This window comes from Bubalus bubalis, chromosome 2 (genome assembly GCF_019923935.1).
Source record: "Bubalus bubalis isolate 160015118507 breed Murrah chromosome 2, NDDB_SH_1, whole genome shotgun sequence".
NCBI lineage: Eukaryota > Metazoa > Chordata > Mammalia > Artiodactyla > Bovidae > Bubalus > Bubalus bubalis.
In genome coordinates this window covers 180,153,932-180,298,110 of record NC_059158.1, presented here as the reverse complement: position 1 = coordinate 180,298,110, position 144,179 = coordinate 180,153,932, and the positions used below count along the sequence as shown (strand labels likewise).

Sequence of the window (144,179 nt, the reverse complement as noted above, 5' to 3'; positions counted from 1 at the left end):
ATGAGAAGAGTTGACTCATTGGAAAAGAGTCTGATGCTGGGAGGGATTGGGGGCAGGAGGAGAAGGGGACGACAGAGGATGAGATGGTTGGATGGCATCACCGACTCAATGGACATGGGTTTGGGTGAACTCCATGAGTTGGTGATGGACAGGGAGGCCTGGCGTGCTGTGGTTCATTGGGTTGCAAAGAGTCGGACACGACTGAGTGACTGAACTGAACTGAACTGAACTAGTGTTCCAGGATCCTACCACACACAAAGATTAAGGGAAGGGCTTAGAGAAGGCCCAGGTGGGTGAATCAGAGGACACATGGGGCAGCCCCCAGGCCAAATAGAGATGGCTGAGCAGTGACAGGTAAGGGTCAGCTGCTTGGGAAGTCCAGTAGCCAGGAATAGGTCTGGGGCCAGGCTGGCCGGCAAGCCCAGCCCACCCTGTAACACAAGCCCAGGAGGTGACCCCAGCCACCCACTTTGCCTGCTTCTCAAGTTCCAAGTCTCTTGCCTGAGGGCCCTGATCCGCGTTCCAGATGGAAAAACTGAGGCTGACCTTGCATAAAAGTCTGGTTTATCTGTTTCATTCACTGTCTCATCCTTTTGCCTAGAACAGTGCCTAGCCCGTTGTAGGCATTCAATAAACATTTTCAGAATGACTGACTTGTTGAATGAAGGTAGTTTTCTGGAGGCACTTAGAATTGCAACAGAAAGCTATCAGAACCAAGTCTCGGGACTTCTCTCTGGTGGTTCAGTGGCTAGGACTCTGCTCCCAATGCGGGGGCCAGGGTTCAATCCCTGGTCCTGCAACTAGATCCCTCATGCCACCATTAAAAAATCCTGAAGGCCACAACTAAGATCTGGTGCAACCAAATAAATAAATTTTTTTTTTTTTAAAAGAACAGCCTCTTCTTCAGCCCCTGACGTCGCACATGGGAAGACTGCTGGGGGTATCCCTCACAAGGCACATAGGCTCTCACAGACACAGCATTTAATACATTTCCCCCAGTGCGCGCGCACACACACACACACACCTTACTTTAGTTCCAAGGACAGACTCCCCTCAGCCTACTTATGCACAAACAGGGTGGCGGGAGGTAGAGAGGGTCATTGGCAGGACCCTTGTGTAAGGGCAAGGTCAGGAAAAGCAGCCTGAAAATGACGTCACCCACCACCAACCCCGCCCATCTGGGCTGAACGCCTCCTCTTTTCTCCCCTTCTCTGAACACTCGCTTTCTCAGGACTCCTGGCTACCTAAGCCCCAGGGGTGCAGGTCCTCTCAGTTCCAACACCCAACTAAGAGTGGTGTCTAGGTTTCAATTTCAAATTCTTTGAGAGTGAATCTGACTCACTAGATGGGGTTGGAAGCCACTTCCAGCTCAGGGTCCACCGCCCAGGACCCATGATGGTGGGAGCAGACCCTGAAAATGCCAGTGCGCATGCCTTCTCTAACAGGAATGTGGAGGGTAGAGGAAGTGATGCCTTCACAGCCCCCATCCTTCAAGATATTCAAGAAGTCAAGTATCTCCTGTGATGGCGCTCTTATTACCCATACAGCACAGTGCCATCCATCATCCCTTGTTATTCAGTGCCTCGGTCACGTCTGACTCTGTGACCCATGGACTGCAGCACGCCAGGCTTCCTGTTTGTCACTGTCTCACGGAGCTTACTCAGACTCATGCCCATTGAGTTGGTGATGCCATCCAAACATCTCATCCACTGTCGTCCCTTTTTCCTCCAGCCTTCAATCTTTCCAAGCATCGGGTCTTTTCCAATAAGTCGGCTCTTCCCATCCATCAGGTGGCCAATGTATTGGAGCTTTAGCTTCAGCATCAGTCCTTCCAATGAATATTCAGGGTTGATTTCCTTTAGGATTGACTCGTTGGATCTCCTTGCTGTCCAAAGGACTCACAAGAGTCTTCTTCAGCACCACATTTTGAAAGCATCAATTCTTCTGCAATCAGCCTTCTTTGTGGTCCAACTCTCACATCCATAACATGACTACTGGAAAAACCATAGCTTTGATTATACTGACCTTTGTCAGTAAAGTGATGTCTCTGTTTTTTAATATGCTGTCTAGGTTTGTCATGGTTTTTCTTCCAAGGAAAATTATCTCTTAATTTCATGGCTACAATCACCATCCACAGTGATTTTGGAGCCCAAGAAAATAAAATCTATCACTGTTTCTACCTCTTCCCATCTACTTGCCATGAAGGGATGGGACCGGATGCCATGATCTTAGTTTTTCAATGTTGAGTTTTAAGCCAGCTTTTGCACTCTTCTCTTTCACCCTCATCAAGAGGCTCTTTAGTTCCTCTTCACTTTTTGCCATTGGAGTGGTGTCATCTGCATATCTGAGGTAGTTGATACTGCTCCTAGCAATCTTGATTCCAGCTTGTGATTCAACTAGCCCAGCATTTCACATGATGTACTCTGCATGTAAGTTAAATAAACAGGGTAACAATATACAGCCTTGTTGTGCTCCTTTCCCAATTTTGAATCAATCTGTTGTTTCATGTCTGGTTCGAACTGTTGCTTCTTGACCTGCATAAAGTTTCTCAGGAGGCAGATAAGGTGGTCTGGTATTCTCATCTCTTCAAAAATTTCCCACAGTTTGTTGTGATCCACACAGTCAAATGCTTAGCATAATCAAGGAAGCAGAAGTTAGATGTTTCCCCGGAATTCCTTTGCTTTTTCTATGATCCAATGGATGTTGGCAATTTGGTCTCTGTTTCCTCTGCCTTTCCTAAATCCAGCTTGCACATCCTGAAGTTCTCAGTTCATATGCTGTTGAAGCGTAATTGAAGGATTTTGAGCATTACTTTGGTAGCATGTGAAATGAGCACAGTTGTACAGTAGTTTGAGCATTCTTTGGCATTGCCTTTCTTTGGGACTGGAATGAAAACTGACCTTTTCCAGTCCCGTGGCCACTGCTGAGTTTTCCAAATTTGCTGGCATATTGACTGTGTAGCATTTTCACAGCATCATCTTCTAGGATTTGGAATAGCTCAGCTGCAATTCCATCACCTCCACTAGCTTTGTTCATAGTGATGTTTCTTAAGGCCCACTTGACTTTACATTCCAGGGTCTCTGGCTATTGGTGAGTGACCACACCATCGTGGTTATCTGGGTCATTAAGACCTTTTTTGTATAGTTCTTCTGGGCATTCTTGCCACCTCTTCGTAATCCCTTCTGCTTCTATTAGGTCCTTGTTGTTTCTGTCCTTTATCGAGCCCATCTCTGCATGAAATGTTCCCTTGGTATCTCCAATTTTCTTGAAGATCTCTAGTCTTTCCCACTCTATTGCTTTCCTCTATTTCTTTGCATTGTTCACTTAAGAAGGCTTTCTTATCTCTCCTTGCTATTCTCTGGAACTCTGCATTCAGTTGGGTATATCTTTCCCTTTCTCCTTTGCCTTTTGCTTCTCTTCTTTTCTCAGCTATTTGTAAGGCCTCTTCAGACAACCACTTTGCTTCCTGGTATTTCTTTTTCTTTGAGATGGTTTTGGTCACTACCTCCTGTACAATGTTATGAACTTCTATCCATAGTTCTTCAAGCACTCTGTCTACTAGATCTAATCCTTTAAATGTATTTGAGAGATGTATACCACATCCACTGTATGATCATAAGGGATTTGATTTAGGTCATACCTGAATGGTCTAGTGGTTTTCCCTAGCTTCTTCAATTTAAGCCTGAATTTTTTGATAAGGAATTCATGATCTGAGCCCTAGTCGGCTCCCAGTTTAATTTTTGCTGACTGTGTAGAGCTTCTCCATCTTCGGCTGCAAAGAATATAATCCGTCTTATTTCAGTATTGAAAATACTGATGTATTGAAAACAATCTGGTGATGTCCATATGTAGTTATCTCCTGTGTTGTTGGAAGAGAATATTTGATGTGACCAGTGTGCTCTCTTGGCAAAATTCTCTTAGCTTTTTCCCTGCTTCATTTTGTACTCCAAGGCCAAACTCGCCTGTTATTCCAGTTTATCTCTTGACTTTCAGCTTTTGCATTCCTATCCCCTATGATGAAAAGGACATCTTTTTTTTGGCATTAATTCTGGAAGGTCTTATAGGTCTTCACAGAGCCTTCAACTTCAGCTTCTTTGGCTTTAGTGTTTGGGGCATAGATTCAGATTACTGTGATGTTAAATGGTTTGCCTTGGAAACAAACCAAGATCATTCTGTCTTGAGATTACACCCAAGTACTGCATTTTGGACTCTTTTGTTGATTGTGGGGGAGTACTCCATTTCTTCTAAGCGATTCTTCCCCACAGTAGTAGATATAATGGCTGACCCAGGGATAAAACCCAGGTCTCCTGCATTGAGGCAGATTCTTTACCAACTAAGTCACTAGGGAAGCCCTAGATATAATGGCCATCTGAATTAAATTCACCCATTCCTGTCCATTTTAGTTCACTAATTCCTAAAATGTCGATATTCACTCTTACCATCTCTTGCTTGATCGTGTCCAATTTACCTTGATTCATGGACCTAACATTCCAGGTTCCTATGCAATTGTTCTTTAGGGCATTGGACCACTGTCCCTTATTACTCATTATTGGTTGAGAGCTCTTAAGTAATCCCTTCTTCTGAACTCACCATTGCTCATATGCTCACATCTGTGGCTGCAGCACTTACGTAGTTTTAAGTTAAGGCAACAACCTGTTTCCTCGTTCTGCTTCTTTCTAAATAATTTTTACACCTTGTAGAGCCAAATCTCATGTAAGAGAGGACGTGATTGGTTCTCTCATTCAGTAGCTTGCCAGTATTTCCCTTGCTGGCCAGAGCATTCATGCCAGCTTGCCCGTTGGTTGCTAGCCAACCTATTGATGGCTGTCCAAAGACCAGAGCCCCGCCCATTTCTAGACAGAGATGTTTGGGGTCATTTTTTAGCTTTGGCTTTTGCAAGTGTTTTCTCCTCTTATCCTGATTTTCCTGTGGGTCTGGGCCAGTTCCCCCACCAGAATTCTTTGCTTATTGTTTGCAGAGGCTTATTCTTCTCCTTCCTAGTGTTTCTCCACCTTTTCCCTGCCGATTGTGTGTTTTGGACACAGCTCTGATCATTTCAACCAACAGTCACATGTATTGCTGTGAGCAAGTCTCTCACCCGCTTTGAACCTCAATTTTTCTGCGTGTATGTTGGGGCTGTGTGTGTGTGTGCTCAGCTGCTCAGTCACGTCCTACCCCATGGGTGGTAGTCCACCAGGCTCCTCTGTCCGTGGAATTCTCCAAGCAAGAATATGGAGTGGGTTGCCATTTCCTCCTCCAGTGGATCTTCCTGACACAGGGATAGAACCCGCATCTCTTGCATCTCCTGCACTGGCAGGCCGATTCTTTATCACTGAGCCAACTGGGAAGTCGATGCTGGGGCTACTAAATCTCATCTCACAGGGTTACTGAGAAGATGAGAGGAGTCCATGTATGGGCAAGCTCCACAGAACTGAATCCTAAACAAACTCAGTGTTGGTCTTTCCTTTTGGCATCAGCCCTTAGTTAAATTGATCAAAAGCTGGACCAGGAGAGAGAAGAGGCTTGAGTTCAAGCCTCAGCTGGGCATCTAATTTTCTGTGTTTGGGAAATTCCCTTCCCCTCTCTGGGATCAGTTTTCCTATTTGTATACAGCGTCATTGAAAGGCAACTCCCCTTACCCATCACCCATGGATCAGTGAAAGTCTACCACATCCTCACACATGACCTTGGAGAAAGTTTTTACAAAGTGGGTGGGCTATGTTCAACCTTTGGGTTGCCAATGGAGTGGAAAGGGCCTTTACGGGAGTGGAGAACTGAAGGCGATCAAGAATTCAGCAGGAGTAGGTTTTATGAAAGGAGGAAGTGAAGAGGCTGACTAGGAGAAATGGACCCCCTTCCTAAGAACCCCCATAGAGATTAGGAGGCGTGGTGGTCCTAAAACATTGTGCCCAAATGCTTTCTGCCCCTCCCATAAAAACGAGGGTTTCTGTACGCCTTCCCCTTGAACATGGATTTTGTGACTGACCAATAGAATATAGGAAATGACCCAAATCTTGAGACTGGAAGGTCACTTCCTATTTCCAGGAATACTTATTCTTGGAATCCAGCTGCCATACTGTGCACAGGGAACCTTAAGAGGCCACGTGTAAATGTTCTGCCAGACAGCCCCAGCTGACATACCAGCCAACAACCAGTATCAACTGCCAGACATGTGAGTGGAGGAAGCCTCTCAGTTCAGTTCAGTTCAATCGCTCAGTCGTGTCCGACTCTTTGCGACCCCATGAATCGCAGCACGCCAGGCCTCCCTGTCCATCACCAACTCCCGGAGTTCACTCAGACTCACGTCCATCGAGTCAGTGATGCTATCCAGCCATCTCATCCTCTGTCGTCCCCTTCTCCTCCTGCCCCCAAAGTACTGGAGTTAGCCTCTAGAACACTCCAACTCCACTATCTACACGTGATCTCAGCCAAAGGCCGAGAAGCATTCCATCCACCCTCTGATCGCAACCACATGAAGAACCCTGAGACAGAACCCAGCCTAGCTAAGCACAGTTGACCCAGAGATCTGTGAGAAATAATAACAAATGATATTGTTTTAAGCAACGAAGTTTTTTGGTTGATTCATTTTATAGCAACAGTTTAACTGGAATAGGAGACTAGTTATGAATCCTTTCACAGTGGGATAGGATAGGAAAGCCCATTTCTCATGAGATCTTAAAGCATGGGGGTGGGGGATGCCCAGCAAGCTGTTAAACTTGAAGGTCGAAAGCAGTGACATCTGGAGGAACTTGGCGTGAGATAAAAAGTTTCTGCTGTGACCTTTAGGAGTTGGCCAGAGACTCACCAGGTGAGAAAAAGTGTCAAATATGACTTGGAAGTTTCTATCTTGAGCAACTGCCCTCCATGATGGCAGGAGATGAGCAGGTTTGGGTGAGATGATGAGATCAGTTCTGGACACAATGTTGCATTTGCCAAGTGTTTTCTATAAATACAAGAGCCTGCCTATAGACTGACAAAAAAAGAGGAAATCTTTCTGGAAGCTTCAGCTTAGACCCCCAGTCCTCATTCATCAATGCCCATGCCAATTCACTCATTCATTCATTTATTCATCCACTCATTCACTCATTTAGTAACCCATTCAGACAGAAAGGTATATTTAAGAACCCAGACTCTAGAGACTGCCTGGGTTCAAAGCCCAATTCTACCTCTTCCTTCCCACATCCCCCATGGCCTTGGGCAAGTAACATAATCTCTTGGTACCTCAGCTTCCTTATCTCTAAACAGGAATGATAATAACAGTATTTATATTATTATAAAGATTAAAAGAGCACATACTTGGAAACCTTTAGAATAGTACTTGGAACATAAATACATATTACATGTTAGCTATTAATAGTTCAACAGAATCTTTATGCTGGACCCCTTACTGCACTGAGGATGCAGCTGAGAACTGGGCAGACACAAGCCCTGCCACAAGAGGTTTACATTTTTGTCTTTATCCAGCACTTGGGCCCTAGGCTTCCTCAAGTTTTCTTTCATGTGTATTGTCCCATTTGATCCTCAGGAAGAGACTATTAAAAAAAAAAACAAACAGAAAGAGCCCATGAGGCTGGCATGATACTGACCTTCTCCCCATTTGACAGAGGTGGAAACTGAGGCCCAGAGAGGAGCATGGATGTCCTCTTTGCACAGTGCCTCCGTCTAGGCACAAATCGATGTGTCCCTTTAACAAAGGCACACTGGGGACTTGCCTGGCAGTCCAGTGGTTAAGACTCTGCCTTCCAATGTAGAGGGTGTGGGTTTGATCCCTGGTCAGGGAACTAGGATCCCACACGCAGTGGGGTGCAGCCAAAAAGTTAAAAAAAAACAAACAAGCAAACATAAAAACAAAGACACTCCAACATGAGTGGGCCTTTCTCCTGTCAGGTAACCATGCTTCCTCTGTCCATAAATCCTTCAGCAAACGAAATCTCAACCATGATTAACTTGTGACCTCTGAGCAGGGATCTCCACAACACTTTGAAGGCAGAGTTTCTGGAGGGACAAGGTCAGGACCCTGTGCTCACACTGCCCCTCTTCTTACTTGGTCTTCTAAGTGAACTGGGTGTTTTTCCTCTTGGGACCACACCAAACCCCACCCAATCCATATTATCTTCATGGATGCCTGAAATTCTAGCGATCATGATTCATTCTTTCAAGTTGAGCAATGGCTCCTAGAAACATCCTGTAATATCCCCAAATCCCTCTGAAGTGGGTCACCAACACCTTATTGAGCTAAAAGCGGGCCTTGAAGACGATCACCTTCCTCCTACAAATGAAGAAACCCTGGTCCAGAAGGAACTTGCCTGTGGGCGCAGAAGCGGTCAGTGGCAGAGCTGGAGTGGAAGACGGCCCTGTTTCCTCTAGGTCCATGGCTCTCCTGCTCATTTCAGTTCAGTTCAGTTCAGTCGCTCAGTCGTGTCCGACTCTTTGTGACACCATGGACTGCAGCACACCAGGCCTCCCTGTCCATCACCAACTCCCAGAGTCTACCCAAAATCATGTCCATTGAGTCGGTGATGCCATCCAACCATCTCATCTCCCTGTTCATCTCATCTCCCTGCTCGTTTACAGCCTGCAAAGAGCTTCCCCATCGGAGCTAACCTGATGTAGGCCATGCCTACGAGCAGACCATCTTCCTCCGAGGTGCACACGGGCTGCCTGAGGCTACACAACAATCATGCCCTCTGTTGATAACAGGGCCTGGTCAATCCTTTAGGGAATCAGCTTAAAGGTACTGTTCATTGGTCCTAGCCCAGGTCCCCCGAGTGGCCCTGGTTGCTGGCCTTTCCAAGGCCTTGTTCAGCTCCTCCTCCCATTCTTTCTGGGCAGACCCAGACCCTTCCAAGGCATTCCATTTGCTGTCGTTTAGGGAAAGCCAAGTTGCTTTCTGTCGTGGTTTCTTAAAGAACTCTAATTGACATACCCACTTTACAGGTAAGAGGGATGAGGTGTGGAGAGGAAATGTGAATGATAAGAGATAGGGCCAGGGGACTTCCCTGATGATCCAGTGGTAAAGAACCTGCCTGCTACTGCAGGAGACGTGGGTTCGATCCCTGGTTTGGGAAGATCCCCTGGGGAAGGAAATGGCATCCCACGCCTGTATTCTCGCCTGGGAAACCCCATGGACAGAGGAGCCTCGCAGGTTATGGTTCATAGGGTCACAAAAGTGTCAGACACAACTGAGCGACTAAAACAACAGAAGCACCTCCCCTGTGCAGTGAATAACTACATACGACAGCCCTAGAAACAGATTGTTGTTGTTTCGTTGCTAAGTTGTGTCTGAGTCTTTTCTGCAACCCCATGGACTGTAGCCCTCCAGGCTCCTCTGTCCATGGAATTTTCCAGGCAAGAATACTGGAGTGGCTTGCCATTTCCTTCTCCAGGGGATTCTCCCCACCCAGGGATCAAAACCAAGTCTCCTACATTGGCAGGTGGATTCTTTATCACTGAGCCATTTGCCTTATATGGTATAAGGACTAAATGACATAAAATCTTTGGCACTGTGCCCAACACTTAGTAAGTGCTCAATAAATAGTAGCTAAATATGACACCCTCATCACGGGCTCTGTCTGGAAGGTGTCTGGCAGTCTGTGGTGAAACTGCAAGTCTTAGGTGCCTCCCTTTCTCACCGCCCACTCCCAAACCTCCCAACCTTTCCTGGATGGCCTCCATGCCTGGTTTCTTCCTCCAGGGCCCTGCAGGCTTGGCTGGGCTGTTGAGGAACAGGGTTCTGGCCTTGTCAAGCACACCGTGGCTTTCAGTTTGGCGAAGGCCCCAGATACACCAGGGCTCAGCTGTCACGTCATTCCTGCTCCAAGGTTCAGAAGGTTCCAGCAGGGTGTTCTACCCTCCAGCCTCCTTCAGCCCCCAGGCAGATAGAAATCAGAACGCAGCATTTCTTCAGGGCCTACCTACAGCAGGCCCAGTAGCCTCCGTAGCTGCCCAAGCCTCCTCACATCTCCTCCGCCCTCCCACGCAGCCAGAGACAGGCATGGCTGGACCCAGGGCCTTTGGGAGAGCCACGTGTGCCAGCCCAGTGCCTGCCAGCTCTTAGGCTGATCTCACAATGGCCCCTTTCACCAGGGAGAGGAGCTGGCTACCCTGGAGCCCCAGGGGTGACGTCCCAGCCCCAGGGGCAGGGAGGAGGAGGTCAGAAACTCAGGAAGGGGAGGCCGAGGCTGGGAGAGGGCAAGGTGCTCAGTCCCTGCCGTCGCCACCAGCGCGTGACAGCGAGGTGACCGCCACACAGCCAACACCACAGAGATCAGACTCCCTGGGGCCCGGGTGTGGGGGGACAAATAAGTGTGGGAGCAGATGAGGGAAGGAGTTAGTCATGGGGTTCTGGGGGAAGGGAGGCTGGGCCCTCAGCCCACACTCTGGCTGGCATCTCCAGGCCCATAGCAAAAGGGTGACGTGGTCTTGGTCCTTGAAACAGCCCTTCCTGTAACAATCCGGGCATCCCAGCCAGGCACCTTTTGCCCCTCCCCTTTGTCCCCATGCCTTCTGCCCCAGGACTCCAGGAGCTCTTAAAGGAACTTGCATCTTTCTACAAGTTTCTCTGTCCCTGTTCAGTTCAGTTCAGTCGCCTCTGACTCTTTGTGGCCCCATGGACTACAGCACACCAGGCCTCCCTGTCCATCACCAACTCCCGGAGTTTACTCAAACTCATGTCCATTGAGTCGGTGATGCCATCCATCCTCTGTCGACCCCTTCTCCTCCTACCTTCAGTCTTTCCCAGCATCAGAGTCTTTTCAAATGAGTCAGCTCTTCGCATCAGGTGGCCAAAGTATTGGCATCTCAGCTTCAACATCAGTCCTTCCAGTGAATATTCAGGACTGATTTCCTTTAGGATGGACTGGTTGAATCTCCTTGCAGTCCAAGGGACTCTCAAGGGTCTTCTCCAACACCACAGTTCAAAAGCATCAGTTCTTCAGCACTCTGTCCCTGTTACCTGCCCCCTTCTCTATCCTAGTGCCTAAATTTAATCTAAGGCACTCAATCCCCAAATTAAAGCCTTCACTGGCTCCCCACTGCCCAAAGGACCATGACCTCAAAGTCTGGACTGTCAACTTCGCCACCCAGTACCCATTCCTTTTCCTTAATATCTCTAAATTCCTTTTTTCCAGGGAAGCCATCCCTCCCTCACTCTGTCCATGCAATTTGGATGAGGCTCAGGGCTAGGGAAAGGCTGCTGTTGCTGCTGCTAAGTTGCTTCAGTCGTGTCCAACTCTATGTGACCCCATAGACGGAAGCCCACCAGGCTCCCCAGTCCCTGGGATTCTCCAGGCAAGAACACTGGAGTGGGTTGCCACAGGTGACCCCAACTTGGCCAATCAGAGTAGTTCAGCCCCGCCCCCAAACAGGGATTGGTTCAGGCGTAGTCAGGCGTAGACCCAAACCAGTCCAGGGAGAGTCAACTGCAGAACCTGTGTTTAACCACTGGGAGAAATTGATTTTTTCCTTCCACTGGGCTGGAAATTGGGATGGGTTCAGTCTGGAGCTGCCTTCATTTGGAGAGGAACTGCTCCAGAAGGAAGGCAACACAGGGAGAAGCAGAAAGATGGAGACTAAGTCCTCGTGGCAGCATTTCAATCCCTAGATACAGCTCTTTCCTGAAGCAGGGAAAATGAAATTTTTATTTTTGGTGGGGGCAAATTTCCGTCTCATTTAAGCCTCTTGGGATTGTGTTTTCTGTGTCTTGCAACCCAGGAGTTCTGACCGATTCAGAGACCCTCCCTAGTCCAGGGGAGCCCCGCAGCTGCCGTTTAGTCTGCCTTCCTCTGGGTATACCAAACCCGCTGCTCTCCCAAACACCCCATGTACCCTATGACTCTACTGGGCTCTCTGCCTGCGATGAACTCACTTTTCCCTTTTGCTTTTGCTCAGCTCTTAAAAGGTCCAGTTCAAATGCCCAGTTGCTCCATAGAGCCTCTGTCAGCTCCTCCCGGGGGAGAATTTGCTCTTTGCCCCTGGTCACTATAGAACCATTATTTGGCTGGATCACAGTGGTTTGTGTGTGAATCCATCTCCTCCACTAGATTATTGAGCTTCTTGAGGGCGACTGTGATTTTCTTTTCTCAGTGTACAGTACCTGGTCTGGCATATCGTAGGGGCTCAGAAATGCTTGTGAAATGATCTGAATTGCCATCAGACTGGGTGGCTCCCAGCTCGGGGTTGGCATCATGGGGCTGAGCCCTGACTCTGGCACCACTACTAGGCAACTCGGCGGCCCGTTCCCACCTCTGTGTGGATGAGCTTTCCTCAGCTTAAAATGTCAGTCTCAGCCTGTCCTGGTCGTTCAGTGGTTAAGAGGCTATGCTTCCAATGCAGAGGACGTGGGTTTGATCCCTGGTCAGGGAACTAGATTCCACATGCCATCAGCAAGAGCTCATCTGCTGAGACTAAGATCTGGCACAGTCAAATTAATAATAATAAAAAAATCTGTCTCCCCTCAATCTATAAATCCTGCTCATCCATCAAGGAGCTCACATCTCTTAATATGTGAGATGAGGGCTGCTTTGAAATTGAACAGACTTGAGTCCAAGTCCTGGCTCTTCCACACGGCACATGAGTTTATGGGGCGAGTCATAGAACTTCCCTGAGCCTCAGTTTCCTTAAAGTGGCAAGCGCATACGGGTTATTACATGCTGGGCATTGTTCTAAGTGCTTTACTGGTGCCAGCGTGCCTCATTCTTCTGTCCACCCTCTGGGGTGGACATACTCATATTATCCTTATAATAGATGAAGCAACAGAGGCCCAGAGAGGTTAGGTGCTGCCTGAAGCCATGACTCGGAGGTGGTAGAACTGGGATTGGAACTCACACAGTCAGTCACCAGAGCAGTCCTGCCCCTCGCAAAGTGAGGACAAGACTAGCACTTTCTTTTCTAGGTTGTTGTGAAAGTTAACCTCCACATAATGTGTGCAGAGGACTAGCAGAGCTGAGCACTGCCGGTAAAGTCCAGTCTTCCCAGAGAATCCTGGACCAGGCTGGAGGGAGTGGGGCTGTGGCTGGACCGGGACAGTGTCCACATGGCTTTGGCTGCATTTTAGGGCTCTCTCTGCTTGGCAGAAGGTTTCTGCTCATAAAGCTCATTTGTCCAGACCGTGGGTCAATGGCTTCTGCATTCTCTGCATGCACTTCCCTGGGCACAGAAGGGGTGGAAGAGGACAGCATGGGCTCCAGCCAGGCTAGGGAAAGCTTCTGGGAATTGGGAGGTCTGGGGTGGTCAGAGGGCCTCGTTTCTAGATACCCCAGCTCTGCCACTGCCTGGATATGAGAACTTGATCACTTAATCCCCTGGGGCCTCAGTTTCTTCATCTGTAAAGTGGGGACAGTCATGATACCTACTTGATCTGGTGGTATGAAGATGAAAGATGGTGTGTTTTGCAGGATGTGTTGTGGGCACTCAGTGAAAGACAGTTGATTATCAGTGCCATTTTGCTTTTTGCTCAACCAGACTGTCTGGGTCTCTGTCCTGGCTCTACTGTTTCCCAGCAGTGGGACCTTGAGCAAATTACTCAACTTCTCTGTGCTCAGCTCCTCACTTATGAATCGGGGACAGTGACAAGACACAATGAAACAACTCTGTGTCTGGCACATTAAGGATGCTCCATACCTTTCAGTGCTTGTTGTTATTATTCTCCAGCTGTAAGACCTTGGGCAACAACCAGCCCCTCCCCAAGCCTTGGCTTTCCCATCTATTCAATGAAGTTTAGACTTGGCTCTTGGGGCCATTTCCTAAGAGATTCCCGATTCCAGCCCCCACCACTGAAATCACTCCCTCTGGGAGAGAGGCCAGATGTCCTTTCTCTGGGAGCCGCTGTGTCCTCCTTCTTCTTGCTTCATTCCCTGCTGGGTCACCAAAGCCTGACCTGGACCTGGCACATAATGGACCCTCAGTAAATGTTTACTGAATTTATGTGTGTGTGTGTGTGTGTGTGTGTTTTAATGAAACAAACACTGATTTAGAGATTTTTATGTTCCAGGCACGCCTCTGAAGTCTTTACAGACAGATATAAATGCATTCACTCTTTGGATCTTGGAGGGAGGGACTCTTTTTTTTAAATTAATTTATGTATTTGGCTGCACCAGGTCTTAGCTGCAGCACAATGGATCTTCAATCTTCGTTGTGGCATGCGGAATCTAGTTCCTTGACCAGGGAGTGAACCAGGGCCCCTTTCAGTGGGAGCCCAGGGTCTTAGCCACTGGACCACCAGAGAAGTCTCAGGAGGGACTCTTATTATCTCCATTTTTTTCACAAATGAAGCAACTGAGGCAGGGAGTCAGGATAGTGTACCCAAGATTTACACCCAGGCCCTCTGGCTCCAGGTTCATCTTCAGACCTTCTCTGACCCTGCCCTGTCTGTTCAAGAACTGACATACACAGTGTACACACCCATCCACAGGCATCCGTTACACATCTCCTGGGGTGGGATTCTCCCATCCTCAGGGTGAGAGGCGGGGACTGGCCACGAGATGCGCAGAACTGAGCAATGGGTCCAGCCTCTTGGGGACAGTCTGCCAACACCTGCCGCTCTGCCAAGTCCAAAAACGGCCTGGGAACAGTTCACATCCTGCTGTTCTTCCGGAGCCCGAGGAGCTAACAGGAAAGGCTGAGAGGCCTGGCTGCAGAGCTGACTCGCCGGGAGGTGGGGCGAGCAGCCTGTAGGGAAGGGCGAGCAGCACATTAAATTCATCCTTCCTTTCTTGGGCACTCACTGGAATAAGGCTGGGCCAGGGAGCCAGAGGCCTGAATCCTCCAATCCAGAACCACAAGATGCTGGATTAAAACCTGGCCATGACACCCCTCCAGAAAGATGAGGGTCTCTGCATGGCCAAACCCAGTATTGGCCGCCTTGGGCACTGCCCACTTGCTGACCACAGCCTGGAGGCCTAGAAAGGCCCCAGGAAGGAAATAAGGAGAAACTTGAGGCCTGAAAGTGGGAGGAGGGGACGAGAGCAGAGAAATGCAATCGGAAGAAAGAAGCAAACTGTCTAGACTCTGACAGCCCCTAGGATGGAAACGGTTGCTGGACTTTTAAGAAGAAGGCTATTTAATACTCAAATTTTATCTTTTAGTGGTGCCTCCACCCACCATCACCACCAACCTTCCAGATGGTTGTGGAATAAATTGTGAGGGTGTGAAGGGTAGGGCCTTGTTTCTGGAATGGGACTCGGGGGTAAGCACAGCACGCATGGGACACAAGAGATGTCTGGGGACTGAGAACTCAGTAAATGCAGCCCTGGGAGGCTGGGGAGTCAGGCTGTCTGTAACCTGCGCATCTCCTGGGCTTCTTACAGGCAGGCGCTGGAGGCTTGAGCCATGTGGTAGAGTGCAAACTTTAGAGCTAGATTATGTGAGTCAAACACTCACTACATCTGTCATAGACTCCTTGAGCCTTGATTTCATCTATAAAATGGGAATAATACAGACTAATTTTTTTAGTACCTAGTATGTGCTCGACACTGATATCAGTATACCTTATACGGATTACCCCTTTTAAAATTCTTACTGCAACCCTATGAAGTACCTTCTATTTTCAGATGAGGAAACTGAGGCATAGGACATTTAAGTTCATACAATAAGTAGCAGAGTTGCAAAAACCCAGGAGGTCTCAAAGGACACGGGTCACATCTACCTACTAAGGGAGTTGTGAGTGTTTAATGAATTTACACATATAAATCTCACAGACCAGTGCCTGGCACACAGTTGCTGCTGCTCAGTCTCTCAGTCGTGTCCAACACTTGCAACCTCATGGACTGCAGCACGTTAGGCTTCACTGGCCTTCACTATCTCCTAGACTTTGCTCAAACTCATGTCCATAGAGTTGGTGATACCATCCAGCCATCTCATCCTCTGTCATCCCCTTCTAATGCCTTCTATCTTTCCCAACTTCAGGGTCTTTTCCAATGAGTCAGCTGTTCACAACAGGTGGCCAAAGTATTGGAGTTTCAGCTTCAGCATCAGTCCTTCCAGTGAATATTCAGGGTGATTTCCTTTAGGATTGACTGGTTGGATCTCCTTGCAGTCTAAGGGACTCTCAGTCTTCTCCAACACCACAGTTCGAAGGTATCAGTTCTTTGGTGCTCAGCCTTTCTTATTGCCCAACTCTCACATCCACACATGACTACTTGAAAAACCATAGCTTTGACTATACAGACCTTTGTAGGTAAAGTAATGTCTCTGCTTTTTAATATGCTGTCTGGATTTGTCATTGCGTTTCTTCCAAGGAGCAAGCATCTTTTAATTTCATGGCTGCAGTCACTGTCCACAGTGATTTTGGAGCCCAAGAAAATTAAGTCTGCCACTGTTTCCATTGTTTCCCCATCTATTAGCCATGAAGTGTTGAAACCACATGCTATGATCTTTCTTCTTTGAATGTTGAGTTTCAAACAAGTTTTTTCACTCTCCTCTTTTACCTTCCTCAAGAGGCTCTTTAATTCCTCTTTGCTTTCTGTCATTAAAGTGGTATCATCTGTATATCTGAGGTTATTGATATTTCTCTCTGCAGTCTTGATTCCAGCTTGTGATTCAACCAGCCTGGCATTTCCCATGATGTAGTCTGCATCGAAATTAAATAAGCAGGGTGACAATATGCAGCCTTGATGTACTTCTTTCCCAATTTGGAACCAGTCTGTTGTTCCATGTTTGGTTCTAACTGTTGCTTCTTCACCTGCATACAGACTTCTCAGGAGGCAGGTATGGTGGCCTGGCATTCCCAGCTCTTTAAGAATTTTGCAGTTTGTTGGGATCCAAATAGCCAAAAGCTTTTGAATAGTCAATGAAGCAGAAGTAGATGTTTTTCTGGAATTCTCTAGCTTTTTCTATGATCTAACAGATATTGGCAATTTGATCTCTCATTGCTCTGCCTTTTCTAAATCCAGCTTGTACATCTGGAAGTTCTCTGTTCAGATACTATTGAAGCCTAGCTTGAAGGATTTTGAGCATTACTTTCCTAGCGTGTGAAATGCGTGCAATTGTGTGGTAGTTTGAACATTCCTTGGCATTGCCTTTCTCCCTCTTCCAACAACCTAAGAGATGACTCTACACATGGACATCACCAGATGGTCAATACTGAAATCAGATGGATTATGTCCTTTGAGCCAAAGATGGAGAAGCTCTATACAGTCAGCAAAGACAAGACGGGGAGTGGACTGGCACATAGTAAGTGCTATGCACCATAAGTACTGGTACATAATAAATTAAATATGAGCTTTTAAATATGCTGGCAACCCATTTGTTGGATCTGCACAAAATGGATCACAAATGACTGGCTTTGGCAAAGTCAATAAAGCAGAAGTAGATGTTTTTCTGGAACTCTGGCTTTTTCGATGATCCAATGGATGTTGGCAATCTCTGGTTCCTCTGCCTTTTATAAATCCAGCTTGAACATCTGGAAGTTCACGGCTCACACACTGTTGAAGCCTGGCTTGGAGAATTTTGAGCATTACTTTGCTAGTGTGTGAGATGAGTACAATTGAGCGGTAGTTTGAACATTCTTTGGCATTGCCTTTCTTTGGGATTGGAATGAAAACTGACCTTTTCTAGTCCTGTGGCCACTGCTGAGTTTTCCAAATTGCTGGCATATTTTCCAAATATGCTGGCATATTGAGTGCAACACTTTCACAGCATCATCTTTTAGGATTTTAAATAGGTCAACTGGAATTCCATCACCTCCACTAGCTTTGTTTATAGTGATGCTTCTTAAGGCCCACTTAACTTCTCATTCCAGGATGTCTGGCTCTAGGTGAGTGATCACACCATCGTGATTGTGTCATGAAGATCTTTTTTGTGTATTCTTCTATGTATTCTTGCCACCTCTTCTTGATATCTTCTGCTTCTGTTAGGTCCATACCATTTCTGATCCTTTATTGTGCTCATCTTTGCATGAAATGTTACATTGGTATCTTTGATTTTCTTGAAGAGATCTCTAGTCTTTCCCATTCTATTGTTTTCCTCTATTTCTTTGCATTTGTTACTTATTACTGAGGAAGGCTTTGTTATCTCTCTGTGCTAATCTTTGTGTTTTTTTTTTAATTTTATTTTTAAACTTTACAATATTGTATTGGTTCTGCCATATATTGAAATGAATCCGCCACAGGCATACATGTGTTTCCCATCCAGAACCCTCCTCCATCCCCATACCATCTCTCCGGGTCGTCCCAGTGCACCAGCCCCAAGCATCCAGTATCGTGCATCGAATCTGGACTGGTGACTCGTTTCATATATAATATTATACATATTTCAATGCCATTCTCCCAAATCATCCCACCCTCTCCTTCTCCCACAGAGTCCAAAAGACTGTTCTATACATCAGTGTCTCTTTTGCTGTCTTGTATACAGGGTTATCATTACCATCTTTCTAAATTCCATATATATATATATATATATATGTATGTATTGGTGTTTTTCTTTCTGGCTTACTTCACTCTGTATAATAGGCTCCAGTTTCATCCACCTCATTAGAACTGATTCATATGTATTTTTAATGGCTGAGTAATACTCCATTGTGTATATGTACCACTGCTTTCTTATCCATTCATCTGCTGATGGACATCTAGGTTGCTTCCATGTCCTGGCTATTATAAACAGTGCTGCGATGAACATTGGGGTACACGTGTCTTTTTCAATTCTGGTTTCCTCAGTGTGTATGCCCAGCAGTGGGATTGCTGGATCATAAGGCAGTTCTATTTCCAGTTTTTTAAGGAATCTCCACACTGTTCTCCATAGTGGCTGTACTAGTTTGCATTCCCACCAACAGTGTAAGAGGGTTCACTTTTCTCCACATCTTCTCCAGCATTTATTACTTGTAGACTTTTGGATCGCAGCCATTCTGACTGGCGTGAAAGGGTACCTCATAGTGGTTTTGATTTGCATTTCTCTGATAATGAGTGATGTTGAGCATCTTTTCATGTGTTTGTTAGCCATCTGTATGTCTTTGGAGAAATGTCTGTTTAGTTCTTTGGCCCGTTTTTTGATTGGGTCATTTATTTTTCTGGAGTTGAGCTGTAGGAGTTGCTTGTATATTTTTGAGATTAGTTGTTTGTCAATTGCTTCATTTGCTATTATTTTCTCCCATTCTGAAAGCTGTCTTTTCACCTTGCTTATAGTTTCCTTTGTTGTGCAGAAGCTTTTAAGTTTAACTAGGTCCCATTTATTTATTTTTGCTTTTATTTCCAATATTCTGGGAGGTGGGTCATAGAGGATCCTGCTGTGATATATGTCGGAGAGTGTTTTGCCTATGTTCTCCTCTAGGAGTTTTATAGTTTCTGGTCTTACATTTAGATCTTTAATCCATTTTGAGTTTATTTTTGTGTATGGTGTTAGAAAGTGGTCTAGTTTCATTCTTTTACAAGTGGTTGACCAGTTTTCCCAGCACCACTTGTTAAAGAGATTGTCTTTAATCCATTGTATATTCTTGCCTCCTTTGTCAAAGATAAGGTGTCCATAGGTGCGTGGATTAATCTCCCGGCTTTCTATTTTGTTCCATTGATCTATATTTCTGTCTTTGTGCCAGTACCATACTGTCTTGATGACTGTGGCTTTGTAGTAGAGCCTGAAGTCAGGCAGGTTGATTCCTCCAGTTCCATTCTGCTTTCTCAAGATAGCTTTGGCTATTTGAGTTTTTTTGTATTTCCATACAAATTGTGAAATTATTTGTTCTAGCTCTGTGAAGAATACCGTTGGTAGCTTGATAGGGATTGCATTGAATCTATAAATTGCTTTGGGTAGTATACTCATTTTCACTATATTGATTCTTCCAATCCATGAACATGTTATATTTCTCCATCTATTAGTGTCCTCTTTGATTTCTTTCACCAGTGTTTTATAGTTTTCTATATATAGGTTTTTAGTTGTGCTAATCTTTGGAACTCTGCATTCAGTTGAGTATATCTTTCCTTTTCTTTGCCTTTAGCTTCTCTTCTTTTCTCAGCTATTTGTAAGGCCTCCTCAGACAAGTATCTTGCCTCTTTGCATTTCTTTTTCCTGGGGATGGTCTTGATCACTGCCTCCTGTATAATGTCACGAACCATTTAGGTATGACCTAAATCAAATACCTTATGATTATACAGTGGAGGTGACAAATAGATTCAAGGGATTAGATCTGGTAGAAAGTGCCTGAAGAACTATGGATGGAGGTGCATAACAATGTACAGCAGGCAGTGACCAAAACCATCCCCAAGAAAAAGAAACACAAGAAGGCAAAGTGATTGTCTGAACAGGCCTTACAAATAGCTGAGAAACGAAGAGAAGTGAATGGCAAAGGAGAAAGGGAAAGATATACCCAACTGAATGCAGAGTTCTGGAGAACAGCAAGGAGAGATAAGAAAGCCTTCTTAAGTGAACATTGCAAAGAAATAGAGGAAAGCAATAGAGTGGGAAAGACTAGAGATCTTCAAGAAAATTGGAGATACCAAGGGAACGTTTCATGCAAAAATGGGCTCGATAAAGGACAGAAACAACAAGGACCTAACAGAAGCAGAAGAGATTATGAAGAGGTGGCAAGAATGCCCAGAAGAACTATACAAAAAAGGTCTTAATGACCCAGATAACCACAATGGTGTGGTCATTAACCTAGAACCAGATACCCTGGAGTGTAAAGTCAAGTGGACCTTAGGAAGCATTATTTAGAACAAAGTTAGTGGAGCTATTTAAAATCCTAAAAGATGATGCTGTGAAAGTGCTGCACTCAACTTGCCAGCAAATTTGGAAAACAGCAGTGGCCACAGGACTGGAAAAGGTCAGTTTTCATTCCAACCCCAAAGAAAAGCAATGCTAAAGAAAGTTGCTAAGACACTACCGTACAGTTGCTCCCGTCTCCTATACTAGCAAGGTGATGCTCCAAATCCTTCAAGTTAAGCTTCAATAGCATGTGATCTGAGAACTTCCAGATGTGCAAGCTGGATTTAGAAAAGGCAGAGGAACCAGAGATCAAATTACCAGCATCTGTTGGATCATAGAAAAAGCAAGGGAATTCCAGAGAAACATCTACTTTTGCTTTGTTGACTACTCAAATGCCTTTGATTGTTGGATCACAACAAACTGTGGAAAATTCTTAGAGAAATGGGAATACCAGACCACCCTGCCTGCCTCCTGAGAAACCTGTATGCAGGTCAAGAAGCAACAGTTCAAACCAGACATGGAACAACAGACTGGTTCAAAACTGGGAAAGGAGTACGTCAAGGCTGCATATTGTCACCCTGCTTATTTAACTTCTCTGCAGAGTATATCATGTGAAATCCTGAGCTGGATGAATTGCAAGCTGGAATCAAGACTGCAGAGAGAAATATCAATAACTTCAGATATGCAGATGGTACCACTCTAATGGCAGAAAGTGAAGAAGAATTAAAGAGCCTCTTGATGAGGGTGAAAGAGGAGAGTGAAAAAGCTGGCTCAAAACTCAACATTTAAAAAACGAACATCATGGCATATGGTCCAATCACTTTATGGCTAATAGACGGGAAAAAATGGAAACTGACAGATTTTATTTTCTTTGGCTCCCAAATCACTGTGGACGGTGACTGTCACCATGAAATTAAAGGGCGCTTGCTCCTTGGAAGGAGAGCTGTGAGCAACCTAGGCAGTGTATTAAAAAGCAGAGACGTCACTTTGCTGACAAAGGTCCATCTAGCCAAAGCTATGGTTTTTCCAATAGTCATGTACGCATGTGAGAGTTGAACTGTAAAGAAGGCTGAGTGCTTAAGAATTGATACTTTCAAATTGTGGTCTGGAGAAGACTCTTGAGAATCCCATGAACAGCAAGGAGATCCAACAAGTCAATCCTAAAGGAAATCAACCCTGAATATTCATTGGAAGGACTGATGCTGAAGCTGAAGCTTCAATACTTTGGCCACCTGATGTGAAAAGCCAACTCACTGGAAAAGACCCTGATACCAGCAGGTATTGAGGGCAAGAGGATAGGGGGTGACAGAGGATGAGGTGGTTGAATGGCATCGCTGACTTAATGGACATGAGTTTGGGCAAACTCTGGGAGATAGTGAAGGACAGGGAAGCCTGGCACGCTGCAGTCCATGGTGTCACAAAGACTTGGCCATGACTTAGCGACGGAACAGCAAGTCTGATTGGTCAAGCTGTCTTGTGCTCATTCGTGGGCCAATAACAGCACCAAAACAGTGCCAAGGGCTGCTAGTGTTAGCCTTCACTGGCTCCACCCCCAGAGCTGAAACTGGAGCAAACATTCCCACAATAGTGGGGGCTGGCCAGAGGACGACTCTGTTGGGAAGGTATAAGGAGGGGTATGGAAGCAACTTTAAAGAACTGGTGACCCTTGTTAGCTGGAGGAGCGGGGGAACCCTGGGTTACACAATACTGTGTGCTCATCCAGTGTCCAGTGGTGCTGGATCCAGAGGAAGAAGAGGTTTATTTGGATTGAGGGTGGAGGTATGTTTTTGGAGGATCCCTGGAGGCTTTGCCTCTGAATCCTGAAATATGAGAAAGATTTCCTCAGCCGGGAATGCCTGGAAAGAGAGTCGGAGGGTATAGCATGAGCAAAGATCTGTCGATTTCAGGGAAGTTGGGACCCTGGGCAGAGTAGCCTGAGGGGAGGGAGGTGGAATGTGAGATGGGGCCTTCAGGGCACAGGGCTCCTCTCCCCCCCCATCTCACCTCTGGGCTGAGAGGACCAGAATAACAGATAACATTACCAAGTGCTTGCTGTGCGTGTGTACTTTCTGGGCAATTAATCCTCACGACAGCTCTATGGAGAAGTACTGCTGCTGTCCCATTTTACAGCTGGGGAAAGTGAGACACAGATTAAGTAATTTGCCTAAGATCACACAACTGGCCAGGGCAGACCTGAGCTACAAATCCAAGCAGTCTGACCTCAAAGCCTGTGCTTTCATCATGCCCTTTACCTTCCTTGCTGGTCCCTATCCCAGTAGGGGGTGAGCAGCACCGGGCAGGGAGAGAGAAGTTCCACCAGGCCTGGGCGTCATTTTGTGAGTCACTGCAGCTGGTGGTTGCCGCAGCAGGGGCACCTGCATCTGGCAGACAAAGGCTCAGGAAGGTTTTGTCTCCAGTGGGCAGGGACCTGGCCCCCCTCCTGCGGCATGGGAGACAGGGAGAAGGTGGGAGAGCCGACGTGGAAGGAGCTCCAGGGCCAGGAGATCTTCCTTCCTAGTACTTGAGTTCTTTGAGTCTCCGTTCTCTCCTTTGAAATAATAATAATTCTCATTATTCCAAATATCATGCTATTAGGAGGAGGCAAATGGAACTCAGTAAAGAATACAAAGCTGCTTTTTACCATGTCATTCAAAGGTTATTTGTTTTTCTTGCTAAAGCAGAAATCCTGGGTTGGAAATGTTAGCAGAGATTGCCTTTGCAGCTTCATTCTTTGTTCTGCTTTTCTTTTTTTTAAAATCTTCTGTACAATGAACATATTTTACTTTTTAATGGACTCTCCCCCACAAAGAAGAACACTAAAATTCATTATTAACGTTCTTCCACAGGATATATCTACATAAACCTGTGCGGATGTGTGTAGAATGGCTTTGGAAGGCAACCCAGGAAAATGACTGTGTGCAGCCTGGGGGAGGGGAAATGACAGCCTGGGGTGGGGGTGGGGGACTGCCCTTGAACTATAGGCTCTCTGGGACTGCTTGAATTATTATTTATTTATTTTAGCATTTGCTTGCATCACCTCTCAAAAACTTTTCTTTTTTTTTTTTTCCGGTCAAGAGGAAGAATCAGACCCAAGTCCCAAATCCTCACTGGGTCCCCTGGTGCCCATACTTAGGATCCATCTCTGAGCTCCCCCTCCCCTTCTCTGTTCTGGCTTTTTAAGAGATGCCTTCGGGAGGGACGCTGGTGGGACTGGAAGACTGACTTGCCTTGTCTCCCAGTCAAGCGGCTGATTGCAATGAAGTGGATGCCAGACATCTTGGAGGGGTGGCGGGGGGCAGGGAGTTCTTCCCCCACTCAGCGTGGACCTACTCACTGCATCCTCCACACCAAGGCCACATTTCTTTTCTTTTTAATTAATAAAATTAATTAATCTTTAACTGCGACGAGTCTTTGTTGCTGTGCATGCTCAGGCTTTCTCCAGCTGCAGAGAGTGCGGGCTACTACTCACGGTGGTACGAGGGCTTCTTATTGTGGAGGCTTCTCGTTGTGGAGCACGGCTCTAGACCCTCGGGTTTCAGTAGTTGCAGCCCAATGGGCTTAGTTGCCCCGCTGCATATGGGATCTTCCCAGATCAGGAGTTGAACCCGTGTGCCCTTCATTAGCAGGCAGATTCTTAACCACTGGACCACCAGGGGAATCCTGGCCACATTTCTTAGGGCAGTATAAGGCCCTCCCTGCCTGGACTTTCCTCTGTCCAGTTTCACCCTCTCCACCCTCTCATCTCAGACTGATGGCCAGGCACCAGAAGAGCCTATCTTCTCTCACCCCAGGTCCACGCTCAAGCTGTTCCCTCCACCTGAACAGTCCTTCTGCCCTGCTGCACAGCTAATACCAACTGATTATACAAACCTCATTTTACGTGGAACCTCCTCCAGGAAGCTCTCCTTGATCCATCCTGTTAAGGGCCCTCCTCTGGACCACCCTGGGATCCCCTAGTGCAGAATTCTAGCTGTACCACTTTTGGCCTGGCTGTGTAACTCTGGGCTAATGACCTAACCTCTCTGTGCCTCAGTTTCCTCATGTGTAAAAGAGCACTTAGCTCAGACTTGTTGTAAAGATGATATGACTCAATGCAGATAAAATGTTCAAAATTGTGCCTGGTACATAGTAAACTCTGGATGACTCTCATTCTTATCACATGATATTTGGAATGGCCTGTTTATCTGTCTCTCCCGCCAGACTGTTAAGAGCTTCCTGAACCCTGTGGTTGGGTCATGTCCTGATGTTCACTCAGGGTCTGATACATATGAAGACAATCTTGAAAAATTCCTGTTAAATAAGTGAAATAATCTGTTCAGATTAATAAACATTTCTTGGGCACTTGCAAAGCATGTACAATATGTAACACTCCTTATTAGACACTGGACTACTAGGTATCTTCTAAGCAAGATTTCATTGAATCCTTATTACAAGGGTTTGAGTTAGGTACTTGCAGCATTCCCATTTCACAGATGGATAAACTTTCATTTTTTCATCATAGCGTATTACCTCCTGACATATTATACATTTATTTGTCTGTGAGAGAGCCTGCCTCCCCTGGCAGTTCTGTAAGCGTAGGGACTATTTTGTGCTACACTTTGCAGTGTTCACAGGGCTTAGGACAATGTCCTGCACAGAGCAAGTGCTCCTTTTTTATCTGTGTTAAACACCATTGCCTCTTGAGAAAACTCTGATGACGGTCTTCCACCCCAGACTAAGTTAGATGCCCTCATCCTGTGCTTTCATAGCACCTGGAAATTATGTGCACTTCCCCTAATCCAGCAGTTATCAGGCTTTGCTGATAGTTCTTCTTAAATCTGTGGTTTTCTTGGCCAATTGGCAGACTCTGGGAGGGCAGGACCTGTGGTTAATAATAATAATAAACAATGAACATTTGTTGAGTATTTAGCGTGGGACAGCTCTTTCCATGAGGTATCTATCCCTCTCAGTAGTATCTGTCCTCCTCAGTAGGAGCCTATGAGGTAGCATGTTGTCTCCATTTTACAGAGGAGGAAAACTGAGGCTCCTGGAGGTCAAGAGACTTGCTGCAGGAAAGTGAGTAGCAAGTCATGTGCTAGCAGGGCCTGGCCCAGGCAACTGAAGTTAGCATTGGGATCCTTAACCACTACACCTATTGCCTCTTTAGAAAAGACAACAGCTATTTATGCCACGAACTGAGTGAGGAGCACTTGAGAAATGTCTTCTGAATGCCTCTGACAAGCAGGAAACGAAAAGGTGTTCCCAGTTCCGGTTCTGCTGATTTCTGGTCCACTGGAGACAATAGGGGGCGGGGTGCCGAACCAGTCTGCGCAAAGGGAGGGATCACGTGGGGCTTTTTGGAAAGGGTGAAAGAGTGCCTCTTCCTTCTCACTCCCCAGCTCAGGTCCCAGAGGCTCAGAATCCCTGGAAAGACCAGTGGTTAAGCTGGTACTGCTGTTGTTTCCTGGCTGGCCCAGCCCCTATGGCCAGACTTGGGGGTGGCCCCAGAGATGATGATCTGGGAGGCTGGAATGTCTTCCTGGCTATCAGCAAAAGGGAAACCAACCAACACATAAAAAAGTCCTTCAAAAGAGAAATATCATAGAAAGAGTTCCATTGGTTCAGCCACTCCAAGAGAGAGGAAAAAAACCCCTGGATTGCAGTTAGGGATCTAGCGTTTCCTGCCTCCGGGCCCCTATGATGTTTATTTTAATTTAAAGTAATTTCAAACCAACAGAAAAGTTGCAAGAATAATATAAAAGCTCATATTATTGATAAGCTTATTTATATGAGATATACAAATATATGTTATTTATATATGAGAAATATGTAAATCTTTGTCACCTAGATTCCACAAACTTTTTACATTATGCCACTTTTATTTTCTCTCTTCATAGATAGATGATAGATATTAGATATAGGTCAATAAATAGATGGATATTAGATATAGATAGATGATAGAAGTTAGATAGAGATATGGATATACATCTAATTCTAGGGTATATACTATGGTTTCTGAACCATTTGAGAGTAGACTGCAGACATCACACTCCGTATCCCTTAATACTTTAGTACATATTTCCAAAAAATAAGGATATTCTCTTCCATAACCACAGTACGACCATGAAATTCAGGAAACTTGGCATTGACATGATTCTGTAATTACTATGCATACTACCATCCTGTCAGATGACGCAGTGACTCTCTTTATGGTATTCCTTTCTCTAGTACAAGCTCTGGGGCGAGGTTATGTGCTGTGTTTGGCTAATGCATCTTTTTACTCCCCTCTAACCTGGAAAAGCCCCCTGCCTTTCTTTGCATTTGTGACATTGAAATCTTAAAGAAGACAGAGCGTTTTACAGAATGTTGCTCGTTTGGGGTGTGTCTGATGTCTCCTCATGATCAGATTTGGGTTACACACTCTCAGTTGGAATCTTACAAAAGTGATGCTCTGTGCTTCTCCAGACATCACTTCAAGAACCCCCCCAATGTCTGTCTGCTTGGAGAGGGTGCTCTTTTTATTTTTCCTAACTTGTTATTTTATATTGGAGTATAGCTGATTAACCGGAGAAGGCAATGGCACCCCACTCCAGTACTCTTGCCTGGAAAATCCCATGGACGGAGGAGCCTGGTGGGCTGCCGTCTATGGGGTTGCACAGTCAGACACGACTGAAGCGACTTAGTAGTAGTAGTATAGCTGATTAACAATGTTGTGGTAGTTTTGGGTGGAGGGAAGAGATTCAGCCATATATATACATGTATCCATTCTCCCCCAAACTCCCCTCCCACCCAGTCTGCCCCATAATATGGAGCAGAGTTCCCTGTGCTATGCAATAGGTCCTCATTGGTTATCCATTTTAAATAAAACAGTGTGTACGTGTCAATGGAGAGTGTGCTCATTTTGATCACAGGGTTAAGAGGTGGTCTGGTTTCTCCACTGTATAAGTTGCAATCTCCCCTCCCTTTCTGGCGGGGTGGGGGAAAGCAATCTGTTAGGGGGCACTTGAAGGTCAAGTAAATATCCTGTTCCTGCTGATTCTTGCAGTGTTTATTTCTGATCAGCAGGAAGAGGTGCCCAGTCCCCTTTTACCTTCTTTGTCCCAGTCAGCCCCCACACCGTGCAACTGGGATGAGGCCTCTCCTAGCATACTTCATCAGCGTTCTGTGGGGCTTGGACATGTTTACCCCACCTGACCCTGTTATTTGAATCCAGGGACTCTGGTCCCTGCCTTAACAGGGTGGACTCAGCAGCTGAAGGGTATGGGCAGGTTCTGGGCAAGAAAGGACTCCTTTTAGAGTTTCACTTGAAAACAAAGAGGCAAACCAAGTTGGGGGAAAAAACAAGTGTTGGGCTCAGCCTTTAGAACCATGGCCATGTCTGAGATCAGCTCAGGAGGAATGGCTGTTGTCCCTCTGTTAGGGACTGTCCCCTCTGTGTATAAAAATACTGGCAGTTCTGGTCCAAATACAGACAGCCCAATAGGAAGCACAGTGCTATTTGAGGAGATGAGTGACTGTTTGATATGGGAAACAAACAGATCAACCAGCCAAGCCTCCAGGTATCACCAAGCCACCGACCACGGAGGGAGGAGGACTGAGCGTGTGGGATGCAGCTGGGAAAACACGGCCCCGCGGCTTGCAGGTCTCCTCTGGATGCTGAGACTTGGCACGGCTCAGAGCTGAGGGCCGTGTTTATTCTTTTGAAGCGTGAAGGGTACTTCTCAGCTTTGAAAAAATACAGTTGCCGGCTTGAGTTTCAAATAATTCAACGTCTCCTCTGCTACCCAGCTGTGATCTAAAAAACTGGGATTGTTCAGGCCTCAGAGTACCAAATAAATGAACTGTGACTGCCCAAGGATGAGAAAGAAGTGTCCTTATTCAAATCAACCTTTGTGGCTGGAAAAGATTGTCGATTTTTGGTCTGATATTGCAGGGAAGCTGCTGGGGGCTGGAGACCCACCCCTGCGTTCTTCTGTGGCAGCAGGTGGCTGTCTCTGCACCTAATTTAGACCTTAGGAAATGGACACCTCATCTGAGTCGAGGCCACCAGCTCTAGCAGTGAGGGCTACTTCTCTGTGCTGAAGGTCATAGCCATGATCTTAGGTCAAGAGGCAAAGGGCGGAACAGGCATCTGGGGGAAGACGGTTGAACGCAGGGTACTGCCCACAGGATGGCTATGGGTGATGGGAGGGGGTGGTGCAGTCTGGAGTCAGAATCGATTTGGGTTCAAATCCCACCTCTGTCTCTTACTTACCAGCTATTTGACTTGGGCAACTGACTGAAGGTCTCTAAGCCTCAATTTCTTCCTCTGCAAAATGGGGTTCAATAATAACAGTGGACTTGGGTTGTAGGTATTATATGAGGTTATGTATACAGTGTACCCAGTGAAGCACATATTAAGTGCTAAATGCACCTCTAATAACAAGAATAGTGATGATGACGGTGGTCATTATTATTATTTCTGAACCTCCGGGCTATGTTTGGCTTGGTTAGGAGGCTGGAGCGGGGGTGGAGGTAGGAGTGGGGATGTGGGCCGAGGGAGCAGTAAGTGGCCCTGAATTGAGGCCACCAGGCACAGAATGCCATCATCCTGATGGCCAACTCCACTAGCTCCTACCCTCATTCGCAGCAACCTTGAACACCATTTTAAGCGACTGTGTATTATTGCATTGTGTAGATGAACTATGGGGGTTTTTTGAACTATGTTTTATTTGAGGAATTTTTAACAGCTGTAGAATATTCCAATGATTGGTTGGATCATGTTTTGACAGGGAAACAAAACGGTGTATTAGAATACAAACCGGCTTTGGAAATACAGATCTTCAACTGTTTAGTCAACATTTTTTAAGCATCAACTTTGGGCCAGGCCCTGTGCTGTGTACTGGTCATACAAAGGTTAAGAAGACTGGCAGGGACCTGCCCTCATGATGCTTAGGGTCTAAAGGGGCTGACAAGCATACAAGCGGACCTGAGTTTAAACCCTGGCTGTGTGATCTTAGTCTCATGTCTTCCCTGAGCCACAGTTTCCTCGGATACAGAGGCTCAATGTAGAGTGTTATAGCCACAGTATTTGGCCAACAAACAGTTCTCTTTTATATATATGCATATATATATGTGTGTGTGTGGTTTTATATATGCACATATATATATGCATTAGTGGTTTTATATATATGCATATATATAAACATGTATACATATATATCTGTATTATATATACATATATAGTATAAGTGAAGTTGCTCAGTCATGTCCGACTCTTTGCGACCCCATGGACAGTAGCCAACCAGGCTCCTCTGTCCATGGGATTTTCCAGGCAAGAATACTGGAGTGGGTTGCCATTTCCTTCTCCAGGGGATCTTCCCGACCCAGGGTTCAAACCCCGGGTCTCCCACATTGTAGGCAGACGCTTTACTGTCTGAGCCACCATTAAGGTGGGTACATACATAGTATCAGATCAGATCAGATCAGTCGCTCAGTCATGTCCGACTCTTTGCAACCCCATGAATCGCAGCACGCCAGGCCTCCCTGTCCATCACCAACTCCCGGAGTTCACTCAGACTCACGTCCATCGAGTCAGTGATGACCTCCAGCCATCTCATCCTCTGTCATCCCCTTCTCCTCCTGCCCCCAATCCCTCCCAGCATCAGAGTCTTTTCTAATGAGTCAACTTTTCGCATGAGGTGGCCAAAGTACTGGAGTTTCAGCTTTAGCATCATTCCCTCCAAAGAAATCCCAGGGCTGATCTCCTTCAGAATGGACTGGTTGGATCTCCTTGCAGTCCAAGGGACTCTCAAGAGTCTTCTCCAGCACCACAGTTCAAAAGCATCAATTCTTCAGCGCTCAGCCTTTTTCACAGTCCAACTCTCACAGCCATACATGACCACAGGAAAAACCATAGCCTTGACTAGACAAACCTTTGTTGGCAAAGTAATGTCTCTGCTTTTGAATATGCTATCTAGGTTGGCCATAACGTTCCTTCCAAGGAGTAAGCGTCTTTTAATTTCATATATAGTATATACATATCTAATTATAAAATATACATAACTATTAATATATAAATTTTTTTGCCCTTATGGGTAATATGGCCATGGATAGCTTCCTAAAATAGCTTTTTCTTTTGGGGATGGACTATTTATCATAAGCTGATTTTTGCTATCTAGCTAACGAAGGTTTTTTTTTTTTTCTTTCTTTCTTTCTTTGTTTTTTTAGGCTGTGCTGGAGGCTTGTGGAATCTTACTTCCCAGACCAGGGATTGAACCAGGCCCTGGCAGTGAAATCACCAAGTCCTAACCACTGAACCACCAGGGAATCCCCTAAAGAAGTTTTTCTAAACCCTCTGCTAGTCTCCAGTGTTCACCAGGCAGGAAGTGGGCAGGAGCCACCAAATTGGCAGGAGGTCTCAGCAAGTAAGATCTCTTGTTTCTCATCTGCCTATTTTGTGTTCCTCCAACACACCAAGGAAATTCTTGCCTCAGTGCCTTTGCACTGGCTGTTCTCTCTGCCTAAAGCACTAGATACCACCTAGATATCACCTTCACTTTCTTCAGGTCTTTACTTAAATGTCATCTTCTCAGAGAGGCTGTTCTTAACCACTGCCCCTCGACTCCTCTCTTCATCTCCTTTCTCCTATTTCTTCTTCTTCATAACTCTTATTACCTCCTAGCATAGGTATATTGGCTTGGGTATTGGCTTATTATCTTTCTTCCTAAATGGAATGGAATGTTTGTGAAAACCAGGATGTTGTCTGACCTGGGCTGGAACAATGCCTGGCATATAGGAGGCCCTCAGTAAAAATTTGTGGCATAAGTAAATAAAGAGATCACATGGGACTACTCATAATACGTACAGTATATACTAGTGTCTGGAAACAGTAAAAAGCTGTTCAAATGAAAGGGAGAATGAAAATAATTGGAACCTGAATACTGTGCCTTATTTGGGTGATAGGCCATTGAAGATCTTGGCTGGGGTGTATGTGAGTGGGGTTTGGGGTCGGAGAGGCGGTATTTCTTCCCTGCCAAGCTGCAGTGAGAGACTGATGGCCTCTATGGGGATCCAATCCAATTAAGGCCCTGGCTCCAAGTCAGCTCGGGTTCCCTTGCTGGCTGCAGCAGCTTCCAAGCGACAAAATGAAACCTGTAACTTTCCCGAGATGAGACAGTCTCCAGGTGAGCAGGGCAGAGAGGGGCTGAGCGTAGGGTTTCTGCTCCCAAGGGAGCAAATCTGCATTGCATGCACAGGGTTCTAATATTCTGTGTATGTGTGTGTGTGTCTGTGTGTGTGTCTGTATGTCTGTGTCTGTGTGTGTGTCTGTCTCTGTGTGTGTGTGCGTGTCTCTGTGTCTGTGTGTGTCTATATGTCTGTGTCTGTGTGTGTCTATGTGTGTGTGTCTGTCTGTCTCTGTGTGTCTCGTGTGTGTTTGTGTGTATGTGTGTCTGTCTATGTGAGTGTGTCTGTATGTCTGTGTCTGTGTATCTGTCTATGTGTGTCTCGTGTGTGTGTGTGTCTGTTGCTGTGTGTGCGTGTCTTTGTGTGTGTGTGTGTGTCTGTGTGTGTGTGTCTCTGTGTGTGTGTGTGTGTCTGTGTGTGTGTGTGTGTGTATGTTTCTGTGTGTGTGTGCATTCCAGGCAAAGTGGCTATTTACCATCCTCCAAACCCAGTGCTCACAGAGAAGCAGCTGGACGCGGTGGAAAGGCGTCAGATGCAAAGCAAGGGGACACAGGTTCTGAGATCCGCTCCTGCACAGCTGTGTGACAGGGCAGGAAACCAAGAAGGCAGGGAGGCTGAGACCTGCCCCGACTCACATAGCTCTCTACTACAGAGCTGGAAAGGCGGCTGTCCACAGGTTTAGGCTTCATTGTGCTCAGAATGGTCTTTCAACTTTGTTTTTCTTTTTTCAAAACATTTTTTTGGAGAGGTAATACATAGCTTAAGGACAAAATTTTAAATTTATGTAAAAAGAATCCATATTGTAGTAAACAAATGTACACCTCTACCCCCAGTGACCTGGTTCTCCTTTCTGGGGGTAAACACGTGTCCAGTTTCTTGTGTATCCTTCCAGAGAGAAATGCACTTGTGACATAGAGTTATGAAAAGATTATTATGGTATGTGAATGTGATACGCAGGCTTGCAGAAATGATGCACAGGCATTACATTAAAATTTAGACTAATATAGAGAAATCTAATATCACAGGTAGAGATTATGCTTCTTCATGTATCCAAGCATTTTCAAGGTTTTTTGGTGAACATATTATATGTGTGTGTGTGCTCAATTGCTCAGTTATGTCTGACTCTTTGGACCCCCTGGATTGTAGCCCACCAGGCTCCTCTGTCCATGGGATTTTCCACTCAAGAATATTGTGGAGTGGGTTCCCATTTCCTATTCCAGACTATCTTCCTAACCCAGGGATCAAACCCACGTCTCTTGCATCTCCTGCCTTGGCAGGCAGATTCTTTATCACTTTACCACCTGGGAAACCTGGTGCATATATATGTGTATCAGTCAGTTCAGTTGCTCAGTTGTGTCCAGCTCTTTGCGACCCATGGACTGCAGCACACCAGGCCTCCCTGTCCATCACCAACTCCCAGGGCTTGCTCAAACTCATGTCCATCAAGTTGGGGATGCCAGGTGATGCCATCCAATCATCTCATCCTCTGTCATCCCCTTCTTATTCTGCCTTCAGTCTTTCCCAGCCTCATGGTCTGGGTCTTTTTCAATGAGTTAGTTCCTTGCATTGGGTGGCCAAAGTACTGGAGTTTAAGCTTCATCATCAGTCCTTCCAATGTATATATGAATATACATATTCTAAGAATATATTCTAAGCATATATATATGCTAAGTTGCTTCAGTCGTGTCTGACTCTGTGACCCTATGTACTGCAGCCCACCAGGTTCCTCAGTCCGTGGGATTCTCCAGGCAAGAATACTGGAATAGATTGCCACGCCCTCCTCCAGGGAATCTTGCTGACCCAGGGATTGAACCCAGGTTTCTTTTTCCTGCATTGCAGACAGATTCTTTACTGCTGAGCCACCAGGGAAGCCCAATTTCCCTTATAATGTGCCTTATATATAAATAACATATCTGCCATATATATGTATGTTTCTCAAAAACAATTTTGATAGAACTTCACATATTATTGAGGGACTTCCTATTCCCAGATATTTTTATGTTTTTGGTTGCAGGAATAACTGAGATGTTTACTTCTATTATAATTTCAAACTGGCAGGGTTTTGAATATAGGAAGGCACTGGTTTCTAAAAAAAATATTAACTTTATATCTTATCATTTACATGAGATTGCTCTTACTATTTTGTTGTTGTTGTTTCGGTCATACCATGTGGCATGCGGGATCTTAGTCCCCAGACCAGGAGTTGAACCCATGCCCCCTGCAATGGAAGCATGGCGTCTTAACCACTGGACTGCAAGGGAAATCCCAAGGTTGCTTGTTGTTGCTTACGGATTTCCAGTTGTTTTTCTTTGGAACTAATGTAGAAGACAATCAGCCCAGTAGATCCTGCTCCCATGGATGCTTTGTTAATAAACTCTTTTTGATGTGACTGATGACCTATCACGTCTGTGTAAACTTCCCCTTCTTTCCCTGACTTAACATAAGCCTCTGTTATAGACATTATCCCCACACTTGACAGAAGAAATTGTGGCTTGGCAAGGTGAAATGATTTGCCTTAGCTGGTGAGTGGCAGACCTGGCATTTCAACTGAGGTCTGTTATGCAAAATCTTTTGATCTTAGCATGGCAAAACGAAGTAGAGAAGAGGTTAGAGAGGGGTTTGTGCAAAAGCAGCAGAAGACGACATTTTTTGAATGCCTAAGCCATGCCAAGAACTTTATATACTATCTTTTTGAATGTTCATAAGATCTCTTGGAGGCCAGCGTTATGAGCAGATGGTTGGCCGGGGCCTGGGCTCAAGGACAAAGAGATCTGGGTTTGATTATTAGCTCGGCTGCTTTCCAGCTGTGTGACCCTAGGCACATTGCTTAGCTTTTCTGAGCCTCAGTTTCTCTGCTGTAGCCTTGTTACAAAGAGTACCTGAACGGTCCTCCTCTCAAAGGTCTGTGTCCTGGAGCTTGTGGCCAAGAATACCTCAGTCCTTGGACCCACACACTGGAACTTTGTTTCTAGAGCCTAGAAAAGCTGAATTGACATGTGTCTCCAGCTCCTATGTTTGTTGAATGACTTTGCTTCCTCCAGGGGAGCCCATATCTACAGGGAGGTGGGAAGTTGGTGCTTCTGTGGACACAGCATTCAGGTTAAACTTTAGCCAAAATTATGGCTAAGTCACAATTAGCAGGATTTTATAGGACCTAATTCATATTGTGGGGACGCATCTGAAGTTCAAAGATGCATTGGGATTTTCCATAACTGAGTTGACTGACATCACTAGAGATTAGTTTGTTGTTGTTTAATCACTCAGTTGTGTCCGACTGCTTTTGACCCCATAGACTGTAGCCCACCGGGCTCCTCTGTCCATGGGATTTCGCAGGCAAGAATACTGGAGTTGCCATTACCTACACAGGGGATCTTCCAGACTCAGGGACCAGACTCATGGCTCCTGACACGTCTCTGGCATTGCAGGTTGATTCTTTACTCCTGAGCCACTGGGGAAGCCCCCAGAGATTAATTAAGCACCTGTTACAGGTGCAATGAGAAAAACGATGTGAAACTTAGGAGATGGAGGTTAAAAGGCAATGGCTGAATTTTATTTATTCTTTCACTGAATCTCATCAAACTTGGGGCTTCTCAGGTGGTGCTAGTGGTAAAGAACCTGCCTGCCAATGCAGGAGACATAAGAGTCTCAGGTTCAATAGATCCCCTGGAGGAGGGCGTCAAGATTATTATTATTTTATTATGTCCCAAGCACTGAGCTAGGTATAAGAAAGTATAAATAAGAATTATAGGTATACATGATTTTGTTGTACATCATTGTATTGTACTTTGTAGATATTGTATTTTCTTACAAATTAGAGGCTTTTGGCAACTTGGCATTGAGCAAGTCTATTGGCACTATTTCTCCAACACTGTTAATTTATTTAATATACTTATTTTTAAAATGTATTTAAAATCTTTAATGTATCAAGTACTCTGCTAAATCATTTGCATGCATTATCTCACTTAATCCTCACAATTACCCTGTGATATTAGTATTCTTATCACCCTTATCTTATACATAAAGAAACTGAGGCTTACAGACTAATTTGCTATTTTTCCCATTGTCAATTTAGTTAGCAAAGAATAAATATTTGAAACCCAGGTCTAGTGTACCAACAGCATTATTTTTATTTATTTATTTACTTTTGCTTGTTATTTTTGGCTATGCCATGGGATCTTAGTTCCCCAACCAGGGATCAAACCTGTGCCCTCAGCAGTGAAAGTGTGGCATCTTTCTGCCAGGGAGTTTTCTAACAGCATTATTTCTTTTTTGAATTTTTAATTTTTTAAAAACCTTTAATTTTGTATTGGGTTATAGCCAATTAGCAATGCCATGATGGTTTCAGGTGAACAGCAAAGGGACTCAGCCATGCATACACTTGTGACCATTCTCCCCCAACCCAGACAGCATATTCAAAAGCAGAGACATTACTTTGTCAACAAAGGTCCATCTAGTCAAGGCTATGGTTTTTCCAGTAGTCATGTATGGATGTGAGAGTTGGACTTTAAAGAAAGCTGAGTGCTGAAGAATTGATGTTTTTGAACTGTGGTGTTGGAGAAGACCCTTGAGAGTCCCTTGGACTGCAAGGAGATCCAACCAGTCCATCCTAAAGGAGATCAGTTCTGGGTGTTCATTGGAAGGACTGATGTTGAAGCTGAAACTCCAATACTTTGGTCACCTAATGCGAAGAGCTGACTCATTTGAAAAGACCCTGATGCTGGGAAAGATTGAAGGCGGGAGGAGAAGGGGACGATAGAGGATGAGATGGTTGGATGGCATCACCGACTCAATGGACATAGGTTTGGGTGGACTCCGGGAGTTGCTGATGGACAGGGAGGTGTGGCATGCTGTGGTTCATGGGGTCGCAAAGAGTCGTACACGACTGAGCGACTGAACTGAACTGAACTGATTCTCCCCCAAATTCCCCTCCCATCCAGTCTGCCACATAATATTGAGCAGGGTTCCACGTGCTATATAGCAGAACAGCATTATTTTAAAATTAAAGTATGTATATTATTTTTTTCAGGTTAATGCTACTGCACACTTAATAGACTACGTACAGTGCAAACATAATTTTTATATGTACTGGGAAACCAAAAAGTTTGTGTGACTTGCTTTATTAAGATACTGGCTTTATGAGTTAGAGGTAGCTGCGGAGGGAATTGAAAGCTTAGGCTTTGCTGTGATTACTCCAGTATTACTACAGTGGGCAGGGAGACCAGGTCTACACCCTGAAGAAGCCTGACTCTATGGCACAACAGACCCTCTGGGCCTACCCTGCTCAATTCTCCCTGGACGACAAATACTCTCAAGATGAAATCACCATCAAGAAATGCTTCAAGGTACTCATGACCCAGCAACCTCGGCCTGTCCTCTGAGGATCTCTTAAAATCTCATATCCCTTCTGCTGCCTGCTAGCTCCAGGAGACTTTCTGAAACCATGCTCTTCAATCTGTGAGCCTTGAAGTCTTGCTACAACTCTTGCTTCTTGAATCCGGTCTCATCCTTGCCTTTGATCATGCTTGTTGTGAGGCAATTATGGTAGCATCCTCTTTAAAGGGAAGATGTTTGAATCATCTTTTCATACTTTGAATCACTGCCAGGTTATTAAAATGATTTGAAAGAGAAAAAAAAAACGATACTGGCTTTATTACTGTGGCCTGGAACTGAACTCACATCTCTAAGGCCTGCCTCTCATGTTTATTAGCGCTTAGTATATGCCAGGCCGTGTGTTAATAAGCTTTACATTTATTTACCTGTTTAATCTCCATAACAACTCTATAAGATAGGTATTGTAATTATCATCATTTTATAAGAGGAAATTGGTATAGAGGTCCTCTATACCAATCACAGAGCTAGGAAATAAGATATTTTGCTCAACTAAAGATGGATGTAAGGTTCCTTTTACTCCGAGAATCTCACAGTATACCAAGGAAGAAGACATTGATATGAATAGTAATAATAGCTAATATTTATTAAATGTTTATAATTAAATGCTTTACATGGATTATCTCATTTAATCCTCAAAGTGACTTTATTAGTTAGGTTCTATTCTGGTCTCTTGTGATGAGAAGGCTTGCTTGAGTTAAGTACCTTGTCCAGATGGAGTTCAAAATCAGGCAGTTTGCTAGAGAAGCTCACTTTAGTACATGCAATACCACCTAACCTCCTTGATGGGTGATGTAGAATCCAGACCAGCACATTGGTTCAAGGCAGCTCCTTGGAGCAGGGCAATATTTGAGCTGGGCCTTAAGGATAGGTAGGCACTTACCCATACCCACTAAGTATACAATGTGGTAAAAAGACAATTGTGGGTTGAAGTCTCAGCTCTGCCACCTTCCCAACTGAATGACTTGTGTTTCATCTCCTCCATTCCCTAGTTTCCTTAATTGTAAGTGTGGACAATGAAAATTATTCATCTGAAACACCATGAGGAATAAAGTTTTTTTATTTTTTTAAGAGTGCAGGCTCAGTAGTCGTGGCATGCACAGGCTTATTTGCCCCAGGTTATGTGGGATCTTCCAGATGTACAAGCTGGGAATAGAAAAGGAAGAGGAACCAGAGATCAAATTTCAAGACTCTTTTGGATGATAGAAAAAGCAAAGGAAGTTCCAGAAAATTATCTACTTCTGCTTCATCGACTACTCAAAAGCCTTTGACTATGTGGATTACAAAAACTGTGGAAAATTTTTAAAGAGATGGGAATACCAGGCCACCTTACCTGTCTCCTGAGAAACCTGTATGTGGGTCAAGAAGCAACAGTTAGAACCTTACATGGAACAACTGACTGGTTCCAAACTGAGAAAGGAGTACATCAAGGCTATACATTTTCACCCTCTTTATTTAACTTATATGCCGAGTACACCATGCAAAATGCTGGGCTGGATGATCACAAGCTGGAATCAAGAGACTGCTGGGAAAAATATCAACAACCTCAGATATGCAGATGATACTGCTTTAATGGTGGAAAGTGAAGAAGAACTAAAGAGTTCTCAGATATGCAGATGATACTGCTTTAATGGTGGAAAGTGAAGAAGAACTAAAGAGCCTTTTGATGAAGGTGAAAGAAGAGAGTGAAAGAGCTGGTTTAAAACTCAACATTCAAAAAACTAAGATCATGGGATCTGGGCCCATCATTTCAAGGCAAATAGAAGGGGAAAAAGTGGACGTGGTGACAGATTTTCTTTTCTTGGTCTCCAAAATCACTGCAGACAGTGACTGCAGCCATGAAATTAAAAGATGCTTAATCCTCAGAAGAAAAGCTATGACCAACCTAGACAGCATATTAGAAAGCAGAGGCATCACTTTGCCAACAAAGGTCTGTGTAGTCAAAGCTATGGTTTTTCCACTAGTCATGTATGGATGTGAGGGTTGGACCATCAAGAAGGCTGAGCACTGAAGAAATTATGCTTTCTAATTGTGGTGCTGGAGAAGACTCTGGAGAGTCCCTTGGACTGCAAGGAGATCCAATGAGTCAATTCTCAAGGAAATCAACCCTGAGTATTCATTGGCAGACTCTTGAGAGTCCCTTGGACTGCAAGGAGATCCAACCAGTCCATTCTAAAGGAGATCAGTCCTGGGTGTTCTTTGGAAGGACTGATGCTAAAGCTGAAACTCCAGTACTTTGGCCACCTCATGCGAAGAGTTGACTCATTGGAAAAGACTCTGATGCTGGGAGGGATTGTGGGCAGGAGGAGAAGGGGATGCCAGAGGATGAGATGGCTGGATGGCATCAATGACTCAATGGACATGAGTTTGGGTGAACTCCAGGAGTTGATGATGGACAGGGAGGCCTGGCATGCTGCAATTCATGGAGTCACAAAGAGTTGGACATGACTGAGCAACTGAACTGAACTGAACTGAACTGATTCATTGGTAGGAATGATGCTGAAGCTGAAGCTCCAAAACTTTGGCCACCTGATGCGAAGAGATGACTCATTGGAAGACCCTGATGCTGGAAAAGATTGAAGGCAAAAGAAGAGAACATCAGAGGATAAGATGGTTAGATAGCAACATCAACTCAGTGGATATGAATTTGAACAAACTGTGGGAGATAGTGAAACACAGGGAAACCTGTAGGCCATGGAGTCACAAAGAGTTGGACGTGACTTAGGGACTAAACAACAATGTGTTCCCCAACCAGGGATCCAACCCACATTCCCTTCATTGGAAGGCAGATTCTTAACCACTGGACTCCCAGGGAAGTCCCCATGAGGAATAAATGTGATTGGATATAAAAACACTCAGATATCTGGCATGCATCATGAGAGTTCAGTAGTTGAGATTAAGGACAGATGGGTTTAAGACCAACAGCTATTTCCTAAGCAGCACTTACCATGCACCAGGCACCACTGCGTGCATTTAACAATGATTTACTTATCCACAATCCTATTAAAAATCATAACTATTATTAGTTACTATTTTCAGACCCATTTTACAGAGGAGCAAAGTGAACACAGCCAAGTTAAATAAGGTATTCTGAGCTAGTAAACGACAGTGGCAGAACTGCAACCCGGGCAGTCTGACCCAGAGTCCACGTACTTAGTACTTCACTGCCTCAGTTGCAGACAGTGGGTTTGAGACAGTCAGCTAGAGCAGCACTACAGAATCAGGACTGGGAAGAGGCAAGTGTGTGGGGGCTTTCTGGAGGTGCCATCTTGCCCCTTGGAAAACCTGACTTCTCATTTAGCAGCAATCATAGACAAACACAAACCACCTGACCTCTCAGAAAGGCACGAACAAGACCTTCCAAAGGGTACATCAGGGGTGCAGGAAACTGTAGCTTAAACAAGGCACATACACCCATTCCATAAGTTCTTACTGTGTATTATGAATTGTTCTATGAGCTGGGAATATTAGCCATAACCAAAAATCAAACAAAGAGTTCTGCCCTCATGGAATTGATGTTTAGTGGCAGGAGAGAGACAATAAGCAAATAAACAAGTAAAATGTATTTCAGAGGGTGATAAGTGTTATGGAGAGAAATAAAGTGGAGAGTAGAATGAGGTTGGACCACTTGGAATGTTGAGTAGGATGGTATTGGGGGAGATTTCCTTGAGAAAGAGGTATGTGAGCAAAGACCTGAAGGAGGCAAGGGAATGGGAATTGCAGGAATCCTGGGGGAAGAATGTTCCTCTGGGGGAAGAATGTTCCATAGAAGGAGGAGAGCAAGTGCAAAGGCCCTGAGGCAAGAGGGCATTTGGCACATTCAAAGAATAGCAAGGAGGCAGGTGTGCCTGGGATAGAGAGCAAAGGAGAGAGGAATAAGAGATGAGGTCAGAAACGGGTTGGGGTGGAGGAGGGAGGAGAACACATCTCTACCTGTCTTCAAGATCTGTGTGCGTGTTATAAAAACAAATGAATACAGAATGCAAAACATGCATGCATTTCAATACCGGAATATGAGACTTAAATGCAATATGCTTGTGGACCCTGCCCCACATACACTTCCTGGTTCTCTCCCTTTCTACCTCTCCCTGGACTGGCTCTGCCCATCCATGCAAGCCACGTGGTGGTGGAAATTTGGGAATGTAGGTAGAAGTGACTGTGATCAGATTTCTAAGCCCAGGCTCCGGGTCTCATCACTGCCTCAAGGTTCTGTGGGGGAGAATGTCAGTGGCTTCCTGTCAGTTAGGATCTGCCTCAGTAAGGCCTAAAAACTCCTGGTCAGCTCATCCCTCCACGCCTTGGTCAGCTCCATGTCCTCGGCCGAGAGGCCAGTACGGGGCTGTTAGCAGACACTCACCACAGGTAATAGTGACTGATTCAAGCTGAATTTGATGACCATCAGGCAACCCTTTCACAAGAGGACCGCCTGGAAATATTCTTTGCCTCAGGGCCAGTCTGGGGTCATCTTGGAGGTTCCATTCGATTGTTTTGGACCTGGATCCGCTTTAAACTGGTTCACTATTTTGGTTCCTTTTCAGGCAGGTAGACACTGGAAGCAAACTTTGGTTCACTTTCCTGACTCCATGAAGAACTAACACTTAGGTTCAGTTGGCACTTCAGTTTTTGTTTTATTGTTTTTTTGGTTTGGGTTCCCATCTCGGGGACAGCCTTCTGGCATTTTACTTCTTTTCAACAAGTGGGCTGGTCTCGGGGAGTTGAGTGTGACGCCATCCTCGCCTGTAGGGGTGGACAGGGACAGGAGGCCTAGAGTGGCGATAGTTGCTATCACTGACTAAGCAGGACGGGAGGTAAGGAAGGCCCAGTAACAGCCCCGCCCCCATCTAGAGAATGAAACTGAGGCTTAGGGAGTTGGGGCTTCCCAGGTGGCTGTGGTAAAATAATCTGCCTGCCAATGCAGATTCGATCCCTGTGTCGGGAAGATTTCCCTGGAGGAGGAAATGGCAACCCACTCCAGTATTCTTGCCTGGAGAATCCCACGGACAGAGGCTCCTGGCAGGCTACAGTTCATGGGGTCGCAAACTGAGTGACTGAGCAGGCAGGGATTTCAGAATTTTGCGGTTTAAGGGCTTAGTCTGACTCTAGATCATGTGCTCCTAACCCCTGGGGTAGGATGTTTCTTTAACAGAGTTCCTGCAAGAGAATTTGAGCAACACGCTATGGACTGGGAGAGGGAGGAGCTGCCGGTTTCACTATATTTTCACACATAGGTTCACTTTGTTAAAACATTCTGACATGTGCTATGCTCTGAGGATGTGGAGAGATAAACCTCGGTCTGATCCTCTCAGGACTCAGCCTTTAACTTAAGCTAGGAGGTGGGGAGGAGTAGCTGAGTCATGTTACGGAAAGTCGGAAAGTGAGAAGAGGGGACAAGTAACTGTTTCCAGACGGGATGACACTTGCCCCAGGCATTCATCAGTCGCAAAACCAGACCGGTGCTTACCTCCTGCCTGACTCAAAGTATACAGCCACTGTCCTCAGGGGCTTCAAATCCCAGTAGAGTTTTTCCAGTTTGAAGACCACCCGCATTCAAAAGGTCCCGGTGCTTGTTAAAATGGGAATTTCTTCCTTCCCCTCGGGAGGAGAAGCAGAGAATTGGGTAAAGCAGGTCTGGGTGTAGCACCCAGGTGATTCTTATACACACTTCAGGTTTGCCAGGTGGATGGGGAAAGGAAACCACTTCGGGGAAGAGGAACCCTATGAATGAATGGCTTGAGAGTCCTTCGTAGCCTCGGGCAAAGGCGCTCAGTTCAAGCAAGACTTTAGGCTCTCGGAGGAGAGGGATCACCTTCCGTGCTGTTTATTGCGGGCGGGTGGGGGGCAGGCACACTGTAGGGTCTCATAAATATGTGTTAATACGCTGGCTCCCAAGACAGAAGTGACGGGAGAGTCAAAAGGGAAAACGGAGAAGTCAGAGAGGAAGGATAAAACGGTGCTTCTTAGGGGATGAAAACTTTCTTCGAAGAGGCAGTAGGGAGCTCTGCCTAACTGAGGGTGTTGGGGGGAGGCGACTGCTGAGGGAAAGGGCGACGAGTCCTGGGGGGCTGCAGCAGAGGGGAGAGGGCGGGAGATGCCTTCTCGCTTCTCCAGGCCGGCCGAAGGCTGAGGTCACTTGGCACAGCGCCAGTAGCAGCTGCGAGGACGCGCGCGCACTTCGGCGGGAGGCGGTGTCAGGCGCTGGCTCCCGGGGGACTTTCCCCTCCGCCCCACCTAGGGAGGCGAGGCTCAGAGTCCCGCCCTCCGCTCGCCCAAGCCCTGGCTTCTCTGGGTCCCCACCGGCGCCAAGCCCCTGAGCCGAGGTCAGGCCGCCTCAACAGCCTCCAGGGGCCGGAGCCATCCTTCTGCCCCCAACCCCCCCACCCCAACTCAACACCCACTTGGCCGAGGCCACGCCCCCGAGCTCCGGCCGCCCACTTTTCCTCTGGAGAGCCCGGAGACTCCGGCCTTTGGCCCCGCCCCCAGCCGAGACCCCGCCCCGGTGCCCCGCCCCCGCGACTTGAAGGGGCCTGGGCTGCGGCCGCCTCAGAGTCGCGAGCGCGGGGCGTGGGGAGGTGCTGAGGAGGAGAGCCTGAGGCGTGGAGGCTGAGGCGAGCTAGACGCCAGGACAGTCCAGGGAGCTGCAGCGCGGCGGGAGCCCGTAGCCAGAGCAGTCCCGGAGCAGAAACATCCGTCACCGCCGTCCGCGGAGCCCAGCCGAACCGGCCATGGCGTTGTCGATGCCGCTGAACGGGTTGAAGGAGGAGGACAAAGAGCCCCTCATCGAGCTCTTCGTCAAGGTGAGCCCTCGCCGCCGTCCCGTCCTCCCAGAGCCGCCAACTGCCCCCGCCCGGTGCCCGCCGGGCCGCGGGGGCGGCGTCCCCTGGGCGCTCCTCGGCCGCGGCGCCCCCACGCGGCGCAGGGCAAGCGGGCTGGAGCGGAGCTTTGCTCCCGCGCCCCCGGCCCATTGTCTTGGGCCCACCCGCGCCTTCCCGCCGCCGAGGCCGGTCGAGGCAGCCGGGGTGGACCGGGACCCCAGAAAGCCAGCACTGCGGGGCGGGGAGGCGGGGCGGGCACCGCATCCAGCCGCGGGGACCCCGGCGGATGCCTCACACCGTCCCGCGTCCGGGTGGGGCGAGCTTCTCCCTCCACCCCCGCCGCCACCCCGGGGCCCCGGAGGCCCCAGTTCCTGGGACCGGGGCGGGGGTGGGTCCTGTCACCCCCCTCTCCCCAAGCCGCCGCCGGGGCGCCCGACCCCACCCCACCGCAGCCCTCGGCTCTCGACCCAAGTCCACTCCCAGCCCGGGAGGCGAAGCCTCAGCCGTCGTGAGCTGATGGACTGAACTTCTGTGAACGCTTTCTGAAAGAGCGTGTCACTCCGGCTGTAGGAAACTGTAACTTTAATTTTCGATTCCGTCTGAAAAAATGTTTTAAAAAGAGTAGACATTCCTGGGCCTCCGGAAAAGATCGAGATTCCCAACTTGGGTTTTCCTGTCTGAGGTATTTTACCACCATCTGGTTTCTTGTTTCTCAAGCGCGAGTGTTTTGTATGATGCAACATTTTGGCTGCTCCCCTCGGTGTTGCTGCCTCGGGAAAGATTATGTGCCCTTTTGTTTTGAAAGAAAAACTGACGAGGAAAGAATTCGTAACTTGTTTGGGCTTTAAAGGGTTGATTTTTCCCCCCTTCTGGTCTCTTTAGTTTTTATATCCTGGAACTACCATGTTTGTTGACAAGTACTACCTCTAGCCCTTTACTTTTTTCTTCAGTGTTTTTCGTTTTCGCAAAGGAGAAAGAGAAGTTCTGAACATCTGGATCCAACTGCCTCTCTCAAAACTTCTTTAAAATCCTCGAGATTTTCTTTCTTAGTCACTTACTTAAGCCAGCTCTCAGATTTAAGCTCTTAGTTGGAGAATTTAACAGATATCCGGAACAATTTTGTTCTTTATTTCCTGAGTTTTTATTTTAAAGTACAGAAGACATTTAGGGGTGTGTTTGAGACATGGAAGGAAGAAATGCTCTGCAAGTGATGGGCACAGTGTTTTGAGATTTTCAGTTATCAGTTTTAGAAGCAGTTGGATTCAGGGAACTGAAACAGCAGACAGGTATAGAACTCGCAGAGTATCTTCAAAGAGTCTCAGTTATTTGTAGTGGCAGATATAGAACTTTGAGATACAGAGAATGTAGGAAGAAATCTGAAATAAGAAAAAGGAAAAAAAAAGAAAAAGGAAGAGGCCTGGAAGGCAGCATGGAGAAGGGAGAGGGGTGGGTCAGAGAGAAGTATTCAAAAAATTTCACTGAGCCAGGAATAGGAAGGAATTTCCATAAATTCAAAAACAGTGTATCTACTGAAAACCTAAAAAACATGTTACTTAAGCATATTACTTCAGAAGTATCATTAAATTTACAGTCAGATAAAGGTGCTATCAGTAGTGGCCTTTCAGCATTGTACTGGAGGTCTAGCCAATACAATAAGACAAGAAAAAGAAATAAAGGATGTGAATTACAGGCAAGGAGATCAATGCTTAATGCCTTATTACTATTAATATAACTCTTCAGTTAGGAGAGAGATGTGGTGCCTTGTTTCCCAGACTTGAGTCACTTGTATACATCCCTTCTTAATTTTCTGTATATTTCTTGAATTGGTATTATTTACTAAATCCAGCTCACTTTTTAAAAAGCATAAACACATTGCCCTAAGCAATAATGCTTGTGAAACTGGATTAGGTGTGGTGGTTATATTTCTTACGTGCATAACTATCTAAATAAATGTTTGTGAGCCATTTAAAAGCATCCTGCTTATCAACAGTTGTAAGCCTCCATCACTGGGCTTGGTGGCAAAGAACCAGGTTCAAGTCATAGTTCTGTACTCACTGGCTAGTTTAACCTGGGCAGGTTATTTTCCCTCTCTGAGACTTGTTTTCCTCTATATGAAGTAAGAGGTGAAATGTTTTCTGCTGCCCCATGATTCTGCATAGGCAAAACTTTGTACTGATATAAATCAGGATAGCTGTTTCAAAGGGGGAAAAGGGGACAGGTAAGTTGTGGTAAAGAGTATTCTTGATTACCAAAATCTATGTGTGGGAAATGCCAGTGGGGAAAATACCCTTGTAAATAAAATTATTTTGAAAGGGGCAAAGGGGTGGAGACTGTGGTTGTCCAGTGTGGTGTGTTAAACACCTGAGTTTGTAGCAGGAAACTGTTACCTACACCTAAAGGAAATGAGTATAAACATGCTACCTGTTCAGGTAGCATTAAATTTTATGGAAATAGGCTAGGACCTTTGAGCTAGTGTGACTAGACTTGCTACATTTTTTCCCCCTTGTTTTTGGAGTTGTCTGTTCATGAGCCCAGTGATTTCTCATTGCCTGTATAACAGCAGTGCTCCATTTTTGTTTACCCCAGCATGTACAGGATGGGGGGTGCCCTTCCAACAGTAAAAGAGGCCTACAATGGCAGTCATCCTCAAGAGTTAGGATGCCCTCTTTTTCCTACTCTAAGGGGCTGGTATGGATTTTGATACACTAGTCCTACTTGGGGACCACTGATTAATAGGGTGAAGTTCAAGCCCTTAAGCAAGGTCATAAAGTCTCTTATCTGCTGCCAGGTTTCTAATCCAATTTGTCCACTTACTAATTGTGAGTCCCAGAGCACATTGCTTAAACCTCTCTATGGCTCATCTGCATAGGTGAGATATTAATAGAACCAACCTCACGGGATTAAATTAGTTGATAGATATGGTGATAATAAGCTTAGAACAATGCCTAGTTCTAAGATACTAGAAGTAAATAAATAAGTAAATAAATGCTAGTAGTGTGTCATTTTGTATATACTTATTTGTGTATACATCTTCCCTACTTGAAAGGCAGTAAGTTTCTTGATGGTAAGGTCTGTGTATTGTTCTGAGTGGGTACCTAAGATGGTACCAAATAGTTGGAATGAGATTGTTTCCTTCTTTCTGAGCATTTTGGTGTTGATATATGTGTCTGACATGCTTTGGAATTGATGGCTACTTACTTTTTAGATCCTGATGGTCTGTGTCTCAAACCTCAGTCCTTCATTTGTTCAACTTTGCTTACCCTCCAGCCTCCAAAACTGTGTGGTTTTATCTATTTTCCCTTCCATTTTTGGTACTTCTAGTCTTTTCATGTATCTGCCATATATTTTCCACCAGTATTTCTTCTTTGTTACATTCAGAATTTGAAAACCCAGATTTCTGTATGGGGTAAAAGTAAATACTGTGTTGAACAACAAAATGAGAGAAGTTGAGAAGAGTCTGAATCTTTGGATTTTTCCTTTGCTTCTGTATGCCTAACTCCTGTTGATTCCACTGCTGCCCTCTCACCCCTCCCCCTGCTAGAATCTTTGGTATGATGTGATGATGTTTCTGATCTTGGGGAGGAGGATTCCCTTTGCAGAGTTTACTTTTATTGGCTGGAATGTGAAGTTGTTGGTGTTGCCATTTTGAACTGGGACACTCACTATTGGCAGTCATTCCTAAATTGCTAGAATTGGAGTGGTGTAAAAAGTTAATCTGGTGCAGAGTGGCTTAACACACAAGAATAATTGTTTCTTTTGAGGTATTTGGCAGAATTTTTAATGTGCGTGAACCCTGACTGCTTGGAGCCAGACTGCATGGCTTGAATCTGGCTTCTAGAGGTGTGTCAGGGAAGTTTCTTAAGTTCTTAGTAGTACCTCAGTTTCTTGACCTCTAATATTGAGATGATGAGAAGAGCACAATTTTATGGGGTTGCTGAGGGGATTAATTGGTGATCTATGTGTATTAATTAGGGTAATCTAAGCTTCTGTAATAAGTACTATTATCTACCCCAAACAGTGGTTCAAACAAAATGGAAGTTAATTTCCTTTCTCACCTGGCAACCCAGGCAGGGTGTTCTCAATGTTGACGGCTTTCCTCCTTAGAGTCATTTAGGGACCAACGTGCTTTTCAGCTTCTTTTCCCACCAGCCCCCATGGCATTGTCCTCTTCAGTTGGCAGAGCTAGTGACTGAGAAATCTGGTTGCAGCAGTTGGTGAAGAGTATGGAGGAGGCTCATCATAAGAGCACCAGCTTAGAACTTCTACCTGTCACTTCCTTTCCTTCTCCACTGGGGAGAACTATAATCACATGATTTCATCTAACTGCAAGGAATGCTGGGAAATATGATCCAGCCATATATCATCCTATGTAAAGTATTAGGAATAGTGCTTGGCACACAGTAGAACAGTGGACACCTATTTTCGTTCTTGATAATATATTCTTCTTCTTTTTTTGGCTGTATTGTGTGGCTTCGTAGGATCTTATTTCCCACCAGGGATTAAACCCAGGCCGTCGGCAGTGAAAGTAGGGTTCCTAACCACTGGATTTCCAGGGAATTCCCAATAGAGTATTATTCATAAGTATGAGCTTTCTTAATTGGATTTGGGGATTTCGTAAATCCTTAAAATTACATCTAAAATTCTATATGAATCTCTTTTTCTGGGAATTAGGAACCATTGTTCTAAATAGTAGATGGTGGCATTCTGATTGTTGAGTATTAATTCGTATAAGAAAGATATAAAAGATAAGTTTGACCTAGATGATCCTTAAAGTCACTTACATCTGATTATCTGTGATTTAAAGCATTTATTGGAATGAAGTAAGTGCCTAAAACTGAGCTAGGTATTATGAGAAATATAAGAAATTATTAAGAATTTTCTATTTTTAGGTTTATAAATTTTATTGGAAAGAAAACAACAATACAGGGTAGTACGTGCTTAACGAGTCAACTGTGGTTCACATTAAGTTGGGCCAGGACAGATGGGTAAAGGCAGAGGAGTAAGCTTTGACTTGACTTTGAAAAAATAGCTATCATAAGGGAATTGGGAATAGCCAAGAATGGGAATGTTAGGGGTGTGTGTGTGTGTTTTATAATTTCATTTATTTATTTCGGCTGTGCTGGATCTTCGTTGCTGTGAGGGCTTTTCTCTAGTTGCTGTGTGGGAACTTATTTCGGTGAAGGCTTCTCTTGTTGCAGAGCACAGGTTCTAGGACATGCAGGCTTCAGTGGTTGCAACTCCCAGCCTCAAGAGCACAGGCTCAATACTCCTGGGATAGGGACTTAACTGCTCTGCATCATGTGGGAACGACCTTGGACCAACCCAAGTCTCCTGCATTAACAGGTGGATTCTTAACCACGGAGCCACCAGGGAAGCCCTGGGAATATTAGATTTGACATCACTTGTAAACTCATGCAGGAAACAGTAGATAGATGATACTTTCAGAAGAAGAAGGAACCAGCAGTGTTTCAAACCCATAGTGCCAGGGAGACCAGTTAGTTAAAAGTTGAGAATGAGACTTTCAAAACCTAAGTCTGAGTCTCATTGTTTTCCCAACACTTCTCTACTTTTTGGATTGTTGTCTATTCATCAGCTTCTCGGCAGCATTTGGAAAGGTGCAAATGGATTATGGGCAGGCTCGCAGGGCAGGCTTTTTTTTTAAACACAGACAAGTGAAATTAATTTTCTATAGGCAGTGATGCTGAGAACTTTGTTTTAACAATTGAACAAAAACTAACCCAACATCAAGACAGTGTTACCTTGGATGAATTGATTTGACATTTACTTGAGATTTTCAGAGGGGAAAATTCAGGAGATAGAAATGAATGTAAAAAGTTAATGGCAACACTATTTTGTTATGTTTTGTCTGAGCTGTTCCTGAAGACTTAACAGTGCTCCTCTTGGCAAATGCCAAGGTGATAACTTTAAATGTAAAATTTCTGAGAGAAAGGGGCCCCAAATGGGTAACAGATGGGAGGATTCTGAGACAAGGTGACTGAACACATAAAAAGTCTAACATGAAGGAAGGAGATTGGTGGGAAGGATAAATTATGAGGTAGAGGTTAACACAAACACACTACTATATATAAAGTAGATAACCAACAAGGATCTACTCTGTAGCACAGGGACCTATACTCAATATTTTGTAATACCATAAAGAAAAAGAATCTGAGAGACTGTGTATAACTGAAGCACTGTGCTGTACACCTGAAACACAACATTCTAAATCAACTATACGTCAATTAAAAAAAGTCTAATGGTATGAATAATAATAGGAAAGAGCAATGTGGAAGACCTGGCTGTCACTAAAAGTTAGAGATGGTTTGGAAGGGTGCTTACAGAGATGCCTCGAAGCCAGTAAAATGATGGTGAGCAAGACTTTCCCATTTCCTGTTTGATCAGCAATGTGGAACCTCAGTGTTCTTACGTCTCCTGACTAGGGAATTAGTGAGTCCATAAAAGGGAAGTTTGTTAGCCAGGGTGAAGAGTGTGATTAAGGCAGATTTCAGTCAAGTAGGGGAGTGAGTTAAGATGGGTTTGTCCATTGTATAGGTTCTTGTAGAAAATGGAAAGGGAGTTTCTGAAGCAAAGTAACATTAAGGTCATGAATGCAAATTGTCCAAGTTTGATTTAATAGAAATCTAAATTTAATTCAGAGATCAGTTTGTGAATTCTTTTGGAAGTTTTAATCCTTTTGTCTTTTTGGTAACTTGGCTTTATCCCTCAGCACTCAGTACCAAGAAGTGGTATACAGAATATCAATTAGCCTTATTTGGTTTGTTATTTTCCTTTATTTAAAACAGAAACCCAGGAAACTATATTAGTGTAAATTGATGAAAATAGCAACTTAATGTAGATAAATGAGACTGTATTTGAAAGGTGTGCCAAAGATGGTCTAGGAGTATTTTATATTTTAATATCAATGTTTTCAAGAAGTAGTAATATTAGAGTCAGAGTCAGGTATTGACCCTCAGAGCATATATTTTGTTTTATAGATTTTTTGTTGTTGCTGCTTTGCTTAGAGCTGAAATACATTATGATTCTGGGCAAGAGGTATAACAGTTTTCTTACTTTTTTTGTAATAAAATTATTACTTCCAACATTACAGGTGAGATAATTTATTTTTATGGAAAGTTTTCATTATAAGAGAATTGTAAAAATATCAATCATCTGTAATAATTTATTAAATTTTACCATCATGTAGCATAGCTGTTTATTTGTATGTGTGAGAGAAGGAAAAACAATCTGAATAAATATTAGAGACTACAAAAGCAATTAGCTGAAAGTTGAAGTAATTAAGAACTTGTAAGAATATGTGAGTTCTGTGTATGTTTTCCTTAGTTAATAACCTGTTGCTTTATTATGGAGGTAGAGACCAGGTGGTAGATTGCTAGAGTGAAAGTTCATTAAAAGCTAAAGACAACCCAATTAGTCTGTTGTGCTGTGTAGGAAAATGGAAGAGTGGTAGCTGTGAGACCAGACTACATACATAGACTGATTGAGAGAAAAGAAGAGACTTAAATGAACTTTTGGCCTTGAATATACATATGCCCAAGACTTAACTGAAAAATTTGCAGAGGTATAAACTTATGAAGAGTGTGAAGTTTTGGATTATTTGATTTTCTAGGTTACAGAATATATTAGTTAACATGTGAAATGAAAATCACACTCAGTCGTGTCTGACTCATTGTGACCCCATGGTCTATACAGTCCATGGAATTCTCCTGGCTAGAATACTGGGGTGGGTAGCCTTTCCCTTCGCCAAGGGATCTTCCCAACCCAGGGATCGAACCCAGGTCTCCCGCAGCGCAGGTGGATTCTTTACCAGCTGAGCCACAAGCGAAGCCCAAGAATACTGGAGTGGGTTGCCTATCCCGTCGCCAGTGGATCTTTCTGATCCAGGAGTTGAACTGGGATCTCATTCATTGCAGGTGGATTCTTTACCAACTGAGCTATGAGGGAAGTTGATATTAGTTAACATAGAGATCTAAAATTTTGATTTAGTGTTGAAGGCTTGTTGATCTTCATTAAATCAAGTAAAAACTAATGCTAGCCATCAATAACATAGACTTTACTGACATTTTTAATTATCATCAGGACCCTTGATTGCAAAGATATATAAAAAAAATGACTCAGCTAAGTGGTATCTGTTTTAGTTTAAATATTGGCCCTAAATTTGAAAAATAATGTCATTTTTCTTCTTCCTAGTGTATTCAACTGTATGTATTATGCTTTTAAAAAAATGTTTCTTTCTAGTTATAAAACCAACAGTTATTTACTGTAGACAATCTGGAAAACACAGAAAAGCATCATAAAATAAAATTACTTTTGTCCCCCTTTTCTTAAAATGACTCCTGTTGCAATTTTGTTATGTGTTCTAATCTTATTCATAAACTTTCATTAATTATTGTGACAGTTTATGTATAATGTTTTAATGTTCTTCATGCAGAATGCTTGGAAGAATGAAAAGTGAAACCCAATCTAAATTGAGTTGAGTTGGTTTAAAGAAAATTAACTTTATTTAAGTTTTACCAGAGAAACTCATATTGAATTTGGATTTATTTTCCTAATGGCACTAAAAGAACATTTACCCTGTTTGATCTTTGCAGGAAGAAGGGAAGCTTTTATGTTGTGAAATCTGCCAACACCTATAATTGCTCTCAGTATAGATATTGTTTAAATGGTTTGAAGGTAGGCCCTCCTCTGTGCTCTTTGGGATATCCGTTCTGAAAAGTCTTTTTTTTTTTTTTAAAGTATTTTCCTCCTCAAGTTCTATCTATCAATAGTAGGCTGAGGTTTGCCCATTTTATAGTTGGAGATATAAGATGCAGTCTTTGTCTAGGAACAGTCAAGCACAGTAAAGGGATCATAATAGAAGCAAACGTTGAATACTTTCCATGCACCAAGTGCTAGAAAGATAAAGGAATAAGAACAGTTTCCTTTGTTTTCAAGGAGCTTGCAAAACAGTTTAATGGACAGGGGGTGAGTAAATGAGCCATGTTTGATGATGACATTTTCCATATAATACAGTGACTTTTTGTCTCATGTGCTTTTTAAAATCCAGTTGAATTAAGGTCTTAAGACATGATTTATGTGGCAACCTAAATGACAAAATTAACTTAAGAAATGAGTGAAATGTTTATGTTGTATTCTAACAGATGAAGGGTAGTTGGTATTACTGAATCTACCAGGTATTATATATTGCTAGTTTGAAGAAACTTTTATCCTTTCCTTCAATAATTGTGTTATATTCTGTAATTTTGCCTGAAATAAAACTGATACTTTAGTCATAAATTTTAAATGGATCCTACTTTCTCTAGCTGTTTATTGAATTAGATACAAACTCCATGATCTAGCATTTGTAGTCTTTCAGATCATGATCCCAACATTTTTTCAGTCTTATCCCCCCACTGCAGCTGCAGATATGTTATGTTCTAGCTGGATTGGTCCTCAACATGCCCTGTACTTCTCTGCCTTCATGGAAGACTTTTGCTCTTGTTTCTTTCATCTGAAATATGCTAGCCTCTCCCCCTACCTCCAGTTTCTGCCTGCCAGAATAATATTTGTTATTTTTTCAATCAGTCATTTAACAAATACTGCAATACTGTTCTGCTGCTGCTAAGTCACTTCAGTCGTGTCCGACTCTGTGCGACCCCATAGACGGCAGCCCACCAGGCTCCCCCGTCCCTGGGATTCTCCAGGCAAGAACACTAGAGTGGGTTACCGTTTCCTTCTCCAATGCATGAAAGTGAAAAGTGAAAGTGAAGTCGCTCAGTCGTGTCCAACTCTTCACAACCCCATGGACTGCAGCCTACCAGGCTCCTCCGTCCATGGGATTCTCCAGGCAAGAGTACTGGAGTGGGGTGCCATTGCCTTGGACTTGGATACACCAAAGAACATTATGGCATTCATATTCAGTTGAGGGAGGCATGTAGTAAATGTATGTCTACTGGTGATAAGTGCTGTGAAGAAAAATGAAGTGTAGGGTAAGGAGTGTGGAGAATGATAGGGGTGCTCTTTTTGATTTAACAGGACATTCTATTAAATCTTTAGCTCTGCAGAAAATAGCAAATACGGAGGCGAGGGCAAAAGCAAAGAGACTAAGTAGTGGCTGTCTATAATTCAGGCAAGAAATGATGGTGGCTTGGGCTAAGGTGAGAAGTAGTCTAATCTGGATATATTTCTAAGATGGAGATCACAGGATTTCCTGATGGATTGGATGTGGAATTTGAGAGAAGGAGAAGATGATATCGAGATTTTTTTTCTTAACAACTAGAATGATGGAGTTGCTATTAGCCAGGATGGGAAATGCTTTGGGAAGGGCTAGTTCTGATGGAGAGATCAGGAGTTTTGTTTTTGATATGTTAAATTTGAATATTTTAAGACCTCATAGAACCTGTTGTCTAGTGAAAGAGGCTTCTGTTAAAGAAATACACAGATATGGTATATAATTACATTAAGGACAAGAACAGGTATCTTGAGAAAGAATGACAGGAAACCAATTTAGATGGAAGCTTAATGGGAGCTTCTCTGAGAAAACGACTTGTAGGGTGAATAGTAATTAGGGGAAGAATGAGAGGAAGATCATTCCAGGCTGGAGGAATTGGCATATGTAAAGGCTGGAGATACTCAGTGGAGGTATTCAACACATTGAGGCTGTGTTTGGAATAGAGAGAACAAGACTGAGGTGCAGAGTGAGAAACAGGCCACATCATGGCGGTCCTTGTGTGTCATGTGAGTGTCATCCTTAGTAAAACGGCAGTGTCATGATTTAATCTGCATTCTAGGATGAGTAGTCTAGCCATTCTGTGGCAAGAGTGGAAACAGGGACCACTACTTGTAGGCTGTTGTGATGGACAAAGATGGTGGTAGTAGTGGCTTGAATTGGCTTGAATTAGGGTGGTGATGGAGAGAAGAGAATGGATTTGAGATAAATTTTGGAAGTGGAGTACATAAGAAGATGCTGAAGAAGGAGTTCTCTGAGATGAGCGGGGCATCTTGGTAGAATCACTGGTTGATAGTGGTGCCTTTTATGAGAAGGAGAAGGAGCAGTGTTCAGGTTTTGACTTGTTAAGTTTGAGATGACCGAGATGTCAAGCGGACATTTCTAGTAGAAAGTTGGATGTACAGACCCAGTACTCTGAAAGAAGTCTCAGGAGAGTAGGGAAATTGTGTGTGTGTGTACATACTTTATGTGGTATTTAAAGTGTGTGAGATCATTCTGGAAATGAGTGAAAAATAGGAAAATGCTCAGGACCAAATTCCTGGGAGCTCACAACACTGAAGGGTTGTGTAATAAAGAATCTGGAAAAGGGGAAGTAGGAGGAGTTGCAATCAAGCAACAGTGGAAAGAGGAAAACTCTAAGAGCAAGGTACCAAGGAAACTAGAAATTTTTGAGGAGGGAGCGATTGGTTGTGTCAAGTAAAAGTTGAGTGTTCTATTTGCTTTATCAGCCTGAAAGTCATGGGTAACCATAGTAGTAACGGCTTTGGTGGAGAGGTGGTGGGGAAGCTATAACTGAGCCAGAAGAGTGAAGAGGAAGCGAGAGAGTGGGCTCAGTGAGTAAGTGAAGCCAAACTAACAAGAACCTTGGCTGTGTCAAAGAGACAAGTTGGTAGGTAGAAGGGGATACACGTCAAGGGAAGGGTTTTAAGTTCAGCTGTAAGAGCTATAATGTAGGAAGGAAAACTTACAACATCATCTTAGAGGTGAAAATAGTTCTCGTGAGAATCATGATAATTCACTGATTGGGATGCCTTTTTACTACAAGGAAGATCTGATTTGTAGATTTTAAAGAACAGGTGCTTAATCTCACTGACTTAATTTTTCTGTTACATTTTCCAAATGCATGAGATAGAAATGTAGAAGAGTATTTCATACTTAACTGAACTAATATAAATATTTATGAGGTGCTTTCTATGTGCCAGGCACCACTGTTCACTGCATTATGTATATTAACTCATTTGATTCTTCTTCAATAAAATATTTGCTGAAAGAATATACAGAAGCTTTTTTTTTTTTTTTTTCCTCTGTTCCCTTGAACAGGGTTGATTCCAGAGGAGACTGGGGGGAAAAGAAGAAATAAAAAATCACATTACTGGGGAAAAGCAGATGCCTATTAAATTCACAGAAATCTTCATATAGAGAAGCCAGAGAAATAGGCTGAGAGTATAGTGCACATCGTGGGGCTCAGTTCATATTTGCAGTTTTGATTTAGTACCTCAAAATTGTTGTTACTTTAGATTGAAACGAACAGTTACCTTTTTTTCCTGGCAAAATAAAAAATTGCAGGGAGAGGCCTTGGCTGTGTTCTGGCCCTGAGTTTGTGGTTTAACAGCCGCTGGGATGAAGAGCTGCTGTCGTTGTCCTGATGACTCAGCAGGGACCCCATGTTAGATTGTAGCGTTGCCTCTGTGTTACTTGCAAAAGTTCTTTCTATCCTGGGTAGTAGTTGAGATTCCAGACCCCAAAGTCAGAGTCAGAAAGTGATTGTTGACTTGAAGTATCATTTGTATTCCCTCTGTGGGCACTGAAGTAGTCTACTTCAGAGTTGAAGATCATTAGTGTTAATATTTCAAGTAAGGTAATTGAAGTGTCATTTGGAAGACTTTGCTGCTACAGGGTAGTGGTTAAGAGCCTAAGGCTCTGAAGCCATGTAGACTGTTTTAATCTTAATTCTGCCTTTCTTCTGCCTGAGTGTCTCCACTGTGTAACAGTGTTTACTTCTTGGGTTTTGTGAAAAGTAAAAGAGTTAATATAAGAAAAGCATTTAGTGTCTGACACAGTTATCATTGTTTGCTTATTATCCCATGGACCTTTGGGAATGCTGAGATAAGCCTGCCTGTGGTTACTTTATATGTTTAACATATCTGGTTTCAACCACCAGGATGTTACTATGAGAAGTATATGCCAAGCTGTCATAGGTGGGGAGTTTTCTATTCTCTATCAAAAGACCAGTTTTAGTACAAAAAAGGTTAGTTCTGAACTTATTCCTGAATTTAACTTCAGTGAACCATGATCCTGTTGACACTTATTAGGTAACCAAAGGACAGTCAGGTGGACTCTGCCATCTTAGAACATCTGCCTCAGCAGCTCTTTCTGGACTTGGAGCTAAAGCTGAGAGTCCATTATTATCAAGAGTGTTTTTCTTATTTTTTTATTTCTTCTTTTTCTTTCTTTTCTTTTTGTGACAGCATTAAAAAAATAGAGATAATCTAAAACATATAGGATCTAGTGGTTCTGTAGAAGTACGTTATAATTATGGCTCTTGGTGTATATGTGTGTGTATACATATATGTGTGTGTATGTGTGTGTTGCTCAGTCATGTCCAACTCTTTGCGACCCCATGGACAGTAGCCTGCCAGGCTCCTCTGTCCATGGAATTCTCCAGGAAAGAATACTGGAGTGGGTTGCCATTTTCTTCTCCAGAGGATCTTTCAAGCCGAGGGATCAAACCTCATGCATTGCAGGCAGATTCTTTACCATCTGAGCCCCTAGGGAATCCTATATATTTTATATATATATATATATTTTTTTTTTTTTTTTTTTTTTCCATTTAGCTCCCTGTGCTACTAAATTTTGGAGAAGGAAATGGCAGCCCACTCCAGTGTTCTTGCCTGGAGAATCCCAGGGACGGGGGAGCTGGTGGGCTGCCGTCTATGGGGTTGCACAGAGTCAGACACGACTGAAGCAGCTTTGCAGCAACTTAGCAGCAGCTACTAAATTTCACTGTTCCTTGATTTTTATGGTAAACTTTGGCATGAATATAATTGATACATGATGTAAGGATCATAAAGTCGACTTTGAAATACTTATTTTATAATGTTATAAGCTTCTTGAAACTACTTGATTTATTCCTATGCAAGACGGAGTACACTGGTACATGAAAATGAACAGTAGGTTTTTGTTTTCCTAACAATAGTCATAAGATGATAGATTGCTTTAAGTGCTTGCTGCGGCTCATGCACAGTGTGCCAGGCCCTGTAACTGTGTTAGGAAATTTAATCTTCATATAAACTCAGAAATAAGAACTATCAATACTGTTTAACACAATGAGGTTTAGTTCATTTCTTGTGTATGGTAAGAAATGAACCATTACAGGGCTGGTAAGTAGCAGTACTGGAATTTGTACCAGGCTCTTTGTAATTCAGAGAGGCTGCCTCTTAACCACTAAGAGCTTTTTTATTTGTTTGTATTCTTTTTCTGTATTTGAAACTTGAATTTTTAACCAAGTTTTGTTTTCACTATTCACTATTTTCAGTCACCCTGAAAAATAAAAAAGAAAGAATTCAGAGAATGTTTAAGAATATTTCTAAAACACTAACCCATGGACTTGGATGGTTTTTAAATGAGTTTGGTGCTTCCAATTCTCTTGGTTAAATTTGAAGGAAGCTGTAAATTTTCCATTACTTCATCTCTTTGCATTTTGGGGGCCTGGTTAATTAGTATTTTTAAAAGTACTTGAAGGGTTTATTGATAATCTTGTTGAGGAACTTGAACATCACATATTTGATTTAAGGATTGTTTTCCAAGTTAAAAGTTTCAGACAGTCCCAAGTTTAACAGAAATCACATACTAAATTGTTAGTTTTCCTGTTTTTTTTTTTTTTTTTTTTTTTTTTTTTGACCTCTCCCTTCAGAGGAGCCTGCACTAATCTTTTCATTGTTGATAGAAAAAAAGCAAGGAAGTTTCTTTTTGTGGAGAGAGGAAATGGCTGTTAGTTCAGGACTTTATCCATATTAGGTATAAACTAAATATAGATGTGTAATCCAGGAGTGAAGTCACATCTATAAAGTTTCTTAAGCAGAGCCAATGACATCAGTTAGTGCTTTTGGATCTGGGTGTTTTTTTCTTTAAATTTTTGTTGTTGTTGGACTTTTGGTTCACTAAAAGGTTACCAGACTTATTAGTTCTATGATCTGGCCTTCCATGTCCCTTGAATTTTTTAATAAGGAATCTTTCTTTAAGCAAACATAAATAAAAAAATTCTGCTTTGTCTGTAAGGAATAGTTGCTTATGCCTTTTTTTTTTTTTTTTTTAATGGCTGCACTGCACAGCTTGCTGGACCTCTGTTCCCTGACCAAGGATTGAACCCTGGTAGTGAAAGCCCAAAATCCTAACCACTAGGTCACCAGGAAACTCCTGCTTCTGCTTCTTTTTGAGGGGAGGTAATAAATATGTTAGTTTCTTTAGTTTCTTGACCCTATTGTTATTTTCCTATCTCTGTGTTGTTTTTTTTTAAACTTAGTTGCACCCTTAAGTCTTCTTTACACATATTTGTACTACATGGCTAGACTCGTGTCTTGTGTAAGAAATGTGTTTTACTTAGCATCTTCTTGGTTTAAGTCAGATCTCATTGTGGCCAAGTGGTAACAGGATTCTTCTGATTAGTTGGTTAGTACAAATACTGTAGCAGAACAGAATGAAGGAATAAATTTCCTGTTTCTGGCCAAAAGCACTGATGAGGATTTTTAAAAGACCCCCCAAAGAATTCTTATAAATGTAGCTTTTATGCTTCTTCTCAGAGCCCTTTGCAAGCATGCCGGCACATTCAGGCACTTAGCACTGTTCAGTGCAGCTGAAGAGAATGATCTACCTTATGGCATATCATCATTATAAATATTTTAAAATACAAACTAACTGTAAAAAATTTTATCTTAAATGTGCCTCAAGGGTTTTAGTTCATGAAACCAGTGCCCTCCAAGGTTTAAGGTGAAATATCTTGTGAATCTGTTTCAGACTTTGTTACTCCCTCGGCGAAGCTAATCCTTTCCACTATCTGTCTGGAGCACTTGGTGTATTTGCATATTCTGCCACTCATTGAGTCATTTTTCTTCATATCTTTGTTCCAGTTAGAGTGTGAATTCCATGAGATTAGCGATCAAGGATTATTTTCTTCATCTTTTGTATCTCCTAACACAAATCTTGTTACATAGGAGATAACTCATTGATTCAGTAAATATATATTAATGTTTTGGGACAAATTGGTATGTGTAGTCTGGGGATGGAAGCATATAAGAGAGTATTAAGCATATTTCTGGTATTGTATTCTATATTACCTCATAGTAAAATACCAGAAATAAAAATAGTGTTCAGTTATTGAACTTGAGACTTGTAATTTGGGTTTTATGACTAAGCTCTTCACTAGATAGATAGCTGTTATTCTAAACTTAATAATAGATTGGTTTAGAGGGTGAGAATCTTCAAATTATGTAACTGGAAGATCAGGTTTAAGTTGTTTTCATCTGTAAATCAGGTGTGGTTTCTTAGAAATGATGACCACTCTAGCTCAGATTTATGTTATGTACCCAAAGTAGACTTAGTCTTGAGTATTTGGGCCTAGACAGAAAGTTGAGACCTGAGAGTTCAAAATCAGGTCCAGATAATTAAATTTTCATAATTGGAAGCAGTTTATTAGAAAACAGATATAAATGGAGCCAATAAAATTTCTTAGTGATAATGGGGGCAGTTTGCCAGAGAAGTGAAAAATATTTCAGGAGTAACTTATTTGACCAGAAAGAATATATTGTATTTTTCAAATAAACTACCTGAAAGATAATGGGAAGGTTTTGTTGTGTTTAAAAAAAAATATATATATATATATAGAGAGAGAACTATTTTAAGTTCTATAGAACTTAGTTCTATAGTTCTTGTACTATAGTACAAGAAAGAACTATAGTACAAAAAGAACTATATTGTCTTTATAGTATTTAAGGAACCCATGCATTAAAATGGTAAGTAACTTTTCACACCTGCAATATGTTGTTGAATATATAGTTTTAAAAGAAAAACTTATTTTGTAATATATTTTAATGAAAAATTTAAACATAGATAATCCAAAATAAAATACCAGAGAAAGATTAATTCATTCATGTGTTCATTGTGTGCCAATATTGTATAGTAAAATATTCTTTAGCATTTTTATGACTGCAGTTTTGCATTGCTCATTATCACTGTTAATCCTCTGTTCCTAGTCATTTAGAGGTCCAAAATTTAGCTCTTAAACAATCCTATACTGTAGTGAGCACTTGAAAGGTGCTCAGCATCTCGAGTAATTAGAGAAATGCACATCAGAACTACAGTCAGGTATCACTTCACACTGGTCAGGATGGCTATCATCAAAAAGTCTCCAAATAATAAATGCTGGACAGGGTGTAGGGAAAAAGGAGCCCTTGTACACTATTGGTGGGACTGTAAATTGGTACAGCCACTATGGAAAGCAGTATGGAGTTTCCTTAAAAAACTAAGAATTGATCTACCATATGATCCACCAATCCTACTCCTGGGCATATATCTGAAAAAGATGAAAATTCTAATTTGAAAAGATACATGTACCCCTAATAGCACTATTTACACTAGCCAAGACATGGAGGCAACCTAAATGTCCATTGACAGATAAATGGATAAAGAAGATGTGGTACATACATACAATGGAATGTTACTCAGCCATATAAAACAATGAAATAATGCCATTTTTAGCAACATGGATGGACCTAGAGATTATCATACTAAGTAAATTAGAGAAAGATGAATATTCTATGTTATCACTTTATGTAAAATCTAAAAAAATAGAATCAATGAATCTATATATGAAGCAGAAACAGATTCATAGACATAGAAAACAAATTTATAGTTACCAAAGGGGAAAGGGAAGGGTGGAGTATGGAATAAACATATGTACACTACTGTATATAAAATAGTTAAGCAACAAGGATTTACTGTATAGCAAAGGGAACTATGGTCTTCCCCGGTGGTTCAGATCATAGAGAATCTTTCTGTAATGCAGGAGACCTGGGTTTGATCCCTGGGTCAGGAAGATCCTCTGGAGAAGGAAATGGCAACCTACTCCAGTATTCTTGCCTGGGGAATCTCATGGACAGAAGAGCCTGGCGGGCTACAGTCTATGGGGTTGTAAGAGTTGACATGACTTCGTGACTAAAACTACCACCATCACAGGGAACTGTATTCAATATCTTGTAATAACTTGTAATAGAAAATAATCTGAAATATATATACACACACACACACACACACACACACACATAACTGAATTACTTTGCTGTGTACCTTGAAAAGTGAAAGTGAAAGTCAGTTACTTAGTTGTGTCCGATTCTTTGTGACCCCATGGACTGTAGCCCACCAGGCTCCTCTGTCCATGGAATTCTCCAGGCAAGAGTACTGGAGTGGGTTGCTATTTCCTTCTCCAGGGGTGTGTATACCTTAAACTAATACAAAATTGTAAATCAACTGTATTTCAATTTTTTTTTTTTACTTTATTTATTTATTTATTTTAATTTTATTTTATTTTTAAACTTTACATAACTGTATTAGTTTTGCCAAATATCAAAATGAATCCGCCATAAATAAGTAGGTCAAGAAAAAAAATACCCCGTGCTGTAATGTGTATTTTTATAGCCAATTTTCTGTGCATAACCATATCATGTAATTGTTTTTAAAGACCCTCACCTATCTCATTTATCCTCTGAATTCTTCATTTTCCTTTATTTATGTAAAATGTAGTCTCTTAGATTCTTTGTGCTCAATTGTGTCCAACTCTTTGCAACTCCATGGACTGTAGCCCACCAGGCTCCTCTGTCCATGGAATTTTCCAGGTAAAAATACTGGAGTGGGTTGCCATTTCCTACTCTAGGGTAGGTTCTTTACAAAGGAAGAAATTTTTGACTGTACTGCTGAATGCTTGATGGAATTTCTAGTTAAAATTGCTTGGTCTTGGAACATGTTGATTAAGAGAAATAGCTCTTGCCTGCTGTAGTTAGATAGTTGCTGTAAGCACAGACTGGGGAGGGAGGAGTATTTTTTTTTTTTAACACTCAATTGTTTTCTTCCTCTCCTAGGATTCTTTCTGTATATTTTTAAACTACCTTTAGGGATTTTGACTTGCATTAGAATTTCATTCATACCTCTAACATATTTGTCTTCAGCTGATAAGCAAAGGAGCACTCTGACAGTTAGTGAATTTATCTTTGGTTAGAAGATGTTAAAAGAACAAGGCTTAGGCAGTGACAAAGTTTGAGATACATTTTTTCTATGTGGCCAGAATGAGAATATCTAACTGTAAAGGGGATGTTTCTTTTTAAAAATAATATAATCATGCCTTAATATAATAAACATTAATTAATTTAAATGAAATTAACTCATTTAAATGTCAAACATTCAAATTCTATATAGTTTTATCTGAAAATGTCTCAATTCACCTCCATTCCAAGATATTTTTCCTGGAGGTAAGGTTTGGGGTGATTTTGTTTTTGTTATTGTTTTTATTTCAGTATTTTAAAAATGTAATTCTGTGTTTTCTGGCCTCCATTATTTCTGATGAGAATTCAGATGTAATTCAAATCATTATTCCTTTGTTTGCAGTGTGTGTGTGTGTGTGTTTATTCTGGTTCCTTTTAGGATTTTCTTTTTTTTTTTTCTTCACTTTCTAGCATTTTAATTATGATCTACCTCGGTGTGGCTTTCTTTATGTTACTTCTACTTGATGTTAAACTTCTTGAATCTGTAAATTTGTCTTAATTTGGGAAAACTTTGGCTGTTATTTCTTGAAATTTTTTTGCCTCATTCTTTCCTCTACTTCTGAGATTCTAATTAAACATATAGACCTTTTGATATTTTCATGGGTCTTTGAGGTTCTCTTAGTTTTTTGTCACTTGTTTTCTTCTGTTCTTCAGATTGAGTAGTTTCTTGCATCTGTCTTCACATTCATAGATTCTTTTCTCTCTATTCTACTGTTAAACCTATCTTGTGGTTTTTAAAATTTTTCAGATACTGTATTTTTTAGTTCTAGAATTTACATTTTATTCTTTTTTTGTGGTTTCCTTTCTTTACTGAGAATTTTCTACCTTTCTTTATCATGAGCGTATTTTCCTTTGTCTTTGAACATAGTTATAATAACTACTTCAAAAATTCTTGTCTAGGGACTTTGCTGGTAGTCCAGTGTCTAAGACTTCATGCTCCCAAAGCAGAGGGCCTGGGTGCGCTCCCTGATCAGAGAACTAGATCCTGCATGCCCCAGCTAAAGATTCCACATGCTGCAATGAAGATCAAAGATACCACATGCTACACCTAAGACTCGGTGCAGCCAAATAAATAATATTAAAGAAAAAAAATCCTTGTCTGTAAAATGCAGCATCTGGGTCAGTTTACCATGTGTCTCCTTGATTATTTTTTCTCATGAGAACGGTTCATGTTTTCTCATGTTTTTATAGGGAATCATTTGGATTGTATTCTGTATATTGTGAATAATAAATTGTAGAAAATTTGGATTTTGTTATATTCTTCAGAAGAGTATTTTTTTTCTTCTTTTTTTTTTTTTTTTTTTTCCAGGCTGGTAGTTTACTCAGCTGAACTCAAATGTCGCTTGAAGTGAAGGCAGCTCATATTTCAATTCAGTTCTTTTAGCTGGCCTACTTGGAATCTGCCCTATGCATGTGTATGCCAGGGATCAGCCAGAGATCTACACAGAGTTTTGTGCAGATTTTAGGACTCCCTCCCTCTAGTTCTCTTTTTTGTGATGTTCAACGTTATTTTCCATTGGTTATGGTTTCCCTGAATCGATGAACTCTGTTCTTCAGTTCTTCAAGCCAGCAGGACTGTGAATTGTTCATTGGAATTTTAGCTGCCCTGCACAGCACAAGGTTAAAAGATAAAAATTGGAGAAACTTGTCCAGTGCATTTTCCTCCTGGGTATCAGCTCCCCTCCAGCATATGTTGCTTTTGTTCATTCTGCAGTGTAGTTCACTCCAAGTGGTCGTTTCTGTCTCGATGTTATCATTGTTATGGGTGCAGAGAGTTGATCTTAGGGGAACTACAGTTCAGTTCAGTTCAGTTGCTCAGTTGTGTCCGACTCTTTGCAACCCCATGAACTGCAGCACGCCAGGCCTCCCTTTCCATCACCAACTCACGGAGTCCACCCAAACCCATGTCCATTGAGTCGGCGATGCCATACAACCATCTCATCCTCTGTCGTCCCCTGCTCCTCCTGCCCCCAGTCCCTCCCAGCATCAGAGTCTTTTCAAATGAGTCAGCTCTTCGCATCAGGTGGCCAAAGTATTGGAGTTTCAGCTTCAGCATCAGTCCTTCCAATGAATATTATTGATCCCCTTTAGAATGGACTGGTTGGATCTCCTTGCAGTCCAAGGGACTCTCAAAAATCTTCTCCAACACCACAGTTCAAAAGCATCAATTCTTTGGCCCTCAGCCTGCTTTAAAGTCCAACTCTCACATCCATAACATGACTACTGGAAAAACCATAGCCTCGACTAGATGGACCTTTGTTGACAAAGTAATGTCTCTGCTTTTTAATATGCCGTCTAGGTTGGTCATAACTTTCCTTCCAAGGAGTAAGCATCTTTTAATTTCATGGCTGCAGTCACCATCTGCAGTGATTTTGGAGCCCAGAAAAATGAAGTTAGCCACTGTGTCCACTGTTTCCCATCTATTTGCCATGAAGTGATGGGACCAGATACCATGATCTTAGTTTTCTGAATGTTGAACTTTAAGCCAACTTTTTCACTCTCCTCTTTCACTTTCATCAAGAGGCTCTTTAGTTCCTCTTCACTTTCTGCCATAAGGGTGGTGTCATCTGCATATCTGAGGTTATTGATGTTTCTCCCAGCAATCTTGAGTCCAGCTTGTGCTTCATCCAGCCCAGCGAACTACTGGGTCATACTAAATGCCTCAAATTGTTTTTTTAAAGCTAACTTTATAATTTTGGAATAGTTTTAGATTATAGAAAATTTGCAAAAATAGTGTAGAGTTCTAATTGGTTTTATTTGTTTTTAAAACTTATTTATTTTGTCACTGTGCTGGGTCTTCCTGGCTGTGCACGGCCTTTCTGTAGTTGTGGTGGGGGCGGGGGCACTGCTCTCTCGTTGTGGAGCATGGGCTCTAGGCAGGGGGGCTTCAGTAGCTGTGGCACAGGGGCTTAGCTGCCCCAGGGTCTGTGGAATCTTCTTGGACCATGGATCAAACCCATGTCCCCTGCACTGGCCGGTGGATTCCTATCCACTGCACCACCAGGGAAGTCTAAAATTGATTTTAAATGAAAATATTTCTAAAATATGTTAATACTTCCTGGACTTCTTAAAATGCTGAATTTAACTGTCAATTAATGTCAATATTCTGAATACAAATTCAAAAATGCAATGATGGCCTCAGAAACTGTTGAGCTATGTGGACTATTTTGCCTCAGCTATCGTGCTTTTTGAATCTCCTGTGTGTGTGTGTGCATACCATGGCTGCGTGTGTGTTTGTGTGTGTGTTTTCTATTTCTTCCTTTGCTAGCTGAACTCTATTGATGCAGCCCATTTCCTTTAATTTTCTATTGTAGTCTTTTGTGGCTTGGGTAAGCCAGATAAACAAACTCATTAAAGTTTGTTTGAAATAAGAGTAAATAATCTGAGTTTCAGTGTTGAGTTGATGCATTGGGTACATGACTTGTAGTACATGGTCTCGGTGACAGACATTAGTGTTTGCTGTTCACAGACTGATGCTCTGGCCATGCGCTGTCTGGTATGATAGCCACTAGCCATATGTGGTTGTTAAGTGCTTGTTTGAATTGCGATGTACTCTAAGTATAAAATATACACCAGATTTCAAAGATTTAGTACAAAGAAAATAAGCTAACAACTCTGTTGATTACATGTTCAAATGATACTAATAATATTCTAGATATATTGGATAAAATAAAATATTATTTAAATTAACTTCACTTTTGTTTCTTTTTAAATATGGCTGCCAGAAAATTTTAAATAACGTTTCTGGATCCCATTGTCATGGTTGTGGTGCAGGTAGTTTAACTTACTTGATAGTAATGTCATGTGTAAGATGGTGGTTGTACCATACAGATCATGGGACTAAGCAGGTGCCATTTCAGGTTTTCTTTCTTATCTTGGTGTTAGAAACTGTAAAAGTGGTTAATAGCATGAACTTAAAGTTCAAACTGCAGTTCTGCCCCTCCTCAGTTGTATGACCTATGGCAAGTTACTCAGTTTCTCTAAATCTCAGTTTCCTTATTTGAAATATGAAGAAAACAATACCTAACTTCATATGGTTATTGTGAGGATTAATGTATCAATAAAAAGCACTTTCCTATAGTGCATGTTGAATGAGAAATTAACCACTAAATTAAACAGTAGCTGTTAACTTGTTTGAAGGCAGTTTTGGCAACATTTCCATTTATTATTGTTGATTCATATAAGGAATACTTTCAAGATTGATCCAGACAAGGAAAAGGGTTATACCTTTGGCTGTCTTTTTTTCCTTTCTTTCTTATCATTCAGTAGTTTTAGTTACATGAATTATAATTTGTTCTGAAGAGATAATAGACTTTGTTCCTCCTAATTTAGGCTTTGGGTGACTGACCGTGAACAGGGCTTGTTTTTTCCATTATGGTTCTGTTGTTCTTAGATGGAAAGCCTGGTCATTGTATATCTGGTACTTAGTTTTAACAAATGATTCTGGCTGAGACAGTTCAGATTTGATTTTAATCTTGATTAGAACCTTTGTTTTCATTTTCAGCATACATTTCAAATATGTAACGGAGAACAAAAGTAGTACTCAGTAGAATCTCGACTGTCATTAATTCCCTACCTTAGTTCAGGTAGGTTTTGAGTTTGCATTCAGAATTTCTTTTGAGTTCTTCATAGTGCTTGAAAAAATGCTGTTATATTTAAACAGCTTAATCTTTTGACAGTGATGAGGAGCACGAATAAAATTATCATGTATAAACATGTGAAACATTTTCTTTAAAAATTTTCTTAAATCTTAAGAAACAGTACAGAGATATATAAAGTTAATACCCCTGTTTCTACCTTTCCCCAAGTCTGTCCTGAGGTATGAACAATGTTAATTTTGGTGTGTAGTCTCCTACACCTGAGATATACCTTCAAATCAAGATTATAGCTCTTGTGGTTAAGAGCTGTTAAGTGGTTATCTCTTGAAGGGATTTCTCTTTCTGTCCTCCAGCGAAGAATAGGCAGGCACAGCCTCACCTCCATCCATCTTGAGCCTTTTCTCTACCCAGTTGCTGAAATCCAGAAATCTAGAAGACACTTGATTTCTTCATTTCCCTCACTTCCCACATCCAGACCATCCACAATTTAGGATTGTACCCCCCCAGTTAAATTTAACGCATGCATTTCTTTCCACCTTCATTGCCTCCCTGTAATCCAAGCCACATTCCGCTGGGACTATTGCAGTAGATCTCTCCGCTTCCATTATTCATCAACTTCATGCTCCCAACCTGTTTTCCACTTGATAGCAAGTGTTATTTATTGTCTTAAAATTGAAATTGGATTTTACCCTCATGTACCCCCACCTACCAAAACCCTTCAGTGGCATCTCATTACTCTTTTCCACACAGACACACACCCAACACACACAAACTCCCTTCCCAACACACACACACTCCCCTCCCAACACACACGTGCTCATTCCATACACACACACCCCCCAACACACACACACTCCCCTCCCAACACACACGTGCTCATTCCATACACACACACACACCCCTCCCAACACACACACACACTCCCCTCCCAACATACACCCGTCCCAACACATGTGTGCTCATTACATACACACACCCTCCAAACACACACCTCTCCCAACACACACATGCTCATTCCATACACACACACCCCTCCCAACACACACACACTCCCCTCCCAACACACACACACTCCCCTCCCAACACACACGTGCTCATTCCATACACACACACCACACACCCTCCCAGCACACACCCCTCCCAACACAGCGTGCTCATTCCATAAAGTTGTACCCCATTAACACACACCCCTCCCAACGCACACACACACATGCTCATTCCATAAAGTTGGAATATATTCTCTTCTTGGCACATACTTTGTTACCAAGCACCTACCACATGCTGGCAATATTTTAAGAGATTTTCATATATTAATTCATTTAATCTCATAACTATGAAATGGATATTATTCCCATTTCATGTATAAGGAAAATGAGTTCCAGAGGTTTAAGTATGTGCCCAGTATCATACAGGCATTGAGTAGGAGAATCCTTATGTCAAACCAGGTTCTCTGCTTTCAGAATCCTTGCTCTGATGTTAAATGATTTTTTTTTTTTTTTAACACAGAGGGTGCATGATAAACATTTGTTCAATGAATATAAAATTGTTCCCTCTGCGAGTGTAAGTTTAAACTCCGTAGTTTGGTCTAGAAAGTCTTTCATGATCTGGCCCCCTCCAACACCACCTTCTCGAGTATTCATAGCAATGTAGTCACACTGGCTCTTTGTGGGGCTGGTTTCTTCTCACTCTTAAGGTCTAATCTTTTATGACCATCTTATCTAAAGTAGGTGCTCCTTGTCTTTTCTCTTAGTACTTTGTTTCCCTTAGGTACTTATTGCAGTTTACAATTTTTAACTTGATGGGTTTATTCTGTTCTCTTCCACAGTCATAAAGTCAGCTGTTACCTTTCTCATTCACAGCTGTTTCTCCAGTGCCAGTCACCAGCACTTGGGAGATAGTGAGTCCTCAGTAAATATGTCGGACAAGGCAATGGCACCCCACTCCAGTACTCTTGCCTGGAAAATCCCATGGGCGGAGGAGCCTGGTACACTGCAGTCCATGGGGTCGCTAAGAGTCGGACACGACTGAGCGACTTCACTTTCACTTTTCACTTTCATGCATTGGAGAAGGAAATGGCAACCCACTCCAGTGTTCTTGCCTGGAGAATCCCAGGGACGGGGGAGCCTGGTGGGCTGCCATCTGTGGGGTCGCACAGAGTCGGACACGACTGATGTGACTTAGCAGCAGCAGCAGTAAATATGTATTGAATGTTGAATAAATAAATATATCTGGGTCCTAGGCAAGGAGGTGTATATAAGACGTTTGTGAATGAGGAGAAAGCCCATAGCTTGAACTTCAGTGGCAGGTATTACACAGACTGCTGAAATCCTAGAGCGAAGTCTAAATGGCAGCCTATGAAAATAGAATTAATTGTAAACAAACCAGAGCCCTGGTTATTATATCTCCTTTAACTTACCTTGTGAGTTTTCTTCTTTCATTCCGTACCACATTTACATGTTTTTATTTTTCCTCCTATTTTTTTTTTTTTTTTTTTTGCTGTGCTGTGAGGCTTGCAGGATCTTCCCTGACCAGAAATTGAACCCATGCCCTGGGCAGTGAGTGTGGAGTCCTAACCACTGCACCACTAGGGAATTCCCTCTTCCTTCTAGTCTTAATTGGAGATAAATGGCAATGTTAGTTTGGATACTTATAATTGTAAATAACAGAAAACTTTGCCCCAGATTGTCTTAAACCACTAAGACAACATACCTAGTGAACGAAGTCCAGCAGGGAGGCTGGCTACTGTGTGATTTTCTTGTGTTGGTTGTAGCCTCAGCTTACTGTCAAGTTGGACACATCAGCCACAGGTTTCTCACTGAAGGATTTCCTCTCCTGGTATCTTTGTCTTAAGAGTGAGAAACTCGTCTGTGGGGACTGTTGACTAGAACTGGGTCACATGACTATACTGTCAGTCACTGGCAAGAGGATTGGAACTATCATGACTGGCTTAGAATCAGCCAGGATTTACCCCTAGAATTGGAGATTGGGTTATCATCCCCTGTGTCTCTTAGGGGAGGGAGGAATGGATTGCTGATCAAAATTTCAAGGTCAGTCAGCAAAAAAAAAAAAAAAATGGGAGAATGGATCTTGGGCAAGCAACTGTCAGACTTTGCTTTTACTGGTTTCTGTGGTTTGTTAACTTTATCCCAAGGTGATTTGGAGACCTAATCAAATTTTTTGAAAAAACATTAAATCAGAAAGATTTGACTTGTTTTTCTATACTGATAATCCTTTTTTGTGACTCAAAAGCTTTCATTGTTAGCAACCAATAGAAAGCTATTAAATAGTAAGACATTTGCAGCAGATGAAGTCTGATAGATTAAAAAAAAGTATGGTGTGTCACTGAGTTTATAGTCTAGTTCAGGAGATACAGTGCAGAGATACGAATATTAAAGTAATAATACATAGTAGTGTTTTAAGAATCACAAGGCAAGTTACAATTAACTTTTAAAAAATGGTGTAGAGTTGCTAAGAGTTTGTAAGACGCAGAATCTTGGGCTTTACCCAGGATCTACTGAACAAGAATCTGCATTTTAATAAGATCTTCTTCCCACATGCCAAAACTAAAAAGATCTCCATGTCCTAACTAAAAAAAAAAAAAAAAGCTGCTGATTTGTGTTGAGATCAAGGTTTGAAAAGCTGGAATAGAAAGTTCTCTTGAGGGTGAGACTAGAGCTTGACCTGAAGGACAGATGCAGCCAGGGGCATTTCAGATGAAGGATAATGTGATTTTCGTCATGAAAGGGTCCAAATTTATATTGCCTATTGTACAGGATGAATGGAAGGGGATAATGGAATAGTAGTGTGAATCCTCATGAATATTGGTAGGGATTCACTCTAGGAAAGAAAGAAAACTTTTGCAAGACCTCATTTTTAAAAAAAATTATTTATTTATGGTTGCCCTGGGTCTTCATTGGAGAAGGAAATGGCAACCCACTCCAGTATCTTGCCTGGAGAATCCCCATGGACTGCAGCCACCAGTCCATGGAGTTGCAAAGAGCTGAACATACCGAGCACGCATACGCACACATACAGTTTTCTAGTGGAAAACCAGGTATTGGTTCTCATCCCTAAATCACAGCAGAATCTGTTTTTTTTCCTTCTCTTGACAAGTCAAATCATTTAGTAGTGTAACATACTAATTAAAATGTGTAATTGTTCTTTTAAACCAGATATAGCCATCCTGCAGCATAAAGGACTTGATCTGTAAAGGATTCTAGGTCACCATCATTGTCTTTGACATTATATTTGATCTTAAGATATAGACAATGGTGGTAGTGAGCTTCTCTGGTGGCTCAGAAGGTATAGAGAATCCGCCTGCAAAGCAGGAGACCTGGCTTCGATCCCCGGAGGAAGATCCCCTGGAGGAGGACATGGCAATCCACTCCAGTATTCTTGCCTGGAGAATCCCCATGGACAGAGAAGCCTGGTGGGCGACAGTCCATGGGGTTGCAAAGAGTCAGACATGACTGAATGACTAAGCACAGCACACTAGTGGTTTAGTTGCTCCGTCTTGTCTGACTCTTTGGTCTTAAGATAAGCTTCTAGAAGCTTTAATGTACTATTTTGCACCAAAAGATACTTGCCTCTGCTTCTTAGATTGTGTGGAATAAGAATGAGTGTTTAGGCTTTAAGAGGCTTTAGGCTACTAATTTGGTTTAAGTAACTTGGCTTTTGCCAGGTTTGAGGCAAGATAGCTTGGCATTCCTTTAAAGTATGAGAGGAGGCTGTTATTTATCAAATCCTACCCTAGCAAATCGTGACTAGATTGCTGGCTTACAAAGAGCAGAGTCCAAAAGCCGTCATGAGGAATTCAAAGTTTAACTGTGGGGTAAACTTCTTTCCTGTCTTTTATTTTTTGGCATGTTTTCCCTCTGTGTAAGTGTTTGCCAAAATATGTTCTGCCCACCAAATGCATGAGAATTAGAATTGTTTGAAGTGCTTGTTAAAAACTGCAGATTGCTGTACCCCACCACAGACATTCTGAATCAGTGTCTGGAGGTGAGACCTGGTAATCTGTTTTAAACCCACTTCCTTACAGATTTGTGTATCCTAAGGTTTTGAGAATCCAGTTTCTACGTGGATTCCTTTTATTTTCAGGTCTTTTCCACATTCATCTATAATTTATGTTTCACTTAACTTTCATATGTTGAGGGCAGGAAGTTTTTTTTCTTTCTTTCTTTCTTTTTTGGCTGAATCACACAGCATGTGGGATCTTAGTTCCCTGACCAGGTATCAAACCTGTGCCACCCACAGTCCTGCAGTGCAAGCACAGAGCCCTAAACACTGGACCACCAGGGAATTTCCTAGGGTAGGAAGGTTTTGGGGGTTTCCCAGGTGGAGCTAGTGGTAAAGAATCCCCCTGCCAATGCAGGAGATATAAGAGACTCGGATTCGATCCCTGGGTCGAGAAGATCCCCTGGAGTAGGGCAGGGCAACCCACTCCAGTATTCTTGCCTGGAGAATCCCATGGACAGAGAAGCCTGACAAGCTACAGTGCATAGGGTCGGAAAGAATCGGACATGACCAAAGCGACTTAGCATGCATGCAGGAAGGTTTTTGATTGCTTACTTTTTGTTGTTGTTGTTAACTGAAAGATTCATGTGCATGGTATGAATAACAAAAAGTATGAAAGGACATACAATGAACAGTTCACTCCTCATCTCCCTGTTTTAGTGCATTGTGCTGTTCTAAGCCCTTTAATATATTAATTCATTCAGTTCTTCCAAACAATCCAGTTAGGTAGTTCATGTTACTGTTCCCATTTTATAGAAGACAGAAACAGGTCCAGAAAGGTTAAATCACTTTTGAAAGTCACACAGCTGGGATGTGCTGGAATTGTCTAGAAGTCTGACTCTTAACTCTTAACCACCATCCTCTGCTGCGCAAGAAGGATATAAGGGTTAACTAGATTAAAACATGTGAAGAGCTGCTTTTGGGAGAGTATAGAGTTCATCTTCAACATGGTAAATGTTTCACATGAACTCTTAACAGCCTACCCTGGAGTTTCGTCTAATCCTGGTATCTATTCCTCATGTAATTTCTTTTCAAACTAATCTGTTCTTCTCTAAATTGCACTGGCTCTCATCTGGAGAGTAGACTTCATGGATTGGTAATACTCAACAAGAAAAATGGTAGCAACTGAGGTCTTTTCAATGTCCTGTCATTGACTGACTTTGTTTTATTTACATGAGCAGAGCTTGGGATGTGGTAATTCTTCCTTTACATATCCGTTGCCTTTATTTATGGAGTTATTTCTATGATGCTTCTTTCTCTTCCCCTAGTCATAGCACCCCTCACCCCCAGCCCCTTCAACTCAAAGAAATATAGAGAAACGAAGTTAAAACTTTCTTCCTAGGGTGTTTTAAAATCTGACTATTCTGAAAACTGATTAAACTGGGTTTTCTAAGTGAGCAGTTCCTTAACCTTGAATTAGTAAAACATTAAAAATATTTATGTCTCTTACCACTGACTTCTCTTTTGCAATGTAGTAGTTAATCTGGTTAGTTTCTGAATAAATACTAGTATTGGGCAATTCAAGAATTACAACAGAGGTGGGACGGGAGTGGGTGAGGAATAGAAAGTGTACAAGAAGAGCTCTCGATCGCAGATTAAACAACACTACCCTTTTTATAAGAGCAAAACCTAAATGAATGCTAAGACTCATTATTTGTCTGGAATTGGTGGTTGTTTCTGTCTGTGGTATTGTTCATGTTTTTGCTTTGATTATTTGGAATAATCTAATTTTTAAGGAAATGTTTTCTGTAATATGAAACCATAATTTAAAAACTATTTATGTATTCCAAATTAAAGTTTTGTCTAGTATGTAATCTTTGTCTACTTGTAATCTGTATATACATTTAAAACAGCTTTATCAAGATACTCAGATATTACTCAATTCACCCATTTAAAATGTACAATTCAGTGGTTTCTTGGTATACTCACAAAGTTATGCAACCATCAGCACAGTCTAATTTTAGAACATTTTTATCACTTCAAAAAGAAATGACTACCCATTAGCAGTCCTTCTCAACTCCCTTTTCTTTCCAACCCCTCTCCCCTACCCTCTGCCCTAGGCAACTGCTAATCTGTCTCTTTGGATTTGCCTATTTTGGATATTTCATATAAATGAAATAATGTGATCTTTTGTGACTAGCTGCTTTTTTTCTTAAACTTTATTGCTACTTTTTAAATATTTTTATTTATTTGGCTGCACTGAGCCTTAGTTGGAGCACGTGGGATCTGGTTCCCTGACCAGGGATCAAACCTTGGCCGCCTTCATTGGGAGTGCAGAGTCTTAGCCATTGGACCACCAAGGAAGTCCCTGGCCCCTTTTATTTAACGTAATTATTCAAAGTTCATCCAAGTTATAGAATGTATCAGCACTTCATTTTATGTAGGTATACTACCACCTTTTATCTATTTTTAATTTTTATAAGTTTTATTGACATATAGTTGCTTTGCAGTGTTGTGTTAATTTCTGAAATACAGCCAAATGATTCAGTTATATAGTTTTCATTTTCTTTTCCACTTCCAAATGTTCATTTGTGTTGTGTTTTAGATTCCACATGTAAGTGATGTCATATAATATTTGTCTTTTTGACTTAACTTTGCTTATTAAGATACTTTCTAGGTTTATCCTTGTTGCTGCAAATGGCATTATTTCTTCTTTATGGCTTAGTAATAATCCATTGTATTAGTTTTGCTTTTTAAATTTAATACATCTGAAAAACTTGCACTTCTGGGAAGATCGAGTAGTGGATGGTGGTGGTGAGTTTCCTGAGTTTTTGCTTCATATATCCCAGACTTGGCACTATAGAAACCAGCAACCTGGAAACACCAACAGCTGCAGACAAAACACCACCAACAGAAGGCTGCTGTTTCTAGCCAGAAAACCAGGAAAGGGACGGCCTAAGCAAGACAGAAAACTTTCAGACAATAGCTGCTCTACTCCAAATACCACAGGAAAAACTATATGGTCCCATCTCCCACCCGTGCCAGCAAAGGCCACATGGGTTAGCCCTGACTTCCACACTCGGGTGGGCTGATAACATTTACCAGATCCTTTACTAATGGGCATGGGGTGGGGGGAGTCTCCAGTGTTTTGTTTTCTGGTTCCTCCTTATATCTTGAATTTCTTTGCTGAGGCTATTTTTATGTTTGTTTTTATGTTTTAAGCTGTTCATACTTGCTCATTGAAGCATCTTTATCATGGCAGCTTTAAAATCTTTGTCAGATAATTCTGACATTTCTGTCATCTTGATGTTGTCATCTTTTGATTGCTTTTTTTAAAATTCAGTTTGATAAGGTTATTGGTATGACAAGTGATTTTCAGTTGAAGCCTAAACATTTTCTTATTATGTTATGAAACTCTGGATCTTATTTAAACCTTTGGTTTAAACTTCTCTGACATGCAAATAAGGCTTCTCTGACACTTGTCTGGAAGCGGGCGGCAGAGAGGAAGGGTGGTGGGCAGGAGAAGCCGGGTGGAGCTAGATGTCCAAGTAGAGACAGAAGTCCATGTGCCCCGCTTGGCTTCCTCTGATACCCAAGGTGGGAGGCTTCTCAGTATGCTGGGCCAGGATCAGAGTTCCAGCTCCCCAAGTGGTCTCTACTGACACCCTAGTTCGAAGTGGCCTCATTATAGCTGGTTGAGCTCGAAAGTCCTGGCTACTCTGTTCTAGGCCTCCTTTTCTGACACCCCTCACCCCACTTCCCTCCAACCAAGGAGAAGGGAGGGTTCTCATCACTGGCTGGCAGTGTTGAAGGCCCTGGCTCCCTCCTTGGCCTTCTCTGATGCCATCCTGGTTGGGACATTTACAGTCTCCAGAGGACTGATTATATTAGTTTGGGAATAAAATGTTATAAAAAGCTATGCAGTGTGATCACATGTTTAAAAGTAGTATGTATGTAGAAAATAAAAATCTAGAAGAATGACTAGTGAATGGTTCAAGGGTAGGGGAGCTCTGACCTTCTGTAGTGTTTCAGTTTTTGTTTTAAAAGTAGTAAAGTTAAAAGACCTGTACTCAGAAAACTATAAAACACTGATGAGAGAAATTAAAGGCAATGCAAACATAAAAATATACCATGCTCTTGCATTGAAAGAATTAATATTGTTAAATAATCAGCATTCAAAAAACTAAGATCATGGCATCCAGTTCCATCACTTCAAGACAAATAACAGGGGAAATAAATGGAAACAGTGATAGACTTTATTCTTGGACTCCAAAATCACTGCATTGACTGCAGCCATGGAATTAAAAGATGCTTGCTTCTTGGAAGACGAGCTATGACAAACCTAGACAGTGTGTTAAAAAGCAGAGACATCACTTTGCTGACAAAGGTCCATATATTCAAAGCTATGGGTTTTCCAGTAGTCATGTACAGATGTGAGAGGCGGACCATAAAGAAGGCCGAGAGACAAAGAATCGATGCTTTGGAACTGTGATGCTGGAAAAGACTTTTAAGAGTCCCTTGGACTGCAAGAAGATCAAACCAGTCAATCATAAAGGAAATCAGCCCTGAATATTCATTGGAAGAACTGATGCTGAAGCTGAAGCTCCAATACTTTGGCCGCATGATACGAAGAGCTGACTCATTGGAAAAGACCCTGAGGCTAGGAAAGATTAAAGGCAGGAGAAGGGGACGACAGCAGATGAGATGGTTGGATGGCATCACTGACTCAATGGACATGAGATTGGGCAAGCTCCAGGAGATGGTGAAGGACAGGGAAGCCTGGGGTGCTTCAGTCCATGGGTTCATAAAGAGTGGGACGTGACTAAGTGACTGAACAACAACCCAAGGCAATCTACAGATTCAGTGCAATCCCTATCAAAATACCAATGGCATTTCCCACAGAATTAGAACAAATAACTAAAAATTTTGTATGGAAATACAAAAGATCCAGAGTAGCCAAAACGATCTTGAGAAAGAACAAAGAGGGAGAAATCATGCTTCCTGACCTTAGATTGAACTACAGAAGCTACGGTGATCAAAACAGTGTGGTACTGGCACAGAGACAGATTCATAGATTTGTAATAAGCCCATTAACCCACCCACCTATGGTCAATTAATTTATGACACAGGAGGGAAGAATATACAAAGGAGCAAAGATAGTCTCTTCAATAAATGGTGTTGGGAAAACTGGAGCTACATGTAAAAGAATGAAATTAGAATATTCTCTAATACCATAGACAAACTCAAAATGGATTAAAAACCTAAATGTAAGACCAGATACTATAAAAATTTCTAGAGGAAAGCATAGATAAATGAGGTTTTAAAGTATACCTGTAGTGTGGTAGTGGTGGTTTAGTCACTAAGTCTTGTGTGACTCTTGCAAGCACATGGACTGTAGCCCTCCTGGCTCCTCTGTCCATGGGATTTTCCAGGCATGAATACTGAAGTGGGTTGCCCTTTTCTTCCCCAGGGGATCCTTCCTGACGCAGTGGTCAAACCTGTGTTTCATGCATTGCAGGCAGATTCTTTACTGCAGAGACACCAGGGAAGCCCAACTTTTAGCGTGGATTTTGTCTAAATTAGCTGCTAAATTCATGAAATGTCTTTCTTTGATTAGATTAACCTAGAAGTCATATAGAACATTCTTTGACATAAATTGCAGCAATGTTTGTTTGGATCTGCCGACTAAAGCAAAGAAACAAAAGCAAAAATAAATAAATGGGACCTAATGAAACTTAAAAGCTGTTGCACAGCAAAGGAAACCAACTACAAAATGAAAAGGCAGTCTACTGAATGAAAGAAGATATTTGCAAATGATAGACTGATAAGGGGTTAATATCCATTAATATCCAAAATATATAAACTTCTCATACAACTCAACATCAGAACAACCAGGTTAAAAAATGGCCTGAAGAACTGAATACACATTTTTCCAAAGAGGAAATGCAGATGGCCAACAGGACATAAAAAGATGCTCAACATCACTAATTATCAGGGAAATGTAAATGAAAACCACAATGAGATATCACCATATACTGGTCAGAAAAGAAATCATCAAAAAGAATGCAAATAGCAAATGTTGGCAAGAGTGTGGAGAAAAGAGAACCCTTAGACACTGTTGGTAAGAATGTAAATTGGTACAGCCACTGTGGAAAACAGTATACAGGTTTCTTCAGAAACTAAAAATAGAACTACCATGTGGCCCAGGAATTCCCCTCCTAGGAATATATCTGAAAAAAACAAAAACACTGATTCAGAAAGGTATATGCGCCCCAGTGTTCATAGCAGCATTATTTACAATTGCCAAGGTAAATAATATGGAAACAAGCTAAAAGCCCATCAACAGATGAATGGATAAAGAAGATGTGGTATGTATGTGTGTGTATATATACACACACATATATATAACATACAATGGAATACTACTTAGCCATAAAAAAGAATGTAATTTTGCCTTTTGCAGCGACATGAATGAACTTGGGGAGGGGGCATTATGCTAAGTGAAATGAGTCAAACAGAAGACAAGTACTGTATGATATCACTTACAAGTGGAATCTAAAAAATGCAGCAAACCAGTGAATAAAAAGAAGCAGATTCACAGATTTAAAGCGCAAACTAGTGCTACTAGTGAGGGGATGGAAGGAGAAAGGGGCAGTAGAGGGGTAGGAGTAAAAAAAGGTAATTTGGGGATTATATGAAATTGTGTGTGAAACTTTGAAAATTTTAAAGCACTATAGAGTTTAAAGAATCTTTCATTTAATAAAAAAATTGAAAATGTGTATGTTACTGTTAGAAGAAATAAAAAAGAAAAAGCAAAACTTTGAAAAAATGCTATATGTATGCTTTTTAAAATGCTGTATGTACATTTTTAAATGCTATATGTTCATTTTTGTCATCAATGCAAAACAGTGTAGAATAAGATACCATGATTCCCAGTTGTAGTATGCTTTTTGTTTACTACATTGTACCATAATACCCTCCTCAGTTGGTTGGACCAACTATTCATTGTAGTTGATACTCAAAAGATTGATTTAGATCCTTTAACTTTGTTGAAATGGAATTTTATTAGTACAACTTGGATTAAAAGAGAAAGTTTTGATTTATGACTACTGGAAATCTTGAGTTTTTCCACAGTTTCACTCTACTTGATGAAAATATCATCTGACTAGTAACTCCCAATTTTCTAGTGGTCTTATGACTTTGGAAAAACTTATTCATGGTACTATTTCTTATTTGAATTGTTTTGAGTTTTAGGAGAGTAGTTAATAAAAAGCCTTTTTCAGAATTTGTATTGGAGAGTGCACATACTATGTTTTTTTTAATTAATTATTTCACTGCACCGAGTCTTAGTGTGGCATATGAGATGTCCTGACCAGGGATCAAACCCAGGCCCACTGCATTGGGACACGGAGTCAGCCACTGGGCCACCAAGGAAGTCTCCTACATGCTATGTTTTTACTTGTGCATAAAGGAAAGTAGCTTGATGAGGAGTATGAGATGTGTAACAAGCTTTTGCTATACCTGAAAGAGAAGTAAATTGGTAAAACCGGTGGAAAATTATAGACAAAAGAGGTGAAGACACAGGGACATTTGTAGTCTGAGCAGGTTTTCGTGAAGCAGTTCACGTGCCAGTGTTCTCCCGTCCGTGCTCTGGGCTGCGCTGTGCAGGCCGCTGCAGGAAATTGAGGCACAGTGTCCTTGCCCTGTAGCAGTCATGGTATACCTCCAGTGTGTCTGCAGTTTAATGTGTTTCCAGGTGCTTAGATACAACATCTTTATTACATCTTCTTTACCAATTTATTTATTTTCACACTGCTGTCACAGAGACTTGGAAAATACAGTTAATTTTATAGATTAAATAAATGGAATAGGATGAAGACGATAAGCCATACTCATTCTTTGTCTATCAAACTACTGCTTTTCCAGTAAGTCTCAATTTGTTCTACTTTTTCTTATATTTATACTTCTGCTGCTAAGGATATTAAAACCGGGAGGGAAAAAAATGCAAAAAATAAAAGAAAAGTGGGGCATATGAAGCTACAGTTTTGTATGAAATATGAAAATATTAATCATTAAGCTGTGTAGAAAGGTAGTATGTTACCTTTTTATCTGTGATAAATTTAGTTGTATGTTAATCCATGTTCCATATGTTGTTTAGATGGGCAGCCTCTTCTAAAAAGCAGATTTGGGTGCCGATTTATTATACATTTAACCTAGTGGGATGACTTAGTACTGTAAACTGACTTGTGCTCTGAAGAAGAAATTACTGTCCTAACTTTTCCAAATCAGTGTTTCTTCATGTGTCCAGCAGATGCCTCACTTTTTCTCCTTGAAAATTTAGTTAGTTGCTCTGTCTTGTCTGACTCTTTGTGACCCCATGGACTGTAGCCCACCAAGCTCTTCTGTCCATGGAATTCTCCAGGCAAGAATATTGGAGTCAGTTGCCATTTCCTTCTCCAGGGGATCTTCCCGATCCAGGGATGGAACCCAGTCTCCTGCATCACAGGCAGATTACCACCCGAGCCCCGAGGGAAGCCCCTCTTCAGGTTGTCTTTAATCACACCAAAGTTTAAGAACTAGACCTTCTTTAGGAAGTAAATTTTTGTACAAGTTGTGGTATTAGAAATGAATATAATTCATGCTGGCTACAATTTGGTGTTTTGTTACTGATAAAGAATGATCAAAAATTTTTTTAATGAAATCAAGCATATCCTGTGCTATGTGATTAGGGTGGAGTTCTGAGAGCCTCCTTATATGCCCATGTATTTTGTTGGTTGTATCAATATTATCTTTAATCAGGTAACTGCTTTTGTTTTAACTCCCCTCCATTTCCCTGTTGTATAGGAATTAATGACTTTACTAATGTAGCATTTTACTGAAATGGCTTCTGAAGTTTTTGAGAATTACTTTAGGAAAATAAACAGTACTTTTACCAACATCTTCGAGTGACTTGTTGAAAGGTAACTTCTGGCTCTATTCATAGACTTCATGGTCAAGAGGGCTGTGTTGGCTGCTGGTCAGTGTCAGAGTGTTCTCTTCTACCCTGCAGGCTCTTTCTCTCATTTCCTGTTCCCTCCCTCCTTTATAAACTCAGAGACCTACATGATGGAGTTAAAGATTTGTCTCACTCTGATTTTTAGGAAAATTTTGTGTCATTGTTGAGCTCAGTGAAATCAATTGAGTAGGATTACAGATAACTTGGCTTCCCTGGTGGCTCAGACGGTTAAGCGTCTGCCTACAATGCAGGAGACCCAGGTTCAATCCCTGGGTTGGGAAGATCTCCTGGAGAAGGAAATGGCAACCCACTCCAGTACTCTTGCCTGGAAAATCCCATGGACAGAGGAGTCTGGTAGGCTGCAGTCTATGGGGTCACAGAGAGTCGGATGCAACTTTCACAGATAACTTATTCTAGAGATATCTTTTGTTATTTTCTTGTTCCCTGAAGAAATGTGTAAACAGGATATGGGATTTTTATAATGAATAATTTAAAAATTATTATTTTAAATTGGCGATTTAAATACTGGGGGAGGTTGGTAATTATTTTACTCTTTGGAGGCAAGCATGTGTTTCCTTTTTTTAATGTTGCCCTGTAAAGAATACTGTCTCATAGAGTAAGAAGTAACTTAACATTTCACAAAACCTGTGATAGTTTTTGCCCCAACGCAAGGATATATGTTCCCCCTAGGGGTTGATTATACCTGTGCTATCCAATATGGTAGCCATTAGCCACATGTGGCTGTTTAAATATAAATTAATTAGAAGTAAATAAAATTCAGTTCAGTTGGACCAACTACATTTTAAGTACTCACTAGCCACGTATCACAAATAACTACTGTTTGGGACAGTGGTGACTCAGGTAGTTTCTATCATTGCAGAAAGTGCTCTTGGACAATGCTGTATTAGGCTAGCCATTTTTAAGAAGAGAAAGAGGTGAGAATTCTCTGGTGGTCCAGTGGTCAGGACTGTGCGCTTTCACTGCTGAGGCCCTGAGTTCAATCCCTGGTCAGAGAGAGCTAAGATCCTGCAAACCACGAAGCATGGCCAAATAAATAAGAGAGAAAGAGGCCAATGAAAGAGTTTCTTCCTTCCACAGAGCAACTTTCCCTGTCTCCTCGTACCCTTGATTAAAAATTCAGAAAAAGATCTGTAGTTTTGTGTATCATCACTTTGACATTTTTTTTAATGTTCATTTCTGTTTCCCAGGCTGGCAGTGATGGTGAAAGCATAGGAAACTGCCCCTTTTCCCAGAGGCTCTTCATGATTCTTTGGCTCAAAGGAGTTGTGTTTAGTGTCACAACTGTTGACCTGAAAAGGTAAGATTTGGTTATAGTTGGGGATCAACTTGAGTACATACTTTACTGTTTTCAGTTTGATCCTCTCCCCATCTCTCACTTTGCTTGCATATGTTCTCTAAAGAAATGTATTAAAGTTCAGCTGAATGATGGACACATTCAACTTGCGTGAGTATTATGGATAATTCACAGTGTCAGTATATTGCATGTGACCACTCTGTGTTTTTAAGAATTTATTGTATGTTTACCCTATATTTCAAGAGCAGCACCAGGAGCTATTTTAGTGTAGATGCAGTGACATCTTTGACTTTACAGGATGAGCATGGAACTATGAGGAACTTTCTAAGCAGATGACTTCTCATGTGTTAGGAAACACATAGCCTATGTATCTGGATTTTTAAAGCTAAGCATGGAATTTTAGGAGGCTGATTACTGCTGTGGTCTTTTTCATTTAATTTACTTTTTAGGGAGTAATAGGAGTTTTTTATAATATGATTTTGACCATATTTGGTTAAATACAATTATAGAATAAGAGCAGTTATCTTGCTCTATGGCCCTGTGATTGTTCTTGCTAGTTGCGGGATGTTTCTAATTTTCTCTCCATAGACCAAAGTGGAGAGGGCTGTGAAGAGCCCTGATAAGCCGTAAGCTTTTTTCCTCAAGAACTTTTGTTCTCCCCTAGCAAACAGATCCGAGTCAAAGAACATTCATACTTTTTTAAAAAAAAAGGTTTAAGCCAAGGATTGAGAGCATTTATACCAATAGACAATTTAGGATGTGGCAGTGGAAATGTATTCCTCTTGACACAAATGCCACAACATGCTTTGCTGTTTATTTTTTAAGCATATCAATCATGAACAGTATCCAAGAAAAAATATTGACAGGCTGTCATTTGGTGGGTAGCAGAATTCATGTGCATTCTTCTTCTGGGCATCACAAGGTGAGAATTATCTGATAGCTGTAATCCCATTCCCTGTTATCTATTATCATTCTCTGGGACCGTAAAATTTTTTTTTTGTTTCACTTAATTAGATTTTGAGGACTTAAAATTTCTTTATTGAAAATAAGTCATCAAGTCTTCTAGGAACCCCTTTGGTTATATATATGAACATAGAAGTAAGCCTTGGAAATTATAAGAATTAAAACTACAGGATCATTTGAAGAAAAACCTAGCTCATATTGGACAGGACTGTTGTAAGAATGAAATAATTTATACTTACCCTTCTATTACTGTTTTTTTCCTACACGCATTCACAAAGGGAGTTTCCCAATATAACTCCTAAAAATAGACCATGCCACCAAGCACACACCCTAGTGTGTCTTAAAATACATGGATTCCTCCTATTCCATTTTTGGCTTGGAGCAAGTGAGTTGACTGCCATGCTTTGAAAAAAGCCTTCTTTGAACAGCTCAATACAGTGCTTGATTGTGGTACATACCAGTAATAGCACAAAAAACGATGGGAATCTGGTTCAGAAAAGGAAGTGAACTCGACACAGCTATTTCTAACTCATCTGTTTCACTTTTCACTTACAAACTTTTTAAGACATTATTCCTGGAAATTGATTGATATTTGAGGGCTTGTATATGTTTAGGGCTTGTATATGTAATGTACCCGACATGTAAAAAGTGACATGTGAGAAGTGGGATGAAAGATTCAGGGTTTCCTGACAGAAAATCTACTCCTCAAGATATATGTTTATTTCCTAGAGCTTTGTGTTAAATCAACAGAGAGCACTGAATATTGGAGCCTATATTCTTTAGCTTTCTTTAAAAATCTTAGGTCTACAGTATATATTAAAAAAAAACAAAACCTTCTTAAGATCAGTTAAAAATATACAGCTAGTACATGGTAATGAGTCCCCTTCATTCCCAACCATGGTCATCAAGTTCCCCTTCACAGAGATAATTGAACTTAGGTTTGGTGTTTATCATCCTTCCAGACCTTTTCTATGAGTTTCACCCTTATATGGGCTTTCCAGGTGACTCCGTGGTAAAGAATCTGCCTGCCAAGTAGGACATGGGTTTGATTCCTGGATCGGGAAGATCCCTGGAGAAGGAAATGGCAACCTATTCCAGTATTCTTGTCCGAGAAATTCCATGGACAGAGGAGCCTGGCGGGCTACAGTCCATGGGGACGCTAAACAGGTGGACACGACTGAGCAACAACACCACCCTTAATATGTAGTCTTAACTAAGATTTCAAAGAGAAGGTACCTCAAGAAAGTGAACATTGGCTCAAAAAAAAAAAAAAAAGTCAATAGAATAAAGTTGTCACAGAAGAATAAAACATCATGTAGTAAAAAGTACCTTTCATAATTTTTAAAACTTTAAATGTGACTGTTTTTAGAAAGCTGTGGGGGAGAAAAGATTTGGTGCCCACAGTGGTTGTTTTCCTGCTTTTTCTGCTAATTGCCTAATTTCTTGGTGAAATGTACTGATCCCAGAACAAGCTGGTGGAGAGCAATAGAACTCTACTGAGAGCTTTTTCGAAGCCCACTCTCTGCTCTGAAAAAATGATTGTTACATGCCATTTCATCCATAGGAACAAGCCAGTCTCTGGTTCTGGCGCTGTATGATAGGTTTTCTCTGCAGCTCAGTTGGTGTTAATGCCCACGCTGGTGGTATCATATGCCCCTGTGAGGCTTGGAGCAGTCTCCCGCTGCTTGCCTGCCAGTGCTGCCTTAAGACTTTTGTGGGAGTAATTTCTAAACCTAATTTTCGGTTTATGCCGAAATCATATTACAGAACTTTTAGATTAAAAAAAAGTTTGTAGGCTTTAGGAGGAATTTAAGTTTTTATCAACTGCCATTTGAACAAAAGCTTCAGGCAAATGTAAGTGAAAATAATAAAGTGTGGGGCACATTTCAAGATGTTACCACATCATCAAAAGGGGAGCAACCATGGCATAGTAGAAAATGTGAGGGGCAGAGGCCTGGATCTATGCAGAGAGAGCCCTGTCCCTGGTTTCCCTGGGACCTCGGGCAAGCTATCTCATCTTCTTGGAGGTCTGCTGCTGCTGCTGCTAAGTCGCTTCAGTCGTGTCCGACTCTGTGCGACCCCATAGACGGCAGCCCACCAGGCTCCCCCGTCCCTGGGATTCTCCAGGCAAGAACACCGGAGTGGGTTGCCATTTCCTTCTCCAATGCATGAAAGTGAAAAGTGAAAGTGAAGTCGCTCAGTCGTGTCTGACTCATAGCGACCCCATGGACTGCAGCCCACCAGGCTCCTCCGCCCATGGGATTTTCCAGGCAAGAGTACTGGAGTGGGGTGCCACTGCCTTCTCCGTCTTGGAGGTCAGTTACCTCGTTTTTAATCTCAGGAAGGAGGAAGGGAAAAGTAAACTGACATTTCTTCAGTGTCCATTACATGTTAAATATCTTCACCATACTTATTAGAAACTATTCATATCAAACCATGTTCAAACCTTTCATTGAATAGAATTGATTATTTTATCACACTGGTGTTATAGGGCCTTTCTGGCTAACAGGTTCATGGCAGTGATCAAGATCTTTATTTAAAGACTTCCACTATCTTCACTGTGCTCAGAAGTTCCTAAATCAGAGATCAGCATCATTAGAGCACAGATAAGCCTGAGAGGTAGGCTGGGGGAAGAGAAAGAAGAAAGCATGAGAACAGTAATGAGAGAGACAGTCAGTCACACTGAGACACTGACTTGGATATAGCTGAGTGTGGCTATGTAGTTGTTAGGGTAAACTCTGGTTTGGGGAATTGAGAGTAGAAATGATAACTTTAAGGAATTCAGTTCAGTTCAGTTCAGTTGCTCAGTCATGTCTGACTCTTTGCGACCCCATGAATCGCAGCATGCCAGGCCTCCCTGTCCATCACCAACTCCCGGAGTTCACTCAGACTCACATACATCGAGTCAGTGATGCCATCCAGCCATCTCATCCTCTGTCGTCCCCTTCTCCTCCTGCCCCCAATCCCTCCCAGCATCAGAGTCTTTTCCAATAAGTCAACTCTTCGCATGAGATGACCAAAGTACTGGAGTTTCAGCTTTAGCATCATTCCTTCCAAAGAAATCCCTAAAAGCAGTGTTATATTACCAGTGCATAAAATTCCTCCTCCATGATATTCTCAGAGAAAATAAGTAAATTGGAGAAAACCCCCTTAAAAGTCTGAGCAGTATTTGTTTTCATTTTCCATTCCTATCTTAAACATTGAAACTCTCATCCTTTGTGGTGTCACTAATTTCCTTCTGCTTTAGAAGTCTGCGCACCATTTGTAACATTGTGTGAGTCAGACTCACAGTAAGTTGCCATTATCATGGCATAAAGTTTGGAAGATTACTATGATAGTTTAAACTTTAACAATTTTGAAGTAATTTAAAATGTTATAATGGAACTATGAAAATGATAGCTCTGTATATCTTAAAAGGACTTAAAAACTCAAAACAAAATCTGATTTCCAAGTGTATTCTTGAGGTAATTTGCTTTCATTATCATGTCTCTGTGGTTCCACGCTTCTGAAAATAGTCTTTAGCAAGTTGAGAGATCAGTTTGAGTTCCAGGTATGTCTTGAGTAAACAGCAGTTTGAATAACATGTACAGAGAGACCAAGTGGAGTGGAACAGTCCAGCCTTTTAGAGAAATCATTCATTTCCTGCTGCTGGTCAGGCAGGAAAAGTACAGACTCTGTCCTTTCCCTTTGTAAAGTTGACTTGGGCTACATGAAGCCCTTGTTAGAATGGTCCTACAGTTGAAGATACATGTCTCATGAATGTGTTCTGAATCACATGTATACTCTCAGTGTATGTGTGAGAGAGAGAGACAGACAGGGAGAATTTCATTGCCATGTGTCTTTATGTTCTTTTTCAAGATAATTTCAAAGATGGAAATCCTGTTGAGGCCACTAAGAGCTGGATTAGAAAATTGGATTGTAAATGAAAAGTTTTCTAAACCTGTTATCATGTGTGCTCAGTCACTTGAATCATGTCCAACTCTTTTCAACCCCATGGACTGTAGCCCACCAGGCTCTCTCTATTCATGGGATTCTCCAGGCAGGAATAGTAGAGTGGGTTGCTGTTCCCTTGCCCAGGGGGTCTTCTCCACCCAGGGATCAAACCTGTGTCTCCTGCATTGTAAGTGGTTCTTTACTGCTAAGCCACCGGGAAAGCCCTGTTATCAGTATACATTCTGCTTATAAACTATAAATCTGTTAAGAATTATAAAAGTTGTATTTGGTACCTTTTCATAGATGTTATTTTGTTTTAAAATGATTGCTCCACAAATTGACCTTAAAGTAGACAGGGATCAGCAGTATACCACATTTGATCACAATAAATAAAATCCTTTAACTGGTTGAACAGGGACACATGGGCAGATCCTTAGTAACTGGGATCTTGGTGTGTGTGGTTTGATGCCCATAACAATTCAGTCATTCAGTTAGTGACTTAGTATTAGTCAGAATATAGCAAATCTAGTGAAGAATAATTAATAGGAGTAAAGTGATCTGAACCGAAAGATTTGTGTTGTTACTTTTTTTTTTTTTTTTGCTTATTTGCCATATACTATGTCTAGCATTCTCTTGACTTGTGTGAATTAATTTTATGTCTGAAAAATCAACACCTTTAAAGTTTTAAAAGGAAACTAAATTAACAAATAAGTCTACATCCTTAGTATTTTTTTCTATTTAGTGAGTCAACTAGTTAGAGTTGGTTATTTTTAAGAACCATCTCCAGTCTCCTGTGGCTGTGCTATACTCATTTTTACCAAGCTGCTGGAATGGAGCCACCAGCTCAAGGACCTCCAATTGTTTGTGCTGAATTAAATTTTAATTGAAGTTAAGCCACTTAAGTTGCTTAAAGTATTAGCTTCTATAAGGTGCCTCCTTTTCATTCCTTCTTTCTCTTTCTCTTTCTTGTTTTACTTTTTGCTCTTTATATATTTCCTTTTCTTCATCTAGAAACAAAATAGGCAATAACAGAATAATTTTTTTTTCATCTAAATAGAAGACTACTGTAAAAAAAGACTTACTCTGATGAGTAACTGTGAAAATAAATAGCCTCCGAAACATTGGAGAATATTCATGCTCTCATATCAAGGCATGAATTCAATGCACTTTACTTTCCTAGATATCCGTTAAGGGAAACATTTGAATGAATTTGAATGAATTGCTGAATACTTATTGAAGGCCTTTTATGAAATAAACCAAAGATGTCTTGAAAATTTTAGTCAGCGCCTGTTCAGTTTCATTGTTCTCACGTTGCAGTCCCTGTTTCTGTGAAGCCTCTGTAAAAATGAGCCTTTGTGGGTCAAACAAAACACCTGAGACCTTAGAGGACCAAGTGAGGACTTGAAGTTGAAGAATCTTAGATTCTATCTGGTTGCTGACTTGATAATAGCTTCTAAATGAGTCACTTCAGTGCTTACAGCTTGTCTGTTTGAAATCTGCTGATCTGTTTAGAGGCATTAAAGTTTCTTCTCAAATCTACTTTCACTTGGAGCAAGGACCTAACATGATTGTCCTTCATCTCAACAGTTAATCTTGGAAAATAGTATCATCACCTTAAAAAAAAAAATCTATATAGCCTTTCAGCAGAAACAAGAAGGACTATTCACTAGTCATGCATGGTTTCACTTTACTTACACACTTCTATGTTAATCAAATTTCTTAGTACCAGCTAATGCTAAATAACCATCAGACTCAAATAGAATTTTGAACCATCAGACTTAAAGAGAGTTTAAAATTGTCACTTTCGTGAACACTTGTATAAAGTTTAGTTCACTTTCATACCCATTATTTGATTTGATATTTACAGACAAACCAAGTCTTATATCCATAATACAAATGAGGAAATCTAGACCCAGAGAAGTTGTGATTTATTTAGTCACATAGCTGGTGAATAGCAGAACTGTTCAATTTGGGACTTCAACCAAGTTCTTTTGATTTGGTTTTTTGGTTCTTTCTTCTTTACCATGCTGACTTTATCCTTCCTCTAACAAATATTTTTGTTTGGAAACCTTTAAAATTGTTATAATTTATTGTAGAAGTAATAACTGCTATTTATTTTGCCACCCTCCCTTATGGATTATTTTGCAGCATTGATTTCTTTCTTCTCCTTTACCTAACTGCCCTGTTCATGAAAAAATGGTTACCTTATACTTAAGCATTAATGGATGCTTCATTAGTCATAAGAATGTTAGTGGATATGTTTTATAACTTTGAAGTGAGAAAGGTATCTTCCAGGTGACCACAATTTGTGTGTGACAGATTAAAGGATGTTCTTATTCATCACTGGCATTGAGGGAAGATATGTGTATTTTCTTTCTCTTGTGTATTTTATACAGTTTTATTAGTCCTCCTTGCAGTGATGAGATACTGTTGTTCTTTCTTACCTTTGTGCTACTTTCTTAACTTTTTTAAGTGTTAGGAGTTGGAAATAAATATATAAACCCTAAATTGTTAGGGTTTCCAGACTCTTGATTTTGTGTATGGTCTTTCTGAGTTGAGGAGGAAATAAATTATAAGTGGGAACAAATGTGATTCTGAGTGAGAATATGAGTGGGTGACTTGAAAACTAAGAAGACTACCATCTTGGACATGCTGGACCCTTTAGTGATCAAAGAACAGGTGGTTAAGATGATGAGTAAGAAGGAATAACAAAAAGAAACCAGTGGGAATTCCCTGGTGGTCCAGTGGTTAGGGCTGCCGTGTGCCCATGCCCAGGTTCAGTCCCTGGTCAGAGGAACTAATATTCTGCAAACCATGCAGTAGAGCCAAAAATAAAAAAGAAACCAGTGAAATGAAAAACAGAACAATTCTGATTTGGAGTTGAGTACTTATATAAAAGTTACTGGAACCCTCGAGTCATACCTCACTATTCAACTGAATGTGCATCTGGTAGACTTGCTCACGTTCCATGTACTCCGATTATTTGGAGCTCAACTTGACCTTGTCCAACCAAAGAGTGCTCAGTAAAAGAATAAGAGTTGAAAATCAGATCAGATTTTGACTTTTAAAAGCTCTCTTTTGGAATTTAGGTTATTGCAGAAGTTGATAAATTGTCTTATTTTTCTTTGGCTTGGGAAGGAGATATGCTGTAGAACTTGAGTAGAGGGAGGCCCTGAGTTAGAACATTTGAGCTATTTGGATAATTACTAAGTCCTTGTATTTTTTATTGGAATAAAACAATAGATGAGTCACTCTCCAGACCTAAACTGAGAGGGAGTTAATGGGGTGTGTGTGGGGTAAGGGGAGGGAAAGAAAGGGAGAGAGGGAATTGATGTGAATAAGCCCAGGGGAAATTGATAAGCTGGACTGAGTATAGATTTTAGGGTACACTCAATTTTAAAAATTCTTTTTAATGACAAAATATTTTACCTTCATGATGCACTTAAAGATATCCTTTATTTTATTCAAATTGTGTGCATTTGTGGTAAGGAGGGAAGGAAGGTCTGTACTAGGGGAAAAGTTCTTTGAAGCAATGCGTTATTTTTTTTAAGTTTTTAAAGTTCATCTTCTTAATTATAAGAGTTCTCAAACATATACAAAAATGAATCAACTTCCTCATAACTTCAGTTCTGTTATCAAGATTTTGCTTCCATTTGCTTTGTCCCTTTTTTTTTTCTTCCCTGAAATATTTCAAAGTGTACCCCAGGAATACTGTCATTTCACCTTTACTTATTTCACTGTATATCTCCAAACAGTAATGACATTTCCCTACCTTACCAAAGAACTTTTCCCCTAGTACAAACCTTCCTTCCCTCCTTACCACAATGCCATTATAATATCTAGTTCCCAGTGTATAATCCAGTTTCCCTGTTGTTTAGTCACTCAGTCGTGTCTGACTCTTTTGCAATGCCATGGACTGTAGCCCCCATTCACCTCTGTCCATGGAATTTTCCAGGCAAGAATACTGGAGTGGGTTGTCATTTCCTTCTCCAAGGGATCTTGCTTGAGACCTAGGGACCGAACCCGCAGCTCCTGCCGTGTCTCCTGCATTGCAGGTGGCTTCTTTACCGCTGAGCCACTGGAAAGGCTCCCCTCCCCCCACCCCCGCCCCAGTTTCCTTAGTTGTCTCCAAAATATTTTCTCTTTCACTGGTTTGTTCAAATTAGGATTCAAACAAATTAAACTCATATTTGGTTGTTATGTGTCATAAATTTTTCTTAATCTACAACAATCCCTTCTAACTCCCACTTGTGGCTTTTTGTCCTTCTGCCATTGACTGGTGAAAATCCAGTTAGTTGAACTGTAGATTGCCCCAAATTCTAGATTTGGCTGACTGCTTCCTTGTGATATCACTTAACTTTGTCCTGTAACTCCTCATGTTTCCTATAAATAAACTTTTTGGTCCCAGGACCCCTTTATTCTTTTAAATTATTGAGGACCTCAAAGAGCTTTCAGTTAATATTGATTTTACTATATTAGAAATTAAAATGAGGAATAAAATTTTAAAATTTCTATTTAAAGTTAGAAATTTAAAATAATTATTTACTAATTCATTTAAGTAGAACAATCATGAATTCATTGTCTTCTCAGTTATTCTCCAAAACAAAATTAGTGAGAAGAGTGGCATTGTTTTATATTTTTGTACATACCTAATGACTGCCTTAATAGAAGACAGATTCTTATATCTGCTTCTGTATTTGTTACTTTGTGATATCTCCAAGTAACCTATGGAAAACCCCACTGTACAACATGAGAGTGAAAAAGGTACATGATGTCTTTGTATTCTTTGAGTGGTTCTGACCTCATGGACTATCTGATGAAAAAGTGAAAGTGAAAGTTGCTCAGTCGTGTCCAACTCTTTGCGACTCTATGGGCTACACAGTCCATGGAATTCTCCAGGCCAGAACACTGAAGTGGGCAGCCGCTCCCTTTTCCAGGGGACCCTGGGTTCCTTAAGGAATTCCCTGGCGGCTCAGACGGTAAAGTGTCTGCCTACAATGCGGGAGACCTGGGTTCGAACCCTGGGTCAGGAAGATCCTCTGGAGAAGGAAATGGCACCCCACTCCAGTACTCTTGCCTGGAAAATCCCATGGACGGAGGAGCTTGGTTAAGCTACAGTATGTGGGGTCGCAAAGAGTTGAACATGGCTGAGCGACTTCACCTTACCTGGTTCCCTAGATTGCAGATTGAGAGACAGCTGCCCCAGGAGGCTTGCTTTGGTAAGAATGGTTGTTAGGTGGTGATGTATGCTTCATGTTTTATCCTTAGGATGCACACCGTATCTGGTCATGTTATTGATTCTAGGATTCATTGGGCTTAGGTGAGGCATTTTGCTTTTTAATAGGGCAGCAGTGGCACCCCACTCCAGTACACTTGCCTGGAAAATCCCATGGGTGGAGGAGCCTGGTGAGTTGCAGTCCATGGGGTCGCGAAGAGTCGAACATGACTGAGCGACTTCACTTTCACTTTTCACTTTCATGTATTGGAGAAGGAAATGGCAACCCACTCCGGTGTTCTTGCCTGGAGAATCCCAGGGACGGGGGAGCCTGGTGGCTGCTGTCTATGGGGTCGCACAGAGTCGGACACAACTGAAGCGACTTAGCAGCAGCAGCATACCAGTTTTACCGTTCTTATTAGTGTTCTGTGTATTTTCAGTTTTTCCTAATTAACAGGAAAATGTCTTCATTATTTAATTCTGAATTTCTTGTATAATTGCATTTACGGACATTTTTCCATGTGTTCACTTACCTGTTGCTTACCAATTTATTTTGACCCTAGATACCTATTAGAATTTTTTAATTTGGACAAAGTCCTTCTTAATTACTGTCACATTTTGCCCATTCTGTGTTGCTTTTTATCTTTGTTTATGCTGTCTTTTATATATTAAAGTATTTTGATACTAGTTAAATCTTGTAATTTTTTTCCCATCAAGTCTGGACTTGGAAAATGGAAAGGAAGTAACACCTGAATTTATGGAACACCTGAAATGTTATGGAAAAGGACTGTGGGAATCAGCTACCCCTCTCCCTAATTTAAAAAATAAAAGGCCTCGAGAAGTAGATAAGTTATAGTTTGTCCAACTTTACACAGTGAGTTGGTGCCAGGGTTTAGACTAGAGACTGACTTTCCCAAGTCTTCTTCCCCTCATTCTATCTCCATTTCTAATAAATACCTCAGTTAAATTTGGAACATGAATGAAGGACTTTGTAATTAAAATCAAAGATTTTAAATTTTCTTATCATAAATTATATGCTTTGTGGAGGTTTGCCTCTTACTAGAGGACTGTTGCGGCTGTTATACTTAGTGGAAAAAGTATATTTTTTCTTATTCATTTTTATATACTTTAAAATTTAGAATCACTCTGAGAAAGTAAAGTCTTGTTGCCTTCTTTAGTTAGAGTTAAAAATGACCTGATTTTGACCACTGTTTTGCCTAACAGGAAGCCTGCAGACCTGCAGAACTTGGCTCCGGGGACCCACCCACCATTTATAACTTTCAACAATGAGGTCAAAACGGATGTAAATAAGATTGAAGAATTTCTTGAAGAAGTCTTATGCCCCCCCAAGTGAGTATCCAAGAAAATATGCCTGGAAATATTGCCGTCTTTTTAAAGCTTTGTCTTGTCTGGCCCTTAGAGACATTTCTCTTGATTGTACTTAAGTTAAATTGTCCCTGAATTAAGTTGGAATGACTAGGACTTCTCTTCATTCATTTTAATGCTACACAGATGTCAGAACTGGCTGCTGGCTAGGCCTGTAAGCCATACTAAGAAAGGTAGGAATCAGATTAAGCTGGTGAATACCTGGTGAAAGTAGGTTTGGGATATGTGAGATAGGTCAGGAAACACTGATTATTTGAGGTCCCAAAACGAGAGTGAAGTTTAAGGATAAGAAGAGATGGGGAAAGACATACTCACATTGAACCCAGCCAGAATGTCTCAGCAGGAGTGTGGTACAGGTTGCTGGGAGATTTCCTATCAGGTCATTTTAAAGGTAATTTTCTGAAGCTACTACCCAAGGGCATTAACTTTTTAGACTGTGTCCCTGGGATTCCGTTTTTATATATATATTTCTTAGAGGTGTTCTAGATCCCCTGGTCCTGCATATTAGCCCACATGGTTAATGATTTTAAAGTGCTCAACTGTTGCCTATAATGTGAGATGTAGTTGAGAAATAAATGTACTGTAACGATGGTTACCTAAATTGCATCTGTGCAGGTTTGCGTCATAGTGTAATCTTGGCATAGATTCAAAGCTTCATTGATTTCTTTTAGGCTTTTCCAGTTTGATTATCCTGAAAACCAGGTTTCTTTTTTTTTGGACCCAAGCCTTTTCTTGTTAGTTGTCTTTACTCTCCACACATACAGATAAATTTCCTTGAAATGGGATTATTGAGTTAGAGAGTTCTAAAATAATAGTTACTCAGTATTCCTTCCTTCTTTCATTGGTTTATTCTGCAAACAGTTACTGGGCAACAAAGCTGTATGGATACAATATGAGATAGTTCCTGCTCTCCAGAGGTGCAGTTGAATATGGACAGATAGTGGTGCTATGGGAAGGTGAGTGGAATCAGGAAAGGCTTCAGAGAAAGAGATAACATTTGAATTAAGCTATAATTGAAAAAAAAAGATTGGCATTCAGCAGGTGAATGAGAAGATGACAGACATTCCAAGCAGAAAAATAATTTTGAATAAACTTTCTTTGGAGGACCTAAGGATGTGGCTGGGTTGAAGATGGTAGGCAGGAAAGCTGCCAGGAGGTATGTGAGTAATGAGACCCCTGTCTGCAACTAGTTCATCTTCAATTGGGAACAGAATTGCCCTCTATTCAGCAGTCTTATACTAAGCTTAAAATTTCACTTTCTTAATCCTGTGTTCTAAAGTTTATCTTCTGCCTTCCTGTCTTTCTGAGAACCTCAAACTTCTTTTATCTCTACTTTCCAAGAGTCCTAACCTACCTTCCATCCCTAGTAAAGTTTCTGTAGACAAATATCTATAAAACTATGTTTGACTTTTCCTCTAGACCATATATATAGTTACAATACTGATAAACTGAAATTCAGATCTTTATAAAATAGAAACTGAAGCTTTATATACATCAGTAATGAACTATTGTGGACATTCATTCAACTTAGTGGAAATAACTTTTGAGAGAACATAGAACCTGCCAGATCTCTTTTTATTCTTTTTGTATATGTGTATCTTACCCTTTTCATTTTTAAAGTCTGTCAGCTGTGAGGAAAGTTCCATATTCACTAGTTTATCCTCAGACGCTAATGAAAGTAGTCTTTCTCTCATAACTAGATTATTGTATCAACATTAAATTATAAAAAAAGAAACAGTTTGAATGACATTCATTTTCTGGGAGGGAAACTGTATGTTGTTTCAAATCATAGTCTGAAATGTTTATGGTGTAAATCCTTCCAAGGATATTTACATTTTTGAAGTCAGTATGGTGATAACATTATATACCATTTCAGTAAAATGGGGGCATTTTTACATATTCTCTCCTAACCTTCTTCAACAATATCAGCAATAACAACAACAACAAATTTCATTATTCTTATTTTTTCTAAGAGGGAATAAATATTAAGTAATAATATTAAAGTTATTAATAATAATGTTAGCTCCATAATAAATATTAATGGAGCTGATATTAAAATATTCTAATTTTTTGGCATCTAGGACTAAGACATTATAGCATTTTTAATTTGATTTGGACTTTGAAAATAAACATTTTCACTTTTTTTTTTTTGGCCACATTGTGTGGCTTGTGGGATTTTAATTCCCCAACCAGGGATTGAACCCTCAGCAGTGACAGCAGAGTCCTAACCCCTGGACCACCAGGGAATTTCTTAACTTTGTTTTTTATATATAGAAAATTTAGCTTCATTTCATTTGGGCATATTTAAAAAGATACTCTAACCAGAGATGATCTTTTCATTTAAATAATTAAAAAATTGGGAAATCTTTCTGTTATTAAGGGTTCATAATCTGCTAAATTCTCTCTGTGGTTAATTTTCCTTGTTTTTATGTTGATGTTTCTGATGGCTCACATGGTTAAAGAATCTGCCTGCAATGCGGGAGACCTGGATTCAACCCCTGGGTAGGGAAGATCACCTGGAGCAGGGAATGGCAACCCACTCCAGTATTCTTGCCTGGAGAATTCCATGGACAGAGGAGACTAACAGGCTACAGTCCATGGGATTGCAAAGAGTTGGACACAACTGATTGACTAACAACTTTGACTTTATATTCTGAAGAGAGTTTCTAAATAAAGTTAAAAATTTTACTTTAAATAGAAGGGAGTATTTTTGATGTTACTAATGCCTCTGCTGTTATTAACTAACATTCAAGTGCTAATTGTGTGCCATGCACTGTGCATTGCGGAGTATTTTATGGAGTATCTCAATCCTCTCCAAGACTATGGAAAAACTGAAGATGAATAATCAAAATAATTCGTCCAAGGTTTCACAGTTAATGGTGGCAGAGTTGGCATGTGCATGCTGCGTGCTAAGTCGCTTCAGTTGTGTCCGACTTGGTGTGACCCCATGAACTGTAGCCTGCCAGTCTCCTTTGAACATGGGAATTCTCCAGGCAGGAATATTGGAGTGGGTTGCCATGCCCTCCTCCAGGGGATCTTCCTGACCCAGGGATTGAACGTGCTTCTCTTATGTCTCCTGCATGGACAGGCGGGTTCTTTACCACCAGCGCCACCTGGGCAGAGTTGGCATATTTCCTTTCAAAGCTAGATCTATATGCCTTCAAAAACCTGTTTCCTCTCCTATTTTTCATTTGGTTGAGTTTGACTTTTGTTAAAGGTAAAATGTGAGTCTTTAATTGGAATTGTGCTTTAGTGAGTACAAAATTGAAGGCTAGCTCAAGTTTAGAGGAAGGGCAGAATAGAAAACAAAGGGAGTTTGTTTTACTGTGATGACCAAGTGGGACTGAAAGTAGTTGTCCAGCTTAATTTAGTGAACCCTTTTTAAAAAGTAGGGGAGGTTTAACTTCTGATGAGTTTTTGTTTATATGCATGGGAGCAGCATGTTTTGGAGAAGGCAATGGCACCCCACTCCAGTACTCTTGCCTGGACTATCCCATGGACGGAGGAGCCTGGTGGGCTGCACTCCATGGGGTCGCTAAGAGTTGGGCATGACTGAGCGACTTTACTTTCACTTTTCACTTTCATGCATTGGAGAAGGAAATGGCAACCCACTCCAGTGTTCTTGCCTGGATAATGCCAGGGATGGGAGAGCCTGGTGGGCTGCCGTCTATGGGGTCGCACAGAGTTGGACACGACTGAAGCGACGCAGCAGCAGCAGCAGCATGTTTGGATTGAGAGTACTTTGCCCTTAGTGGGTTCTGTAACCCATAATGTGAAATGCTGATCAAACAGCATGTTTTCTGTCATGCAGACTTGCTTCTAGAGGATGAGAGAGAGAGAAGGAAGTGTTTCTGGGATCATCACATGCATTCTTTTCCCTTTCCTCTGTTCTAGGGCAGTCAGGGATCAGCCTTTTCTCTAGGATGAGGTCTTCAGGTCCTTAGCTGATCCTATTTACACTGATTGTAAGCCTGCTTGTTTCCAGGTAGGAGGAGGAGAAAAAAGGCAGAAGTGTTGTATAAGCTGGTGAACTAGAATCCAGCATTTCTAATAACATGTTTTTGGCATTTGATGAAACTGAGAACAGAGGGGGTTTTATGTGAGCATTTCTGATTTAATCATAACAAATACAAGCTATTCTAGAGTTGTTTAGAATTTAGAGACTAATGAAAAACTAAAATCAAGGAGTTTTTGCTAGTCTAGGTAACTAGAGGTTTTAATGGAGAAACTGTCTTCTCTTCTGGGGTATTTTTTTTTTTCAGTTTCCCCCTTGCTTGAAAGAAGGAACTACTTTGCCACCCCCTACCCCGACCCCCACCAGAAGCTTTTTAAAAACTTTGAAATTTGGATTTTTAACTGAAGCAGGCTTGTATACTTGGCCCACTTACTGTGATAAAAGGAGAGGAGGATAGAGGAAGCTAGATAATTTTGGAGAAAAGTTCTATAAACTGTTGTTAAGCCTTTTTTCTTTCTTTCTTTCTGTTTTTAAGAGAAATAACAATGAAACTTGAATTTACAGGAGTAATTTAATAGACTTGTATAACCACACTTTATTCTCATATTAACACAAGAAAGGAGAAAATGTCTGAGATTTTTCTTAAAGGATGGAAATATTCTTAGCTAGTCTACCATAAATACTAGTCAGTGATGTGATATAGGATGTAATAAAGGACTGATCTTAAAGTCTCAATGCCCTGGATGTGCATGTCTGTTCTGTGGTTGACACATAGCTTTTTATTAATCATTTACTTTTGTTTTATTAAATGTTAAAGTAAATGTTCATAATAGTTGAAAAGTATTGCTTAGTCAAGCAGTTTGCCAATACTACTACTAATGAATTATTAAAATACAGTGGGGGAAATGCAAAAAAGTTGACAACTGATTTTGGACCTAATGGTTTAGTATTTGATTTATCTTTTTGAACTTGATCTGTAATAATACAAAAACAACAGCACTGGACTTGGGGACAGGAGATGTGAGTTTGATGATACTTTTAATTAGTCCACTGATTTGAGGGTAACTATGTAAGTTTTCTGAAATATAATTTCCTTTTAGCAAAATGAGAGATTGAGGTTGAGTAGTCTTGGTGTACTCGGTGTACACTCTCGGTGTACCTATAGTATTATATGCATTAAATTAATACTACAAATTTAATTTGTTTGTCTTGGAGAAGAATAGGGCATGTTTAACCTGTTTTAGAGAACAGTAGTTTTTTGTTTTTTTTAAAGAGTTGTAATAGTATATGTTTCCATGTAATAAAGGATATGCTGATTGCAAGTCCTACATTTTTACCTGCTCATTAAAATAGGTCTCTGGTAAGTATGATTCTGTGTGTTCGTCTTTATAACCCTAGTACAACTTCTGACACATAATAGGTACCTAATTATTATAATAAATAAATATATGCATAAAATGAATATATAAATAATCTATAATTCACATCTACTTCCCTATAAGTTACTTTGAGAATTATGAAGTTTACTTCATTAGAAAAAGTAGGTACTCTTAAATATAGGTTGGGGAAAAGAAGAGTAAATTTGGAAACTTGGCTAGAGGAAGACATAGGTGTACTGAAGAGGCGCTTTTGTTCCTTGCACTATATTTTCTTTGGAATGAGTCAATGAAGGTACTGTGTTATAAGTGGTGGAAATATTTAAACTACAGGCTGGTTATTTTCATAGTCAAGGGAAATCCAGGGATGTTGAAGCTGGAATTAACTGTTTCAGCTCAGGCAGGGGGGAATAAAAAAAAGAGAGATGATAAAGTTTTCTGTAGTTAACAGGAAAAACAACATGTTATATATGTATATATATATATAAACACACACATCACACACACATATAATAGACATATACATACACTCAGGTGAAATTTATTTACTGTAATCATTCACTGAAAAACTCATTATGTAGTTAATTTAACTTCTAATTATAAAGAACCTTTCAAGCTTAAAAATAGATACTAAAAAGGAAATAACTTGAGCATATAGGTATTCAATAGATATTTTATATTCTCCTTCCCAGTATAGTACTATGTCTAATTTAGAAGATATCTTTTCTTGAATTTAAAATGGGAAACATAAAAAATATGAAAACTAGCCTGAAACTACAACTTGCAACTGGACTAAATTTTTTTCCTAAAAATTTTTTGTTTTCAATTTAAAGACAAGTGGTAAGAAAGCATCTTAAAATGTATGGATAAATCTGAATAACTAGTTCAATGTAAGATTTTTTTTCTGTAGTTTTACTGCCCCAGTCCATTTTCCAGGGAAGTTTTGCAGGGCTTTTAAGAATAGAACAGTCTTTCCTAAAGTGGTGCTAAGAGTCTGAATTTCTCTAGTTCTGATGAGTTGCTGCAAACTCTACTGAAGGGAAAAGTAAAGAATTGGGCTTTTTCATGTATATTTTCCAATTTAAGGAAGAAATAAAAATTAAGTGTATGTATTTGAAATTTAAGTATATAAAATACACATGTGTGTGTCTTTTTAAAAAAGCTGTTTTGTCATGAAATGTCTCTTCTCAAAGTAGAAAGACTTTGTAATAACACAACAGAGCACTTGTTAGAAAAATTCTGATGTCTTATTTTTCTGTTGCTCAGTGTTACCCTTACAGTATTTCGTATATGGGAAGTTTTGGAAAATCCTGAATGTAGGGCTAAAGTGAATGATCAGCCTCCTGCTGTTTTTGTCCTTGACCTAAATTTGGCCAGTCTAGATTCTTTTCCTACTGCCAGGGTTCTGTGGCACTGTTGTACACGGCTGGCTCAGTGCATGGCATACCAAAGATGTCTGTTTGGCATTCCTATCTGAGAAAGCTCTGCAGTTGAAATGTGGCTAGTGCAACTGAGGAAATGAGTTTTAACTTTATTATGATTAATTTAGATTCCTATTTGGATAGCCACAAGTCACTAATGGCTACCATATTGGACAATTCAGATATATAATATTTCCGTCAGCACAGAAAGTTCTCCTGGACAGCTCTGCTCTAGAGTTCTCTTACTAAGACGCCCATTGACTTGGCACCACTCTCTGAACAAGTAGACTGTTTTCCCAGAATTTTAATTTATAAAATGGAGATGGGGTGCGGATGCCCTTTGGATGCCAAGAATATTAATATGTGAACAAAAGCACTGTGCAGAACTTTGTTTCCTAAGGAAAAGCACATCTTAAAAGTACTGTGGAAAACTGATGATGGCATTTCTTAGAGTAATAACTGTTAAAAGATGTCTAGTAACTGCTAGCACAATGGTTTGATTGAGAGGATTTATGCTAATATATCTTTGGAGGCTCTATAATCCATTATTACATTTTTCATTTAGGTACTTAAAGCTTTCACCAAAACACCCAGAATCAAATACTGCTGGAATGGACATCTTTGCCAAATTCTCTGCATATATCAAGAATTCCAGGCCAGAGGCTAATGAAGGTAAAAAACAAAAAAAACAAGTGGTTGAATTAGCAATGTAGAACCAGTCCCTCCTACCTACACCCCAAAAAACCTCCAAAACAAAACAAAAACAGGAACAAAGATCAGAAAACCCTATTATGACAGTGATTATAAATGATTACTTTGGAGGCCATTCCTTAAAGTATTAAAAATTACCTTTCAGAGTTGATCAGAGATTTGATGATAAACCAGAGTAAGTCCTTAAATTGTTCTTTTTCTGTTGCTTTTTGATTAACTGTGCCTAGCATAAAGTGGGTGTGTGATTAAATATTTATTGAATGGATTTGTTCTTATAATCTTCTGAAAGGTTACCATGAAGGGAGCTATACAGAAAATTACAGTGTCTCAGAAACAATGGATTGGGTGGTTGTAGTGGTTGGAATAGATTGATATAGCTTAATTTAAACTATTGTTTGGTGCCAGGAACCTAAAGTCAGCCTGGGTGGATTTTTGTGCTAATTACCCTTATGAGCAGTTTTTGGAGTTCCTCTAAGAGAGCATTTGGACACACCAGCCTTGCAAAGGTCTCTGTATCCTAAAACTAAGGTTTTTGCTTCAAGTCCTATTTTCCTGGTGAGAATGGTTTGTGTAGTGCAGATGCTACCTCCTTCTTTTATTTATTAAAGGACACTGTCTTATCATTTCATTTAGCAAACTTACATATAGTAAAAGGGAAGTCTCTTTAAAAGAGGTCCCATTGAATGAACCTTGTCCTAACAACACCGTTCAGTCACTTCGCCTTTTCTTCTCTTTGGGATGTTAAGCATTGTTCTTTCTGCCAAAAACTATATATAGAGAGAGCATTAGTGTTTAATTAAAAGTAACAGTAATTACCAAAGCGCCAATTCCTAAAGACACTATAATCCATCATAATTTTAGACTGTTTGGTAGCTTGGGTGGGGTTCTTTGGGTGGAGTTTATGGCCCCAAATGAGCAAGAATACCAAAGGGAAAAAATATCTCAGTGCCAGTTGAGCAAGAATAAATATCTTTTAAAAAGTTGACACATTTGCCGATTTCCTTCTGTTATTTCGGTGGGTATATTGCCAAGCTATTCAGGCTTTTAAAAATTACTATTTTTAAACTGCAGCATTTTACAATTTAGTATTGAATTTCAGTGATTTCTGGAATGATATTCACTGCATGAAATTGTGTTTCTATAGGGAAAGGAAAAACTTTAGTGCTCAGGCCTGTCTTACATCTATTAAATGTGTTTCAGTAGCTGCCATAGCTAGGGAGCAGTTTTCCTTCGTAATTGTCTTTTTTTTTTTTTCCGACTAATGGTTCTGCATGAGTCTTTTATACACTCAGTAAACAGTTCACTGGGGCCCCTCCTATCCAGAGACAGTATCTCTCCTCTGTTCTACCTTCCTTCCTGCAGGTGGCTGTTCTCTGTACACCCAGATGTTCTTGCTGAACATCTTCTATGAACTTTTTCTATGAACTCTCTTAGTTAAAGTCATAATGTTTTTATTTCTCAATGTGGCTCTTGGAAACTAGAGGGTGGTTGAAATTTCTTTTGATGCTTGGTAAAGAGGAGAGGGAAATAAAATGTGTCTGCTTTAAAAAAAAATTGAGGGCTGGGAATGGGGGAGGAGATTAGGGGAGAAAGTGACTCACTAAGTATAACTTTGTATTCTATTTTTTCCTATCAATTTGTTCCTGTCTTAAGTAGCCACCTACATTTACTGTCCTTTGAATGCTGTAACCAATAAGAACAAACAACATAATGGATTATACCGCACATAACTTAGAAGGCTTTTTATATTAAATTACCTATTGGTAAATAAGAATTCCAGTTGCCAAGCAACTTCTCTCCACACTGCCATGAGACTTTAGAAAACAGTATTCCAAATCACTTTGGAGCTTACTGGGTCTCCCTTGTGTATATTTGTTGCAGGTCTTTTATCTGTCTGTTTAGTACAATTAAATACCTTAAATAAGCCTTAATGATCTACCTCCTTATTCCCCCAAATAATAAACAGCCTGCGTACACATTGATAGATTTTTTATTTTACATGGTAAATTAAAGTAGGCAAGTCTTTGATTGGTTTTAAAAACCTATTAAATATTTCACAAAATTCAGTGTGAATTCAGTGTGAACCTACTTCTATCTATGTAAGGGATTAGATGTTTGGATGCTTTAGCAGTTGGGCTAGTGAAACAGAAGGGCCAATGCTTATATGAGGGTACAGAGTAAATAAAAAAGATTTAGAGAATAAAATAAATAAAAGGAAACATAGATAAAACATATAATTCTTTAGTAACATGTAAAGGTGACTGAGAGTAACTGTGTTTTCTTTTGAAACATTAAAGGAGAAATTAATGGGTAATTACTTTTATGGGATGGGTTAGGTATGACCTGTCCCGGATCTCACACTTTTTTTTTTTTTTCCAATTCTGTGATTTCCTTAATTTATATAATTTATTAAGCTCCCAAATGTAACTCATAGATAATTTGTTAGTCTGTTGATGTTTATAATATTCTTAAGAGGTCAGTGAATTTAGCAGTGATGAATCTGCCATTATATCCTCAGAGGCATATTCCATGTCTCAATTCCCATTTTTAAATGGAGGCAAGGAATCTTTAGGTTCTGATTAGTTCCTTTTTATTCAGAGTTTATTCTCCCTCCCTGTTTACCTCCTGTCTTGCGCTGCCTGCCCTCCGCCAAAAAGTGTGTGAAATTAGAGGATGATTGTTCATCATTGTAGCAGTGAAACTGTATTGGGTATTGAATCGTTTTAAGTACCTAATATCTCTCTCGGTTTTCTGCCAACATGTTACCAGATCTTTAAAAATTGCTTGTGTAAGATTACCTCTTTATTAAAACTAGCAGTAGCTTTAAAATAGTTTTATTGATGTAAGTGCACATAATTTTTTTCTTCACTGTAAATTATATTCTTTTTCTGTAACAGAAATTGTCTTGTTATAGTTAATGCCTTCTGCCTTGTTCTTACTCAGATTACACAATTCATAGAGTAATTCATGCTTATTGAAGAAGTTAAAATAGTACAGAAATTAATAAAACTTCAGTGTCCTTTTTGAGTCATATCATATAACCTGTTCCCCAACAGTTAGGATGTCTCCTTCTTTTCTCTGTGCACACATATTGTACTTAAATGTATATTTGTGTGTGTGTGTGTGTGTGTGTGTGTATGTGCACACACAGCAGTTGTCTTTATCATGTATTATATGGTAGAAATACTTCCATTTCAAAGTATAGATCTACCTCACTTTAAGAAATGCTGCTTAATATTCCATAATATGGATATTTTTGATTAACTATTTCACTACTGACATTTAGAGTGCCTCAAGTTTTTTCATTATGACAAACTGTGCTGCCACTGATGTCCTTGTGCTAGATTTCGAACAGGTCAAAAGATTTTGTTCTCCAAAGACTATACCAGTTTATCATCCCCCTGTGAAGGTATTCATATCCCCACACTTCTGATCCTGGTGTGTTTGTGTGTTTGTGAGAGTGTTTGTTAATATTTTTATTTTTCACAATTAAATTTAAAAATGATTTGTATAGCCTCTGTTGTACTTAGTAATTTTTTTTTTTTTGAGAACTTTTGAAATACCTTCTTAGAGATACAGCATTAGTACAGTAGGGGTATTAGAGAATAATAGTGCTTGTTATTAGTTACAAAAGACAAGGAGCTTAAAAAAGGAGTTACTTTCTTTTTTTAATATAAATTTATTTATTTTAATTGGAGACTGATTACTTTACAATATTGTATTGGTTCTGCCACACAGCAGCATGAAAGGAGCTACTTTCTTTTTTTTAATATAAATTTATTTATTTTAATTGGAGGTTGATTACTTTACAATATTGTATTGGTTCTGCCACACAGCAGCATGAAAGGAGCTACTTTCTGATGGCCTGCTACTGCCTCCTAGTGGTTAACCTTGAGATTTTCATCTTAACCAATTCCAAATTCCTCTGTGATGGTTTGTCTTCAAAACTTTATTATGTTTATTAAATGATGTTCTTTAGTTCTTGTTACCTCATTTTTTAGTTCTCGTTACCTCGTTTTTCATTGTTATCCATTCGTTATATTGTTACATAAAAATTGTATCAAACTAATTCATCCTTCTTTGTTTTCATTAATACACCCTTTATTCCAGCATTCTTAACTATGAAAAATGACTAACACTGGCCGAGTACAGCAAGTCGACTTCATTGCAGGCATTTTTCTAAGTCCAAAATTACAGGGCAGCAATTGTAATGTTCTGTTAGCCTCTGAATTTTAGTGCTTTACAGCTACAAATGAAAACGTTGTACGTTAGAGACCTTGTAAATTTAGGATATTTTATTTTTCTTTTGGGTACTTTTGAGAATTAATTCAGGAAAAGGATTTATTTAGAGCAGATCAGAGATCATAAACTTTCTCAGACTGGTCATGCCACTCAAGTGCCGTTTGAGACATTATTTCAGTGTTTGAATTCCTTATTATCTTCCTTGTAGGCCACTATCCTGTTCATTGTAATCTGATCAAAGAACAAGTCCTTGTATCTAATGTGTATTTATTCTGTATTCACTGCTTTTGACAGAAGCATATTGAATCTTCAAAAGTGAAAGCAAGCACTTCCCAAGTATTTTATTTTTGCCTCAAGATCTGAACTTATATTTACAGCCCTGGAGCCATATAAGGGCTTCCCTGATAGCTCAGTTGGTAAAGAATCCGCTTGCTATGCAGGAGACCCTGGTTTGATTCCTGGGTCAGGAAGATCCGCTGGATCCATATACTTGCTAACTAGTCAGCTTTTTCTTACTGCCTCCTCTATGAGCCTCTGAAATTTACAGTTCACTTTATAATATCAGGGAGTTGTAACAAGTCAAATTCCAAGATGTCAGATGTCTCCTTTCTTTGATGTTGAGAAAGGGCAAATTCTCTTCTCCTTTATCTCAGTATCTATAAGATAGGATAATATCTACTTTATGTCCTGTGGCTGCTCTGAGAATCAGTTCTCTTAACATATGTTCATCAAGTTTTTCAACTGAACAATAAGAAAGTAATGATTGTTTTTTATTTATGAATTTTAAATGGTAAAGGCAAAATAGACATTTTCAAATAAACAGAAACCAAACATTCATGTTAGCAGACTCATACTAAATGAAATACTACTAAAAGTAGCTTTTCAGGCAGAAGGAAAATGATTTCAAATGAATACCCAGAGATGTAGGAAGGAAGAGAAACCAAAAAGTAGTTCAAATATATTACAAAATATAAATGAATACTGTCTGTACAGAACAGTAGTAACTTCTGAGATTTAAAATATATGTCAAATTAATAGAAAAAACAATAGTAGCATGTGAGTCAAGTGAAGTCACTCAGTTGTGTCTGACTCTTTGCGACCCCATGGACTGTATAGTCCATGGAATTCTCCAGGCCAGAATATTGGAGTGGGTAGCCTTTTCCTTCTCCAGGGGATCTTCCCAACCTAGGGATTGAACCCAGGTATCCTGTATTGCAGGTGGATTCTTTACCAGCTGAGCCACAAGGGAAGCCCAGGTGAGACAGGAAGGCAATTAAATACAGTTAGAGTGTTCTAGGGCTCTTGTATTATCCTGGAAATGGTAAAAGTTATAATTAAGCTTTAGTAAGTCAAGGAAACATTCTAGCCAAAAAAATGTGTAATACACGAGTAGAGGGAGAAATGAATAATAATATATTTTTTTAAATTAATCCAAAAGAAGGCAAGAAAGAAGAAGAGAACAAGAATAGGCGAATAGAAAACAAATGTATGATGGCAGTTCTAAACCAAAGTTTGTTTAGATATAAACGATTCAGATACTCCCAAGTAGAAAACAAAATTTGCTAACAGGATTAAAAATAGTTGTTTTTGTACAAGAAGAAATACTCCCGCTTCACACACATTTGAAATACACACAGATAGACAGACAGATCATCAGACCCAGGAAAGTTGAATGTAACAGTGTAAATACTAACCAAAAGAAAGATGGTAAAGCTATATAGACATTGCACAAAGTAGACTTTGAGGAAAGAAGCATTGCTAGAGATAATGAAACATGTTTCAGAATGATTTAAAAAGATCAACCTACCAATAAAATAAAATAACTCTAGATTTATATTTATAAATAAATTCACTACCCTGGCCTGGAGAAGTCCATGGACTGTATAGTCCATGGGATCACAGAGTCGGACATGACTGAGCGACTTTCACTTTCACCCTCAAAATATATAAACCAGATTGACAGAGCTAAAAGAGAAATAAACTAATCCACAATCTTGGTGGGAGATCTTAACTGACTCCTTTAGTAACTGTTAGAATCTGCCAAAAAGAAAAATTCAGTGAGAATATAGAAGAATTGAATAAGACAGTGAACAAGTTTAATCTCACTTGATGTTACAAATTTAATCTCACAGTGCTCCCAAACTGCAGAATATACCCTTGTTTTTCAAATGCACATGAAACACAAAATTGACTGTAAAGCTGATGTGTGTGTGTGCTTAGTCACCCAGTCGTGTCTGACTCTTTGCAACCCCGTGGACTATATAGCCTGCCAGGCTCCTCTGTCTATGGGGATTCTCCAGGTGAGAATACTGGAGTGGGTTGCCATGCCCTTCTCGAGGGGATCTTCCCAACCCAGGAATTGAACCCAGGTCTCCCACACTGCAGACAGATTCTTTACTATCTGAGCCACTCAGTTCAGTTCAGTTCAGTTCAGTTCAGTTGTTCAGTCGTGTCTGACTCTTTGCAACCCCATGAACTGCAGCATGCAGGCCTCCCTATCCATCACCAACTCCTGGAGTTTACTCAAACTCATGTCCATTGAGTTGGTGATGCCATCCAACCGTCTCATCCTCTGTTGCCCCCTTCTCCCACCTCAATCTTTCCCAGCATCAAGGTCTTTTCCAGTGAGTCAGTTCTTCACATCAGGTGGCCAACATATTGGAGTTTCAGCTTCAGCATCAGTCCTTCCAGTGAACACTCAGTACTGATTTCCTTTAGGATGGACAGGTTGGATCTCCTTGCTGTTCAAGGGACTCTCAAGAGTTTTCTCCAACACTGCAGTTCAAAAGCATCAATTCTTTGGTGCTCAGCTTTCTTTACAGTCCAACTCTCACATCCATACCTGACTACTGAAAAACCGTAGCTTTGACTTGATGGACCTTTGTTGGCAAAGTAATGTCTCTGCTTTTTAATATGCTGTCTAGGTTGGTCCTAACTTTTCTGCCAAGGAGCAAGCATCTTAATTTCATGGCTGCAGTCACCATCTGCAGTGATTTTGGAGCCCCGAAAAACAGTCTGTCACTGTTTTCATTGTTTCCCCATCTATTTGCCATGATGGGACCAGATGCCATGATCTTAGTTTTCTGAATGTTGAGCTTTAAGCCAACTTTTTCATTCTCTTTCACTTTCATCAAGAGGCTCTTTATTTCTTCTTCGCTTTCTGCCATAAGGGTGGTGTCATCTGCATATTTGAGGTTATTAATATTTCTCCCGGCAAACTTGATTCCGTCTTGTGCTTTATCCAGCCCAGCGTTTCTCATGATGTACTCTGCATATAAGTTAAATAAACAGGGTGACAATATACAGCCTTGACTTACTCCTTACCCGATTTGGAACCAGTCTGTTGTTCCTTGTCCAGTTCTAATTGTTCCTTCCTGACCTGTATACAGATCTCTCAAGAGGCAGGTCAGGTGGTCTGGTATTCTGAGCCTCTAGGGAAACCCATAAAGCTGAACCATAAAGCAAATCTGAAAAATTTTCCAAAAGAAATTGACATCGTATCAACCACAAAGAAAATAAGCTAGATATTGGTAGCAAAAGTACAGCTAGAAAATTTCTACATGTTTGAAAAATAAGCAGTGTCTTTCTGAATAACCCATGGGTTGAAGAATAACATGATGAAAATATACCACATCTAAATTTATATGCTATCATTTGGGCTTCCCAGGTGGTGCTAGTGGTAAAGAATCCACCTGCCAGTGCAGGAGACATAAGAGATGCAGGTTCAATTCCTGGGTTGGGAAGATCCCCTGGAGTAGGAAGTAACCACCCATTCTAGTATTCTTGTCTGGAAAATTCTATGGACAGAGGAGCCTGGCAGGCTACAGTGTGTGGGGCTGTAAAGAGTCTGACAAAACTGAGTGTACACACACACACACACAAAGCTTCTTTAGAGGAAAATTTATAGCTCTAAATGCATATATTAGAAAAAAAGAGCTAAAAATTGGTAACCTTAAAGTATCCACCTCAGGGATTTAGTTATATCAGCAAATTAAACCCAAGAAAGTAGAAGGAATGAGATACTCAAAGAATAGAATTTTATGAAATAGAAGAAAACTAGGAGAGGATTAGCAAAGCTAAAAGTTCTTTGAAAAGTATAATAAGAAAATTGATGAATTCTTCACAGGAAAAATCAAGATAAGTAAAAGAAGGTAGTAACAATTATTACCAATGAAAGGGAATTACTACAGATCTTACATTTAAATGATTTGGGGAGGATATTATGAAAATGTTTATGTTTATAAATTTGAAAACACTATTGCATAAATTTACAGAGAGTACCATGTAAGAAAATTGTTACAAGAAGTGTTTCAAGATGTGAATTCTCTTATATCTGTAATTAAAAACTGTCTCACAAAGATGGCTTCACTGATGAATTCTTCTAAGTATTTGGGGAAGATGTAACATCAGTCTTGCATATGCTCTTCCAGGAAACAGAAAAGAGGAAATACGTCCGAGCTTGCTTTTTGAGGTCAAACGATACAAAAACATCAAAAGGAAGGAGTCTTTCAGGCCAGTCTCTCTCAAACAGTCGTAAAAGGCTAAAACAAAATATGCCAGATCCAGCAATTTGATAAAAGATCATACATAAAGTCGAGTTGAGTTTAATTCAGGAATGGAAGATTGGGCATTCAAAAAAACTATTCAAATTGTCACAATAATAGAATACAAGAGAAAAACTATGATATTATTTCAATTGATGCAGAAAAAGTACTTGATAAAATTTAATACTATTAAAATGTTTATTTTTAAAAAATAAACTATATAGCAAGGAATTTCCCTAATCTGACAGAGAATCCACAGAAAAGTCATACTTAATAGAGGAATAGTGAAAGATTTCCTCTTCAAACCAAAACTCGAGCACAGTGCTACTGTCACCACTTCTGTTAGCATTGTATTGGTGGTTTTGACCAGCATAATAGGCAAGAAAAAGTAATGCATTATATGAGACTTGTGAAAGAAGGCATACATTTGTCATTATTCTTAATATAATCAAAAATGTAGAAAATCCAAAGTAATCTACAGACACACCCTAAGAATTAAAAAAAAGTGAATTATCAGAGTGATTGCATATGAGGCTATTATAAAAATGAGTTTTATTTGTGCCTGCTAGCAAGAAGCAGTAGAAAATGTGATAAAAATATTTATACAATAAAAAATATCAGATATTTAGGAATAAACTTAACAAAAATGGACAAGACTTCTGCATAGAAAACATAGAAGAAATCTCTTTTAATTTCATAAAATTGAATAAAATTTAAAAAAATGATATTCATAGATTGGGACACTCAAAATTATAAAGATGCCAGTTCTCAAATTGAAGTTGTGTTGAATCTATAGATCATTCAAAAGTTCAACAGTTTGTGTGTATGTGTCTACGTGTGCTTACACACATGTAAATTAACACGCTAATTCTACAGTTTATGAGGGAAATGTAAGGAGCCAGGAATAGTCAAGATGATCTTGAAGAAAGATGTGTTTAAAAACTTATACTGCCTGATATCAGGATGTGTTGTAAAGGTACAGTAGCTAAAACAGTGTGGTATTAACAGAAGGATAGATAAATAGAACAAAAAACAGAATACAGAGTCAAAAAACATCTCTCTATACACAATCAATTCTAAGTGGATTAGAGATATAAATATACTTGGTAAAATATCTTCCAGAAGATAATGGAGAATAGCTTCATAATTTGGGTTTAGATAACCAAGGCAAACCATTCAATATCACAGTAATCCAAATCTATGCCTCAACCAGTAATGCTGAAGAAACTGAAGGTGAACGGTTCTGTGAGGACCTTCTAGAACTAACACCAAAAAAAGATGTTGTTTTCATCATAGGGGACTAGAATGCAAAACTTGGAAGTCAAGAGATTTCTGGAGTAACAGGCAAGTTTGGCCTTGGAATGCAAAATGAAGCAGGGCAAAGGCTAACAGAGTTTTGCGAACAGAACGCACTAGTCATAGCAAGCACCCTCTTCCAACAACACAAGAGATGACTCTACGACGTCACCAGATGGTCAATACCGAAATCACATTGATTATATTGTTTGTAGCTGGAGATGGAGAAGTCTATACAGTCAGGAAAAACAAGACCAGGAGCTGATTGTGGCTCAGATCATGAACTCCTTAATGCCAAATTGAGACTTAAATTGAAGAAAGTAGGGGAAACCACTAGTGGTTTTCAGATATGACCTAAATCAAATCCGTTATGATTGATTATACAGTTCAGTTCAGTAGCTCAGTCGTGTCCGACTCTTTGCAACCCCATGAATTGCAGCACGCCAGGCCTCCCTGTCCATCACCAACTCCCGGAGTTCACTCAAACTCACATCCATCGAGTCGGTGATGCCATCCAGCCATCTCATCCTCTGTCGTCCCCTTCTCCTGCCCCCAATCCCTCCCAGCATCAGAGTCTTTTCCAATGAGTCAACTCTTGGAATGAGGTGGCCAAAGTACTGGAGTTTCAGCTTTAGCATCATTCCTGCCAAAGAACACCTAGGACTGATCTCCTTTAGAATGGAGTGGTTGGATCTCCTTGCAGTCCAAGGGACTCTCAAGAGTCTTCTCCAACACCACAGTTCAAAGTGACAAATAGATTCAAGGAATTAGATCTGATAGAGTGCCTGAAGAACTATGGACAGAGGTTCATGACATTGTATAGGAGGCAGTGATCAAGGCCATCTCCAAGAAAAGGAAATGCAAAAAGGCAAAATGGTTGTCTGAGGAGGCCTTACATATAGCTGAGAAACGAAGAGAAGAGAAAGGCAAAGGAAAAAAGGAAAGATATACCCATTTGAATGCAAAGTTCCAAAGAATAACGAGAAGAGGGATAAGGTCTTCCTCAGTGATCAATGCAAAGAAATAGAGGAAAACAACAGAATGGGAAAGACTAGAGATCTCTTCAAGAAAATTTAGAGATACTAAAGGAACATTTCATGCAAAGTTGGGCACAATAAAGGACAAATGGTATGGACCTAACAGAAGCAGAAGATATGAAGAAAAGGTGGCAAGAATACACAGAAATATCTTAATGACCCAGATAACCATGATGATCACTCACCTAGAGCCAGACACCCTGGAATGTGAAGTCAAGTGGGCCTTAGGAAGCATCACTACAAATAAAGCTAGTGTAGGTGATGGAATTCCAGTTGAGCTATTTCAAATCCTGAAAGATGATGCTGTGAAAGTGCTGCACTCAATATGCCAGCAAATTTGGAAAACTCAGCAGTGGCCACAGGACTGGAAAAGGTCAGTTTTCATTCCAATCCTAAGGAAAGGTAATGCCAAAGAATGCTCAAACTACTGCACAATTGCACTCATCTCACACTCTAGCAAAGTAACACTCAAAATTCTCCAAGCCAGGCTTCAACAGTATGTGAACTATGAACTTCCAGATATTCAAGCTGGATTTAGAAAAAGCAAAGGAGCCAGAGATCAAATTGCCATCATCCATTGGATCATCGAAAAAGCAAGAGAATTCCAGAAAAACATCTATTTCTGCTTTATTGACTATGCCAAAGCCTTTGACTGTGTGGATCACAACAAACTGTTGAAAATTCCTCAAGAGATGGGAATACCAGAGCACCTTACCTGCCTCCTGAGAAATCTGTATGCAGGTCAAGAAGCAACAGTTAGAACTGGACATGGAACAATGGACTGGTTCCAAATCGGGAAAGGAGTACGTTATGGATGTATATTGTCACCCTACTTATTTAACTTATTTGCAGAGTACATCATGCAAAATGCTGGGCTGGATGAAGCACAAGCTGGAATCAAGATTGCCAGGAGAAATATCAATAACCTCAGATGTGCAGATGACACTACCTTATGGCAGAAAGCAAAGAGGAATTGAAGAGCCTCTTGATGAAAGTGAAAGAGGAGAGTGAAAAAGTTGGCTTAAAGCTCAACATCAGAAAACTAAGATCGTAGCATCTGGTCCCATCACTTCATGGCAAATGGATGGGGAAACAATGAAAATAGTGACAGACTTTTTTATTTTTGGGGGCTCCAAAATCACTGCAGATGGTGACTGCAGCCATGAAATTAAAAGATGCTCCTTGGCAGAAAAGTTAGGACCAACCTAGACATCATATTAAAAAGCAGAGACATTACTTTGCCCACAAAGGTCCGTCTAGTCAAAGCTATGGTTTTTCCAGTAGTCATGTATGGATGTGAGAGTTGGACCATAAAGAAAGCTGAGTGCCAAGGAATTGATGCATCTGAACCGTGGTGTTGGAGAAGACTCTTGAGAGTCCCTTGGACTGCAGGGAGATCCAACCAGTCCATCCTAAAGAAAATCAGTCCCGAATATTCATTGGAAGGACTGATGCTGAAGCTGAAACTCCAATACTTTGGCCACCTGATGCGAAGAACTGACTCATTGGAAAAGACCATGATGCTGGGAAAGACTGAAGCCAGAAGGACAAGGGGCTGACAGAGGATAAGATGATTGGATGGCATCACCAACTTGATGGACATGAGTTTGAGTAAACTCCGGGAGTTGGTGATGGACAGAGAGGCCTGGTGTGCTGCAGCCCATCGGGTCGTACATAGAGACATGACTGAGCAGCTGAACTGAACAGAAGGTTTCTTAAGCTGAACACAAAGTACTGATCATAAAAGAAAAAAATAAATGGGACTACATTAGGTTTAGTGATTTATGTTCATCAGAAGTCATCATTAAGCAAGTAAAAAAAAGCAAGAAGGAATGTGTAATACATGGAAGCACAAAGAATTTGCATTTGCAGTATATAAAAAAACTGCAAGTCAGTACAACAGATAGTCCAAGAGAAAAATGAGCAAACAGCACTTTACAAAAAGAAGATATCCAAAGAGGCAATAAAGAGGAAAAGATTAAAACCAAATATGTCATCCTTAAAAAGGGTTAAAATTAAAGAGACTATACCAAATGTTGAAGATATGAAGTCACTGGAACGTCCATACCTGCTGCCTGCTGTGCTGAACTTGGAAAACTAATCAATTTCTACTAAAATTGGATGCACGCATACCCTATAACCTACACCTCCACTTAAAAAAAGCTGAAGGGACCTCCCTGGTGGTCCAGGGGCTAAGACTCCACACTCCCACTGAAGGGATCACCACGAGAGTCTTTTGTTGATCAGCTTCTCTATACCACTTTCATTTTCCCAGATATAAACTCAGAGAGTGGGGACCTTTTATATTTTATTCAGTAGTGAATTTAATGACACTTAGAACAAAACTTGGCATATACTAGGGCTTCAATTTGTATTTTGTTGAATACTTCTGTCCTTTTTCCATATTCAGCTTGGTTTCCAAGCTCAGAAGGTTTTTATCTCTTATGTACTTCTAAAACCCTTTTTATACCTACAGCCATCTACCTAAGACCACCATCTATTGTCTAGACTGCTTTGAAGGGATCAAGGGATGAGTTGGGGGGAGCAGTCTGGAGCAAGTGTTGTGTTTGGACATTTATGTTGCTGGTGAAATATCTAGTATATAGCATGTAAAGCTTTCCCTTTTTCTGTAATGGATCCAACTTTATTCAAACTGACAAGTAATACGGAGTGTCACCTCATGATTTTAACTTTCTTTTATGGCAAGTACATGTACTGTACTCATCATTGTGAACTCATCTATTCTGGGGGTGGGGGATAAAGGTGGGTTGAGAAGATATAAGGTAAAAAAAATAAAAATTTTAAAAAAGGGATAAGCAAGGGTCTGTCTTTGTTACTTCATACCCATTCTAATGGTATTCCCATCCCCTCTTTGCTAAGGGTCACTGACCTTGACTTTCTAGATATACAGAGGGGCTGCATTCTACTGTTCTCTGAATTATAATAATTTTAGCATCTTAATGTATTTTGCGGGCTTCCTTGATGGCTCAGCGGTAAAAAATCCACTTGCCAGTGCAGGAGATGCAGGTTTGACCCCTGGGTCAGGAAGATCCTCTGTAGAAGGAAATGGTAACCCACTCCATTAGTAATGGAGTAAATCCCATGGACAGAAGAGCCTGGTGGGCTACAGTCCACAGGGTTGCAAAGAGTCAGATCCGACTTAGTGAATAGACAACAACAAAATCTATTTTGCTGAAAGTGAAGTCGCTCAGTTGTATCCGACTCTTTGTGGCCCCATAGACTGTAGCCTACCAGGCTCCTCCGTCCATGGGATTTTCCAGGCAAGAGTGCTGGAGTGGGTTGCCATTTCCTTCTCCAGAGGATCTTCCCGACCCAGGGATCGAACCTGGGTCTCCCGCATTGCAGGCAGATGCTTTACCGTCTGAGTCACCAGGGAAACCTGAAGAGGGCTCCAGTTCAGTATTGTAAATTGAACTCTCATCTGCCCTCTGTTTTTCATATTATTATAAGATAGTGCTATTTTTGGCTTCTTGTGTATATTAAGGCAGTGCAGAAACTACAGGCTTCTGTACTTGAATTGGTGTTTCTTAACACATTTCATGGATATAAATCCAAATATTTTTATAGGAGCAGGATTTAAAATTGAGGGCAAGAATCTCTGTCTCAGCAAGACTTTCTTCTCTATATTTGAAATAATAGGTTTGTCTTTTCTCATCCATTTTTTTTTTGTTTTGTTTTCCGGTTTAGACATCAACTGTGTTGGGCCATGATGCGTTTGTATATGGGGCATCTAGTTATTAACAAATGTTTATAGATGACACTATCTGAAATTATCATACTTGTTTTTATATTTATCTGAAGTTTTACTTGTAAATTTGTCTCATCTTTCTCCCCCAAGTGAATAAATAAGCTCCAGGAGAGTAGGAACCTTGTCTGTTGGTACCCCAGTGTCAGAGAGACCAGTTACTGACTGAAGGAGTAACACTTCTTGAAGTCTTACTTCATAGTAAGACTTCGGGGATTGGGTGGTTTTCCTTATAGCATTTCCATCTTTCTTTCAGCTTTGGAGCGGGGTCTCTTGAAAACACTGCAGAAACTAGATGAATATCTGAATTCTCCCCTCCCTGATGAAATTGATGAGAATAGTATGGAGGACATTAAGTTTTCCACACGTAAATTTCTGGATGGCAATGAAATGACACTAGCTGACTGCAACCTGCTGCCCAAGCTGCACATTGTCAAGGTAGGCCTGCAGGGTGTGGGTCACGTTGCTCTTAAACCTGATACCTTTTTACGAAGACAGGACTCCCCCTGTGTGTAAAACTTGGCTGGTATTCTGACACTCACTATTTAGAACCTCCAAACAGTGTAACTTAATGTTGTCTAGGCAGTAGGTGAAACACCCTAAGGTGTATTAAATGGAAAATTGTGTATTAAAATCAATGCCTATGAGAAATGGAAAAATTTTTTTTCTGTGACTGCATAAAAATTCAAGGTAACTTTTAAGTACTTGCTACACTTACATACAGCATCAAACTTTGTTCTTTGATCACCTGGCTTTTTCTTTTCAAGGCAGAAAATATTTACTGAGCATTTATTGTGTGACTGTATTTACTGGGTTTCCCAGGTAACACTAGTGGGGAGACATAAGAGACATGGGTTCGATCCCTGAGTTGGGAAGATTCCCTGGAGGAGGGCACAGCAACCCACTCCAGTATTCTTGCCTGGAGAATCCTATGGACAGAGGAGCCAGGCGGGCTGTGGTCCATAGAGTCGCAGAGTCGGACTCGACTGAGTGACTAGGACAAGTGACAGTGTGTGAAACACTGTGCTGTGCACTAAAGATCAAGGTCAAGAAAAACAGATCTTGACTAGTGTGTGTGTTTGCAGCGATATCTTTTCAATCCATCTCTCAGAATAATGGAAATAAAAACAAGAATAAACAAATGGGACCTACCTAAACTCAAAAACTTTTGCACAGCAAAGGAAACAAACAAAATGAAGAGACAACCCACAGATTGGGAGAAAATATTTGCAAACAATGTGACTGACAGGAGATTAGTCTCCAAAACTTACAAACATCTCATGCTTTTTAACAACATCAAAACAACCCAATCAAAAAATGGGCCGAAGACCTAAACTAGTGTGTATGTTTTAAAGTATTTATCCAGTGATTACACTTGACTGTTTCTCTTGTTGGTAAAGGCAGGCGTTTGCAGTCACCACCACACTTCTGAATTTCTGGTGTAGTTTGCGGTCCTTATCATTATTTTAAATGTCTAGTTATAATGAAGGGGACAGACTTCAAGTAGAGGCAGTTTTGAGAGGTTCACGGAATTAATTTGCCCTAAAATCAGATACATGTCTGGTTTATAAGACACAGCATATAAACATTAACTTTTGATCTCTTTGTATTTTAGGTGGTGGCAAAAAAATACCGCAACTTCGATATTCCAAAAGGAATGACTGGCATCTGGAGATACCTAACTAATGCCTACAGTAGGGATGAGTTCACCAACACCTGCCCCAGTGATAAGGAGGTTGAAATAGCATACAGTGATGTAGCCAAGAGACTTACCAAATAAAAGAGCACTTATGAGAGAAGCGTCTTCACATCTTCCCCTGACTAAGAACATACTTTCCCTAACAGACTGCTCCTCTTCCTAGAAAGTAGAAACTTTATTTGGCACGAACATGCAGTTATTCCAGATTAGGATAAAGGATAGACAAGGTATAGTAGCTGTCTCGAAATATATATACTCCTAAGCAGTATTATTTTAAAATTCCTTTACCCTGCCTATATCCCCTAGCCTGTATCCTCCTCTCCTCCAATTTGGAGACACTCCATCACAAACTTTCCCTTTAACGGTAGTTTAAAGGTGGTTTGCCATCTCTCTGGAGCCTTCATCACTGGCGTCCATTCACTGTGTATCGATGACAGAACTTTTGAGGTGCACTGTTCAACTGTTAAAATAGTAACCATAAAAAAAATTAAAAAAATAAATAGTAACCGTGACCCCTTTAGTCAGGCCCAAACTGGTGCATAATGCATGGTACAAGGAATATTTATGTATTTTTGGAATTTTATAATATTTAGTAAGAGTATATGAAAGGATTGCTACTGTATCAAAATATTCTATTTCAGTTTAGTCTATCCTGGATATGTACTAAAGGATGTTACCACCCGAGAAGAGTGCTTTCTACCGAAAGTCAGTGCAGATTTTGTTATTTTACTTTGTACATGGATTTTTACTTTTGCCTAAAAGCATTTTTCTTTCATACTAATGATTATATCTGACACTACTTAGAAGCTTAAAGTTTAGAGGGAAGGATGGTATTTTCAAGATCTTCTCAAGCATATTATGAATATAAGAGAAACCAATGGGCACCTGATACGCTCAGTCTAAATATGTTACTGGTTATATGTATTCTGTCCAGTGCCATTCATTTGGAACATTATTGCTCTCTTCCTATATTTTAAAAGTGCTCTTTTTTAAGGTAAGCATCAGCCTTGCTGTCTGTAGATCTTCTGAGCAACACTATGTAAACTGATATTTCGTTCATTTAGCTCTAGCAGTACAATGATTAATAATGTAAAAGTTAACCTAAGGAATATAGCATGGATTTGTCAGCATATCAAGTAGAGTTTTGTTTATAAAGCATATTTGATAATCTAAAGAGTGCAGTATAAATCCTTTATTAAAAACAAGATTAAACAGGTTATTACTCCATCCCATTTACTGTTAGACATCAGGCAAGGTATGGTTCACTCCTTTTGGACTAAATTATAGTTGTGATGGTGACTTATATTTACTGCAGTTTTGCCTAATCTCGATCATTGCATTTCCTTCAATTAAATTTTTCTGAAGCTACGTTGAGGAATAGTACTCTGCATGTTTGTTTCTTAAACTGAAGTCCTAAACCAGGAATTTTTTGTGTTGTAACAAGGGAGGATAAACTTGATGAAAATAAAAGTTTGCTAGGTATTTATTCACTTAAAAAAGAAAAAAATGACTTTCTGTGCACTACTCCAAAGACTGGTTGTGACTATAGTAATGTTTTTGGTCATTTTTATACCTAACTTGTTTAAGAAGTGCTATTTCTCATAGGCTGTTTTTGGAAATTTTAAGTATATTTCTTTAAAATAGCAATGTTTTTTTCCCTATGATATGCTAACATTTAGTAAACACTGGCTTTATGGAAGGCAGCCTGATTTTTTGTAAGCATTATGCATTTATTTAAATCTATCGGTAATTAGCTTGGTGTAGAAAGATAAGAAAAACTCCATATTGTATCCATTTGGCTCAGGGAGATTTCTTTGCTTTACCTTTTTTGGAACTCCTTATTGCTGAACAAAGTTAGGGTACCCACCATTTTGTAATGAAGTATTGGATGATGACTTATCTTGTTCCAGGAAGAAGCACTATCAGGTTATATATTGAGAAATTCTGTGGCAGCAGCTTCCGTGGGTGAATTGCAGCACTTGCACACCAGTACACAGACAGCCGTCTTCACTTCTCACTTGCTTTCACGATAGGACCAACTTGGCGTCAGGTGATACTGAATCTTGCCTCATAGCTTAAAGCACAATTCAGGCGAAGCAGGGTGTCTGTTTCAAGTGAATGGTGGACTAAGTGATTCAGAGTAGAGGGCTAATGAGGAAAGAGCTACAGTCTTCAAAACAGGGATGAAAAACACATTCTGAAATTCAGTTGTGAAGAGTTTGCCACTTTGGATATTTATTCTCTTCTTTTTAAAAAATGTACCCCATGATTACACTTGGCTGTCTCTCTAGATATCCAAGGAAGGGGGAGGGTCTATCTGTTATAATTTTGATGAAGGCAGAGTTGTGTTTCTGTAGAAAGACAGATCTTATTACTTTATCAGGAAAGTTAGATGAGATTGAGATTGGCAAATGGACAAAAGCTAGTAAAAAAAAGATGATCCTAGAACATACCTTTTTTACCCCATCTTACATTTGTGGAAAAATCATAGCTTACAGTCTTGGGAGATTTGGGACATGAAAAATTTTCATGGTAGTTCATGTAGTGTATGGGTTGATGTAATAGAAATAATCTGATATTATTTCTACAACTACTAAATCATTCCCCCCTTCATTTAAACCCCTTTTGTTTCACTTAAAAAAGATAAGAGTCTGAATGGAAGATCTTATAGTTTCCAAGGGATTCTGAGAAATTTTTGTGTTCAACATTTGGAAGGCTGTCTACTATTTCAGTTGATATAACTTCTCCCTTTTAAAAAAAATATAGATGTGGATTTTCTGTATAGTTCTGTTATTTCCTTTTACCAAGATTGTTGACTTTTGTGATAAAATTCATACAAGATTTTATTTCTTGGTAACTTCGGCTTATATAACTATCTTTAAACCCTTGAGCAATCTGTATACAATGAAGAGGTTTCTGACATTTATTCTTACACTCATTTGTTTGACTTTAGAATTTAGGCACATTTACTTCTGTTGTTTTGAATCTCTTTAGAGCTGCGTGTAGATAGCTTTTATTTCTGTGCATTTAAAATAATCCATTTAGAAAATATCTACATGGTAAAAATGAGAAGAAATAGAAATGTATTTTTTCATGAACATTTTGATACACATTTCATCAAATTTATTGATTAACCAATTTCTTACACTGGTTATAATCAGTATTTGATTCAGAGAGAGGGAAACATTCATTATTATACTGTATCATCATTTTTATTCCATCCTTTACAAATTACCAAGGTTGGGGCTGTCAAAATTATACTTTTATTATGGAAAAAAATTTCAACTCCCCCAAATCATAAACTTGAACAGAATTGAAGCATTTTTTTAAATTACTTGAAAAGGAAAATGAAAGCTTATTGTAGAATGCTTGTATTTTCTTTTCTCTCTCTGGAACCAGTATATTGCTGGCAGCTATTGTATTAAAAAATAAAATATATTTTCACTATCATAAAAGGTTCTTTTTTCCCCCCTCATGAAAATAAATAACAATTTGGGGTAAAAGTGTTTATTTGAGACTATCTTTGTTTTTCTTGAGGGGGCAGTTCAGCACATTTAATAGATTAAAGGGGAAAACCATACGATCATCTCAGTAGGTACATAAAGTAACTTAAAAAAACTTTCATGGTACCCATTTTTAGCAAAACGGGATCAAAGATTAACTTTTTTTTAACCCAATAAAGACATCTGCCAAAAACCTACAGCAAATTTCATAAATAAATGTGAAACAAGCCCTCATTAAAGTCAGAAGCAAAATACGATTGCCTTCTATCACAGCCATTACTCAGCTATTTTACATAACTACTGTATTCGAGGTATTCTACACCAATGCAGTAAAATCAGTAAAAGAAATAAGGAATGGAAAAAGATGGACCAAGTGACTTCTCCTTTGTAGATGATACATATATAAAAAAGATGTGAGAGTTGGACTGTGAAGAAGGCTGAGTGCCGAAGAATTGATGCTTTTGAACTGTGGTGTTGGAGAAGACTCTTGAGAGTCCCTTGGACTGCAAGGAGACCCAACCAGTCCATTCAGAAGGAGATCAGCCCTGGGATTTCTTTGGAAGGAATGATGCTAAAGCTGAAACTCCAGTTCTTTGGCCACCTCATGCGAAGAGTTGACTCATTGGAAAAGACTCTGATGCTTTTCCATCAGAGGAAATTGGGGGCAAGAGGAGAAGGGGACGACAGAGGATGAGATGGCTGGATGGCATCACTGACACCATGGACATGAGTCTGAGTGAACTCCGGGAGTTGGTGATGGACAGGGAGGCCTGGCGTGCTGTGATTCTTGGGGTCGCAAAGAGTCGGACACGACTGAGTGACTGATCTGATTAGAAATAATAAAATTCAATTGCTTACTAGATACAAGATTGAACTATATACTAACATTAACCACATTAAAAATAAATAGATAACATTCATTTCTTCTAGAAGAAAACTGGGTGACAGAAAAATGGATGAAAATTGTCAGTGTTACTTTTTTGAGCTTTTGGAAATTTGTACCATAAATACATTACCTATTCTTTTTAAAAAGTACTTTAAAAGATCATCTCTAAGGTATTTGGGGTAAAACCTGATAAAGTATGTGCAATTCCTTGATGGAGAAAAGTACAAAATATTAAAGGACCTAAAAGAAACCTACTCAATGGATAGGTATACCATGTTTGTGGATGGAGAATGTAAAAGTTATAAGAATTTCAATTGTTTTAAGTAATTTATAAATTCAATATATTTTCCCAACAAAATCCCAAGAGGGTTTTTTTGGGGGGGGGGGAACACAGATAAATGGATTTAAAATATAAATGTGGAAGAAGTATGCTCCCCAAATAGCCAACATATATCTGGAAGGAGAGGGAAAGAAAAGAAACTTGCTTGACAGGATATAAAGTCTTAAAAGCTTAATATAATTGATGAGTAGGATATATTAGGTCACATCAACACAACACTTCTGCTGCAACTACCAGAAAAAACTGGTTTAAAATACCAAAAATTCAATACTGCTTTTAAACATCATTTAAACATCAGAAAACTGTGGAAGCAATAAGGACTAAATGAATTGGATTTCAGAGGAGGAAGCCTTTCTGAGGTAAACTGATGGTCTGGCCATTTTTTCCTTAGTGAGTATTTGCCGATTCTGGGCCAGGAACTGAAGATCGGGTTTAGCCCATGCAGAGGGGGCACTTCTGGGTAAAAGAAAACACAAGGTCCTTGGTGACGACATACTGGAAACCTGAGACACCTTAAATAAGTGGCTGGCTTTCTCCCAGGACATTTGCTGAATTCAGAGCTCTACATGCCATGCCAGAAGCTAAGCCCAGGGCCACCAAAAGGCAGAGTGAAACGTCCCACAATGACACAATACTTAGACAAAATTTCATTAAAAGGTGGGCTTACCTGAAACAGCAGCTGTAACTTAGTGGTTGCCTGTTACCAGGGTTGGAGTTCATGAAGAGTCAGACACGACTGAGCGAGTGAACAACAGGGTTGGGAGTGGGAATTGATTGCAAACGGACATGAGAGGTCTGTTTTAAATACGGGTTGTAGATAAGGGTCTAGTATCCAGAATATATAAAGAATTGTTAAAACTCAATAATAAAAAGACAACCCAGCTGGGGACTTTGCTGGCGGTCCAGTGGTTAGGACTCTGCATCCACCGCAGGGGGCATGGATTCAGTCCCTGGTGAGGGAACTTAAGATCCCTGCATGCCATGGTGTGTGGCCAGACAAAACCCCACAACCCAACCAAAAAATGAACAAGGGTTTAAATATGTATTTCTCCAAAGAAGATCTACAGAGGACCAATCAACACCTAGAAGCTTAACATTATTAGTCATTCAGTTCAGTCGCTCAGTCGTGTCTATTTGCAACCCCATGAATTGCAGCATGCCAGGCCTCCCTGTCCGTCACCAAGTCCCAGCGTGCACTCAGACTCAGTCGATCGAGTCAGTGATGCCATCCAGCCATCTCATCCTCTGTTGTCCCCTTCTCCTCCTGCCCCCAATCCCTCCCAGCATCAGAGTCTTTTCCAATGAGTCAACTCTTCGCATGAGGTGGCCAAAGTACTGGAGTTTCAGCTTTAGCATCATTCCTTCCAAAGAACACCCAGGGCTGATCTTCAGAATGGACTGGTTGGGTCTCCTTGCAGTCCAAGGGACTCTCAAGAGTCTTCTCCAACACCCCAGTTCAAAAGCATCAGTTCTTCGGCACTCACCTTTCTTCACACTCCAACTCTCACATCCATACATGACCACTGGAAAAACCATAGCCTTGACTAGACGGACCTTTGTTGGCAAAGTAATGTCTCTACTTTTCAATATGCTGTTTAGGTTGGTCATAACTTTTCTTCCAAGGAGTAAGCGTCTTTTAATTTCATGGCTGCAGTCACCATCTGCAGTGATTTTTGGAGCCCCAAAAAATAAAGTCTGACACTGTTTCCACTGTTTCCCCATCTATTTGCCATGAAGTGATGGGACCAGATGCCATGATCTTCGTTTTCTGAATGTTGAGTTTTAAGCCAACTTTTCACTGTCCTCTTTCACGTTCATCAAGAGGCTTTTGAGTTCCTCTTCACTTTCTGCCATAAGGGTGGTGTCATCTGCATATCTGAGGTTATTGATATTTCTCCCGGCAATCTTGATTCCAGCTTGTGCTTCTTCCAGCCCAGCGTTTCTCATGATGTACTCTGCATATAAGTTAAATAAGCAGGGTGACAACATACAGCCTTGATGTACTCCTTTTCCTATTTGGAACCAGTCTGTTGTTCCATGTCCAGTTCTAACTGTTGCTTCCTGACCTGCATACAAATTTCTCAAGAGGCAGGTCAGGTGGTCTGGTATTCCCATCTCTAGGGAAATGTAAATAAAAAACCATTAAAAACACCCTTTAGGATGGCTGTGATCAAGAAGACAGACAATCAGTGTTTGCAGTGATGTGGATAAATTAGAACTCACGCATACATTGCTGGTACAGCCACTTTGGCAGATCCTCAAAAAGCTAAGCATAGAACTAGTAATACTTAGCCAGCAATTCCACCCCTAGCTTTATAACCAGGAGAAATGATGTTCATGGCATGGTTTTTCATAATAGCCCCAAATGGAAGCAAATAGCCATCAACCAGTGACTGGATAAAATGTCCATATAATGGAATACTATTTGGCCATTAAAAAAATACTCATACAACCTACAATGTGAACCTTGAAAACATGCTCAGTGAAAGAAGCCAGACACAAAAAGGCTACATATTATATGGTTCCATTTATATGAAATGGCCAGCATAGACAAATCTATAGAGACAGTAAATTAGTGGCTGCTAAGAGCTGGGGAAGGAGAGGATGGGCAGTAACTGCTAGTGAGTACAGGTTTCTTTTTGGAGTGATGAAAATGAATGTTCTGGAATTAGCTAAGAGCGATGATTGCACAACTTTGTGAATATACTAAAACCCACTGAGTTGTATACTTTAAAAGGTAAACTTGATGATAGGCCAATAGAAAAATTCAAATGGAAGCAAAGAGCAAAAGAATGTAGAAACTAAACAAAAAGCCAAGAGCATGAGAAACATGATGAACACAACCTAAAGATACATGTAACTGAGGTCCCAGACATAAAAGGGAATAGGGCAGAATCAATATTTGATGAAATAATAGCTGAGAATTTTCCAAAACTGTTGACAAAATTGAACCTACCTATTCATAAAACTCAGCAAATTCATTATAGAGTAAAAGCAAAACCAAAAGGCACACTTAAGAATATCTTATGCTGGAAACCAAAGACAGAAAATTCTAGAGATGGCCAGAGAGAAATACATAACCTTTGAAGGAGCAGTGGCTGACTTCAGCAGAAACTTTGGAAGCCAGAATCTTAAAACTCCTGAGAAAGGTCTGCCAACTTAGAATTGCCAACTTAGTAAAAATATTCTCAAAAGCAAACTAAAGGCATTTTCAGACAGACAAAAGTTGAGATAATTAAGCACCATCAGACATGTGCTATAAAAATACTTAAGGAAGTACTTCAGCCTAAAGGAAAATGACCCCAGCTGGTAGTATAGAACCAGAAGGAAGAATGAAGAGCAATGAACAGAGTAAATATATAGGCAAATATGAAAGAATATTGACTTTTAAACCACAGTAATGTCTTGAGGACATATATTGTTAAAAATATGTAATATGGAATATATAACAGCGGTTATATGTTATACATGTATAATAGTGTGGGAGGGTGGAAGAAAGGGTTGTTTGTACTTGGCAAGTAGTAAAACTGCTAATTAAAACAAAACTGTAATAAATATTGTAATCTCGAGAAGATTAGGTATTATTAGGATAACTATCGGAGAAGGCAATGGCACCCCACTCCAGTACTCTTGCCTGGAAAATCCCATGGACAGAGGAGCCTGGTGGGCTGCGGTCCATGGGGTCGCTGAGGGTCGGACACGACTGAGCGACTTCACTTTCACTTTTCACTTTCATGCATTGAAGAAGGAAATGGCAACCCACTCCAGTGTTCTTGCCTGGAGAGTCCCAGGGACGGCGGAGCCAGGTGGGCTGCCGTCTCTGGGGTCGCACAGAGTCGGACACGACTGAAGTGACTTAGCAGTAGCAGTAGGATAACTATAAAAATAGCTTGAAAATCTAAGCTTCAAGAGTACAGTAATACATTTATCAAAGATGCAAGAGGAAAATGGAATTTTTTAAAAATACAGTGATTTTTCCAAAAGGAAAAAGGACTAAAGGAACAAAGGTTGGAAAACAGCAAAAGGTTAGCTATAAAGTCTACACCATTAGTTATAGTCAGTATAAGTGGGGTAAACAATCTAGCTAAAACGGAGTATGAAACTGTTTATAATCAAAACCCAATATATGACATTTACAAGAAACAAACTTCATAACCACACAGAAAGTTTGAAATTCACAGATGTAAGACCACAGCAAACAGGAAAATGCATGTAACCATTGTATTTTATTTTTTATTTATTTTCAATTGGGTGTAACCATTATAAAAAGCAGGCTTTGAGGCAAGAAGTATTTACCAGAGACAAAGAAGGACATTTTACAATATAGACATGTATGCTGCTAAGCTGCTGCTAAGTTGCTTCAGTCGTGTCCGACTCTGTGCGACCCCAGAGACGGCAGCCCACCAGGCTCCGCCATCCCTGGGATTCTCCAAGCAAGAACGCTGGAGTGGGTTGCCATTTCCTTCTCCAATGCATGAAAGTGGACAGTGAAAGTGAAGTCGCTCAGTCGTGTCCGACCCTCAGCGACCCCATGGACTGCAGCCCACCAGGCTCCTCCGTCCATGGGATTTTCCAGGCAAGAGTACTGGAGTGGGTTGCCATTGCAATGCCCTTTATAATTATGAAAGTTTTATTCACTAGGAAGATACAAGACTCCTAAATTTATACTCATCTAATAACACAGCCTTGGATACATACAGCAAAAGTTAGTGAAGCTGAAAGGAGGAATAGACAAATTCACCATCATTCAGGAGATTTTTAACAGCTCTCTCACTAACTAATAGAACAAGCAGGAAATGAACCACACACACCCCCACATACTCAGTATGGAATAGCTCAGTTAACTAATTTGACTTAATTGACATTGGAACATTACATCTGACAGCTGCAGAAAGTACATTCTTTTCATGGTGCACACACAGGTTTTAGCAGAGCAGTCCATATGCTGGCCCAGAAAGCAAGCCTCCACACATTTCAAAGGAGTGGCATCATACAAAGTAAGTTCTCCCAATGCAGTGGAACTGAACGAAAATTGGCTTGGTTGAAAGACAGCAAGAGGGCTTCCCTCGTGGCTCAATGGTAGAGAGTCTGTCAATGCAAGAGACACAGATTTGACCCCTGCTGGGGGAAGATTTATTTATTTTTCCCCCTGCAGCGGAGCAACTAAGCCCCTGTGCCACAACTAGTGAGCCTGTGCTCTAGAGCCCAGGAACCGCAACTCTTGAAGCCTAGAGCCTGTGCTCCACAACAAGACAAGTCAGGGCAATGAGAAACCCTTCCACCACAACTAGAGAGCAGCTGCCCTTCTCCACAACTAGAGAAAGCCTGAGCAGCAAGGAGGATCCAGCACAGCCAAAAATAAATAAAATTTTATATATATAAAATTTTATTATATAGACAGCAAGAAAATCCCCAGAATAAGGAACCAGTTACAGCAAGTTCAACAAGCCTTCACGCTACAGTGAAATTTAAACAATTTAACAGACATATGTGCACTAAGAAAGGAAGCTGTTCTAAGCACTTTTACATGTATTAACTCGGTCTTCCCTACAACCTTGTGGGGTGGAGACTATGATTCCCATTTTATAAATGAGGAAACTGAAGCACAGGGAACTTGCTCAAGGTCACACAGCTAGGAAGCGACAGCAAAATCAGAACCCCGGAGCGGTGCTCTGCCATCTTTAGAAGGGCTTCTATATTTTTCTCAGTAGGGTGGGCTTGGCTCCGACCCCTGGACTGCCAAGGTAATTGGGTTGCCAGGGTCTTCCCGGTAGCTCAAACGGGTAAAGAATCTGCCTGCAACGCAGGAGACCCGGGTTCCATCCCTGGGTCAGGAAGAACCTCTGGAGAAGGGAATGGCAGTCCACTCTAGTATTCCTGCCTGGAGAATCCCCATGGACAGAGAAGCGTGGCGGGCTACAGCCCGTGGGATCGCAGAGCTGGACACGACTGAGCGACTAAACACTACTAGGTAAGCAGAGCCCAGCTGGAGCAAACCTGGCCCTGGAATTCTTTCTCTGCGGTGTCCGGCAGGGAGCCGAAGATAGAGGATCCAGGCCCAGGCAAGCCCCGTATCCGCGCCCCCCGCCCGTCTCGGGGACTTACCCACTCAGGACCTTTACCACCTAGGATTGGAGGCGGGAGTAGAAGGGGACGACAGAGGATGAGATGGTTGGATGGCATCACCAACTCCATGGACATGAGTTTGGGTAAACTCCGGGAGTTGGCGATGGACAGGGAGGCCTGGCGTGCTGCAGTCCATGGGGTCGCAAAGATCGGACACGACGAGCGACTGAACTGAACTGTGAACTGAACTGCGGAGGAGGCGGTGGCCGCGCCCGGGTCCCCGCAGCCAGGCCGGCTCTCCGGGCCCGTCGCTCCGAACGACCGGCAGGGGGCGCAGGCTGCCCGGCCTTTTGGCCGGGCCGCCGCGCGCCCGCAGGGGGCCGTGACAGCTGCAGGACCTCGTCGGTTTGGGGAGCCGGCAGCTCGGCTCAGCCGCGTCGAGGGCTTCCTTCCTCTTTTATCAGATCTGTCAGGGCTGCCGCGCTGTGAAGGCGCCTCCGGCCTCTTCCCTCCTTCCTGTGGCGAACCGACGCGCCCCGCGCCGCCGCTCATCTCCGCCCCTGCCGCCCGCCGCAGGCCCCGCGGGCCCGGCTCGCACCCTTTTCGGGGGGTGGCGGCCGGGGGGTGAGGGCCCCTGCTTTGAGGTCAGGTCGCCGGGAGGCTCTGGTTTGCCCACCCGTCCCCCGGCCCGGGGCTGCGCGCGGAGCCGCTTCTTGCAGCTCTTTGCGCAGTTATGCACGCGCTGGGCCCTCGGCGGCTGGAGGAAGAGCCTCGGAAGCGAAACTCTTGGCCGGTCTGGGGGCAGTTGGGACTCGGGGGCCGGGATGCAGCCGACGTTAAGGCCCGGGCCTCCTCCCAGCTTCGTCCTCGCGCCAGGGGCGGGCCCCCTACTCCTGGGTCCAGCTCCCGCAAGGTGCCCCGCCCGGGTGCCTCCGCGAGGGGGCTCCCCGCGCTGAACTTGACCCTGTCCCCCGGGAGGAGGGCCCCGCCTGCGAGACGGCCTCGGAGGGGGCATTGTCCTCAAGGGAGGCTAGCTGCCTTTGGGACGGCCATTGGGGGCGGGGGGCGGGGGTGGGAAGAAAAAGCCAGCCACCCATTTCTGATCTCATTTCTTATAAGAAATGGACCTGCTTCCGTTCCTTCCAGTGTTTCTTCGTTCTCCGATTTCCTCAAAGAAGAATAAATGCTTTTCCTTAAACACCATGTGCCCGACTCTTGGTGATCCCATGGACTTGTAGCCCACTGGGGATCCTCTGTCCGTGGAATTCTCCAGGCAAGAATACTGAAGTGGGTAGTCATTCCCTCCTCCAGGGGATCTTCCCAACCCAGGGATCGAACCTAGGTCTTCCTCATTGCAGGCGGATTCTTCCCCTTCTGAGCCAAAAGGGAAGCCCCTGTCAATTACCCGACTTTATAATGCTGCTGCTGCTGCTAAGTTGCTTCAGTCCTGTCTGACTCTATGCGACCCCAGAGACGGCAGCGACTTTATATACGTATAGGTATAAATATATTTTTAATATAAGTAACTGTTTCATCTTTTCAGCTTGTCTCTTGGAGTATTAACCCCATTTTAAAGATAAGGAACATTGAGCATCCAGAGTTTCAGTAATTGGCCCAAGCTCATGCAGTCAAGAGCGGATGGAGGCCATCTGGCTCCAGAGCACTGGATTCCGGGCTGTCACCTCTCCAGTGTTGGAAGGAGCTCAAGTTCGGGACACATGAAGCCTGATTCCTTGGCACTGTGGTGGAGTAGCCCTGAGCTTCCCACTGGACTTTTCTCGTGGGGAGTTTGGGAGTTCCTGGTTACACCATGCACAGCTCCACTCTCTGAAGTGCATACAAGTGGGGACAAAGCAAGCGGAGCTCAGGGCTCTAATACTAAGAACCAAGCTTCAGGGCCGGCGCTCCATTTCTGTGTGATCGAGAGGGTCCTGGTTGATAAGAGGGGACTCTGGGAGTCCGGGGAGAGCAGGAGGGGCCTCTCCTTCTCTTCAGCTCGGAGACAGGCATGCAACACCCTGCTGTCTGCAGAGGTCACTGTACACCAGCGAAACTACCTGCTGCGGATGAATGGGAGAATTCTGGACCAAGGAGGGGCAAGAGAAGAAAAGCCCAGGATCCTCTCCATTCTCTGCCCTCACTGGAAGCACTGACATTTCAGTGAGTCATCTCATTCTCTGAAATCATTGACGCAAGAGGAATTGTTGCTTATCTCTACAGATGCTCCAGGAATCCCAGGGTCCTTGCCAGAACCTTAAGGTTGCCTAATTTAATTATTAAGATTGATGAGAAAGACAAAAATGTCAGTGAAGTGGAGCCCAGCTCACGGGTGCACATTATTGATTTGGTTTATCAATAGAGGGTGTTTTGCTTTTTCTTTTTTTTTTTTTAAGAACATTTCTGCCATGTTCTGAAGATCCCTTTCACCTTGGTATTCCAAACCAACTTTCACTATCAGATGCTTTTTAGAAATCCTAGTGACAGCAAGCTAGAAGTACTCCAGCGCCTTTGGTTCACCCATGAGTGAACGAAGGATGAGTAACTTGCCCAGGGTCCCATAGGTAGTTACCTGCAGCATGAGGGCTCCTAGGACAGTGCTTTCAGGACCAGACAGCAGCTTTGGCAATAACACCTGATGGCTTCCAGGTTGGGGCAGAGTTACCACTAGAACCCCTGTTTTGATCTCCTTGTTCTTGGCTTTCAGGGAGTTCTACTTCAGGAGGCTTGGGTTTATCATAGTCTTTGGCATCCTGAATCTTTATCTCATGTGAGAAAACACTTAACTGTGTGATATGCTCCATTCATTTAAAAATAACATTTGGAGCTCCTCCTGGGTTCAAGGCACTGGCTGGATGTGAATAAATGGAGACACGTGATTTCTGCCTTCTGAGACCTTCCAGGGTCACAAGGGAGAAAGACGTATACACAAATAACCAGGCAATAAAAGCAGAAAGTGAGAAATAATTCACAAGAGTCTTAAAAGCATTATTCACTCATTTGCTCACGAATATTTATTGAACCTACGTGTCAATTCATAAAGGAACAATTGCTTTTCACTAGAAAAATCGACTGTATCAAGGATAATAATTTTTTTTTTTACAGATTTTAACTACTTAAGTGATTCTCAAAGTAATTCTGCACACTGAAGACATTTCGGAAATCACGGAAAACGGTAAAGAAGCACATATACAAATTTCCCCTAAGCTCACCAGCCAGAGGCAATCCATGTGTGGGGTGTTTTCCCTTCTATTGGCTAAAATTTTTTTTTCTTTAAGAAATTGAGAGCTTACTTCCCACTGCAAACCTATTACCTCATAGGCGTTTCCCCACATCGTTTGGAACCCTTGACTGTTAGAAGGTTTTTTACCCAGTGCTTTTAGTCACGTGGACGTACGGTAATTGCCTCACCCGCTCCCCGACTGTAGGTCACTTAGGTTCTTTCCAGCTTTTCGTTATAGCCTGTTCACATTGCAGCAGACATGTCTTTACGTACATCCATCTTCAGCCGCATGTCGACTTTTAGATTTTGGAGAAAATAATCAGAAATCTGAGTCAAAAGTACAAACATCTCAAGAAGATTGATAAATATCACCAAATTATTTGCTGAAAAGTTTCTAAAGAAACAGTAAAAAAAAAAGTGAACAAAGTAGGAACATTTTTAAGGCTTTTGATAAAGATCACCAAGTGGCTTGCCAGAAATAGCTCATGAATTTACACACCCCAGTGCCTACACGCGAATGCTATCCCTCTGTGCTTCAGTTAGCAGGGAGCAGTGTCTTTGATAACTTAATCTATCTTATTGCTATTTGCATTTCTTTGACCTTTAGAGAGATCGAGCATTCTTTCCGCCTCCACATGTTTGTTAGCCTCTTATATTTGCTTTTTATTAAGCCATTTGCCCTTTTATCCATGAGCATCTTTGTATATGTATCTTCAAAACTGATTTATGTGGGTTCTTTATAAAGTAAGGGCCCTCGCCATCTGGCTGTGGTATTTGTGCTAACATTTTCCCCCAGTTGTTTGTCTTTTAATTTTGCTTGATTTTCTTAATCGCACCGGAATTTCTTGTTTTTATGTAGCGTGGGACTGTCAAGCATTTCCTCTGTGGTTTCTTCCACGGCTTTGAAGCTTAGAAAGCCCTTCCCCATGTAAAGATCATTTGGTGAAGGGAGTTCCCAGGTGATAGATACAGTGGGCTCTTGGCCAGGTGGCCGGAGGTGACACAGTCTGGGGTGCCTGGGTTGGATTTGTTACTTTTTACCGTGCTGGGCCAGAGACACTTTTTAAGGTTGTGCTGGGGGTTAGGTGGGGGAATCCACTGATGGTTTTTGAGCTGGGAGAGGGCATACGGAAGGAGTGTGCCAGAGTCTGTGTCTTCAGGATGCTACCAAATACTGTAATGTGTGATTTCTACTGAGAACAATGTGGAACCTGTTCTGGAAAGCTGTTATGGGAAATCCAAAATTTATAGCTCAGTGAAATTGAAGAACTTTCTCCACTGTCTTCTGAGCCTGCAGCTGTTTGGGGATTTGAAGGTGATATTTCTGAATCTATTACGATCAGCACTGGGAGAGTTCCTCCAGGCCCGCAAATTTCCTTACTTTACAGCAAATTAATACCTGCTGCTCTGCTTGCCCACCACGTCGCCGACACCTCCTGTCCGCCTGGCCTAGCTTCTCTCCACGCCCAGCCGGACCGCGAACCTTGAGCTCGGGCGCCCACTTCTCTGCTTAATGAGGACAGCAGTTTCAATAACTGATTCTGCTAGAGAAACCGCACTTGAACAGCTTGTGAAATCTCTGGGAAGGCGTTATTCTGGGTGGTCAAATTTTGGGTGAATAAAAAGCTTACTCCTTATAGGATCGTATTTTAGTCTCTGATTAGACCCCCTGTGAAAATGTATTATACCTCTTGGCCCTTTATTCATTCTCTCTGACAAGACAGTCTAATACATTCCTAAATGAAACACTTAAAAGATTTTTAAGTTGCCCAGAATCCCTGCCTCGCAACACAAACATTTCATCTTTTTTCCATCTTGCCTTCCGTATGTGTGTTTTACAGGACTGCAAATCATTGTACAGACTCTCCTGAAGTTCTTCCCTTTTTATGGCCCAGAACCTCATTTTCAGTCTCTAGATTTCAAACAGTATCCATATGATGATCATTTAGAAATATTTCATGTTGAAATATAGTGTGCATACAGACTAGAGCATGCATCATAAATGTACAGCTTGATGAGTTTTTACAAAAAAAGCATACCCATGATCTCAACTATACAGCCCCCAGTCTATGGCCATACCACCCTGAATGTGGCCGATCTTGTCTAAACCATATAGCCCCAGCCCAAGAAGTGAAGCGTTATCAGCACTTGGAGGCCCCCTGCTAACTGCTCCCGGTGGCCACCATGCTTCCCCTCCCAAAAAAGAACCATTATGCAGACAGCCAAGACTAACTTTGCGCATTTAGGATCTTTGTGCCAATAAAATCACAGAGAATGTCCTCTTTGGTATCTGGCTTCTTTGGCTTAACATTGTGTTTGTGAAATTCATTGTGTTTATGAAATTCATCGTGTTTGTGAAACTACGGCTATTGTGTAACAATAGTTTAATCACTTTTTACTTTCGTCCTGTTTGAATTCCATCGTGTGTATTGCTTTCAAACAAATGACCCAAATCCTAGTGACTTAAAACAATGGCATTTATTGTCTCTCATAGTTTCTATCTGTTAAGAATGTCAAGAGCAGCTTAACTGGGCAGTTCTGGCTTGGGGCCTGTCGTGAATTTGCCCTTGAGATGTTGGGTAGGGCTGCAGTCATCTGAAGGCTTGACTGGGGCTGGCCATCCATTCCCCAAGTGGTGCACTCACCTGGCTCTTGGCCGGAGGCCCCAGGCCCTCTTCGAGACTTGGGTTTCTTTAAAATGTGGTGGCTGGCCTCCCCCAGAGTGAATAATCAAGAGACCAAGGCAGAAGCTGCAACATCTTCCTGGACCTCTCCTTAGAAGTGACACACGGTCACTTCTACCCAACCCTACTGGTTACTAAGTCAGTTCTATTCAGCATCAAGAAGGGAACTTCACCAGGGCATGACTACCAGGAGGTGAGACTCACGGAAGGCAACTTGGGGGCTGGCTACCACATTCGGAAAAACTACTCATCATAAAAAGTCACTTTCTAAAGCATCTCCCATCACATTGTTGGGGCTTCCCCTGGTGGCTCAGCTGTAAAGAACCCACCTGCAGTGTAGAAGATGTGTGTTTGATCCTTGAGTCGGGGAGATCCCTGGAGAAGGGAGTGGCAACCCACTCCAGTGTTCTTGCCTGGAAAATCCCATGGACAGCCTAAGGGGTCGAAAAAGAGTTGGACAGGACTTTGCAACTGAACAACAAAATCACATTTGTCGTGTTATCAGTCATTTGCTATGGTAGTTAATACTGACATGAACATCTTTATGCATGTCGATTTCTATTTTTTCTGCTGAAGTAGTTCTTAGAAATACATGCTTGGGAATGGAATTCCTGAGTCAAAAGATCTTAACTTGTTTATGAGTCTTGCTCTATTGTCACCTATTGCTTCCAAAAAGGATTGTACTGATTTTCTGTGCTACCGGCAACCAAATGGCAGATGGAATCCACTGCAGCTTTATCTGCATTAGGCATTAACACTTCCAGATAAAACATTGTATACAGAACATAAAAATGACCTGCTGTCATCAGAAGACTTGGCAACAATAGCTGGAAGGGCAGCTGTATTGTGAGAAACTGGTGACTCTTCTCTAAGAAGCCCTAGATAATGGATACTCTAAAGCAAACTGGTTCGCTTGTTTGTTTGTTTAATACGTGTCAGGTCTTGGTTGCAACATGCGGGATCTTTGGTTGCAGCACGCAGACTCCCTGGTTGTGGCACGTGGGCTCCAGAGCACGCAGGCTCAGTTGTTGTGGGGTTCAGTTGCTCTGAAGCATGTGGGGTGTTAGTTCCCACACCAGGGATCAAACTCGTGTCCCTTGCATTACAAGGTGGATTCTTAACCACTGGATCACCAGGGAAATCACCAAACTGGTTTTGGAGCTGCATTTTCTGCCACCTCTTGGAGAGGCAGCTTGGTGAGTGGAAAGTTGCTTTCACTCTCAGCATCCACATCTGTAAAATGGGGATCAAGGCACTAAACTCCCAGGGTCGGTGTGAGGATTGAAGACATAATGGATGAGGGGTCCCTAGCCCGATGCTTGCCACAAAATAGGCACCCAACAAATATTGGTCGTCCCTCTTGCGTCCTCTCCTATTCTCTCTTCTCGTTTAACAAGAGTCACACATTTTACCTTCATTTGGATGAATTACTTCCTGCGATACGTCCTTGGTTTCTCCTGGAGGGGAAAAAAAACCAGTAATATTTTTCTAATTATAACACTGATGTGTGCTCACCCAATAAAAATTTGGAAACTGTGGGAAAGTACAAAGAAGGAAATAAAAATTACCCGCAATTTCACGCCTCAGATCTGCCACTGCGAACACCGGGGTGTGTCCTCAGGGTGTCGGGGCTGCTGCTTATTCTCAGAATTCTAAGGTGTGGCTCCAGGCCAGAGTGGCATCACCTCTGTCCAGGCCCCGCCCCAGGGATGCCGAGGATGGGGTGCGCTGGAGCGGTCGGGTCCCAGCTGTGACCAGCTTCCCCCGGCGGCCTCACCTTTCACTGCTCACGGGAAGCAGATAGGATTTCAAGACATCCTCACTGCCTGTGGAGAACAAGACCACGTGGGGCAAGGCCTGTGGGGCGAAGGGCGGTCTTTGTTCTTCCCCTTTCCTCTGCAAGGTCCTGACCAGACTCATCCAGACTCGGGCACTTCCTGTCTCCAGGCCTCAGTTTCCTCATCTGTCCGATGAGCAGCTGGGGCCTTGGTTTGCAGGATTAACCCTGGGTGGTCTTGGTGGTGTCTGTGTCACCTGTACACACACGTGCGCCTACTTTATTCCTCCGGTGCCCGTCTCTTTTCCTCCTTAGAAGAAGATGGGCCGCTCGCCCAGCTTCAGATCATGCTGCCACCTGGACCGTCTCCAGTCAGGCTCCTCAGTTGCTCTGGGAGTCTCGAGTCAGGCAAGGAGCCCTTCTGAGAGCTCCACGAAGAAGAAATGGAACAACATTGTGTCCAGGCCTCTGTGCTGATACAGTAGAGAGGTCATGGTACTACTGGTAGAGAAGGACTGCCCAGGTCCAAATCCCAGCTTTGCCACTAACTGTGTGGCCTTGGGTAAGTTCCTTAAAGAGCTGTGTCTCACTCACCTGTAAACCGGGAAGGATGAAGATGGTAGTGTGTGTTAAATCGTATGTGGATTAACTGAGTTAATATGCCTAACATCCTTGGCATGTGGTATGTTCTGTTATTGTTCAGTTGCTCAGTCATGTTCGATTCTTTGCAACCCACTGGACTGCAGCACTCCAGGCTTCCCTGTCCTTCTGTATCTCTCAGAGTTTGCCAAACTCTGGTCCACTGAGTCGGTGATGCCATCCAACCATCTCATCCTCTGTCTTCCCCTTCTCCTCCTGCCTTCAATCTTTCCCAGCATCAGGGTCTTTTTCAATGAGTTGGCTCTTCTCCATCAGGTTATGGAACGTCAGCATCGGTCCTTCCAAAATGAATATTCAAGATTGAGTCCCTTTAGGATTGACTGGTTTGATCTCCCTGCAGTCCTATGTGGGTATTGGTATTACTACACTGTCCAGAAGGTAGTCAGTGATCTGAGATCTGTGTAGAACTGTAATGCAAAATGCATTTGTGATTTCCAAAAAATGCAAATGTGATTGACGTGGAAAGTGAGTTTCTTCTCCGTCACCTACTCTCACACTCCAGAAATAACCACTGAGAATAGATCAGTGGGCCACCTTCCAGAACATATGTAGGGACTGTTTTCTCTTAAAAGCATTACATATTGTTTTGCAATTTGCTTTTTCACTCAGGATGTTATTGAACATACTTCCATGTCACAAGGCGCGGAGACATGGCTGTTAAATTTATGCCTCCAGCTCCCCGTAAATGGACAGTTAGACTATTTCCATTTTTTGACTATGCAAAGTACAGCAAGGAACATCCCTCTTTAGAGTTTCTCATTCCCAAAAGAGTACCCCGGGAGGAGGGCGTGGGGGCATGAGCTGCTCATTGCTCCTACCCTGGGAAGGCCCTGTCAGTGCCACTGAGTGTTCTGAGTGGATCTGCTGTGTCCCCCACACCCCCAAAGGAAGCAGGAGTCCACCCAGGAGGGTCCCTCCTGGAGGTGAAGACAGCAGAGCCCCTTGAGGAGAGGATGACGGGCACTCAGGTGACTCGAGAGCCCCTTTCTCACCATTCCCTTCTTAAAAATTATTATTTGAATATCTTTATTATAAAATTATCAAGCACATAAAAAGATGCAGGACTAGTCTAACATATATGCATGCAGAAGTAGTAGAAGTGTGAGTTGTGTCCCACTCTTTGCAACCCCACGGACTATACAGTGCAAGGAATTCTCCAGGCCAGAATACTGGAGTGGGTAGCCTTTCCCTTCTCCCCAGAATCTTCCTGACCCAGAGATCTAACCTGGGACTCCTGCACTGCAGGCAGATTCTTTACCGACTGAGCCACTGGGGAAGCGTGCCTGCATATATCTACCATTAAATGTGACGGCTGTTGTCACGTGGGCACGTGTGTTTTCCCCATTTATATTATACCTTTCTTTATCTCTAGCCCTACAGTTCGGCTGGAATATTTCAAAGTGAGCTGTAAACTTCACAACATATCCCTCCTAAATAACTCAACATTCATCTGCTAAGAATATAGATATTCTTCTATATAACCCAAGACCTGAGGAAATTAAAAAGCATTTCCTAATATCATCTAATAATAAATGGATTTTCAAATTTCCCAAGTTGTCCTCCATATAAATAATTTTACAAACCAGGCAGGCTCCAGTGACCCAGGGCTGGATGACAGTCCTTGGCAAAGGCTGATACCGGCCCCGTGATGGGAAGTGGCCTGAGCTCCGCAAAACCCATCGCTACCCGTGTGGTGCTTTTGGAAAGAGTAGAAAACATGGCCCTTGTGGGCACAGCTCACATGCCAGCGTGCCTGGCTCAGTGGAGGCAGGTTGGATTCCAGCCCCAATGCCGCCCACAGCACTTTGTGCAGTGCTCAGACTAGGCAACTGCATGTGGCAACCCTGACTGGGAGGGGCAGTTTGGTCAGCAAGGCAGGGCAGAGAGAGCTTCCAGCCTGAAAGTGAGCAAGGTAGTGGTTACCAGCAGGCTCTACCACCCAGCGACTGCAACGACGTGGCGGTGTTTACTGGGCGTCTCTCTGTGCTGAGCCCGGCACTGGGCGCTGTCTCGAATTCTCTCGCGTTGTTTCATTGGTGCCAGTATTACCCTCACTCGAGGGAGGAGAATACAGGCTCAGAGAGGTTCAGTTGTTTGCTCAAGGCTGCGCTGCTCATAAGGGGCTGAATCAGGGCTCCATCCTGGGTCTGCTGGCTCTTGGGATTGTGCCTTAAGAACTGTGGCATTGTTAGGGGCCCAGGGGCACATTCCAGGGCCAGGACCTTAGGGGTTCCGTTTCGCAAGTCCAAAGTGGGGTCTGTGTAGTCAGGTTTCGAATGAGGCCTTCTCCACCCACTCCAGGGCATACTCACGTGCCCCCCACCCCCACCGTTTAGGAACCACTGGGCGACAGAAACATCCAGAAATCCAGGGCCCCACCCTCTCTTGGAGACCGTTGGTGGCTGTGCGCTGACCTGTAGGTCCCCAAGGCAGAAGTCCCACCACTCGGAGGTGCAGAGGGGCGTCAGGAAGGCGGTGGGGATTCTGTGCTGGGGCCACAACGGGTCCCAGTCTTGTCGCTCCCCCCTCCCTGGGGTATCAGACATGGGGCAGGGTGGCAGGAAGGAGGTGAGGTTGGGTGTGACCCACAAAGGCACCCAGTTGTCCTGGCGACCTTGCCAGCTGCGTGGCCCCTGAGAGACTGGGGATCACAGCTTGCCCTGGGCTCCCCCAAAATGCAGTGATGTTGCTGCTTCCTCTGGCTGTGACCATAACTGGGGCCTCAGGAGCCCTGCAGAGGGGGGTGCAGATGCTAAAGTCTGCGGCCCTGACGCCACCCCCCGCCCGCCAGGCCCCAGGCCGTCTTCTAGACAATGAACAGTTTACCACCCGCCTGCCCAGAAGTTGGCTTACAGGGATGTGGGTTCTGACGGGCACTCCCTCTTGGCAGAACCCGTTGTTAACTTGGATGAATTGACTACATGGCCTCTGCAGTCTGGGTAGGTGCTTGAGAAGGCTGGGGTGCGGCCTTGAATAATTTCAACTCTGCACTCACCGGCCTGGGATTTGCCAGGTTACCTGTTCTCCAGAACAAACATCAGAACCCAGAGCTGTTTCTCAATTGTCAGATAAAGTGATGTTTTGTATAAAGGGGTCCTAAAAGAAATCAGGCGGGACTTCAAGGAGATCCACAGCAGACCCAAAAGACACTTGGATCGTGACTCCTGGACTGTTTGTTTTGGAGGGAGAGGCAATTAGAAATTCTTGGCTGCTGCCTAAGCTAGGGAGGCTCGGGGTGAGGCGGAGGGCACAGGTTTGGGTGTGCAGGAACCATGCTTGGTGGGGCCAATGGGAGGCGTCAGACTGAGCCACAGATGGCGGGCATGAGGGACCCTGAGATTCTCAGAGAGGAAACTGAGCCTCGGAGTGGTCAGAGGTGACCCCAGGGTCACACACTTTGGGGCAAATCTTCTAAATACAACTGAGCGGACACCAGACATCTTTCCAGACATCTTTCCCTGTCCTTCCTCCTGACAGACCACCCCCTCCCCCACCACCCATGCTCAGACTCCATCCTCAGGGGACCTGGGGGGGGGGTCCCTGCTCTCATCCATGTCCAGTTTTCCTTTCTGACTGCTGTCTAGGTGACCTGCAGTGACTCAGGCCTCACCCCAGCTCCCTAACCTTACTGCGGACCCTCGCTGAGCTCCTTGGATGGGCCTGGTCTCTGCTGGGACACTGCTCAGCGATCCCTCCCTGATCCCTTGTGCTCCAGCTTCCTCAGTCTTCTTCCATCTCCCTCACCTCCCCCCTCCCCAAATACAGGGTCTCCCAAGGTCCCTGCTGATGATAATAACATGACATAAAAATAATATCTCCCATTTACCAAGACTGTACCAGGCCCTGCAGCTGAGTGCTTTCAAGTCTCATCGGGCCCTCAGGCCACATCACGTGGAGAAAACTGTCTCTTCCTGCAGCCCAGGGGGTGGGGTGCTGGCAGTTTTGGACACTACCCCTCACCCCCCCATGGAGGACCTTCTGATGGTTTTGACGGTTTGGTTAAGATGTGTAGATGAGTGTGAGGGAGAGAAGTGGAGCCAGGCCCAGCTCCTCCGCGCTTTGGGAGGGGCAGGGGGACAAGAAGTGAGACCCGGCTGTCCCGCATGGGTGACCCTGCCCTGGAGGGTTCTAACCAAGGGAGTCTGCTTGGGATGGTCCCAGAGTTCTGACCTTGCAGGTATCTTTTCTCCCCAACCCCTTTCCTCTGGGACCAGTTCTGTGTGTGTGTGTGTGTGTGTGTGTGAGTGTGTAGCACACGTGCGTTTGTATCCACCGTGATCTGATTTCCTGCATCTCGCGACTCGCCATCCCCTAGACTTTCCGGAGTCGTCCTTGTTAGCAGCCGCGTGGTTCGTCCTGTGAGGGGATTTAGTGCGGCTTGTAAAACACCGGCTTGACGATGCTTACTTTTCCTCGCTTTTCTCTCTCCTGGCAGCCTGGGTTTCTCCCCTGCATCTGGCAGATCTATAAAATAAATACATCCACTGCATGGGAGGAAGTGACCTTCGGGTCTGGGGGCCTTTTTAATGGGGCCTGAGCTCTGCTGACAGCTCCTGGCTTCCCGGCTTTACCCGCTGGGGTAAAGCCTTGCAAAGCCCTCCAGTCACCCCCATTTCTTGCTCCAAGTTACCAGCTGAACCTCTGTTATAACTTCTGACAGCTTTGTGCTTTCTTTCTTTCTATTTTTTCCTTTTTTCAAGTAATAAAAAAATGTCTGTCTGTCTTTAAGACTGTAAAGAACCCAGACCCGAATGTCCTCGTCTCTTCTTGTCTGAATGGCCTGCACTGTCTTGGGAGCAGGTATGGATTTATCATCCCTCGTCTGGAGTAGAAGTTGCTCGAGGCCCCTGTTGGAATCCTCTATGCTCCCCCCATCCTCGGTGGGGAGTGCTTAGCAGGGGACTTATATATCCATCTCAGGAGGTGGGCGTGTGTCTGAGGACGTGTGTCATTTCCTCGAAGCAGGAAGCCTGGCTTGCTACAGGCCCCTGGCAAAGGTTGAGTGAATGAATGAGCAAATGAAGCAGTGAATGTATGAGTGAGTGAATGAATGAGTGAGTGAATGCATGAGTGGATGAAGGTGCGCTGAGCAGCCTGTCCCCATGTGGGTGGATCATCCCAGGGGACACCCTATTCAGCTTTCCTGTGGCTCCACCCCTTCCTCCTCTGTGACCTGGGGCAGTTGTCATTTCTAGAAACTTCAGTTCTTCCATCTGCTGACTGGGGATATCACCTGCCTGTTTCCCATCGGGGCCTGTGAAGGTCAAGGTAGAAAGCAGGAGGGAAACACGTCCTGGAAGCACCAGGATGTCTCTGAGACAAAGTGCTGATGGGAAAATCAAGTTCAGGCCAAGCCATACAGGATGGTGACGCTCATTTTTTTAACTCACCGCCCCCCGCCGTGCCCCTTCCCCTGCCTATCTCTCCAGATGCGGTGGAAAGGTCAGGAATGGAAATTACTCACCAAGCCAACCGCGGTTGCTAGGAGCTCATCAGCTTTATTTGCAATGCTTTGGTAACAGGAATGTACTGAGGTTGTACTTTTGTATTGAAAACCTTTTAATTTATTTGCAGAAGAATACATAGCATTAATCATGGTCTCCATTATTGGACTCTGGCTCTGTAGCAGACTGTGAGTGTTATTAAGATGTCCATTTTCCAGGTGAGGAAACCAAAGCCCAGAGGAGTGGGTGACTGTCCCAGGGTCACACAGCCAGGAAAGGCCGAGGCCGATTCTGGCCTCCTGCACAGCTGACCCCTGGGGGACAGTTGGTCCCTAAGCAGACCTTGACCACAGCAGCCCCAGGGTGACCGGCTGGGCAGGGCAGGACTCAGTGTGGCTTCCTGGCACAAGGCGAGAAGCAGCCCACAGAATGTGTTACCAGGGCCGGAATTCACAACATCCTGTGGAAGAGCGGGCAAGGGCTTTAGCATCAGAAAGACAGGCCTGTGTCCCGTCTGCAGCTTGCTGGCTGTGTGACCTCAGGCAGGCAGGTCCCTTCACCTCTCTGAGCCTTTGTTCATCTTCAGAAGGGACGAGAGACCACCTGCTGCTGGGCTTGTGTGGACTGAATGTGTGGTGGGCCTGAGGGCAGCGTGTAAACTGCCAAGTGCTGCTTATGTGTTCCTGAAACGAGCATTTATAACACTCCTGCTTTCGTGCCTGGCAGGCCCTTCTCACAACAGACAGTCTGGTCCCCCGAGGTGACCTCTGATGCTGGGAACCGACAGTCAACCTGGAGGCCAGGGAGAGTTTTCCGGGCTGGTGACCCGGTGTGGGGTGGAGGGTGGGCATGGGTGGGAGAGCTGCCTCCAAGGCTGGGCGCTGAGTGGGTGGCCAGAGAACGCCTCTGGGGAAGGTGACCTCCGACCGAGGCCAAGACATGGAAGGTCAGTGTGGGAAGCTCTTCAGGGGAGTGCCCGGGCAGGGGAGGAAGGGAAGAGCTGGTGTGGTCGAGGTGCTAGGAAGGCCAGGGCAGGGAGAGCAGAGAGAGGCTGGGGGCCGGGCCGGAGCTGGAAGGCCTCATGGGAATAGTAGATGGCTTTCCCGGGGTGCTCGTGTGCCTCCTCAATGCCCCCCATCCTCAGCTGGGGGCCCTTCACAGGGGGCTTGTGTATCCATCTCAG

General features: G+C 41.8%; 2 protein-coding genes, 2 long non-coding RNA genes and 1 other non-coding gene across 5 annotated transcripts; 4 read left to right on the top strand and 1 right to left on the bottom strand.

Annotated features, from left to right (window-relative positions):
• Positions 1 to 29,133: 29,133 nt before the first annotated feature.
• Positions 29,134 to 37,211, top strand: LOC102396155 (H/ACA ribonucleoprotein complex subunit 3-like). Its single transcript, XM_044925345.1, has 2 exons — positions 29,134 to 29,151; positions 36,969 to 37,211. The coding sequence occupies exons 1-2, from the start codon at positions 29,134 to 29,136 to the stop codon at positions 37,149 to 37,151; spliced, it is 201 nt and encodes a 66-aa protein (XP_044781280.1). The 3' UTR covers positions 37,152 to 37,211.
• Positions 37,212 to 43,717: 6,506 nt separating this feature from the next.
• On the top strand, positions 43,718 to 121,919 carry CLIC4 (chloride intracellular channel 4). The gene is made up of 6 exons (XM_006077991.4): positions 43,718 to 43,955; positions 82,766 to 82,875; positions 94,208 to 94,333; positions 101,687 to 101,793; positions 116,974 to 117,155; positions 118,333 to 121,919. The coding sequence occupies exons 1-6, from the start codon at positions 43,884 to 43,886 to the stop codon at positions 118,495 to 118,497; spliced, it is 762 nt and encodes a 253-aa protein (XP_006078053.1). The 5' UTR covers positions 43,718 to 43,883; the 3' UTR covers positions 118,498 to 121,919.
• TRNAC-ACA lies at positions 81,767 to 81,838 on the top strand. Its single transcript has one exon. It is a non-coding gene; the product is annotated as a tRNA-Cys (tRNA).
• An 8,704-nt stretch (positions 121,920 to 130,623) lies between the features above and the next one.
• On the top strand, positions 130,624 to 134,068 carry LOC112582971. Its single transcript, XR_006549041.1, has 2 exons — positions 130,624 to 131,371; positions 132,314 to 134,068. It is a non-coding gene; the product is annotated as an uncharacterized LOC112582971 (long non-coding RNA).
• A 1,443-nt stretch (positions 134,069 to 135,511) lies between these two features.
• On the bottom strand, positions 135,512 to 136,813 carry LOC112582970. The gene is made up of 3 exons (XR_003107330.2): positions 136,684 to 136,813; positions 136,528 to 136,572; positions 135,512 to 135,549 (listed from the first exon to the last, which is right to left on the bottom strand). It is a non-coding gene; the product is annotated as an uncharacterized LOC112582970 (long non-coding RNA).
• Positions 136,814 to 144,179: the final 7,366 nt, after the last annotated feature.

What these genes read in the sequence shown, in the direction of transcription:
- CLIC4 (XM_006077991.4), top strand. Translation starts at nt 43,884, where the DNA reads ATGGCGTTGTCGATGCCGCTGAACGGGTTGAAGGAGGAGGACAAAGAG. An exon ending in TCATCGAGCTCTTCGTCAAG is followed by an intron (nt 43,956 to 82,765) that starts GTGAGCCCTCGC and finishes TCTGTTTCCCAG; the next exon opens with GCTGGCAGTGATGGTGAAAG. An exon ending in CCAAGCTGCACATTGTCAAG is followed by an intron (nt 117,156 to 118,332) that starts GTAGGCCTGCAG and finishes TTTGTATTTTAG; the next exon opens with GTGGTGGCAAAAAAATACCG.